General features: G+C 41.8%; 4 protein-coding genes and 1 pseudogene across 5 annotated transcripts; 2 read left to right on the plus strand and 3 right to left on the minus strand.

Annotated features, from left to right (window-relative positions):
- Positions 1 to 5,676: 5,676 nt before the first annotated feature.
- LOC110520620 (uncharacterized) lies at positions 5,677 to 28,896 on the minus strand. Its single transcript, XM_090230603.1, has 7 exons — positions 28,716 to 28,896; positions 28,510 to 28,592; positions 28,212 to 28,328; positions 20,938 to 21,098; positions 6,614 to 6,769; positions 6,239 to 6,467; positions 5,677 to 6,048 (listed from the first exon to the last, which is right to left on the minus strand). The coding sequence occupies exons 1-7, from the start codon at positions 28,894 to 28,896 to the stop codon at positions 5,797 to 5,799; spliced, it is 1,179 nt and encodes a 392-aa protein (XP_090086729.1). The 3' UTR covers positions 5,677 to 5,796.
- Positions 28,897 to 31,314: 2,418 nt separating this feature from the next.
- LOC110504844 (endothelin receptor type B-like) lies at positions 31,315 to 34,938 on the plus strand. The gene is made up of 7 exons (XM_036965224.2): positions 31,315 to 31,746; positions 31,863 to 31,975; positions 32,998 to 33,202; positions 33,402 to 33,542; positions 33,847 to 33,980; positions 34,062 to 34,170; positions 34,695 to 34,938. Exons 1-7 carry the CDS (start codon positions 31,315 to 31,317, stop codon positions 34,827 to 34,829), a joined length of 1,269 nt encoding a protein of 422 aa, XP_036821119.2. The 3' UTR covers positions 34,830 to 34,938.
- Positions 34,939 to 35,356: 418 nt separating this feature from the next.
- On the minus strand, positions 35,357 to 49,054 carry LOC118944720 (leukocyte cell-derived chemotaxin 1-like; annotated as a pseudogene).
- Positions 49,055 to 52,984: 3,930 nt separating this feature from the next.
- LOC110520621 (protocadherin-8-like) lies at positions 52,985 to 56,839 on the minus strand. The gene is made up of 3 exons (XM_021598023.3): positions 54,202 to 56,839; positions 53,913 to 54,111; positions 52,985 to 53,683 (listed from the first exon to the last, which is right to left on the minus strand). Exons 1-3 carry the CDS (start codon positions 56,623 to 56,625, stop codon positions 53,364 to 53,366), a joined length of 2,943 nt encoding a protein of 980 aa, XP_021453698.1. The 5' UTR covers positions 56,626 to 56,839; the 3' UTR covers positions 52,985 to 53,363.
- Positions 56,840 to 117,610: 60,771 nt separating this feature from the next.
- LOC110520622 (protocadherin-8-like) lies at positions 117,611 to 121,898 on the plus strand. 2 transcript variants are annotated; one of them, XM_090230745.1, is made up of 4 exons: positions 117,611 to 120,081; positions 120,212 to 120,282; positions 120,898 to 121,025; positions 121,301 to 121,898. In XM_090230745.1, exons 1-4 carry the CDS (start codon positions 117,718 to 117,720, stop codon positions 121,651 to 121,653), a joined length of 2,916 nt encoding a protein of 971 aa, XP_090086871.1. In that variant the 5' UTR covers positions 117,611 to 117,717; the 3' UTR covers positions 121,654 to 121,898. The 2 variants fall into 2 exon arrangements, with proteins under 2 accessions (XP_090086871.1, XP_090086872.1); XM_090230746.1 differs by having other exon boundaries at positions 120,901 to 121,025; positions 121,301 to 121,895.
- Positions 121,899 to 144,179: the final 22,281 nt, after the last annotated feature.

A 144,179-nucleotide genomic window follows, 5' to 3' on the forward strand; every position in this document is an offset into this window, starting at 1 on the left:
AACATACAGTCAACACAAAATAAAATATTTTTCTATTTATGTAGTATGTGCAAATGTAGAAGAGTAGGGTGGTAGGCAATAAATGGGCCCTAGAGGTGAAAATAATTACAATTTAGCATTAGTATTGGAGTTATAGATGCGCAGATAATGATGTGCAAGTAGATACTTGGGGTGCAAAAGAGGAAGAGGGTAAGTAATAATATGGGGATGAGGTAGTCGTGTGTGTTATGTACAGGTACAGTGATCGGTCAGGCAGCTGACGCTTAAAGTTAGAGAGGGAGATATGAGACTCCAGCTTCAGAGATTTTTGCAATTCATTCCAGTCATTGGCAACAGAGAACTGGAAGGAAAGGCGGCCAAAGTAAGTGTTGGCTTTGGGGACGACCAATGCGATATACCTGCTGGAGCGCGTGCTACGGATGGTTGTTGCTATGGTGACGAGTCACGGTTTTGTCACACCAGGGGTGATGGTCGGATTCGCATTTATCGTCAAAGGAATGGGCTTTATACCGAGGCCTGTACTCTGGAGCGGTATCGATTTGGAGGTGGAGGGTCCGTCATGGTCTGGGGCAGTGTGTCACAGCATCATCGGACTGAGCTTGTTGTCATTGCAGGCAATCTTAACTCTGTGCGTTACAGGGAAGACATCATCCTCCCTTATGTGGTACCTTTCCTGCAGGCTCGTCCTGACATGACCCTCCAGCATGATAATGCCACCAGCCATACTGCTCGTTCTGTGTGATTTCCTGCAAGACAGGAATGTCAGTGTTCTGCCATGGCAAGCAAAGAGCCCAGATCACAACCACATTGAGAGCGTCTGGGACCTGTTGGATTGGAGGGTGATGGCTAGGGCCATTCCCCGCAGAAATGTCCGGGAACTTGCAGGTGCCTTGGTGGAAGAGTGGGGTTAACATCTCACAGCAAGAACTGGGAAATCTGGTGCAGTCCATGGGGAGCAGATGCACTGCAGTATTTAATGCAGCTGGTGGCCACACCAGACACTGACTGTTACTTTTGATTTTGACCCTCCCCTTTGTTCAGGGACACATTATTCCATTTCTGTCAGTCACATGTCTGTGGAACTTGTTCAGTTTTTGTCTCAGTTGTTGAATCTTATGTTCATACACATAGTTAAGTTTGACAGTGAGGACATTTATATGTTTATATAATACATGCCATTTACCAGATGCTTTTATACAAAGTGACTGTCACACGTGCACACATTTTACGTATGGGTGGTCCAGGGAATCAAACCCACTCTCCTAGCAAGTGCCATGCTCTACCAACTGAGCTACAGAAGACTACAGATCAGTCTTGATATGAGTGGGTGTTAGGAGAGAATTGAAAACTGTGAGTCACTTCCGTGCCTATTATAAATCACTGTTTGCTCATTCTGTGCTTCTAACACGGTTAGAGTACTGTATGATTATTACATTTGGTTTTGGTTGGGGTTCATTCAAGTCCAGTCAGGGAGGGGCATGCAGGTGAGGCTTGTGGTCCAGACAATTCCCGGGTGTCACTGCAGCAGAAGCATCCCAGCTGGATCAGGTTCAACCCTGCCAACCAGGCAAAACACACAGACACACCCAACATGCAAAACAGCAAGATCACAGATACATTTGTAAACTTGACATTAAAGTAAGCCTACACAGGCCCCAATGAAGCTGAAAAGGTGAAGGCTAAAATGTTTTATTTCAAGCAGGCGCACACTGTCAGAAAACTCCTACCCAACATGTCACCTGGAGAACAGCAGCTTCCCAAATGCACACAGTACTCATGAAGTCAAAAAGGCACTGCATTTCTTCAGAAATGCCAATATTATGATATGAATGTAAAGACGATCTGGATTTCTGGTAGGAGATCTTTGTCCTCTAGTGTCACAGAAGATATGAGACCGGCGAGCCTTCCTGATGGATGGCTTGCACACCATTAGGGTTAACGATCCCACCATCCTGCTTATTCTCAAATCATCAATACTTTTGAAAAATGTATAATGAAAATACAGAAACTTAATAATTGTATTTTTATTAATGTCATTACTGTATTTTGTATACATTGAGAGTTCAGAGTTCAAGAGAGTCTCTTAAGAGTTCAGTTTGTATACCATCTGTCCTTGTTCTTCTCCATAAAAGGGGCAGAGTGTCTGGAGAATCAATGATTTCCATTTCGGCGAATGGGTCTTCTTCTTGGCAGTCCAGACCTCATTTGAAAGTCGATAGCAAATGGTTACACAGGTTAACACTGAGTGTTGATACTTTTAACAGAACCTATGAGGTTGAATGTCAACGGAGTCCAGCAGCCTAAGATGTCCATTTGTATTAATAAAAGGTTTTCACTTTTATCAGTGGATATTAAATAACTTTTAGCACCTTAAATTATATACTACATTTCATGTAACAAAGAGGCGGTGACCTTGTGAGTAGACTTATCTGGTTTAGTTGAAAATAGGTTATTCTGAGGACAAAAAAACTCTGAATTTAGAGTCGTGGGAACAGTACTGTCGGGATTTCAGTGATGATTTAAAGTGGTGCTGAGGGATATCATATCAAAAGTAGAGTCAATTAGAGTTGCTTGTATTAGTACCCCATCTATCACAGATAGACTGGTCCTGACCTTTGCTCGGCCCGCTTCTTCGCAGCCGTTTTGAAGGGCAGGTGAGGGCCCACATCAACCTTTAAGTTCTCCTGGATCACGCAGAACACAGGCTCCCCCTCCGACAGACAGTCAGCCATCCTCCAGGCCACTTCGTAACAAAAACAACTGACAGAGACAACACATTTCAAACGCAGCAGAGAAATACACACATATTTATATACACACACACGCGTACTTGGACACCCCTTCAAAATGAGTGGATTCGGCTATTTCAGCCACACCCGTTGCTGACAGGTGTTTAAAATCGAGCACACAGCCATGCAATCTCCATAGACAAGCATAGTAGAATGGCCTTACTGAAGAGCTCAGTGACTTTCAAAAAGGCACCGTCATAGGATGCCACCTTTCCAAGTCAAATCGTCAAATTTATGCCCTACTAGAGCTGCCCCGGTTAACTGTAAATGCTGTTATTGTGAAGTGGAAACGTCTAGGAGCAACAACGGCTCAGCCGCAAAGTGGTAGGCCGCACAAGCTCACAGAACGGGACCACCGAGTGCTGAAGCATGTAGCGTGTAAAAATCTGTTCCCGGTTGCAACACTCACTACCGAGTTCCAAACTGCCTCTGGAAGCAACGTCAGCACAACAACTGTTCGTCAGGAGCTTCATGAAATGGGTTTACATTCCATCTAGAGGAAAGCCTTCCCAGCAATTTTGTTTTATTTAACTAGGCAAGTCAGTAAAGAATACATTCTCATTTACAATGACGGCCTACACCGGCCAATTTGTTGAAATGCCATTTAATTCGAATTAAATCTGTACAATATAAATACACAAAGTCATTACAAAATAAATGACTATTCATGTATAATCTTAATTTTGACATCTAATATTGTGTACAAGTGATTGTTTTCCTTCTCTCCAGCAATCTAAGTGGCAGGTGAACCTACCAAAGGGCTGTGCCTCTAATGGGAGATTTCAAACTATCAAACCAGGGATATTACATCCAGAGGGACAAATGTTACTGGAGGTTCTTTGCAGGTTGGAGTGAATTTCAGTTTCACACAAAAAGGATTGTGCTTATTGGCTGAGTTAGATGTGTGTGAGACTTGTGTATGTGGTTTGTGAAGGCCTCACCTCCTCTGGGTCTGTATTGTTGACTAGCTGGTCTCTGGGGGCTTCCTGTGCTGCTGGCAGTACTCACAGGTAATAGAGTCCAGCTCACTTTCCAGGAGCTCCCATGACGAGTCCGAGCTGGATGCCCTTGTGCTCTAAAAGGAAACAAGCATTCAGCTCTTAGCCTGTCCTTTTTAGCCATGTCCATACAGTCAGTCGCCTGTAGTGGCCTACATACCAGCAATACACTGTTTTCACAACCCCCCAAAAATTATACAAGAAAATATTGTATGCGTAATACAATTGGGGTATTACTGTACCGTGACAGTGTTCAGTTGAATCAGCTAAGCCATAATGTACTTAGAAAAAAACAGCATGAAGAAAGTTTTCTGAAACAATCCAACAGTGATAATAACAAACATCACCATGTCAAAATGTGTTGGTGACTGTTTAGTTTCTACTTGGCAAGCTGTGGGAGTTTGGAGATCCTTGCTGAGTGAGCCAACACTTCATTATCTAGGGACGGATCCATCTCCGGGTCCTCGTTTTTAGGAAGATTCTAAAGAGAGACAACAAAGGCAGTTCATCATTTATTCAACAGAAGTGCCCACATTGCTCATCATTAATAAGTGAAAATGGAGAAACTCCAGATTTCAGGATTCTGTATCTACAGTAACGTTAACATTTCACGCTGTCTGATGTCTGTTAGACTGGTAACAATAAAAATACTCTGAGATGAAGATGTAGACTTTTCCCCTCAACACAAATCACGCTCTTGGAGCACTTCAGGGACTTCTCAGAGACAGGAAATAGACATTTATTGGAATTGATTTGAAGTGATTTACTATATTTTTTCATAGTGAGGAAATATTTCTAAAAACATCGGTGTTTTTCGCCTAGCTACCTCGGAGTCAAGACGTGTCTCCACACATTCCAAGGGGATCCCTGATTCCTCTACAGGTTTTATAGTCCCTTCTTCTGACTGAATGTTGACTGCAAAGGAATCATTTGTCAGGAGAAAGGGAAGTAGTTGGGCTAAGTAAGTAAACAACATGCTATGCTTCGAGGATCAGCATAATTCTGAAGTCTGACCTATAACAATCATCACTCATCTCATCTGATAGTACTTTTCTCCTCTTACCTCGGCTACTGTCCTCATGTCTCCTCTGGTCCACCCAGTCGGTCTGTGTCCTGGTGCTCATTCTGGAGATGACCTCCACACATTCCCATAGCTGTGGTCCAGGCATTCAGATAAGTCAACATTATGCCACTGACATGAAAACTCATTGCAATGTATTTTTTTTCCCTTCTACTACTTAAAAAAAAAAAAATATATATATATATATATATATATATATATATATATATATATATATATATATATATATATATATATATATATATATATATATATATATATATATATATGGAAATATATGATATGCCAACTATTAAATTAACTCACAAGATTTATTTTTACTTAAATTATGTAAATGCCGTGGGCATAACATCGCAGACACAGCTCCTCTGAAGAGACTGTTCAGAAATGTCATGGTCAATCAGTTGACCTTCAGGCTGCTGCACAGATGAGTAATTAAGGTTCTGTCTACCGTGGCCTATTTCTATTGAAGATTCGGAGTTAGCTATGATACCTGCACCGAGTCAGTATAAAACTAGTTAGTCAAAACATTATTACCCCGTTTGTAGGTTTCCTGCATCACTACACATCCTTCAAGTCGCGTGGCAGCTGTACAGCCGACCAGCAACATTAAACGGCTGGGTTGGTGGGTTCAAGGGTTGTTGGGACCTCAACTGAATCTTCTAGGCCTACTTGTGATTGAAGAGTGAGGTGCCTCATTCATCATTTTCCTTAGACTGCTGACTAATTTCTTAATTTGCACAATGGGCCAACCATTAAATCTATTCAAAATGTATCTGACAAGAAACATGACCAGTCTTTTCTAATATTTTAGCATAGCTACACATGGCTACTGTATTTATTTCTAATTAGAATAAAATGCTAAATGCCTTGGTTTCATAGCAACAATATGAATTCTAGAACAACACAGGCTTTGAGTTGTCAGTTGTTATAAGTCCTTAGAGGCCATGAGAGCTTTGGTGTTTTTGGGTGAGCTCTGTTTTTCCATCTGTCTCTTGAGTCTCTGCATCTGGGCAATGAGGCTGTACTGGGGCTTAATGTTGTGGGGATTGGCCGAGTGCTGGTAGGCCATGCAGGTCTGCATCCGGTCCAGCAGAGTGTAAATCTCCAGGCTTTTCATTTGGAGATGTTGTTGCAGGATGTCTGGCCCCGGCATCACTAGGCCTTCCGGATGGGTTAGCTAGGAGAGAAAAACAACAGAAAACAGAACACATGGGATGGAGCGTGTCCATGAGATTAGCAGCTTATCAGCTATGTATGTTTTATGTGCATTACTGTAATTATCCTTATCCTTGAAAATCCATCAATCAATGAACGACGGAGAAGTTCATCAATATGTGCTTACTTGAGACAGTCCTGTGACGACTCACCTTGAGTTTGGAGCCCACGTTGAAACGTACTCTGCTTTGGTGAGAGGAGAATGTGAGGTAGATGCGTTCCTGGGACTGGATGCGGAGGCTGACGTGGCTACCTAGGACCAGACAGATGGGCTGGAAGGGAGGGGCTTGGATGTGAGGCTCAAGGTCCAGCCAGGTCCAGCGTCGTCTCAGAGCCCCGGTCTCACTGCAGCAGGAGCCTCCCAGCTGAGTCAGGTTCACCCTTCACACACACACACCCCAAAGCTTAGGTCCAGTTTCCAAACACAAGTAGGCCACAGTTCCAGTATAGACATGCAGTAACAGCAGAACACTGCCACAGTTGATCTGTGTATGTGATTTTCATGGCAAGTATTAAATGGTACACACCATATAAGTCCATTGGGGTGGTAGCACGTAGACTGGCCTCTGGTTGTAAACATGGCCTCAAAGTTTGGCTCTAAATCCTTGTCCTCCATGATTATATAGGTGAAGTCAGCAGCCTCCACAGAGGAGATGATGATAGCAACATTCCCAGATGGATAGCTTTGTTTTCACTAAGGAACTTATTGCTAAGCTGTTGTACAATTGCCTGGTGCCCGAGTCTCTTAAATAAAAAGATACAACACATTACCTGTTCCGTCTGGATATAACGTGATGAAGGGTTTGCCATTTGGATAGAACCTCAGAAGCAAATGTATTCTCTAAAAAACAAACATATAGATCACTCAGTAATGGTAGTCCATGGACCTGAACAGTAAGGGAATAGCAGGGACCTGAACAGTAAGGGAATAGCAGGGACCTGAACAGTAAGGGAATAGCATGGACCTGAACAGTAAGGGAATAGCATGGACCTGAACAGTAAGGGAATAGCATGGACCTGAACAGTAAGGGAATAGCAGGGACCTGAACAGTAAGGGAATAGCAGGGACCTGAACAGTAAGGGAATAGCAGGGACCTGAATAGTAAGGGAATAGCAGGGACCTGAACAGTAAGGGAATAGCATGGACCTGAACAGTAAGGGAATAGCAGGGACCTGAACAGTAAGGGAATAGCAGGGACCTGAACAGTAAGGGAATAGCAGGGACCTGAACAGTAAGGGAATAGCAGAGACCTGAACAGTAAGGGAATAGCAGGGACCTGAACAGTAAGGGAGTAGCAGGGACCTGAACAGTAAGGGAATAGCAGGGACCTGAACAGTAAGGGAATAGCAGGGACCTGAACAGTAAGGGAATAGCAGGGACCTGAATAGCAGGGACCTGAACAGTAAGGGAGTAGCAGGGACCTGAACAGTAAGGGAATAGCAGGGACCTGAATAGCAGGGACCTGAACAGTAAGGGAGTAGCAGGGACCTGAACAGTAAGGGAGTAGCAGGGACCTGAACAGTAAGGGAATAGCATGGACCTGAACAGTAAGGGAATAGCATGGACCTGAGCAGTAAGGGAATAGCATGGACCTGAACAGTAAGGGAATAGCATGGACCTGAACAGTAAGGGAATAGCATGGACCTGAACAGTAAGGGAATAGCAGGGACCTGAACAGTAAGGGAATTGCAGGGACCTGAACAGTAAGTGAATAGCAGAGACCTGAACAGTAAGGGAATAGCAGGGACCTGAACAGTAAGGGAATAGCAGGGACCTGAACAGTAAGGGAATAGCAGGGACCTGAACAGTAAGGGAATAGCAGGGACCTGAACAGTAAGGGAATAGCAGGGACCTGAACAGTAAGGGAATAGCAGGGACCTGAACAGCAAGGGAATAGCAGGGACCTGAACAGTAAGGGAATAGCAGGGACCTGAACAGTAAGGGAATAGCAGGGACCTGAACAGTAAGGGAATAGCATGGACCTGAACAGTAAGGGAATAGCATGGACCTGAACAGTAAGGGAATAGCATGGACCTGAACAGTAAGGGAATAGCAGGGAACTGAACAGTAAGGGAATAGCAGGGACCTGAACAGTAAGGTAATAGCAGGGACCTGAACAGTAAGGGAATAGCAGGGACCTGAACAGTAAGGGAGTAGCAGGGACCTGAACAGTAAGGGAATAGCAGGGACTTGAACAGTAAGGGAATAGCATGGACCTGAACAGTAAGGGAATAGCATGGACCTGAACAGTAAGGGAATAGCAGGGACCTGAACAGTAAGGGAATAGCAGGGACCTGAACAGTAAGGGAATAGCAGGGACCTGAACAGTAAGGGAATAGCAGAGACCTGAACAGTAAGGGAATAGCAGGGACCTGAACAGTAAGGGAGTAGCAGGGACCTGAACAGTAAGGGAATAGCAGGGACCTGAACAGTAAGGGAATAGCAGGGACCTGAACAGTAAGGGAATAGCAGGGACCTGAATAGCAGGGACCTGAACAGTAAGGGAGTAGCAGGGACCTGAACAGTAAGGGAATAGCAGGGACCTGAATAGCAGGGACCTGAACAGTAAGGGAGTAGCAGGGACCTGAACAGTAAGGGAGTAGCAGGGACCTGAACAGTAAGGGAATAGCATGGACCTGAACAGTAAGGGAATAGCATGGACCTGAGCAGTAAGGGAATAGCATGGACCTGAACAGTAAGGGAATAGCATGGACCTGAACAGTAAGGGAATAGCATGGACCTGAACAGTAAGGGAATAGCAGGGACCTGAACAGTAAGGGAATTGCAGGGACCTGAACAGTAAGTGAATAGCAGAGACCTGAACAGTAAGGGAATAGCAGGGACCTGAACAGTAAGGGAATAGCAGGGACCTGAACAGTAAGGGAATAGCAGGGACCTGAACAGTAAGGGAATAGCAGGGACCTGAACAGTAAGGGAATAGCAGGGACCTGAACAGTAAGGGAATAGCAGGGACCTGAACAGTAAGGGAATAGCAGGGACCTGAACAGTAAGGGAATAGCAGGGACCTGAACAGTAAGGGAATAGCATGGACCTGAACAGTAAGGGAATAGCATGGACCTGAACAGTAAGGGAATAGCATGGACCTGAACAGTAAGGGAATAGCAGGGAACTGAACAGTAAGGGAATAGCAGGGACCTGAACAGTAAGGTAATAGCAGGGACCTGAACAGTAAGGGAATAGCAGGGACCTGAACAGTAAGGGAGTAGCAGGGACCTGAACAGTAAGGGAATAGCAGGGACTTGAACAGTAAGGGAATAGCATGGACCTGAACAGTAAGGGAATAGCAGGGACCTGAATAGCAGGGACCTGAACAGTAAGGGAGTAGCAGGGACCTGAACAGTAAGGGAATAGCAGGGACCTGAATAGCAGGGACCTGAACAGTAAGGGAGTAGCAGGGACCTGAACAGTAAGGGAGTAGCAGGGACCTGAACAGTAAGGGAGTAGCAGGGACCTGAACAGTAAGGGAATAGCATGGACCTGAACAGTAAGGGAATAGCATGGACCTGAACAGTAAGGGAATAGCAGGGACCTGAACAGTAAGGGAGTAGCAGGGACCTGAACAGTAAGGGAGTAGCAGGGACCTGAACAGTAAGGGAGTAGCAGGGACCTGAACAGTAAGGGAATAGCATGGACCTGAACAGTAAGGGAATAGCATGGACCTGAACAGTAAGGGAATAGCAGGGACCTGAACAGTAAGGGAATAGCAGGGACCTGAACAGTAAGGGAATAGCAGGGACCTGAACAGTAAGGGAATAGCAGGGACCTGAACAGTAAGGGAGTAGCAGGGACCTGAACAGTAAGGGAATAGCAGGGACTTGAACAGTAAGGGAATAGCATGGACCTGAACAGTAAGGGAGTAGCAGGGACCTGAATAGCAGGGACCTGAACAGTATGGGAGTAGCAGGGACCTGAACAGTAAGGGAGTAGCAGGGACCTGAACAGTAAGGGAGAAGCAGGGACCTGAACAGTAAGGGAGTAGCAGGGACCTGAACAGTAAGGGAGTAGCAGGGACCTGAACAGTAAGGGAATAGCAGGGACCTGAACAGTAAGGGAATCGCATGGACCTGAACAGTAAGGGAGTAGCAGGGACCTGAACAGTAAGGGAGTAGCAGGGACCTGAACAGTAAGGGAGTAGCAGGGACCTGAACAGTAAGGGAGTAGCAGGGACCTGAACAGTAAGGGAGTAGCAGGGACCTGAACAGTAAGGGAGTAGCAGGGACCTGAACAGTAAGGGAATAGCATGGACCTGAACAGTAAGGGAATATCATGGACCTGAACAGTAAGGGAATAGCAGGGACCTGAACAGTAAGGGAATAGCAGGGACCTGAACAGTAAGGGAATAGCAGGGACCTGAACAGTAAGGGAATAGCAGGGACCTGAACAGTAAGGGAGTAGCAGGGACCTGAACAGTAAGGGAATAGCAGGGACCTGAACAGTAAGGGAATAGCATGGACCTGAACAGTAAGGGAGTAGCAGGGACCTGAACAGTAAGGGAGAAGCAGGGACCTGAACAGTAAGGGAATAGCAAGTACCTGAATAGCAGGGACCTGAACAGTAAGGGAGTAGCAGGGACCTGAACAGTAAGGGAATAGCAGGGACCTGAACAGTAAGGGAATAGCAGGGACCTGAACAGTAAGGGAATAGCAGGGACCTGAACGGTAAGGGAATAGCAGGGACCTGAACAGTAAGGGAATAGCATGGACCTGAACAGTAAGGGAATAGCAGGGACCTGAACAGTAAGGGAATAGCATGGAGCTGAACAGTAAGGGAATAGCAGGGACCTGAACAGTAAGGGAATAGCAGGGACCTGAACAGTAAGGGAATAGCAGGGACCTGAACAGTAAGGGAATAGCAGGGACCTGAACAGTAAGGGAATAGCAGGGACCTGAACAGTAAGGGAATAGCAGGGACCTGAATAGCAGGGACCTGAACAGTAAGGGAATAGCATGGACCTGAACAGTAAGGGAGTAGCAGGGACCTGAATAGCAGGGACCTGAACAGTAAGGGAATAGCATGGACCTGAACAGTAAGGGAATAGCAGGGACCTGAACAGTAAGGGAATAGCAGGGACCTGAACAGTAAGGGAATAGCAGGGACCTGAACAGTAAGGGAATAGCAGGGACCTGAACAGTAAGGGAATAGCAGGGACCTGAACAGTAAGGGAATAGCAGGGACCTGAACAGTAAGGGAATAGCAGGGACCTGAATAGCAGGGACCTGAACAGTAAGGGAATAGCATAGACCTGAACAGTAAGGGAGTAGCAGGGACCTGAATAGCAGGGACCTGAACAGTAAGGGAATAGCATGGACCTGAACAGTAAGGGAATTGCAGGGACCTGAACAGTAGGGGAATAGCATGGACCTGAACAGTAAGGGAATAGCAGGGACCTGAACAGTAAGGGAATAGCAGGGACCTGAACAGTAAGGGAATAGCAGGGACCTGAACAGTAAGGAAATAGCAGGGACCTGAACAGTAAGGGAATAGCATGGACCTGAACAGTAAGGGAATAGCAGGGACCTGAACAGTAAGGGAATAGCAGGGACCTGAATAGCAGGGACCTGAACAGTAAGGGAGTAGCAGGGACCTGAACAGTAAGGGAGTAGCAGGGACCTGAACAGTAAGGGAGTAGCAGGGACCTGAACAGTAAGGGAATAGCATGGACCTGAATAGTAAGGGAATAGCATGGACCTGAACAGTAAGGGAATAGCAGGGACCTGAACAGTAAGGGAGTAGCAGGGACCTGAACAGTAAGGGAGTAGCAGGGACCTGAACAGTAAGGGAGTAGCAGGGACCTGAACAGTAAGGGAATAGCATGGACCTGAACAGTAAGGGAATAGCATGGACCTGAACAGTAAGGGAATAGCAGGGACCTGAACAGTAAGGGAATAGCAGGGACCTGAACAGTAAGGGAATAGCAGGGACCTGAACAGTAAGGGAATAGCAGGGACCTGAACAGTAAGGGAGTAGCAGGGACCTGAACAGTAAGGGAATAGCAGGGACTTGAACAGTAAGGGAATAGCATGGACCTGAACAGTAAGGGAGTAGCAGGGACCTGAATAGCAGGGACCTGAACAGTATGGGAGTAGCAGGGACCTGAACAGTAAGGGAGTAGCAGGGACCTGAACAGTAAGGGAGAAGCAGGGACCTGAACAGTAAGGGAGTAGCAGGGACCTGAACAGTAAGGGAGTAGCAGGGACCTGAACAGTAAGGGAATAGCATGGACCTGAACAGTAAGGGAATCGCATGGACCTGAACAGTAAGGGAGTAGCAGGGACCTGAACAGTAAGGGAGTAGCAGGGACCTGAACAGTAAGGGAGTAGCAGGGACCTGAACAGTAAGGGAGTAGCAGGGACCTGAACAGTAAGGGAGTAGCAGGGACCTGAACAGTAAGGGAGTAGCAGGGACCTGAACAGTAAGGGAATAGCATGGACCTGAACAGTAAGGGAATATCATGGACCTGAACAGTAAGGGAATAGCAGGGACCTGAACAGTAAGGGAATAGCAGGGACCTGAACAGTAAGGGAATAGCAGGGACCTGAACAGTAAGGGAATAGCAGGGACCTGAACAGTAAGGGAGTAGCAGGGACCTGAACAGTAAGGGAATAGCAGGGACCTGAACAGTAAGGGAATAGCATGGACCTGAACAGTAAGGGAGTAGCAGGGACCTGAACAGTAAGGGAGAAGCAGGGACCTGAACAGTAAGGGAATAGCAAGTACCTGAATAGCAGGGACCTGAACAGTAAGGGAGTAGCAGGGACCTGAACAGTAAGGGAATAGCAGGGACCTGAACAGTAAGGGAATAGCAGGGACCTGAACAGTAAGGGAATAGCAGGGACCTGAACGGTAAGGGAATAGCAGGGACCTGAACAGTAAGGGAATAGCATGGACCTGAACAGTAAGGGAATAGCAGGGACCTGAACAGTAAGGGAATAGCATGGAGCTGAACAGTAAGGGAATAGCAGGGACCTGAACAGTAAGGGAATAGCAGGGACCTGAACAGTAAAGGAATAGCAGGGACCTGAACAGTAAGGGAATAGCAGGGACCTGAACAGTAAGGGAATAGCAGGGACCTGAACAGTAAGGGAATAGCAGGGACCTGAATAGCAGGGACCTGAACAGTAAGGGAATAGCATGGACCTGAACAGTAAGGGAGTAGCAGGGACCTGAATAGCAGGGACCTGAACAGTAAGGGAATAGCATGGACCTGAACAGTAAGGGAATAGCAGGGACCTGAACAGTAAGGGAATAGCAGGGACCTGAACAGTAAGGGAATAGCAGGGACCTGAACAGTAAGGGAATAGCAGGGACCTGAACAGTAAGGGAATAGCAGGGACCTGAACAGTAAGGGAATAGCAGGGACCTGAACAGTAAGGGAATAGCAGGGACCTGAATAGCAGGGACCTGAACAGTAAGGGAATAGCATAGACCTGAACAGTAAGGGAGTAGCAGGGACCTGAATAGCAGGGACCTGAACAGTAAGGGAATAGCATGGACCTGAACAGTAAGGGAATTGCAGGGACCTGAACAGTAGGGGAATAGCATGGACCTGAACAGTAAGGGAATAGCAGGGACCTGAACAGTAAGGGAATAGCATGGACCTGAACAGTAAGGGAATAGCAGGGACCTGAACAGTAAGGGAATAGCAGGGACCTGAACAGTAAGGGAATAGCAGGGACCTGAACAGTAAGGGAATAGCATGGACCTGAACAGTAAGGGAATATCATGGACCTGAACAGTAAGGGAATAGCAGGGACCTGAACAGTAAGGGAATAGCAGGGACCTGAACAGTAAGGGAATAGCAGGGACCTGAACAGTAAGGGAATAGCAGGGACCTGAACAGTAAGGGAGTAGCAGGGACCTGAACAGTAAGGGAATAGCAGGGACCTGAACAGTAAGGGAATAGCATGGACCTGAACAGTAAGGGAGTAGCAGGGACCTGAACAGTAAGGGAGAAGCAGGGACCTGAACAGTAAGGGAATAGCAAGTACCTGAATAGCAGGGACCTGAACAGTAAGGGAGTAGCAGGGACCTGAACAGTAAGGGAATAGCAGGGACCTGAACAGTAAGGGAATAGCAGGGACCTGAACAGTAAGGGAATAGCAGGGACCTGAACGGTAAGGGAATAGCAGGGACCTGAACAGTAAGGGAATAGCATGGACCTGAACAGTAAGGGAATAGCAGGGACCTGAACAGTAAGGGAATAGCATGGAGCTGAACAGTAAGGGAATAGCAGGGACCTGAACAGTAAGGGAATAGCAGGGACCTGAACAGTAAGGGAATAGCAGGGACCTGAACAGTAAGGGAATAGCAGGGACCTGAACAGTAAGGGAATAGCAGGGACCTGAACAGTAAGGGAATAGCAGGGACCTGAATAGCAGGGACCTGAACAGTAAGGGAATAGCATGGACCTGAACAGTAAGGGAGTAGCAGGGACCTGAATAGCAGGGACCTGAACAGTAAGGGAATAGCATGGACCTGAACAGTAAGGGAATAGCAGGGACCTGAACAGTAAGGGAATAGCAGGGACCTGAACAGTAAGGGAATAGCAGGGACCTGAACAGTAAGGGAATAGCAGGGACCTGAACAGTAAGGGAATAGCAGGGACCTGAACAGTAAGGGAATAGCAGGGACCTGAACAGTAAGGGAATAGCAGGGACCTGAATAGCAGGGACCTGAACAGTAAGGGAATAGCATAGACCTGAACAGTAAGGGAGTAGCAGGGACCTGAATAGCAGGGACCTGAACAGTAAGGGAATAGCATGGACCTGAACAGTAAGGGAATTGCAGGGACCTGAACAGTAGGGGAATAGCATGGACCTGAACAGTAAGGGAATAGCAGGGACCTGAACAGTAAGGGAATAGCAGGGACCTGAACAGTAAGGGAATAGCAGGGACCTGAACAGTAAGGAAATAGCAGGGACCTGAACAGTAAGGGAATAGCATGGACCTGAACAGTAAGGGAATAGCAGGGACCTGAACAGTAAGGGAATAGCAGGGACCTGAATAGCAGGGACCTGAACAGTAAGGGAGTAGCAGGGACCTGAACAGTAAGGGAGTAGCAGGGACCTGAACAGTAAGGGAGTAGCAGGGACCTGAACAGTAAGGGAATAGCATGGACCTGAACAGTAAGGGAATAGCATGGACCTGAACAGTAAGGGAATAGCAGGGACCTGAACAGTAAGGGAGTAGCAGGGACCTGAACAGTAAGGGAGTAGCAGGGACCTGAACAGTAAGGGAGTAGCAGGGACCTGAACAGTAAGGGAATAGCATGGACCTGAACAGTAAGGGAATAGCATGGACCTGAACAGTAAGGGAATAGCAGGGACCTGAACAGTAAGGGAATAGCAGGGACCTGAACAGTAAGGGAATAGCAGGGACCTGAACAGTAAGGGAATAGCAGGGACCTGAACAGTAAGGGAGTAGCAGGGACCTGAACAGTAAGGGAATAGCAGGGACTTGAACAGTAAGGGAATAGCATGGACCTGAACAGTAAGGGAGTAGCAGGGACCTGAATAGCAGGGACCTGAACAGTATGGGAGTAGCAGGGACCTGAACAGTAAGGGAGTAGCAGGGACCTGAACAGTAAGGGAGAAGCAGGGACCTGAACAGTAAGGGAGTAGCAGGGACCTGAACAGTAAGGGAGTAGCAGGGACCTGAACAGTAAGGGAATAGCATGGACCTGAACAGTAAGGGAATCGCATGGACCTGAACAGTAAGGGAGTAGCAGGGACCTGAACAGTAAGGGAGTAGCAGGGACCTGAACAGTAAGGGAGTAGCAGGGACCTGAACAGTAAGGGAGTAGCAGGGACCTGAACAGTAAGGGAGTAGCAGGGACCTGAACAGTAAGGGAGTAGCAGGGACCTGAACAGTAAGGGAATAGCATGGACCTGAACAGTAAGGGAATATCATGGACCTGAACAGTAAGGGAATAGCAGGGACCTGAACAGTAAGGGAATAGCAGGGACCTGAACAGTAAGGGAATAGCAGGGACCTGAACAGTAAGGGAATAGCAGGGACCTGAACAGTAAGGGAGTAGCAGGGACCTGAACAGTAAGGGAATAGCAGGGACCTGAACAGTAAGGGAATAGCATGGACCTGAACAGTAAGGGAGTAGCAGGGACCTGAACAGTAAGGGAGAAGCAGGGACCTGAACAGTAAGGGAATAGCAAGTACCTGAATAGCAGGGACCTGAACAGTAAGGGAGTAGCAGGGACCTGAACAGTAAGGGAATAGCAGGGACCTGAACAGTAAGGGAATAGCAGGGACCTGAACAGTAAGGGAATAGCAGGGACCTGAACGGTAAGGGAATAGCAGGGACCTGAACAGTAAGGGAATAGCATGGACCTGAACAGTAAGGGAATAGCAGGGACCTGAACAGTAAGGGAATAGCATGGAGCTGAACAGTAAGGGAATAGCAGGGACCTGAACAGTAAGGGAATAGCAGGGACCTGAACAGTAAGGGAATAGCAGGGACCTGAACAGTAAGGGAATAGCAGGGACACGAACAGTAAGGGAATAGCAGGGACCTGAACAGTAAGGGAATAGCAGGGACCTGAATAGCAGGGACCTGAACAGTAAGGGAATAGCATGGACCTGAACAGTAAGGGAGTAGCAGGGACCTGAATAGCAGGGACCTGAACAGTAAGGGAATAGCATGGACCTGAACAGTAAGGGAATAGCAGGGACCTGAACAGTAAGGGAATAGCAGGGACCTGAACAGTAAGGGAATAGCAGGGACCTGAACAGTAAGGGAATAGCAGGGACCTGAACAGTAAGGGAATAGCAGGGACCTGAACAGTAAGGGAATAGCAGGGACCTGAACAGTAAGGGAATAGCAGGGACCTGAATAGCAGGGACCTGAACAGTAAGGGAATAGCATAGACCTGAACAGTAAGGGAGTAGCAGGGACCTGAATAGCAGGGACCTGAACAGTAAGGGAATAGCATGGACCTGAACAGTAAGGGAATTGCAGGGACCTGAACAGTAGGGGAATAGCATGGACCTGAACAGTAAGGGAATAGCAGGGACCTGAACAGTAAGGGAATAGCATGGACCTGAACAGTAAGGGAATAGCAGGGACCTGAACAGTAAGGGAATAGCAGGGACCTGAACAGTAAGGGAATAGCAGGGACCTGAACAGTAAGGGAATAGCAGGGACCTGAACAGTAAGGGAATAGCAGGGACCTGAACAGTAAGGGAATAGCATGGACCTGAACAGTAAGGGAATAGCAGGGACCTGAACAGTAAGGGAATAGCAGGGACCTGAACAGTAAGGGAATAGCAGGGACCTGAACAGTAAGGGAATAGCAGGGACCTGAACAGTAAGGGAATAGCAGGGACCTGAACAGTAAGGGAATAGCATGGACCTGAACAGTAAGGGAATAGCAGGAACCTGAACAGTAAGGGAATAGCAGGGACCTGAACAGTAAGGGAATAGCAGGGACCTGAATAGCAGGGACCTGAACAGTAAGGGAATAGCATAGACCTGAACAGTAAGGGAGTAGCAGGGACCTGAATAGCAGGGACCTGAACAGTAAGGGAATAGCATGGACCTGAACAGTAAGGGAATTGCAGGGACCTGAACAGTAGGGGAATAGCATGGACCTGAACAGTAAGGGAATAGCAGGGACCTGAACAGTAAGGGAATAGCAGGGACCTGAACAGTAAGGGAATAGCAGGGACCTGAACAGTAAGGAAATAGCAGGGACCTGAACAGTAAGGGAATAGCATGGACCTGAACAGTAAGGGAATAGCAGGGACCTGAACAGTAAGGGAATAGCAGGGACCTGAACAGTAAGGGAATAGCAGGGACCTGAACAGTAAGGGAATAGCAGGGACCTGAACAGTAAGGGAATAGCATGGACCTGAACAGTAAGGGAATAGCAGGGACCTGAACAGTAAGGGAATAGCAGGGACCTGAACAGTAAGGGAATAGCAGGGACCTGAACAGTAAGGGAATAGCATGGACCTGAACAGTAAGGGAATAGCAGGGACCTGAACAGTAAGGGAATAGCAGGGACCTGAACAGTAAGGGAATAGCAGGGACCTGAACAGTAAGGGAATAGCAGGGACCTGAACAGTAAGGGAATAGCAGGGACCTGAACAGTAAGGGAATAGCAGGGACCTGAACAGTAAGGAATAGCATGGACCTGAACAGTAAGGGAATAGCAGGGACCTGAACAGTAAGGGAATAGCAGGGACCTGAACAGTAAGGGAATAGCATGGACCTGAACAGTAAGGGAATAGCAGGGACCTGAACAGTAAGGGAATAGCAGGGACCTGAACAGTAAGGGAATAGCAGGGACCTGAACAGTAAGGGAATAGCATGGACCTGAACAGTAAGGGAATAGCATGGACCTGAACAGTAAGGGAATAGCAGGGACCTGAACAGTAAGGGAATAGCAGGGACCTGAACAGTAAGGGAATAGCATGGACCTGAACAGTAAGGGAATAGCATGGACCTGAACAGTAAGGGAATAGCAGGGACCTGAACAGTAAGGGAATTGCAGGGACCTGAATAGTAAGGGAATAGCATGGACCTGAACAGTAAGGTAGTAGCAGGGACCTGAATAGCAAGGACCTGAACAGTAAGGGAGTAGCATGGACCTGAACAGTAAGGGAGTAACAGTAAGGGAATAGGTGTAGAGAGCACTCAGATGAGATAAGCTGGTGCCAATGCCAGTACAGGGATGGTGTTAATACAGAAACCTACCCTCTCTCTGTGCTGCCTGTCCGTCTCCCCCTGGAGGGTGAAGATATCTGAGGAGTTCATGATGTCCATCTTAGGGAAGTGAGACTCTTCTCGGAAAGTCCAAACCTCATTGGACAGTCTGTAGGAGATGGTTTTGATCTGACCTTAAAAACACAAGAAAAAAAAAAACAGTATTGCCATTTTTGTCTGAGAGTTCAAAATCACTATACTCACCATCTCATATTAGTTAAGATTATAATAGTTGTAACTATTTAATGTATCAAGGTGTTTTAGTGAGTACATGAACATTTGACTCTTACCTGAAAAAAATCGGTTCTGATTGCCTTTCTTCAGGACCTTCTGAAGTTCCCATTCCAACAACCTTAAGTTAAAATAGAGTTTGGCCTTCCTCAGAGTGCATCATCAGAACAGCTTGGAGTGATGGACACTACTTTGGGAGGTTAAGTGGAAATCTCTCAGAAGATAGAGAACCCAAGACATCCTCCTCTTCTTTCCAAAACGTAAGAATGTGTCTCTTTGACCACGTTTAGATTTTAAGTCTTAAAAAGGGCCCATAGAGCCCCACAGTGGAGGTGTCATAATACCCATGAAACCTAACAGTCAAACAGGGAAATGGTTCCAATCATTTTAGCATTTCATTTTTGGGGGGTAATACAGGCGAATATATTGATAAAAGTCACCTTGTCCTAAAGAGATCAAAACGTCAAGCAATGGTAAGCCTACACGAAACTCAACCCTTATTTTAAGTATTTTTAAAATCCCCTATTGGAGAAATTAAGGGTGCAAAAACGATTGGAACCATTTCCCTGTTTGACCGCTAGGTTTTATGGGTATTTTGACTCATACTGTGGTACTCTATTACACATGTATGTTGAGAGGTGTGAGGTACACCATCATTCGATTAGAGGCTAATTCTTATTTATTTACACACATATGTATGTATACACACATACACACATACATACACAGTGGGGCAAAAAAATATTTAGTCAGCCACCAATTGTGCAAGTTCTCCCACTTAAAAACACACCGCCCGGGCAACAAAGGAGTGGCTTCGTAAGAAGCATTTGAAGGTCCTGGAGTGGCCTAGCCACTCTCCATATCTCAACCCCATAGAAAATCTTTGGAGGGAGTTGAAAGTCCGTGTTGCCCAGCAACAGCCCCAAAACATCACTGCTCTAGAGGAAATCTGCATGGAGGAATGGGCCAAAATACCAGCAACAGTGTGTGAAAACCTTGTCAAGACGTATAGAAAACTTTTGACCTCCGTCATTGCCAACAAAGGGTATATAACAAAGTATTGAGATAAACTTTTGTTATTGACCAAATACTTATTTTCCACCATAACTTGCAAATACATTTTCTGGATTTCTTTTCTCATTTTGTCTGTCATAGTTGAAGTGAACCTATGGTGAAAAGTACAGGCCTCTCTCATCTTTTTAAGTGGGAGAACTTGCACAATTGGTGGCTGACTAAATACTTTTTTGCCCAACTGTATATACACACATATTTTGGGGGGGGGGTACTTTACACCCCTTTTTCTCTCCAATTACATGATGTCCAATTGTTAGTTACATTCTTGTCCCATCGCTGCAACTCCCGTATGGACTCGGGAGAGGCGAAGCTGGGCGCAACTGTGCGCTGCCTCATGGGTCTCCCTGTCCCGGCCGGCTGCGACACAGCCCGGGATCGAACACGTATCTGTAGTGACGACTCTAGCACTGCGATGCAGTACTTTAGACCGCAGAGCCGTTCGGGAGCCCCGATTAGAGACAACTTATGTTTGATCTGAAAATGTGGTCAGGGACTCCGTATTGCAGAGCCTCTGGAAGTACACAGAGTCCAAATTGCGCTCCATACCCCATTGCTATGTGCCTCCTAAATTTTGTAACAATGCAGAGGGCTCTGTATAGCTCCACATTCACATGATTGTTTTATGGTAGGTGGGGGCGGGAGGTCCTGTATAAACACAAACTCACTTCCTTCACAACTTCCTTTACAACAGCGCTACGCTGCTCCGCAAAACTCAATAAGTATTGTATGAATAACGACTGCAGAGGGTTTCAAACAGCTGACACCAAAATGGACAGGGTATTACCTAAATTAGATCCTCTCACCTCTGCTCTGCCCGCTCCTTTGCAGCTCTCTTCTCGTGTTTGTTCATGAAGGGTGGGTGAGGGCCCACATCAATCTTCCTGTTCATCTCCATGGAGGCTAAGGCCCGCTCCTCTTCCAGGAGAAACGCTCGCATTTTCTGAGCCCGTTCACAGCAAAAGAGCTGAGTAGAAACATAACAAAACAACTGTTCAATGGGAGTAGGAGACAACTTCATTCTAACTTAATTCTAACCCATATCTACAATCTTAGCAGCATGTGATCCACACCAGGAACGATAAAGGAACATTAGAATGCAATCATTCCAGTCTCTCTCTCTGAAACAGGTATTTAAATATTGGCCCATTGTTACTTGCATTGTTTGGCTTTGAATTGATGAAGAACAACTTCACTGTCAGCAGGACTCACCAATTCCAGGTCACGATTATTTTCCAATTGTTCCCGGCGTATGAAAGGGTTACAGGGTTGCTGGCAGTAGTCACATAGAACAAACTCTATTTTCAGTTTGGACTGAGCTTCAGAGGATCCAGAGATGGGCAACACTGGGATCTAGAGTAGGGCAAGCTTCACCATCATTCTTCTCATGTAAAATGTTGTACCGTACCATAGTAATGTATTTATGCATGTACAGTTGAAGTTGGAAGTTTAAATACACCTTCGCCAAATACATTTAAACTCAGTTTCACAATTCACAATTCCATTTAATCCTAGTAAACATTCCCTGTCTTAGGTCAGTTAGGATCACCACTTTATTTTAAGAATGTGAAATGTCAGAAAAATAGTAGAATGATTTATTTCAGCTTTTATTTCTTTCATCACATTCCCAGTGGGTCTGAAGTTTACATACACTCAATTAGTATTTGGTAGCGTCGTCTTTAAATTGTTGGGTGAATTTTGGCCCGTTCCTCCTGACAGAGCTGGTGTAACTGAGTCAGGTTTGTAGGCCTCCTTGCTCACACACACTTTTTCAGTTCTGCCCACAACTTTTCTATAGGATTGAGGTCTGGGCTTTGTGATGGCCACTCCAATACGTTGACTTTGTTGTCCTTAAGCCATTTTGCCACAACTTTGGAAGTATGCTTGGGGGTCATTGTCCATTTGGAAGACCCATTTGCGACCAAGCTTTAACGTCCTGACTGATATCTTGAGATGTTGCTTCAATAAAATGTTCCTGCCTCATGCCATCTATTTTGTGAAGTGCACCAGTCCCTCCTGCAGCAATGCACCTCAACAACATGGTTCTGCCACCCCTGTGCTTCACGGTTGGGATGGTGTTCTTCGGCTTGCAAGCATCCCTTTTTCCTCCAAACATAACGATGGTGATTATGGCCAAACAGTTCTATTTTTGTTTCATCAGACCAGAGGACATATCTCCAAAAAGAGGCCTTTCAGGTTATGTCGATATAGGACTCGTTTTACTGTGGCTATAGATACCTTTGTACCTGTTTCCTCCAGCATCTCCACAAGATCCTTTGTTGTTTTTCTGGGATTGATTTGCACTTTTCGCACCAAAGTATATTAATCTCTAGGAGACAGAACGTGTCTCCTTCCTGAGCGGTATGACGACTGCGTGGTCCCATGGTGTTTACACTTGTGTACTATTGTTTGTACAGATGAACGTGGTACCTTCAGCCGTTTAGAAATTGCTCCCAAGGATGAACCAGACTTGTGGAGGTCTACAATTTTTTTCTGAGGTCTTGGCTGATTTCCAAATTCCAAATCTTTCAAGGAAAGAGGCACCAAGTTTGAAGGTAGGCCTTGAAATACATCCACAGGTACATCTCCAATTGACTCAAATTATGTCAATTAGCCTATCAGAAGCTTCTAAAGCCATGACATCATTTTCTGGAATTTTACAAGCTGTTTAAATGCACAGTCAACTTAACGTATGTAAACTTCTGACCCACTGGAATTGTGATACAGTGAATTATAAGTGAAATAGTCTGTCTGTAAACAATTGTTGGAAAAATGACTTGTGTCATGCTCAAAGCAGATGTCCTAACCGACTTGCCAAAACTATAGTTTGTTAAAAAGAGATTTGTGGAGTGGTTGAAAAACGAGTTTTAATGACTCCAACCTAAGTGTATGTAAACTATGCATGCACAGTACTATATTATGCACAGTACTATATTATGCATGTACAGTACTATAGTATGTATGTACAGTACTATATTATGTATGTATGTATGTACAGTACTATATTATGCATGTACAGTACCATAGTATGCATGTACAGTACTATAGTATGTATGTATGCATGTACAGTACTATATTATGCATGCACAGTACCATAGTATGTATGCATGTACAGTAATATAGTATGCATCTACAGTAACATAGTATGCATGTACAGTACCATAGTATGTATGTATTTACAGTACTGTATTATGCATGTACAGTACTATAGTATGCATGTACAGTACTATAGTATGCATGTACAGTACTATATTATGCATGTACAGTACTATAGAATGTAAGTACAGTACTATAGAATGTATGCATGTACAGTACTATATTATGTATGCATGTACAGTACTATAGAATGTATGCATGTACAGTACTATAGAATGTATGTACAGTACTATATAATGTATGTACAGTACTATATTATGTATGCATGTACAGTACTATATTATGTATGCATGTACAGTGCTATAGAATGTATGTACAGTGCTATAGAATATGCATGTTCGGTACCCGTCAGAAGTTTGGACACACCTACTCATTCAAATGTTTTTCTTCTACATTGTAGAATAATAGTGAAGACATCAAAACTTATGAAATATCATATATGGAAACAAGTAGTAACCAAAAAAGTATTAAACAAATCAAAATATATTTTGTATTTGAGACTCTGCTTTGCTTTATCTTGGCCAGGTCGCAGATGTAAACGAGAACTTGTTCAACTGGCCTACCTGGTTAAATAAATGTGAAATAAAAAAATATAAAAAAATTAACCTGGAATGCTTTTCCAACAGTCTTGACGGAGTTCCCACATATGCTGAGCACTTGTTGGCTGATTTTCCTTCACTCTGTGGTCCAACTCATCCCAAAACATCTCAATTGGGTTGAGGTTGGGTTATTGTGGAGGCCAATCATCTGATATAGCACTCCACATTATTTATGTTTTATTTAACCTTAATTTAACCAGGAAGGGCTCATTGAGATTATAATCTCTTTTTCAAGAGCGCCCTGGCCAAGATAGGCAGCACCAAGTCATTACAAAAACAAATACGGACAGACACCATGAAAAACTACAAGTAATCTAGTAAAAAACATTGCATTCACAAGAGTATAAAACAGCAAATTTAAAAACATTGACAGGTCAGGGAATCAGCCTCAAAATCCTTAATCAGTGATTTAAAAACCCCAATCAGGACAAGTTCTTCCAGTTTAAAAGTATTTTGTAAGGTGTTCCAAGGCGACGCAGAGGACATAAAATCCCTTTAACCAAATTCAGTTCGGACATTTGGAACAGTTAGCAGGATAAAGTCCAGTGAACGAAGAGAGTACCCACCACATTTCTGAACAATAAAAATGCACAAATAAAAAGGTAGTAAACCCAAAATGGCTTTGTTAGTAAAAGTATACCAGTGACTGAGCCTACGAGTGACTAGAGAAGGCCAGCCAACCCTGGTATAGAAAGTGCAGTGGTGCGTAAGGGTTTTGCAGTTTAAAATAAATCTCAAAGTGCCATGGAAAAGAGTGTCAATTAATCTCAAACACTGAGCGGAAGCATTCATATATAAAATATCCCCATAGTCTAGTGAAGGCATAAATGTAGCTGTACTAGCCTCCTTCTGGCTTCAAAAGAAAAACAGGCCTTATTCCTAAAATAAAATCCCAATTTCAGCTTCAATGTTTTTGTAAGTTGTTGAATATGCAATTTAAGGGAGTCCATCATCAATTACAATTCCAAGATATTTATATGAGGTTACAACCTCAATCTCCTTGCCCTGATAGGTGAAGGTTCAGAGGTCTATTTCTTGCATAAGAAAACACCATTAGTTTAGTTCTCTCAGTATTGAGGATAAGCTTCAATTGACACAAGGTATGTTGAACAGGATAAAAAGCAGTTGGTATGTTATGGAAAGCTTTTGTAAGAGACGAGGCACAACAGTAAATAACAGTGTCATCAGCATAAAAATGAAGTTGTGCATTTTGGACATTTTTGTCTAAATCATTTATATAAATAGTGAATAAGAGAGGACCAAGTACAGAGCCTTGGGGCACACCATTCAAGACAGACAAATGAACAGACATAAGTCCATCAAATTGAGTGCACTGAGTTCTATCAGACAGATAGTTAGCAAACCATCCAATTGCATGCTCCAAAAGACCTACACTCGACAATATCTGCCTTAGTATAGCATGATCAACTGTATCAAAAGCCTTAGAGAGATCAATAAAAAGTGAGACACAGTGCTGTTTTTTGTCAATGGCTTCAGTGATGTCATTTAAAACCTTCATGGCTGCTGTAACTGTGCTATGCTTCTTCCTGAAGCCCGATTGGTACATTGATAAAATAGAGTTAGTAAATAAAAACTATTTTAGTTGTTCACTTACAAGGGTTTCAAGTATTTTCACCAGGGGTGACAGCTTTGAGATTGGCCTATAAATTATTTATAAGAGTTGGATCTCCCCCTTTTAAAAGTGGTAGGACAAATGCTGATTTCCAGATTTTCAGGACTTCATTACATTCCAGGGTTAGATTGAACAGATATGTAAGTGGTTCAGCTATGAAATCAACTGCCAGATTTAAAAATCAGGGATCCAAAAGATCAGGACCTGCAGGCTTTCTCTGATCAAAGGATTTCAGGGCTTTAAGTACCACCTGCACTGAGAATGGCAAAAAGCTAAAAGTTTGACCAGCTCTCACTGGTTCATCCACACAGGGTTGTACAGAGGACACTGAATCAAACAGACTACCAGATGATAAAAAGTGCTCATTGAAACAATTCAGCATTTCAGTTGTCATATACAGCAAGTCCTTCAAAACACATGACGGTAATTCATTAACATTACTGTTACCAGACATAGACTTAATAGCCTTCCAAAACTGTCTAGGGTCATTCAGGTTATCAGTGGGAACAGACATAAAATATTCAGACTTGGCCTTCCTGAGAAGAAAATAACACTTGTTTCGTAACTGCCTAAAAATAAGCCAATCAGCATCAGAACATGATTTCCTTGCTTTAGCCCAGGCTAGATTACGGTCGTGAATAATACAAGACAGCTCAGAAGAAAACCATGGATTATCCCGCCCTTTAACCCTGAACCTGCGGAATGGGGCATGTTTGTTTACTATTTGGGAAAAACCATCATGAAAGAATTTCCAGGCAGTTTCCACATCAGGGATAAGCTCAATCTTGCTCCAGTCAAAATAAAACAAATCATGAAAGAAAGCCTGCTCATTAAAACACTTCAAATTTCTCTTACGAATAAAACATAACTCTCATTCTTGATCAAATAGCCCTTACATAGCTTGGAGGTGTGTTGGGTCATTGTCCTATTGAAAAACAAATGATAGTGGGACCAAGCCCAAACCAGATGGGATGGTGTATCGCTGCAGAATGCTGTGGTAGCCATGCAGGTTAAATATGCCTTGAACTCTAAATTAATCACAAACATTGTCACCAGCAAAGCACCCCCACACCATCACACCTCCTCCGCCATGCTTTACGGTGGGAAATACACATAGAGATCATCCATTCACCCACACAGCGTCTCACAAAGACTGGGACCAAAAATCTCAAATTTGGACCCCAGACCAAAGGACACATTTTCAATGGTCTAATATCCATTGCTCTTATTTCTTGGCGCAAGCAAGGCTCTTCTTCTTATTGGTGCCCTTTAGTAGTGGTTTCTTTGCAGTAAATCAACCATGAAGGCCTGATTCACACAGTCTCCTCTGAACAGTTGATGTTGAGATGTGTCTGTTACTTGAACTCTAAAGCATTTATTTGGGCTGCAATTTCTGAGGCTGGTAACTCTAATGAACGTATCCTCTACAGCAGAGGTACCTCTGGGTTTCCCATTCCTGTGGCTGTCCTCATGGGAGCCAGTTTCATCATAGCACTTGATGAAACTTTCAAAGTTCGGTGTTGACTGACCTTCATGTCTTAAAGTAATGATAGACTGTTGTTTCTCTTTGCTTATTTGAGCTATTCTTGCCATAATATGGACTTGGTCTTTTACCAAATAGGGCTGTCTTCTGTATACCCCCCTACCTTGTCACAACACAACCGATTGGCTCAAATGCATTAAGAAGGAAAGAAATTCCACAAATGAACTTTTAAGAAGGCACACCTGTTAATTGAAATGCATTCCAGGTGAAAACCTCATGAAGCTGGTTGAGAGAATATTAAGAGTGTGCAAAGCTGTCATCAAGGCAAAGGGTGGCTATTTAACACTTTTTTGGTTACTACATGATTCCATATGTGTTATTTCATAGTTTTGATGTCTTCACTATTATTCTACAATGAAGAAAATACTAAAAATAAAGACAAACCCTTGAATGAGTAGGTCTTCTCAACATTTTGACCAGTAGTGTATGCATGTGCAGTACAATATTATGTATGTAACATGAAATATGTCATGAAAACAAGAAGCACTGTGGGAAAAGAAAAAATACAGTAAGCTCCCAAAGTGTTGGGACAGTGACACTCATTTGTTGTCGTTTTGGCTCTGTACACCAGCACTTGATACAAAAACAAAATGATACAATGACTATGAGGTTAAAGTGCAGGCTGTCAGCTTTAATTTTAGGGTATTTTCATTCATATCGGGGGGGGGGGACCGTTTAGAAATTACTGCACTTTATACAGGGGATAAAAAGTATAGAATTTTTTTTTACTTGTATGTGTATTAAAGTAGTAAAAAGTTAGGTATTTGGTCCCATATTCATAGCACTTAATGACTAAATCAAGCTCGTTGTGACTCCACAAAATTGTTGGATGCACTTGCTGTTAGTTTTGGTTGTGTTTCAGATTATTTTCGTGCGCAATATAATTGAACGGTAAATGATGTAGTGTGTCATTTTTGAGTACACGGCTATCAAAACGACACGCCAGGGTAAGCCGAGTCAAAACACAGCCCTTATCGTAAGCCAATGCGTGCTAGAAATATGGCACCAAAAAATGTACTTTTTACTACTTTAATACAAAACGGTTCATCTGATATGGATGACAATACTCTCAAATTAAAGCTGACAGTCCTCACTTTAACTTTGTAGTCATTGTATCATTTCTCATCCAAAGTGCTTGAGGTTGCTTACCTTTTCAAAATGAACAGGCGGTTGTTTCGACTCTGGTTTGTAGGCCAACATGGAAGGTGGCCCCACATTAGGTATACCATACAACTCATTCTCCTTCTCCAAATCTGTCTCTTCAATCTTCCAAAGAGGACACAAAAGATAAACCCTGTTATACCATTTCAAATCTTTCAGTTTGTTGTGATCTATTTTCAGTTTGTTGGGTTTGGTAGTAAATTGGTTGATTGAATAGCCTACTGTGATTGAACTGTTTTCTATTAACTAATCATATACCATAGGCTGTGGTACCACATTACCTTACCTCTGAATCTGGCCCAATAACTATACTCTGGGGAACTGTCTGTGATGAGGCTTTTGGCTCAAACCTCTCCACTTCACTTTGAACTACGAGAGAGGAAATAATTGTAGGAAGGTGCTGACAGATGTTTGAGTCGTCAGAGGGGGAGAGCAGCAAAAAAAAAAAGTGTGACGCATTCGAACCCAAAACCCATCGGACATTCTGACTACCTTGACAGCTGTCTGCGAGTGCCTGCTCCACCCACTCCCAGTCTGTCTGGGTGCTGGCGCTGACTATGGTGATGGATCTGCCGTCCAGCACGTGGACCTCTATGAACTCTGCTGTGGTGGAATCGCTCCTTGGCAGCGTGCTGGATGGTGTAGGGAAAAAGGGGGCCTGTTCTTCAAGCATGTTCAGACTATGGTCAAAATAGTTTCAAGCGCATGCCAATTTTGTTATGAAATGCAATAGTGGTTAATCATTGTATGACAATGATGTGACTACTTAGGCTACTGGGGTGAAGGTAACAACGCTGCTACCTCACTCTCCAAAGGAGGCGCATGAATTGAGGAGCAAACTGAAGTGAAGAAGAAACTGAGGAACTGTCAGAGGGCAGTGGAAGTGTATAACAATTCATTCACTGCTCAGAGTAAAATGAACGCATTTCCACCCTACATCAGGGCCAGGATTTGGCCTACTTCACTGATTTAGAAAATAAAATAGAGGATTTTATACATTACATTTTATACTATCACAACGAGAATACAAAAAAAAACATGATGAAGTACAAATTCTGACCAATATATTGCGTGTGCACCTCATTTGCCAATCACATGGGAGGGGTTTGCATGCCGATTGTAATTACTACCTGGGCCACGAAAATATTATCTAAAATCCTCCTTCATTTTAGCATCAGCATATGAACTTAATGAAGGCGAATGGCTGAAGCGTGGTTGGTTTCAATCACTTGTATCCAGTTCCACTGTCCCCCAACAGGCTACCTGGGCCAAACCCTACCAGCACGCACATTGGCTACATATCTCTCTAAAAATCTTTAATTGAACCTGAAATAATACTAAAAAGTCTTACATTATAACTTTTTCATCTGTGCTCAATGTAGTCCTGGCATGGCTCTTTGTTTTCTCACCTAGCATTGCACAGCGAAGGAAACATTAAGTAGGCTATCTGCTTCTAAATGTAACGTTATTCAATGACAATACAACGAGAAGGGAGTGAACATGCTATCTCATCAGTGAGCTAGTCTACTCACCCCTTACTCACCCAATTCACAGACTTTCCAAATGTCATCCGACGCCATCCGTGGGCAAATGTAAATGTTGTCAGATAAAACTTGGATACCTGTCCGTCACAAGAGTTGCAACGGGGTCTTTCTGATTGTCACAGGTTAACTGGCCCACTGTGTTTTGCACGTTTTCCGCTAAGAACCGAGGGGCGGAAAGGTCAGTCGTGTTGTCCAGAATCTTGAATTATTGCGCAACACCAGCATCTGTGGGCGGCACCCCACTCATACTGACAGGGTTTTATGGGGTAAGTGGCACCCACACGAAAAGAAATAGCCCCTGATCAATGACAAATACTAATGAAATCATGTATAAATATTCGAGGCATCAATTGAATGACGTGGCATGGCAACAGCTTCGTGTGCATTTTATTATTACATCATATAAAATGTAGAACTCGGTGATGCCCTTTAGATCTAAGCATAGACATCCTGTTAAATTATTAGAGGGGCTATGTCATAAACCCTAAAAATTCCAGAATGGGGTGAAAATGTTAGTAGAGGCTTAATCCCGATTTTACTTTTGCAGGAAAATAAAAGTTGTCATATTGTCATATAATTATAAATGCCATTTTTCTGAATAAATAGACTCTAAAATATATGTACAAAGACCATAAATGTAAAACATTTTGTAGTGTATGGCTGTGGATTGACTGCATTATTTGAATGGAATGTTGGCAGTTAATTTGAACAATTAATGGAATCATCCTTCTAAAACAGGCTGGCTAGCTAGATAAAAGACAGTGCAGATAAATTCTCCTAATAAATTATTTTTCCTCAATATCTTATCACAGCACTGGTAAACCATGGTTGGCAACTCCCTGACCATAGCGGCTGCCTTTTATCCTATCATAAGAAGGTTCAGGTCCATATTATGTCTAGTATTAAAATTCATAATTATATAAGTCCCTATCCTCTCAAGATAGACACTTGTTTCAATGTCAAAGATCATAATAGGATTCACATTTGTCACAGATACAATTACTGGGTCGGAAGTGTCCCTGAAAGTCTTTTAATCATTGCTGTTTTTTGTATTTATATGTACAATGGTAAGACAACCATTGGATTGAGAACAGAGCTCAGAGTCAGAACAGGTATAGAGTCATCTGCTGAGGACAAGACTTCAGTGAAGCCCTGTCATCCCAGAATGATGCACCAAGAGCAGTAATGTGGTGACAGATTGATGACTAACCATGCCAATAAAATCTCAGTCTATAAAAACCTTAATCTGCCTTAGCTAAGACACAGACTGTGTGTAGTAGACTACAATTGCAACTGCATTGTGGAGGAAAAAGTTGATGCTGGATCGATTGGCGTGTACAGTAGGTAAACTGACATTTTTCAACGTTATCTACAATTTCACAGACAATCATCAATGCTTCTTGTAATCAATAGACTTTATACCACCTTGATTCATTTTTTTTTTGGTATCACTCCAGGCTGTAATGTGTCCAGTAATGATTTCCATTCTCATTTGCAGACTACTTCCCGGGGGTAAATTGCAGGGCCTTTTGAGGAAATCATCTTCAATGGAAATTGTAGCTCTTGTTCTCTCTCTGCTGCTTACCAATGGAATGGTTTTAATCAGTGCAGCGACCAGTGATCAGACTCCACAACCAGCTCCTACTATTCAACTCTTTGCCACTGCCTCTTCAGATGCTGCAGAGCTTACAGAGGACCACAAATCCAATGGTTCTGTTCCCTTATTCAAAACAGCAGGACGAAGCCCCCGACCCCATCCCATGTGCTTAGTGTCGACTGGAATCAGAGACACTTTCAAATACATCAGTACTGTGGTGTCTACTCTTGTATTCATCGTTGGAATAGTTGGAAATTCAGTACTCTTGAGAATCATATATGAAAACAAATGTATGAGAAGTGGACCTAACATTCTCATTGCCAACCTTGCTTTGGGAGACCTGCTGCATATTGTGATAGATATTCCAGTCAATGCTTACAGGGTGAGTTATTAGCAATGTGGGGTGCAGTGATCTGTCTATCCTGATCTATCAAATCGGATTTGTATTTTTGAGTACAAATTTATTTGTAATATAATATTGACTTGTTATTTTTGCAGCTCATGGCTGAGGACTGGCCGTTTGGTTTGGCGCTCTGTAAACTAATCCCTTTCATCCAGAAAACCTCTGTTGGAATTACAGTGTTGAGTTTATGTGCCTTGAGCATTGACAGGTGAGAGGTATGACAGGTATGACAGGTGAGAGGTATGACAGGTGAGAGGTATGACAGGAATGACAGGTATGACAGATGAGAGGTATGACAGGTATGACAGGTGACAGGTATGACAGGTGAGAGGTATGACAGGTGAGAGGTATGACAGGAATGACAGGTATGACAGATGAGAGGTATGACAGGTATGACAGGTGACAGGTATGACAGGTGAGAGGTATGACAGGTATGACAGGTATGACAGGTGAGAGGTATGACAGGTGAGAGGTATGACAGGTATGACAGGTGAGAGGTATGACAGGTATGGCAGGTGAGAGGTATGACAGGTGTGACAGGTGGGAGGTATGACAGGTGTGACAGGTGAGAGGTATGACAGGTGTGACAGGTGAGAGGTATGACAGGTATGACAGGTGAGAGGTATGACAGGTATGACAGGTGAGAGGTATGACAGGTATGACAGGTGAGAGGTATGACAGGTATGGCAGGTGAGAGGTATGACAGGTGTGACAGGTGGGAGGTATGACAGGTGTGACAGGTGAGAGGTATGACAGGTGTGACAGGTGAGAGGTATGACAGGTATGACAGGTGAGAGGTATGACAGGTATGACAGGTGAGAGGTATGACAGGTATGACAGGTGAGAGGTATGACAGGTGTGACAGGTGAGAGGTATGACAGGTGACAGGTATGACAGGTGAGAGGTATGACAGGTGAGAGGTATGACAGGTGAGAGGTATGACAGGTGAGAGGTATGACAGGTGAGAGGATTACACCTTCAGTTCACATTTCTGTTTCAAGATAGTTGGACATGACTGTATTACTTAGATTTTACAAGGCAAAACCAGAGAATAGAATACAAAAGGTTATAAGAAGGGTAACATGGTTAGAGTTGGCTGATGTCTCCATTTCAACAAATATATTTATTTGACGTAGGCCCTGAAATTCCCTTTCATTGCAATATGATTTTTGTTTTATTGTTATGAACAAAACGCTCCCCAGCCACATAATTTCCCTGTTGATTTTCTAGGTATCGAGCTGTTGCATCCTGGAATCGAATCAAAGGCATTGGGGTTTCAACGTGGACAGTAGTGGAAATAACTGTGATATGGGTGATATCAACACTCCTGGCTGTGCCTGAAGTTGTCGGCTTTGATATGATAACGATGGAGTATAAAGGGCAGCATCTGACAATATGTCTGCTTCACCCCATACAGACCAATCAGTTCATGCAGGTAATGTCAGTCCTGACAACATGCAGTAATATGGAAAAAATAAAAGGTCAATAATGTGTTTCATTTGGTTTTCTTTAGATAATAAATGAAAACGACAGATTGATGATATAATGCAGCCAGTGGGGTGTGCTTATCATCACATTCCAGTATGTATATAAAACCGGAAATCACAATACTAAACACTAGATTTTTCCATAAGTTTTATAAATCAGCAAAAGACTGGTGGCTCTTCGGTTTCTACTTCTGCGTGCCGCTGGCTTGCACGGCTGTCTTCTACACCCTGATGGCCCGGAAAATGTTGAGGAAGAATGAGAATACCCTGGGGAACTACACCGTTCAGGTGATTTCAGCTCTGGTACTAGAGAGGTATTACATGTACAGCCTTCTACTCCAGACCAGCAGTAAAACAGGCTGATTCAACTAATCATGCTCCAGCCCGAAGACAACGATATGTTGATTAATTTAAACAAATGGGTTAGTGCTGGGGTGGAATAAAAGCCTCCACATCCCAGTAGCTTTCCTGGACCGGACACGGAGACCCATGGTGCAGTATAGACATTGTAGTTCTAGCGCTGTAATGCCGTTATTTTTTTATGCTGTCATCAAAATGTCTAAGATAAATCTCCTTATCTGTTTTCACCCAGAGACGAGAAGTGGCCAAGACGGTGTTTTGCTTAGTGCTTGTGTTTGCTCTCTGTTGGTTACCACTGTACCTGAGCAGAATCTTAAAACTCACCATTTATGATGAGAAGGATTCTAAAAGGTGTCAGCTACTGAGGTAAGAAAGGATAAATTAAACTGCCACTGCTGTTCTCAATTGTGCTATGTGTTACTGACCTGATCCTCTCATCCTTTTCAGTGTGTTTCTTGTCCTGGACTATATTGGCATTAATATGGCATCGCTGAACTCCTGCATCAACCCCATCGCTCTGTACATGGTCAGCAAACGATTCAAAACATGTTTCAAGGTAAGATTTAATATAATCTTCCTCATTGTTTATTATATCAGTTCTTACACACGCGAGAATCGAGCTGGGTAAAGGATGAAGTCTGACGATATGACACGTGCTGTATGGACTATATGTCATTTCTGACTCGTTGACTTTTAACAGTTAAACTTGTAAGGGCAATGACTTGAGGTGGGTAAAAAAAAATGCAGTCCTTTGAAAACAGTAACCAGAGCTGAACTAGACACCAGACAGGTCATAGCTGAATCAGCAACACTCATAGCTAAGGTTTAATCTAAGGGCATTCACAGTGCTGCTAGTTTGCATTTTAATCTAAGAGCATTTACGGTGCTAGAATGCAACGTAAAACTTGGATATCTGAGCATATTGATAGTAATCTGACAGCCCAGAACCAAAATCTCTGGCCAACTATGTTACGCCTGTCCTCAACATATTCATTGATAGTTTTGTGTTTGACTGTATTTGAAAATGATGTATTGTCCTTTGGACTTCTCTAACTCATTGTCTTTTTGTCTGTCCCTTAGAAACGCCTATGTTGTTGGTGCATACATCCTGAACTATTGATGCTTGAAGAGGTACAGTCTATCTTGAAGTCAAATAAGCAGGACCAGGCCTCTATGCACAGTGACATTAGAGCTAATAAGCCCACCTCCACTTGAGTAAGAGGACACTTGACTGTTTAAACAATATATTACTATGACATATACATAGATGTATTTCTTTTTTTGCTCAGTTTTAGTGAGTCTATGGATGTTTCTCTGTAATGATTTCAAAGATGGCTTATTTAATGTTATGAATATTTAATTAATGTAATTTCAGTGTGAGGGTCTATACATAACCTCAAGTTTTGGGCTTTTCCTCAATGTCTTTATTGGTTCTGTAGACTCAGACAATGTAATGTACCGTCATTAGTGGTATAGAGTTGCTTAGCAACAAATCCTGTGGCATTGTCTGTTGTGAGCTTGTTATCAGTAGAACATCTGCTTATGATGTGACACACTCAGACAAAGAGAGTCAGACAGTTCTGACTCCGTTCCCTCGGGCCTTGACTCACTCATCTACGTGCGTCATGTTTCACCTATATCATACACACTGTAAGTTTATGTGCCCTGGCCGGTAACATGTTTACCTGGAAAACTCTGCCTCAAGGCACTTAGTCTTGACACATATCCAGCATTACACGCTCTTACCACCTGTAAAGAGATTACCCAATTACATAGAAATACTGCTTAGTTGTTGTTTTTTTAAGAAGAAATTTAATGAGAATTTTGAAAAAGCTTATAACCAAATTAGTTCTCCTATTCATTATCAAAACTGTGTCAGAGAGGGCATGACAAATTATTAGGACACAAATGTATATTTCCGTCTCTCTGAGAGAAAGCCGTCCTCTCACATCTTGCACCTTTAGTTCCTAAACCTATCGCTTCGGAGACACCAGTGGATTCTGCCTTCACCGCTGAACGACTGATTGATGGTGGCCTATTTGTAATGCATTGTTAGATGTGTAATGAACGGAGACACTTTTATAAAAGACCTGCGAGTGGAAAATAAGGAAACGGAGATGACAGAATGGGGTCAGAAGGAGGGGTGAGGGAAGAGCTGAGCACCTGATGGGTCCTGTCACAGGACAAGGCAAGCACAGATAGGAAGTATTTCTTCCATCCAATACCTTATCAATCTAGTGAACTATTTTAGGGAGGAATTATAATCCACCCTGTAACGTATAGAAGGAAGCCTTCTAGAGAGAGAAGCTGACTTTCAACCTGTTATGAAAATATCGTAATTCTTTGTCAGGGCCAGATCATTTTAATGGAATATAATAATGCTTTGTACGATAGTTTCTGTACTGTAACTCTACCTGACTGGATGTACAGTATGGGAATTATTTATAAGGATGTCAATTAATTGCATTTTCCTTTATTTTTTGGGCGATATGATGATTTATACCCAGACATATAAAACAGCATCCATGAATCAAATAATGGATAATACATTTGATTTATGTCAGAAACTGCTAGAAGTCACTCTTATGGTCCCATTCAGTTTCTTGTTTTTCGTTCTTTAGATCTTTAATGAATGTAAACGTCAAATACATTCCTATTTATACGTTACGTGCGGGTTTGTAATCACCGTTTTTTTCTTCTTCGTGAGTGTCAGAACACAACATAGTTTCCTCCTTTGCCTCTCGTCTCGTTTTCCACACATCAACCACTGACGGACTGAACTGAATCAATCTCAACGCAGGGACTTACAAAATCCCCGTTGAAATGGAAAACAGATCAATTCTCACCAAACATCAGTATGAGGCAAAGGAGGAAGGGTAGCCTAGTGGTTAGAGTGTTGGACTATTAACCGGAAGGTCGCAAGTTCAAACCCCCGAGCTGACAAGGTACAAATCTGTCGTTCTTTTCATAACAGGTTGAAAGTCAGCTTCTCTCTCTAGAAGGCTTCCTTCTATACGTTACAGGGTGGATTATAATTCCTCCCTAAAATAGTTCACTAGATTGATAAGGTATTGGATGGAAGAACTGTTCCTAGGCTGTCATTGAAAATAAGAATTTGTTCTTATCTGACTTAAATAAAGGTAAAATAAAAATGTTCAAAATCTCCTAAATGATATCATCATTATGCAATTACAGGCTCATTTGAACATCCTATTCAATCTATGCATTACATTCATGATTAGCATACTGTATGTTCCTAGTAGTGAATAAAGGGAAGAGGGGGGGGAAGCGTACCTTCCAAACCACACTGCTTTGATATCTGCTGTGTTAGACTCCTGCACTGCATCTTCTGTTGTCACGTTGGAGCTGCTGTAGTGCTTTGGCAGCCTGGAACACATGGTGATGCGGGTGCCCAGACACCGGGGTCATGGAAAACTCCTTTAGAACAGAACCAATGAGTTGTTTTGATCTCGGAGACGATCTGCAACTGATCTGATTTGAATATCACACAAAACATATAAAATAACCAGTTATACTTGGACATCTAAAATAATTGGCTATACTTGGACATCTGAAATAACTGGCTATACTTAGACATCTAAAATAATTGGCTATACTTGGACATCTAAAATAACTGGCTATACTTAGACATCTAAAATAACTGCCTATACTTAGACATCTAAAATAACTGCCTATACTTAGACATCTAAAATAATTGGCTATACTTGGACATCTAAAATAACTGGCTATACTTAGACATCTAAAATAACTGCCTATACTTGGACATCTGAAATAACTGGCTATACTTAGACATCTAAAATAACTGCCTATAATTAGACATCTAAAATAATTGGCTATACTTGGACATCTAAAATAACCAGTTATACTTGGACATCTAAAATAACCAGTTATACTTAGACATCTAAAATAACCAGTTATACTTAGACATCTAAAATAACCAGTTATACTTAGACATCTAAAATAACTGGCTATACTTAGACATTTAAAATAACCGGCTATACTTAGACATCTAAAATAACTGGCTATACTTAGACATTTAAAATAACCGGCTATACTTAGACATCTAAAATAACTGGCTATAGTTATACATTTAAAATACCCGGCTATACTTAGACATCTAAAATAACCGGCTATACTTAGACATCTAAAATAATTGGCTATACTTGGACATCTGAAATAACTGGCTATACTTAGACATCTAAAATAACCGGCTATACTTAGACATCTAAAATAACCGGCTATACTTAGACATCTAAAATAACCGGCTATACTTGGACATCTAAAATAACCGGCTATACTTAGACATCTAAAATAAGTGGCTATACTTAGACATATAAAATAACCGGCTATACTTAGACATCTAAAATAATCGGCTATACTTAGACATCTAAAATAACCGGCTATACTTAGACATCTAAAATAACCGGCTATACTTGGACATCTAAAATAACCGGCTATACTTAGACATCTAAAATAACCGGCTATACTTAGACATCTAAAATAACTGGCTATACTTAGACATCTAAAATAACCGGCTATACTTAGACATCTAAAATACCCCGCTATACTTGGACATCTAAAATAACTGGCTATACTTAGACATCTAAAATAACTGGCTATACTTAGACATCTAAAATAACCAGTTATACTTAGGCATTTAAAATAACCAGTTATACTTAGACATTTAAAATAACTGGCTATACTTGGACATCTAAAATAACCGGCTATACTTAGACATCTAAAATAACCGGCTATACTTAGACATCTAAAATAACTGGCTATACTTAGACATCTAAAATAACCGGCTATACTTAGACATCTAAAATACCCCGCTATACTTGGACATCTAAAATAACCGGCTATACTTAGACATCTAAAATACCCCGCTATACTTGGACATCTAAAATAACTGGCTATACTTAGACATCTAAAATAACTGGCTATACTTAGACATCTAAAATAACTGGCTATACTTAGACATCTAAAATAACCGGCTATACTTAGACATCTAAAATAACTGGCTATACTTAGACATCTAAAATAACCAGTTATACTTAGGCATTTAAAATAACCAGTTATACTTAGACATTTAAAATAACCGGCTATACTTGGACAATGCACGGTGTGAAAGGGTTTTTCTTTCTATATACAGTATGTTTTATAATCATCTAGGGGTTATTTTGAAAATAAATTGGTTAATGTTGTATTTTGCATCAGATTCCCACTTTTCTCTCATATTCTCTTGTTGTCAATTATTGTTGGACCTTGTCCTGTCACAGTAAAATGGTGTGGTCCTGTCCTGTTCCCTGCAGTGTGTTGCCATGACTGGCAGATGACATTGAGACACATCATGGTCTTTCGTCCTCAGAGACGGTGACGTCAGTGTCAACTTCTGAGAGAGACAGAGAGAGCAGTTGTCTCAGACCTTCCCTAAGTAATATCTGTGCACACAAGACCCAGATATGGTTTCCCAGGGTGGCGCCGAGACTCCCCAGACTGTGGATTTAATTAACAGTGTGAAATTAATTAATCAGTTGGGTGGCAGGTAAAGGGGACATCTCCATGGAACTGCTTTCACAACCCAGACAAGCATTCTATGTGTGCTGACAGCTATTCATTTGCAGCATGTTTTATAATAGTGCTTGATTATATATAGAGATGCTGTGAAACGCAGAGGAGATTAAAAGCATCAAAATAACAGCTCCCCCCCCAAAAAATCAAAGTATGAACCTGTGTTTGATCTGTTCTATAAATTAATTACAAATTTCACTTCTGTATAATAATTTGGTGCAAATTAGATGGAAATTAGATAAAATATTCATTTTGTTATCTAGGGAATCTGACTGGAGGGCTTTTTAGTCTTCAGTCTGGCTCAAAATGCTGTCCATATGGTAATTATGTACAGTAGTGTTGCAGGAGTATTGGTCTGATGCCTACTGGCAGGCAGAGAGGAGTCTGTCTGTGACAAACTGCTGCTAGGACCTGATGTGAGTGGAAGGCGATAATGAGGCTGTTGTAAGACTTAAGTATAGCACCTGCCCCAGGGGTGGCATATCTAAGCACTCAGCCTCTCATTGTTGCACGTGCTGCACAGGATTAAAAACACATTCACTTTCTTCTTCATAAACTTTGTCAGTACTCCCAGCAACACTTTGGACAACTTGAGCTTTCATGTTGTAAGCCTCTTGATATTTGTGTGAATAAACTTCCTTCTAGCTTCACAGTTTGACATGTGAAGTCTTGATTTGTACCTTGAGATATCTATTGCTCTGCTAAAGTGCGTTTAGAACATGAGTACAAAACCAGTGGAAAGGTTTCTGCAAACACATTGGGAAAGCTTGAGAAACAACCCCATTGTATAATATCCACTGAGTGTACAAAACGTTAGACTGGCATAGACTGACCAGGTGAATCCAGGAGAAAGCTATGATCTGTTATTGATGTCACTTGTTAAAGTCACTTCAATTAGTGTAAATGAAGGGGATGAGACAGGTTAAAGAAGGATGTTTAAGCCCTGAGACAATTGAGACATGGATTGTGTATGTGTGCCATTCAGAGGGTGAATGGACAAGACAAAATATTTATTAAGTGTCTTTGAACAGGGTATGGTAGTAGATGCCAGGCGCACCGGTTTGTGTCAAGAACTGCAACGCTGCAGGATTTTTCACATTCAACAGTTTCCCGTGTGTATCAAGAATGGTCCACCACCCAAGGGACATCCAGCCAACTTGACACAACTGCGGAAAGAATTGGAGTCAACATGGGCCGGGGTTGGGGGGTGGTGTTTTTGTACTAACAAGGTACAAGTCCAGTAGGGGGACAGGAAGCAGGAAGTCCATTAGGGGAACAGGAAGCAGGAAGTGTCCGTCCTTAGGGGTGGTAAACCTTTCTCATATCAAGTCTATACAATCCCTCTGTCACACCCTGATCTGCTTCACCTGTATTGTGATTGTCTCCACCCCCCTCCAGGTGTCACCCATCTTCTCCATTATCCTCTGTGTATTTATACCTGTGTTCTCTGTTTTGTCTGTTGCCAGTTTGTTTTGTTTCATCAAGCCTACCAGTGGTTTTCCCTCTGTTCATGTCTCGTTATTGTTCCTGTTCTCTAGTTTTCCCGGTTTTGACCTTTTCAGCCTGCCCTGATTCTGAGCCTGCCGTCCTATACCTTTGCCCCACGTATCTGTATTATTGACCCCTGCCTACACTGACCCTGAGCCTGCCTGTCGTCCGGTACCTTTGCCCCACCTGTCTGGATTATTTACCCCTGCCTGTCCTTGACCTGTCTTTTGCCTGTCCCTGTTGGATGACTAAACTGTGGTTAATTCAACGTTGTCTGCATCTGGGTCTTACCTCAAACGTGATACCCTCACTCTCTGTAAAATAAAGAAAACACACCTCTGTAATCAGAAACTCTCACCAGACTTAACATCTCTCTTGTTGTCCCCAACAAAAAACAATCATACAGTCCTCTATAATAATCGGATTACACCTACACTCCACCTACACACAGGTGTAGACATTAAAGTAAAACAAGTACACTATAGATGCAACCTCATTCAATAAACATAGAGGTTGTTTATTATCTCCCTTTACCCCTACCTACATGTACATATTACCTCAATTACCTCAACTAACCTGTTTATTATCTATGCATAGTCACTTCACCCCTACCTACATGTACATATTACCTCAATTACCTCAACTAACCTGTTTATTATCTATGCATAGTCACTTTACCCCTACCTACATGTACATATTACCTCAATTACCTCAACTAACCTGTTTATTATCTATGCATAGTCACTTTACCCCTACCTACATGTACAAATTACCTCAATTACCTTGACTAACCTGTATCTCCGCACATACACTCGGTACTGTTACCCCCTGTATATAGCCTCAATTATTAACTTTTTTACTTCAGATTATTTAGTTTTAAATATTTTCTTAACTCTATTTCTTGAACTGCATTGTTGGTTAAAGGCTTGTAAGTAAGCATTTTACGGCAAGGGCTACACCTGTTGTATTTGGCACATGTGACAAATACAATTTGATTTGACAGAGAGAGGCTGGCACCTAGGAGCATGGCAACATTTTCATTAAATTGTGTTTGTTTTTTGTTGGATGCGAGCAGATCTTGATAAGAAATATACAGTTTGAATGGACTGGAATTAACAAGGCAAGACTTCTTGTACAGAACCAGCAGGCATTTAATTAATAGGCATTTGGGCCTTGCATGCTAAAACAGTGAGAGGGAAGGCTGCCACTACAGCCTAATGCAGGAAAACTTCAGAGAGACCTGTAAACAGCAGGGAGAGCCAGATCACTAGGCAGAGCTGCTAGTGGTCACTCAACCGTGGGATTAAAAAGCTTTTAATCCATGTACCAAAACCAGGCTCATTCTCACCATACCAGACAAAATAAAAGTAACGTCTAGATGCTGATGTTGCCATGGCAAAAAAATTAAGTTGTGTTAGGGCTCTTTTCTGAAAATGCCACTAACAATGAAAGCATTTCAGTGCTCTCTCGTGGGTAAACATAATGAGCAGATGTAAAAGGTTTTCTGTGTACTGGGTTAGGTGCAAAACGGACTGTCACTACCGTTTATTCTGTTCACGTCTGGATGTAATGGCAAGCATGCAATCAAATGCAGTGAATGCCTGCCAGAGTGGCTTGCGCTACTAATGTGTTAGACGCGACAACAACCCACTGGGCACAGACGTCAGTTCAACGTCTATTTCACGTTGGTTCAACGTAATTTCATCGAAAGGTAGGAAGCCATGTCCAACAGATAAACCAAAATATATTCACTGATAATTCCCCGAAAGTGGAGAAGCTTGATAATTAAGACCACATGTATCAAATAAAATTGTTACTAGGCTAAAGTGTCTACATTATACTACATTGAGGTACAGTATATAGGTGTATGTGAATACCTGTGAACGAATGAAAAACAAAGAGACATTTTGGGTTTGCTGTCAGCCTGTCCTTGTTTTGATGGGCGATAACCAAAGTGCAGGTGGATGCAAGAAAAGCCTGGCACCCTTCGTCCCTGGGCAGCGGTGGACTCTGTGTCTATGGTTTCCATTAACATGGGAGGGGAGGTTTGCTGTCTGGCTGCTGGGCACAGTGGGTCAGTGTTCACAGAGGCCTGTTTGTTCCCTGGCCTGAAGGGCTCCCTGGGTAAGCATGGCTCCAGAGGGGAGACAACAACCAAAAAGGCCCCACTGTCTCAAACTGGGGCTGCTGCTCCTCCAACACATTCATCTCTTTCTCCTCTAGAGCAGTACATTTCTCTTCTAAGGGGGTGAAAGAAAACTCATTTCTTAGAATGCGGCCCGAGGATACCATAACTTCTGTTGTTCTGGGCAATGGATTTCTCTCAGGATAAATGCTTTTTAAAATTTTTTTCTTGTGGTAGTATTTCCTGTCTTCTTCTCTGGCTGTCTATGGAGTCAGAATGTTTTCCCTCGTGTCGTTTCATTAACAATGATATATCCACACTGTGCAAGGTTGCCAGTAGCAGCCTTCAGTGTACAGGATCTTCTTAATTGACCTTCAATGACGTAAGTTCCATATAGAGTCGGTCTGACAGAGTCTTTTACTAAAGTTCATATCATTCTGACATCCAACAGTGTCAAAATGATCAATTTATTATTTTATGGTAACCTCATATTCACACGCACTTTTCTGGCTGTGATTTCCAAGAGATGAAATAGCCGAGGCTAGTCTTGCTCCTTGGTGCTGTCAGGTCAGAGATTCAATAGTGTTCTGCAATCTGCAGTACAAGTATAGCTCCATTATTGAGGGACTTTAAAATGGGAGCTATGTGACACACGGCGGGTTGATTTAGTTTAATGACCTTGGCAGTGACAGCACAGTGATGGAAATTGGACTCCCTCTGCAAATTTACATCACTTCAGGGTACTTGGGGCCTCTCTTAGAGGTTGCACTCCAGAACACGAGCCATCAGGAGGTCCTGGATATGTCATGCATGTCACCTTCCTTTAAGTGCATCTGCAGACGTGGGAGGGGGATTAATATTGTATAGCCTACGGAGGCGCAGGGGCACTGCAGATGTGATAAGCACCTCGGCCCCCCCCTGAAAAAAAGAAGGAAAAAAAAACAGGAAAGACCTCTGCACCAAGACAAGCATCTCTTTGTTTTCGTATTTACACTGCTACATGCTTTCAATGGGCGCTTTACAGACATATCTGATGGAATTTCACATCTGTTGCAATTTGACAGGCAGGGATCGTCCCGTGTGACATCGACTCGATCTCAGTGTGTTCCTTTTCAATTATCTAGGAAGGATAGGCTGATCTGATTTCCTTTAATTTCCAGATGGGGAAACATTTAAGATGTATTCCAATCTTGGTTGCGGTGGGGAAATGTTCTGGCCGGACGTTGTGATCACGTTATGTGGTTGCTTAACCTCCCTCCATGCCTTTCTCCTGTTGTTTCTACTGAAATGTCATTTTTACTCAAATGTCCTCGTGGTTGCCCTGACACCCATTTCACATTAGTTCACATCAACGAAGATGTCAACGTGCACAAATTACATTGCCTTCAACCTGGTGCTGAATTGTGATGGGAATTGTGGTAACCATTGCTGTCACATCAGTTTTAACTGCAGGGCCCCGTACTGCTGAGGAAACAGAACAGACATTGAATGGATAGATCGACATGAAAATCACTATGTACTGTACTAAGTACCAGGGGTAACATTACAGCATAACCGTATCAGTCATAGAAACTGTACATTATCTTCATTAAGAATTTATACAGATCACTGTATTCATTTCCATACATTCCATAAAATACAGCGTTGTGCAAATAAAAAGTATTGGTAGGCTTTGTTTACTGAAAAGATATGTTGAAAGGGGAAGAAAGAAACAAGGTATGTTTATTTCTAAATCAAAAGCTGCAAACTGCTGTGCTACATTTGTTTTTATGGGGGGGGGGGGGTTTCAATTATTGCCTGCAGAGAAGTAGTGCCGGCTGAGAAGTATTGCCTGCAGAGAAGTATTGCCTGCAGAGAAGTATTGCCGGCAGAGAAGTATTGCCTGCAGAGAAGTATTGCCGGCAGAGAAGTATTGCCTGCAGAGAAGTATTTCCTGCAGAGAAGTATTGCCAGCAGAGAAGTACAGTATTGCCTGCAGAGAAGTATTGCCGGCAGAGAAGTACAGTATTGCCTGCAGAGAAGTATTGCCGGCTGAGAAGTATTGCCTGCTGAGAAGGTATACGTGCTGTATATGTTAAACATCGCCTCAAGGGTCCAGGTGGAAATTTGTCTTAACTGGTGTTTTTCTTATTAAATCATGAGCTGTAGTTCCTGTTTCATCCTAACAAACATAACTCACCTGCCTCTATCCGGTATTCACAACCAAATACAAAGTTATACAATAAATATCTGCATATAAATGACATTGTTGCTTACAGAACATGACCTTTAAGACCGTTGGTGAATTAGGCTTGAGAAAGTGGGCGTGTACTACTGACACAACCCCTAATATGCACGCCACCCACCAGCGGCAAGGCAGAATATCTCGGTAAGATACCTGGCAGCCTCTGTAGTTGTAGCCCAAGGGTTCTCATATCCTCTGGCAGTGGATGTAGCTGTGTCGACACTCTGAGCAGAAAATCCCCTGGTGGTCTAGCATGGGGTCAAAGGTCATGGCACCCTCATCTCACCCCTGTTCGCGCTGTGGAGTGATAGGTAAATTATTTATGTTTCTGCTCAATGTTTTCACGTGAACTTGATATACAGCACCTCGTTTCCTTTCAGTTTTCCAACAATCCTCTTTTAGGCATAGCCCACGGTTTCTAACGAGCTGAATCATAGCCCACGGTTTCTAACGAGCTGAATCATAGCCCACGGTTCTAACGAGCTGAATCATAGCCCACGGTTCTAACGAGCTGAATCATAGCCCACGGTTCTAATGAGTTGAATCATAGCCCACGGTTCTAACGAGCTGAATCATAGCCCACGGTTCTAATGAGTTGAATCATAGCCCACGGTTCTAATGAGTTGAATCATATCCCACGGTTTCTAACGAGCTGAATCATAGCCCACAGTTCTAACGAGCTGAATCATAGCCCACAGTTCTAACGAGCTGAATCATAGCCCACGGTTTCTAACGAGCTGAATCATAGCCCACGGTTTCTAACGAGCTGAATCATAGCCCACGGTTCTAACGAGCTGAATCATAGCCCACGGTTTCTAACGAGCTGAATCATAGCCCACGGTTTCTAACGAGCTGAATCATAGCCCACGGTTCTAACGAGCTGAATCATAGCCCACGGTTCTAACGAGCTGAATCATAGCCCACGGTTTCTAACGAGCTGAATCATAGCCCAAGGTTTCTAATGAGTTGAATCATAGCCCACGGTTCTAACGAGCTGAATCATAGCCCACGGTTCTAATGAGTTGAATCATAGCCCACGGTTCTAACGAGCTGAATCATAGCCCAAGGTTTCTAATGAGTTGAATCATAGTCCACGGTTCTAATGAGTTGAATCATAGCCCACGGTTCTAATGAGTTGAATCATATCCCACGGTTTCTAACGAGCTGAATCATAGCCCACAGTTCTAACGAGCTGAATCATAGCCCACGGTTTCTAACGAGCTGAATCATAGCCCACAGTTCTAACGAGCTGAATCATAGCCCACGGTTTCAAACGAGCTGAATCATAGCCCACGGTTTCTAACGAGCTGAATCATAGCCCACAGTTTCTAACGAGTTGAATTATAGTCCACAGCTCTAACGAGTTGAATCATAGCCCACAGTTCTAACAAGCTGAATCATAGTCCACAGCTCTAACGAGTTGAATCATAGCCCACGGTTCTAATGTGCCTTATTCAACGTGCAGTGGCTAAGGGGGTAATGATTTTCACTTCAGTTTGTGAAACACATGGCTAAGAACATGGGGTGTCTGTTATCACCTACTGCTTGTGACTTTAGATTACTGCTGTCAATCTAACACCTACACACCCAATTACAACAAATTGTGTGATCATTGAATGTGGGTTTGCACAGATCACTTACTGTAGCACACAGACATCCAAACTCACCATTCAGTGAAGTACTATGTCTTACAAAGAAAACCAGGGGGGGTAATCAAATCAAAGCTTGAAGAAAACAACTCCTCTTTAAAGTATACAATATTCTCACTATTACATGGTAGGGTTTTCTGGGTTGTAGGTGGAGCCAGTGGCTTATGAGCCCACAGACTCCTCCTCCTCCCCCTCCTCCTCCTCCCTCCTCCTCATCCCCCCCTCCTCCTCCTCCTCCTCCCTCTCCTCCTCCCCCTCCCCCTCCTCCTCTTCCCCCTCCTCCTCCTCCTCCTCCTCCTCCCCCTCCTCCCCCTCCCCCTCCTCCTCCTCCTGCTCCCCCTCCTCCTCCTCCCCCTCCTCCTCACTCCCTCCTCCTCCCCCTCCTCCTCCGCCTGCTCCCCCTCCTCCTCCTCCCCCTCCTCCTCACTCCCTCCTCCTCCTCCCCCTCCTCCTCCTCCTCCTCCTCCTCCCCCTCCTCCTCACTCCCTCCTCCTCCTCCCCCTCCCCCTCCTCCCCCTACCCCTCCTCCCCCTCCTCCTCCGTGGAGGTGCTATTCTCTGCATGACTTACTGTGTTCTTCTCCTCAGCAGCTGCCTCAAACTCCTTCATATCAAACTGACGCTTGGCTCTCTGTGTGTCTCTCGTTCTCCTCTCTCCATCTGTTCCAGGCAGCCACAGGAGGCATGGGTATTGGGTCAACAACCACTAGAACCCACACATGTCCTCCGAGCACAATTCTACATACACTCAGTCTCGCTCAGTCGTGCTGAATAATTGAATTAGTTACAATGATATCAAGAATTCCTTGCATATTTCAAGATCATTATTATTTTTAAAATGTAAGACAGTAGGGGGCTTTTGTTTAAGTCTCCAAATACCTCGAGTGTGTTCAGGGTGTCTCACTAACTTTTGAAACACACATTGGAATGGTAAAAGCATGTAAATAATGTTTACAGCTCACTGACTGGTCTGTGTTTACTATTAGGTGGATAATCAGGACAGTTCTACTGTAAATGAGGATTCCCTGTTCTACAACACTCCCGTCACATCTCTATCACATCTCATTCTATAACAACTACAGGAAACTAGTTTACATTCTATCACATCTCATTCTATAAAAACGGAAACACCAACATAACGTTTCTTAATAGGGCATTGGGCCACCAGAACAGCTTCAATGCACCCTGCCATAGATTCTACAAGTGTCTAGAACTCTATTGGAGGGATGCGACATCATTTGTTGATAAGAAATTACATAATTTGGTATTTTGTTGATGGTGGTGTAAAACGCAGTTTCAGTCGCCGCTCCAGAATCTCTATAATCTCAGTTACATGGATATCTCCATCACAATCTATAATCTCAGTTACCTGAATGTCTATATCAAAATCTATAATCTCAGTTACCTGAACATCTATATCATAATCTATAATCTCAGTTACATGAATATCTATATCACAATCTATAATCTCAGATAAATGAATATCTCTATCACAATCTATAATCTCGTTATATAACAACTATATCTTTATCACATTCTAGAACAACAAACTCCTGTTCTACAGTACATCTCCTAACTTTGTGCTGGTTCTTATTCTATCACTGAGCCATGTGAATAGCAGGAGCCATGAGAGAGGGACCTTTATGATATGTGGGTTGGAGCCAGAAGATGGGCAGGTCTCCACAGAGGTCCAGGATCTTGGTGCTGAGGAAGCTGCTGTTCTTCAGGGGTCGGTCAGTAGCTACCCAGGTCAGAGACTTCTTGTCAAACTTCACTGGCATTATTTAGTCTTCCTGACTGGGCGAAATACACCTCATCAGGCCATTACTCCTACATTATGTCCACAGGCTTATCAATTGGCATTAAAATGTAATTCAATTTCAAAATGAATTAGTTTCTGTTAAGCCCAATCGACTACTGGATTATTGACATGTCCTTGAGTATCTAGAACATAAGGGGGTCTATACTTTTGCATAAAGTTAGTAATACGTTCAGTTATAACATTATGTGCTGTTTAGTAAAGCTCAAGGTACCAGGTCAAACATCAGTGACTCCTTGTTGAGTGTTTTGACCTCTGGAATGCTTTGATTTGAGATTTAATATAATGCTTCTTTCCTCCAGACAACTGAATTCCTGTAATTCCCTGAATCAGGAGTCACAGAGATGGGGGGTATTTACACTCACAACTTTGCTACACATGCCAACTCTCAGTTGGACTACTTCAAAGAGAATTAAGGACAACTTCACCGTATGAATGTCATGAATCTCCAACGCCTCGTCATTTCTACTCACTCCCAGTTTGGGAACCTTTCCAGATTATTATTGTAATTGATTTCCATGGACCCCTCCTCCACCTTTCCATTGACACACAATTATTATTATTTTTTTTTTTTACAGTTACAAGGATATTCAAGGTTATGCATAATACATAGAGTAAACACATCTAACTTGCCAGCTATCAACTACACATAGTCAAAACCCCTAGTTGTAGAACCCAAACCTTTACAATTACAATAGCTGGAGATATGGCAGGAGGCTTTCTAGCTCTAATATTCACTTCAAGGTCCTGCCATGACACGATACTTCAAACTGCCTCCCTCCTTGTGTTCTCCTGTGCAGCACTTAAAAGGCCGTATGATGTGTAGTCCAATCACATAGCTGATTTGAATAGAATGTCTCAGAGGGAGGGCAGCAGGGCCTTGACATGGATCTATCCTGAGATGTTTTGCCCTACAGGTAAGCCCATTATTACATAAATAAATATTCAAGCATCTCTAATGAGACAGTCACCAGCACCAGGCCTGAGTTACATGCCCAAAATATTCACATCAAAGCTATGCGATTCTAATGTGAAATTCAATAGGTTGGTATAGAAATAATGTCATTATTTAACAGATGTTTAATAAGATTCCGACCAGCAAATCCAAAATGTAATTTCCAATGTCCAACACACCATCCACTGCCAGGCTAAATTAGAAAGTTATTTTGCGATGAATGATAGACATTATGCAGAGATTTGTTAACTAAGATGTCATATTTTTTTTTTGATTTTCTACTGTGCTTGACACTGAAAAAGGTGCAGAGACTGCAGCATACCACTTGGTCCCAGTGTACAGGTAGACCGTTGAAAATCTCCCACCTGACGTAAAGGTAGATTTACCCGTCTAGTCTGCATTTTAAATGGTGAATGGTAAATGACATAATAAAATGACCCATATTGAGTTGAAGAACAAATTCAGTTTTACATTTTTTTGTCACTGACTTTCCAAAGGTTAAAAGCTCCAATGGATACGCAAAGCATCAACACTTCCCCGGCGACAAGAGTCTCAACCCCAAATCTCAAGAGACGACCAACAGCAACAGGAGGCTTCGCAGCCGACGAACGAACTGTCTGTGTCACGCCCTGATCTTTTTCACCTGTTCCTGTGATTGTCTCCACCCCCTCCAGGTGTCGCTTGTTTTCCCCAGTGTATTTATCCCTGTGTTTCCTGTCTCTCTGTACCAGTGTATTTATCCCTGTGTTTCCTGTCTCTCTGTACCAGTGTATTTATCCCTGTGTTTCTACACCTGCATTGCTTGCTGTTTGGGGTTTTAGGCTGGATTTCTGTACAGCACTTTGAGATATCAGCTGATGTACGAAGGGCTATATAAAATAAATTTGATTTGATTTGATTTGATTTCCTGTCTCTCTGTACCAGTGTATTTATCCCTGTGTTTCCTGTCTCTCTGTACCAGTGTATTTATCCCTGTGTTTCCTGTCTCTCTGTACCAGTGTATTTATCCCTGTGTTTCCTGTCTCTCTGTGCCAGTGTATTTATCCCTGTGTTTCCTGTCTCTCTGTACCAGTGTATTTATCCCTGTGTTTCCTGTCTCTCTGTACCAGTGTATTTATCCCTGTGTTTCCTGTCTCTCTGTACCAGTGTATTTATCCCTGTGTTTCCTGTCTCTCTGTACCAGTGTATTTATCCCTGTGTTTCCTGTCTCTCTGTACCAGTGTATTTATCCCTGTGTTTCCTGTCTCTCTGTACCAGTTCGTCTTGTATGTTTAGTCAAGTCAACCAGGGTGTTTTTCCTGTTCTCCTTTTCTATTCTCTTTTTATAGTCTTCCCGGTTCTGACCCCTGCCTGACTCTGGACTACTTTCCTGCCTGCCTGATCATCCTGCCTGCCCTGACCTTGACTCTGCCTGCCCTGACCTTGATTCTGCCTGCCCTTCGGTACCTATAGGAGAAAATCTGTTTTTGACCTTTTTGCCTGTCCACGACCATTCTCTTGCCTACCCCTTTGGATTGATAAACATGGTAAAACTCCAACCATCTGCCTCCTGTGTCTGCATCTGGGTCCTGCCTTGTGCCTTGATACTGTATGCCTTTAGAAAGGTCAGAATGCTAAGTGAGCAGCAATGCACACAGTCAATATCAAAGCAAAGCCCCACGAGAAAATCAAACTCAAAATAATATAATAGACTACAGCGCTCGGGAAAATGTATTGGAATTATTGCATTTAGGCTACTTACAGGTGTCACAAACTGTCTCAAAGCCCGTAACAAAAAGTGAGACAACATGGCGATAAGGAATAACAAAAATATATTTAATTACTGAAGTAACCTATATACAATAAACAATGGTGTATGTAGTCAGTAGTGTAAGTGAGTGGTTGCATGCATAGATGTGATAATGATGATGTTGAAAGGTGCCAAAGCAAACAAACAAAACGGACACAAAAATGCCACAACCCACATCCAACCTCGTGTCTGCATGGAGAGATGGCCGCCTCGCTTCGCCCTTCCTAGGAAACTCCAGGTAATCTTAGGTTATTACATACAGTCGGGAGGAACTACTGAATATAAGAGCAACTCAAGAGTCAACTCACCATCATTACGACCAGGAATACGACTTTCCCGAAGCGGATCCTGTGTTTGATCCACCACCCAGGACAATGGATCGGATCCCAGCCGGTGACCCTAAACAACGGCGCCGTAAAAGAGGCAGACGAAGCGCTCTTCTGGTCAGGCTCCAGAGACGGGCACATCGCGCACCACTCCCGAGCATACTACTCGCCAATGTCCAGTCTCTTGACCTCAAGGTTGATGAAATCCGAGCAAGGGTAGCATTCCAGAGAGACATCAGAGACTGTAACGTTCGATGTTGACCGCATTATCTACCAAGATAATTCTCTTCGATTATAATCACAGCCACATATATTCCCCCCCAAGCAGACACATCGATGGCCCTGAAAAAACTTTCTTTGACTCTATGTAAACTGGAAACCACATATCCTGAGGCTGCATTCATTGTAGCTAGGGATTTTGACAAGGCTAATCTGAAAACAAGACTCCCTAAATTCTATCAGCATATCGATTGTGCTAATAGGGCTGGTAAAACCCTGGATCATTGCTATTCTAACTTCCGTGACGCATATAAGGCCCTCGCCCACCCTCCTTTCGGAAAATCTGACCACGACTCCATTTTGTTGCTTCCAGCCTATAGACAGAAAATAAAACAGGAAGCTCCTGTGCTCAGGTCTGTTCAATGCTGGTCCGACCAATCGGATTCCACGCTTCAAGATTGCTTCGATCACGTGGATTGGGATATGTTTCCGCATTGCGTTAAACAATAACATTGACGAATACGCTGATTCGTGAGCGAGTTAATTAGCAAGTGCATCAGCGATGTCGTACCCACAGCAACAATTAAAACCATTTTTAACAATGCCACTTTTATATGTTTACATACCCTACATTACTCATCTCATATGTTTATACTGTACTCGATACCATCTACTGCATCTTGCCTATGCCGTTCTGTACCATCACTCATTCATATATCTTTATGTACATATTTGTTATCCCTTTACACTTGTGTGTATAAGGTAGTAGTTTTGGAATTGTTAGGTTAGATTACTTGTTGGTTATTACTGCATTGTCGGAACTAGAAGCACAAGCATTTCGCTACACTCGCATTAACATCTGCTAACCATGTGTATGTGACAAATAAAATTTGATTTGATTTGATTTGCCTTTGAGACAAGGATCAACACCATACAGCCAACATGTAGTGTTGGTCATTTAGCTTTTCTAAGTTACATCCTCTGTTGAAATCATTCCTTATCTAATTTGGATGAAGTTAAGCAACGTAACGTAACAGTAATGTAACTTAACGTTGCTATCAGGCATTATATTGCCTGTCGTAGCCTACTGCATGAGCTGATTTCTCACTCAATGAAACTAAATGAATGTATGGAAGCACACTGTAGATTTAAGCTGTCTTTTTTTTACATACAGAACAATCATTCGGTTTCAAATGTTTATTTGTGCGACTTAGTGACAAAATTTACTACAAACATGTTCATATTTTGATATTGATTGTTTCCCACTTGACAAAGGGTCCTTTCAGCCTAAAGGTCCAATGGCCATGCTTTTAAATAGTAAAAGTTCAAACATGCTCTTCCAAATGTATAATACAATTGTAGTTTACATTGAATCATTATGAAAAAATATATTCTTAATTTATAAAATCTTGCATATGACACATTATACAATAAACAGTCATACAGTATATGGGAACAATCACACAAAACACTTACCGTAACACTAACATTGAAACAATAGGCTATACAGTATATAAAGATGCATATTACTCATTACATTAGCTTTGATTATTGTCCATTTAATTTAAGAGTGTCCATACTCCGGGAGGGATATCTCACCAGTCTCTAGTATCCTGGCTGGTGTTGGTGGACAAACCAGAATATAATCAAATTCTTGGTGCTGGACTTTTTCATAGACGCTTTGCAGACCGTTGGTCTTGGGTAGGTGAGCCTGTTGGTAGTAGGTGTCTCTTTGCAGGGTGTTCCGTGGCAACGAGGCTGTCTTGGAGAAGGTTGAGAGGTGTGGTCCGTGGGAGAGGCTGGTGTTGGGTCTAGAGGATGAGGGGCTCCAGCATCGGTCTGAGTGGCCTAGGATTTTACACTCACTGGTGCAGGCCCAGAGACCTGTGGAAACAACACAACAACCAAAACTGTTAGCCCTTGGTGAACCGTGCTGCATATGTTGGGGTATAATAGCCTGGATTTTATGATACACCATTATCATTTACTATCTGACCATTAAGAGCTTGAGAACATCACAGAGGGTGATGCCTTTTATGGATTTTTTTTAATAATGTGTCATTAATGTGTCTAAAATCACACGAACATCCTGTGATTGATTAGTAGTACTTACTGTTTATCGGTGGGGAGTCTTTTTTGTGTCCATCCCCACTGATGTCAGAGTCACTGTCATTAAAGTCACTGTCTCCTTTCCCACTGTCCTTCCCACTGAACTGAGGATCTCTGGCTGAGATGGTTGTGAATGAGTTGCCCTTCCATATGGTTATGGGTCGGAGGGTTTCTTTCCTATAGCCGGGCAGTGTTGAATAACCCTGTGAAGAGGCAAACACACATAAAAGTTTTGATGGGGAAAAATACTACAACAAAACAGCCAATCCATACAGTGAGTCACAACGTCTTACCTCTAATTTACTCTCCATTATCCTGTTGTCAAAGTCACACTCTTGTTCTTGTCTGCCATCACCTGGGGCTGTTTTTATTGTGTTGCTGGAGGCCAACAGTGCTTTCTCAGGAAAAGGGTGTACATCAAACGCATTGCTTTTGTGGTTGGTGATCAATGAATCAATATGGCTGCTCTCCCCCTTCTCCACATCTTGTATGTCTACTTTGTCATTGCATCCCGCCTCTCTCTTCTCCCGTTTGTGTCGACTGCAGGTGGTAGTGATCAGGATGATGCCTAGCAAGAGGAGGGAGCAGCTCCCTGCTAAGGCAATGATAATGGCAATGGACATGTCCCATTCAAAGACTTCCTCGCTGTCATTTTGGACCATAGCAGGAACACTGGGAGGGGTGCCTTCGATGAGAGTGAGGTGTATAGTGGCCGTGGAGGTCAGAGAAGGTGTTCCATTGTCGTTGACAGCCACGAGGATTCTCAGTGTTTCAGACAGGTCGTAGTTCAGCTCACAACTCACATGTAACTTCCCAGTAACCTTGTTAATGGAGAAACCCAAGTGTCCCCCCTCTGTGATATTGTAAGACAGCTGGGCATTTATGCCTTCATCAGCATCCATGGCCTTTATCTGGGTGACAACATAACCTGCAGGTGCATGTTTGGGCAGGAAAACCTCAGCAGATCCCTTATTAAGGATGGGCTCCATGATGGAAGGAGAGTTGTCATTCTGATCAACTATTTTTAGATTGATGATGGCACTGCTCTGAAGCTGGGGTGAGCCCCCATCACTTGCCTGGATGTGTACCTCCAGATGTTTCATGACTTCATAGTTGAAGCTTCTCAGTGCATATATTGAACCAGAGATTGCATTTAGAGATACAAACGTGTTGACAGGTGATCCCATTATAACACTGTCTAATAGTCTGTATGTAATTTTGCCATTAGTTCCCAAGTCTGCATCTCTGGCCTCAACGGTTGTAATATATGCCCCTGGTGCATTATTTTCTACAACAGAAACTTCATATACATGTTTAGTAAAGTGTGGGGCGTTGTCATTCTCGTCGCTTAGCCTTATGGTGTATTGTGTGATCTTTCTCAATGGTGGTGACCCGAAATCTTCAGCCATCACAGTTAAATTATACTCGCTTATCTTCTCCCTGTCCAGGGCTGCTGCGGTGACAATCATGTAGCTGTCCTCATATGCCTGTTTAAGTTTGAAATGGTCGTGCCCATATAAGGTGCAATGGACCTGGCTGTTAACGCCCGAGTCCCTGTCCGCGGTGCTGATCAGCGCCACCAGGCTGTCCTTGTCTGCGGTCTCGCTGATATAAGCAATGCCTGTTGAGATGGAGGTCATTGGCGTAATACTTATTTCTGGGGCATTGTCATTAACGTCTTTGACATTAATTATTATTTTACAGATAGCGGGGATCGGGTTGGCTCCAAGATCAGTCGCCTGCACGTCTAACTCATATGTTTTCTTGGTCTCAAAATCCACTGGGTTCTTGAGCGTTAGGCGCCCGGATTTACTGTACACTTCGAAAAGTGCTCGGATCTCCGCAGAAACCTGTTTTCCGAATCCATAGACCACCTCTCCGTTTAAACCCTCATCTGGATCAACTGCATTTAAGTCCAATAAAACGAATCCAACCGGTGCGTCCTCGGGCAAAGTGACCGAGAAATTATTCTGGTCAAAAACAGGACGGTTGTCATTGAAGTCTGTCACTGTTATGGTTATTTTTGTTGAACCCGAGTTAAATGGGTTTCCTCCGTCGGTGGCAATAAGCTGCATCACATAAGATGACTGAGTCTCCCTGTCTAACTCTTTCATTAGCACCAACTCCGCATATTTAACCCCATCCGCTCTCAAAAGCACATCAATGGAAAAATGACTGTTGACAGAAATTTGATAGCTTTGGATGTAGTTTGATCCGACGTCTGCGTCCTCGGCTGGGTCCAAAGGAATACGGAACCCCACATCAGAATTTTCAGAGATCTCCACTGTAGATTCCTTTTTTGGAAACTCCGGAGAGTTATCATTAATGTCTTTTACCTCCACCTCGACATGAATCAAATTGTACCTCTCTTTTGAAAAACTGACAACATCAAAAGTGATGAGACACTGTAAAGTGTGCCTGCAGATTCTCTCTCTGTCAATCCTTTCCCCGACAGTAAGCTCCCCATCGGTTTCTCTCACCCTGATAAAAGAATTGTTGAATTGTTTCATCATTCTAAAATTAGTCTTGGAGCTAAAAGAGCGACTCAAGGACATGTCCTTGGCCAGGTTTCCGATCACTGTTCCTGGACTTCCCTCCTCGTTGGTCTGGTATTTCAGAGTATTTCCCTCAGACTCAGCCAGGGAGACAAATAACATTTCTAGTGTTATGAATCCAAAAATCCAACGATGCCAACCTGTTAAAATGCCACGCATCATTTTCAAAGCCCGCAGGTTAGTTGGTTAGTTTAACAGAGCCAAGCCGCTTCACTTTTACAGATTAGATCACCTCAAAATGGTGAAAATGCCTCCTCTCAACAGCAACAACATCAGCTTCTCTGAACTGTGCTGAAAGTCAAGCAGGCGCGCTTGTTGCCTCCCGCTTTCCTTCCACACAGCTCCACATCCTGCCGTGGCGGAAGAGTTATAACCCACAGCTTCCATGCTAATGAGACGAAGTGTGACCAATCCCACCGCTTTAGAATTAAAAATAGGCCGGCAGTATGAAAGACCTCTAAGCCTGTTTTCAATGTGCATAGAGCTCAAGCTGCAAAATAAAAAGATTTGGATTGCTTGGAGTCAAGTTTTGAACTGGCTTTGTATGCACAGGCACAGCCGGGAGAAGTAAGGTGCTGGTAAAAACGGGTAAAAAAAAAAACGTTATACAGTACCAGTCAAACGTTTGGACACACATACTCATTCAAGGGTTTTTCTTTCTTTTTACTATTTTCTATATTGTACTATATGGAATCATGTAGTAACAAAAAAAAAGTGTTAAACAAATCAAAATAGATTTTATATTTGAGATTCTTCAAAGTAGCCACCCTATGCCTGGATGACAGCTTTACACACTCTTGACATTCTATCAACCTGCTTCATGAGGAACGTTTTTCCAACAGTCTTGAAGGCGTTCCCACATATACTGAACACTTGTTGGCGGCTTTTCCTTCACTCTGCAGTCCAACTCATCCCAAAACATCTCAATTGGGTTGAGGTCGGGTGATTGTGGAGACCAGGTCATTTGATGTAGCACTCCATCACTCTCCTTCTTGGTCAAATAGTCCTTACACAGCCTGGAGGTGTGTTGGGTTATTGTCCTGTTGAAAAACAAATGATAGTCCCACTAAGCGCAAACCAGATGGGATGGCATATCATTGCAGAATGCTGTGGTAGCCATGCTGGTTATGTGTGCTTTGAATTCTAAATCAATCACTGACAGTGTCACCAGCAAATCACCCCCACACCATCACACCTCCTCCTCCATGCATCACGGTGGAAATTACACATGCAGAGATCATTCGTTCACCTACTCTGCGTCTCACAGAGACAAGACGGTTGAAACCAAAAATGTCAAATTTGGACTCCAGACCAAAGGACAGATTTCCACCAGTCTAATGTCCGAGTCTCTTCTTATTGGTGTCCTTTTGTAGTGGTATCTTTGCAGCAATTTGACCATGAAGGCCTTATTCATACAGTTTCTGAGGCTAGAAAACTCTAATGAACTTATCCTCTGCAGCAGAGGTAACTCTTTGTCTTCCTTTCCTGTGGCGGTCCTCATGAGAGCCAGTTTCATCACAGCAGAGGTAACTCTGGGTCTTCCTTTCCTGTGGCGGTCCTCATGAGAGCCAGTTTCATCACAGCAGAGGTAACTCTGGGTCTTCCTTTCCTGTGGCAGTCCTCATGAGAGACAGTTTCATCACAGCAGAGGTAACTCTTTGTCTTCCTTTCCTGTGGCGGTCCTCATGAGAGCCAGTTTCATCACAGCAGAGGTAACTCTGGGTCTTCCTTTCCTGTGGCAGTCCTCATGAGAGACAGTTTCATCACAGCAGAGGTAACTCTTTGTCTTCCTTTCCTGTGGCGGTCCTCATGAGAGCCAGTTTCATCATAGCGCCAAATGGTTTTTGCAACTGCACTTGAAGAAACATTTCCAGATTGACTGACCTTCATGTCTTAAAGTAATGATGGACTGTCGTTTCTTTTTGCTTATTTGAGCTGTTCTTGCCATAATATGTACTTGGTCTTTTACCAAATAGGGCTATCTTCTGTACCCCTACCTTGTCTACCTTGTCACAACATAACCGATTAGCTCAAGAAGGAAGGAAAGGAATTCCACAAATTAACTTTAAAGAAGGCACACGTGTTAATTGAAATGCATTCCAGGTGACAACCTCATGAAGCTGGTTGACAGAATGCCAAGAGTGTGCAAAGCTGTCATCAAGGCAAAAGGTGTCTCCTTTGAAAGAATCTAAAATGTGAAATATATTTATATACACGTTTTTGGTTACTACATGATTCCTTATGTGTTATTTCATAGTTTTGATGTCTCCACTATTATTCTGCAATGTAGAAAATAGTAAAAAGAAAGAAAAACCCTTGAATGAGTAGGTGTGTCCAAACGTTTGACTGGTACTGTATAACATTTATTTTTACCAGTTTTTACCAGCACCCTACTTCTCCCGACTATGCCTGTGCATACAAAGCCAGTGCAAAACTTGACTCCAAGCAATCCAAATCTTTTTATTTTGCTGCTTGAGCTCTATGTACAGTTGAAGTCGGAAGTTTACATACACCTTAGCCAAATACATTTAAACTCAGTTTTTCACAATTCCTGACATTTAATCTTAGTAAAAATTCCCTTTCTTAGATCAGTTAGGATCATCACTTTATTTTAAGAATGTGAAATCTCAGAATAATAGTAGAGAGAATTATTTATTTCAGCTTCTATTTCTTTCATCACATTCCCAGTGGGTCAGAAGTTTACATACACCCAATTAGTATTTGGTAGCATTGCCTTTAAATTGTTTAATTTATGTCTAACATTTGGGGTAGCCTTCCACAAGCTTCCCACAACAAGTTGGGAGAATTTAGGCCCCTTCCTCCTGACAGAGCTGGTGTAACTGAGTCAGGTTGGTAGTCCTCCTTGTTTGTACGCACTTTTTCAGTTCTGCCCACAAATTTTCTATAGGATTGAGGTCATGGCTTTGTGATGGCCACTCCAATACCTTGACTTTGTTGTCCTTATTATTTTAAGCCATTTTGCAACAACTTTGGAAGTATGCTTGGAGTCATTGTCCATTTGGAAGACCCGTTTGCGACCAAGCTATAACTTACTGACTGATGTCTTGAGATGTTGCTTAAATATATCCATATAATTTTCCATCCAAAAATGTTCTCTCCTCATGATGCCATCTATTTTGTGAAGTGCACCAGTCCCTCCTGCAGCAAAGCACCCCCACAACATGATACTACCACCCCCGGGCTTCACGGTTGGGATGGTGTTCTTCGGCTTGCAAGCATCCCCCTTTTTCCTCCAAATATAACGATGGTCATCATGGCCAAAAAGTACGATCTTTGTCCCCATGTGCAGTTGCAAACCGTAGTCTGGCTTTTTTATGCGGTACCTTCAAGCGTTTGGAAATTTCTCCCAAGGATGAACCAGACTTGTGGAGGTTTACAATTTATTGGATTTATTCAGATTTTTCTATGATGTCAAGCAAAGAGACACTGAGTTTGGAGGTAGGCCATTAAATACATCCACAGGTAGACCTCAAATTGACTCAAATTATGTCAATTAGCCTATCAGAAGCTTCTAAAGCCATGACATCATTTTCTGGCATTTTCCAAGCTGTTTAAAGGCACAGTCAACTTAGTGTATGTAAACTTCTGACCCACTGGAATTCTGATACAGTGAATTATAAGTGAAATAATCTGTCTGTAAACAATTGTTGGAAAAATTACTTGTGTCATTAACAAAGTAAATGTCCTAACCGACTTGCCAAAACTATAGATTGTTAACAAGAAATTTGTGGAGTGGTTGAAAAACTAGTTTCAATGACTCCAACTTAAGTGTATGTAAACTTCTGACTTCAACTGTACATATACAAGTAAAACCACATTTTCCACAAAATTTGTGAACTAGGCCTTTCTTACTCCTTTATGAACAGAGAAAACTACTCCTCAGCACCCGAGAGGGTAGGCTACCGGGGAGTGGTGTAGGCCTAGTGGAGGGTCGGTTACCGGCAGTGGTGTAGGCCTAGTGGAGGGTCGGTTACCGGGGAGTGGTGTAGGCCTAGTGGAGGGTCGGTTACCGGCAGGCAGTGGTGTAGGCCTAGTGGAGGGTCGGTTACCGGCAGCGGTTGAAGCCTGGTGGAGGGTTGGTTACCGGCAGCGGTGTAGGCCTAGCTGTGGGACGGTTACCGGGGAGTGGTGTAGACCTAGTGGAGGGTCGGTTACCGGGGAGTGGTGTAGGCCTAGTGGTCGGTAAACCCAAGTAAACACAGTTCAACCACCTTTTTCAGAAAAATTAATTTAAAGTATAGGGATCAGAGTTTAACCACCTATTTTACATCTCTGGCTACAGGTAGGCCTGTTTGAAGAGCATAGTAACACACATTGTATCCAAGTCTGGTAAATTAACCATGTGGGTTAGAGTGACCATGTCGTTTTTCCCGGGACAGTTCCAGACTCATTTTAAGTGTCCCAACTTTTCAGGCAAAACAAAAGCTCAATTTATCAGCAAGACGCATCAATTAATGTAGGCCTAATCAATATAGACCTAATTAATATAGACCTAATCAATATAGGCCTAATCAATATAGGCCTAATCAATATAGACCTAAACAATATAGGCCTAATCAATATAGACCTAAACAATATAGGCCTAATCAATATAGACCTAATTAATATAGACCTAATCAATATAGGCCTAATCAATATGGGCCTAATCAATATAGGTATAATCAATATGGGCCTAATCAATATAGGTATAATCAATATGGGCCTAATCAATATAGGCCTAATCAATATATACCTAATCAATATAGACCTACTACTTAATATAGACCTAATCAATATAGGCCTAATCAATATAGACCTAATCAATATAGACCTAATTAATATAGACCTAATCAATGGCAATCGGCAAATGTCATTTGGCATAATTCTTGGTCATTTTGGTCATTTGTGTGGTATTAAAACATATTCTGCAAACATGATGATAGATTCAAGCAATGTTTTTACTATGAAGGAGATCTTTGCACCCCGACTGTTGTTTCCAGTGTCCAACTTGCTGACTGCTCATAATTTGGAGATGATTGTTGACACATCAACCAGGATTAAGGGGCAGGGCAATCTGTGACTGTTGTTTTTTTCATAATCAGTAGCTGTATTGGGGGGGGAGTGGTTTCTTCTCTCCTAGGCAATCAGCAAGGTGTGGTGGAGGCAGTGGTGTGAAGTGCTTACAGTGGCTTGCAAAAGTTTTCATCCCCTTGGCATTTTTCCTATTTTGTTGCCTTACAACCTGGAATTAAAATAGATTTTTTGGGGGGGGTTGTATCATTTGATTTACACAACATGCCTACCACTTTGAAGATGCAAAATATGTTTTATTGTGAAACAAACTAGAAATAAGACAGAAAAACAGAACACTTGAGCATGCACAACCATTCACACCCCCCACCCCCAAAGGCAATACTTTGTAGAGACACCTTTTGCAGCAATTAAAGCTGAAAGTTGGGGTATGTCTCTATAAGCTTGGCACATCTAGCCACTGGGATTTTTGCACATTCTTCAAGGCAGTACTGCTCCAGCTCCTTCAAGTTGTATGGGTTCTGCTGGTGTACAGCAATCTTTAAGTCAAACCACAGAATCTCAATTGGATTGAGGTCTGGGCTTTGACTAGGCCATTCCAATACATTTAAATGTTTCCCCTTAAACCACTTGAGTGTTGCTTTAGCAGTATGCTTAGGGTCATTGTCCTGCTGGAAGGTGAACCTCCGTCCCAGTCTCAAATCTCTGGAGGACTGAAACAGGTTTCCCTCAAGAAATTCCCTGTATTTAGCGCCATCCATCATTCCTTAAATTCTGACCAGTTTCCCAGTCCCTGCCAATGAAAAACATCCCCACAGCATGATGCTGCTACCACCATGCTTCACTGTGGGGATGGTATTCTCAGGGTGATGAGAGGTGTTGGGTTTGCGCCAGACATAGCGTTTTCCTTGATGGCCAAAAAGCTCAATTTTAGTCTCATCTGACCAGAGTACCTACTTCCATAGGTTTGGGGAGTCTCCCACATGACTTTTGGTGAACACCAAACATGTTTGCTTATTTTTTTCTGGCCACTCTTCCGTAAAGCCCAGCTCTGTAGAGTGTATGGCTTAAAGTGGTCCTATGGACAGATACTCCAATCTCCGCTGTAGAGCTTTGCAGCTCCTTCAAGGTTATCTTTGGTCTCTTTGTTGCCTCACTGATTAATGCCCTCCTTGCCTGATCCGTGAGTTTTGGTGGGAGGCCCTCTCTTGGCAGGTTTGTTGTGTGCCATATTCTTTCCATTTTTTAATAATGGATGTAATGGTGCTCCGTGGGATGTTCAAAGTTTCGGATATTTAAAAAAACAACAACCCTGATCTGTACTTCTCCACAACTTGGTCCCTGACCTGTTTGGAGAGCTCCTTGGTCTTCATGGTACCACTTGCTTGGTGGTGCCCCTTGCTTAGTGGTGTTGCAGACTCTGGGGCCATTCAGAACAGTTGTATATATACTGAGATCATGTGACAGATCATATGACAATTAGATTGCACACAGGTGGACTTTATTTAACTAATTATGTCACTTCTGAAGGTAACTGGTTGCTCCAGATCATATTTAGGGGCTTCAGAACCTTTTGAGTTTTTGTCTGGAGGAAGTGCTCGCACCTCATAAAGATGGATTACTGGGCTGAACACACTAACAACAAGTGGCTAAATGATGGGCTTTATGGAACTTTATGGAACAAATCAGTCATTTATTGTCGAACTGGGATTCCTGGGAGTGCCTTCTGATGAAGATCATCAAAGGTAAGTGAATATTTATAGTGATTTTTCTAGTTTCTGTTGACCCCAAAATGGCTGATATTCCTCTGGCTGTTTAGGGTTCTGAGCGCCGTTCTCAGATGATGCTTTTTCCATAAAGTTTTTTTTAAATCTGACACAGCGGTTTCAAAGAGGATAAGTCTATCTTTAATTCTGTGAATAACACTTGCATCTTTTATCAATGTTTATGAGTATTTCTGCAAAATCACCGGATGTTTGGAATCAAAACATTACTGCACGTAACGCGCCAATGTAAACTGAGATTTTTGGATGTAAATATGCACATTATTGAACAAAACATACATGTATTGTGAAACATGATGTCCTATGAGTGTCATCTGATGAAGATCATCAAAGGTTAGTGATTAATTTTATCTATATTTCTGCTTTTTGTGACTGCTATCTTTGGCTGGAAAATGGCTGTGTGTGTTTTTGTGACTTGACTCTGACCTAACATAATCATAAGTTTTGCTTTCGCTGTAAAGCATTTTTGAAATCGGAAATTATGTGTAGATTAACAAGATGTTTATCTTTCATTTGCTGTATTGGACTTGTTAATGTGTGAAAGTTACATATTTCTCAAAAATATTTTAGAATTCCGCGCGCTGCCTTTTCAGCGGAATGTTGTCGAGGTGTTCCGCTAGCGGAATCCCTGCCCTAGAAAGGTTAAAGTACTACTTCAGTTATTTTTTGTCGTATCTGTACTTTACTATCTATATTTTTGACAACTTTTACTTTTACTCCACTACATTCCTACAGAAGATAATGTACTTTTTACTCCATACATTTTACCTGATACCTAAATGTACTTAAAAATGCTCAGCCAGGACAGAATTAGGGCACCTATCAATATAACACTTTGTCATCCCTACTGCCTCATATCTGGCAGACTCATGAAACACAAAAACTGTGTTTGTAAATGATGTCTGAGTGTTGGAGTGTGCCCCTGTCTGTCCGTAATTAAAAATAATAAGAAAACCGTGCCGTCTGGTTTGCTTAATATCAGGACTTTGATGTATAGCATTTACTTTTACTCAGGTATGACGGTTGAGTACTTTTTCTACCACTGTACGTAAGTACATTTAAAACCAGATACTTTTAGACTTTTACTCAAGTAGTATTTTACTGGGTAACGTTCAATTTTACTTGAGTCATTTTTAATAAAGAATGACATTTGAGTACTTTTTCCACCACTGCCGGGAGATGTGCTCTTCACCTTTGCAAGGCATTGTCATCAGCAGCTGTAATATGCGGTCGTGTCAGTTGGGGTCTTGTCGCAAAACTAAGACTGTCGCCGATAACAAAGACGGTTCTTTTGAGGTTTTCTGCCGAGTTGTTCAAGGGAGGAAGGAGAGGAAGATTAGACTCTGTCACTTGATTATCTTACCTAGTTCTTTTCATATGATCTCATTTTGCTCTTTTGTAGCTTTGGCAACTATGTGTGTGTTTTCTATACCTGTTTGCTTCTCTCCCTGTAGGCTTTACAAACACTCCCCACCCTTGCCTGCAATCCTTCTAATTTAGTGTACCTGCACACACAACCCATGTGGTCCTCCTGGTCTCTGGCAACGTTTGGAACTACAGATCTGCGGTCAAGAACTCGGTGATCATCTCAGCCTATGCTGCCCTTCAGTCCCTTGACTTTAAGGCTCTGTCGGAGACATGGATCACCCCAGAGAATACTGCTTCTTCAGCTGCTCTCTCTTCATCTGACTGCATTTTAGCTCATAATCTCAGAGCATTTGGCCATCTCGGGGGGTGGCACAGGCCTACTAATTTCTCCTATGTGGAGATTTTCTCCTTTCTCCTGGTCTCACCTGTCCATCTCCTCATTTGAATTCCATACTGTCACTGTCACTTGTCCACTCAAACTTAACATCGTTGTCATCTATCGCCCACCAGAGCGAAAATGGAGGAAAACTAAACTTCCAGAGGACCTATCATCCTTTCACTCCCTTCTCTCTACCTTCTCTTCCTCTGTATCCACAGCTAAAGCCACTTTCTATCTTGAGCTAACAAAGGTCAGGCGTGGGATTTTTGCGATTTTCTTTAATAAAAAGTAGGTCTCATACCCCCTCAATTCGAGGTCTTGGTTTTAACTTAACATCCCCTTACTGACACGGAGGGAGGCTATTTAAAGAGTGCATGGGGGGTGGAAGAATTGATCAACAGATCTATGGATATAGCAGCCTATAGCCTCATTTATTCTGTCAAACATGTAGGCCCACCTCTTTTTTTCTTAAATAGGAAGAAATAGGCTCCAACACAAACCCCTCTTGTGGCAGTAAAGTCTAATTAAAATGAAGACGGATAAAATGAGTTATGACGAATCCAATTTACCTTCTTTCACCACAATGAGCTGTCCATTTCTGATTGATTTTGCCGCAGCTGCCGCTTCAAGTTTCAGGATCACAATGTAAGTTAATAAAATCTGACTTATTGTGAGGTCAATAACTCTCAAAAATACATTATGGGCAAGAAAAATATTGTTTTTAATAAAATCAATTCATTAGTAGCAAACAATCAAAGTTGTCCTCCAGTCCTCTAAGGCACTGCATCTCAGTGCTAGGGGTGTCACTACAGACACTCTGGTTTGAATCCAGGCTGTATCACAACCATCCATGATTGGGAGTTCCATAGGGCAGTGCACAATTGACCCAGCGTCAGTGTAGGCCGTCATTGTAAATAATAATTTATTTTTCACTGGCTTGCCTAGTTAAGGAAAATAAAATGATCCTCTTCTCAATCTGAGTTGAACAGAACATAGGCTATAGGCTAGACTGCGCACAAGATTGTACATATTTTGTATGAGACCTAATCAAACATGATTTTCGGAAGAAGCCTTTGACTCTCCTCCTGAACTGCCAACATACAGTAGGCCCTACACAGCACAGCCACTGGTCAGGCAGCACACGTTTTTGATCGGCAAGAGCAGAGCAGGGCCGGCGCTCAGCGTTGGAATATCCATTGCAGTGTGTAATGCAGCCTAGTTTTATTTACACCATCCCAGCAGCCATCTTGGAAATATAACTTTGCTCTGTGCTTCTCCAAGCATGCGCGTCGTAGCTTGTAGGCTATTGATCATTTGTTGAGACCACACTAAATAGCCAATAGTCATTCTTGATATTATGCGGCCAGCGGAGAATCAGAGATGAGGGACACATCAATATATACCCTAATAAGCAACTAAAACACAGAAATACTGATTTTCATCAATTACTAATTACATGACTAGATTAAAAAATAATAATACTAATTCCTCCCCTTGAAAGAAATTAAAAAGCATGACCCTCCCCCATTTTCCTCCAGGTACCAATTCAGTATCCATCCCTCATAGGTCAATCAGATTATATGGGTCAGGTTGGATTGATTGATTTTATCTGACAGTAAAAAAAACACATAGAAACAAACATATATATATATATATATATATATATATATATATATATATATATATATATATATATATATATATATACACACACACAGTAGATATATATATACACAGTAGATATATATATATATACGCAGTAGATATATATATACACAGTAGATATATATATATATACACACAGTAGATATATATATACACAGTAGATATATATATATATATACACAGTAGAGATATATATATACAGTAGACAAAAATGTCAGATTTACTTTTGTTGTGGTCCCTAATATCCACGGTGCAAAAACTTTACAACATCAGGCTACGCTACACTAAAATACAAAATCCTGTTGTTTTTACAGTAATTTACTGGCAGCCAGTTACCTGTAGGTTACCGTAAAAAAAAAGTACAGTATGTTACCGTAAATTCCAAAGGCTCTTTGGTTTAACTGTTAAACCAAAGTTTCTTTGGAATTTACGGTTACATACTGGAAAGTGTCCTTGGAGTTGCTGTGGTAGTTTGTTCCACTCAACACTCAAAGGTGTTCTTACCACATAGACTCTTAAATGTAAAACAAGCAATATCAGAGACTATGGCTCTCTCTGGTGTTGTATTGGTGGACATCACTAATATAAGTCTAATATTTGAATAGGTACCTGGGGGCCTAGTCAGTATTAAGTAATAGGCTCTGTGGTGTGTGTGTGTGTGTGTGTGTGTGTGTGTGTGTGTGTGTGTGTGTGTGTGTGTGTGTGTGTGTGTGTGTGTGTGTGTGTGTGTGTGTGTGTGTGTGTGTGTGTGTGTGTTTTCTAAGCGAAACAGTAACAGATTCTTGTTTTTGTGGTGAATGGAAACTTGGTGAATTCCATCCCTCTTATGACACCGGAATTGTCCTGTTCACTTGCAACTTTTATCTCTAGCGAATGATAAACAGAGAGAACAGGGGGTGAAAACAAAGAATGTATAAAGACTATGAGAGAAATTCAACTTTTATCTCTAGCAAATGATAAACAGAGAGAACAGGGGGTGAAAACAAAGAATGTATAAAGACTATGAGAGAAATTCAACTTTTATCTCTAGCGAATGATAAACAGAGAGAACAGGGGGTGAAAACAAAGAATGTATAAAGACTATGAGAGAAATTCAACTTTTATCTCTAGCGAATGATAAACAGAGAGAACAGGGGGTGAAAACAAAGAATGTATAAAGACTATGAGAGAAATTCAACTTTTACTCAAAACATTTTTGTCATCATAATATTTTGTATCATCTTGGAAGCTGTGTTCCTTATCCAACTTCACTTCTCAGTCAGCTTAAGATTTTAACGTTGGAACTCTCTGCCGTCCACTGCAGGACGTTTACCATAAAAGTACGGACCAGATTTTCTGAATTCTGATATAACGGCATGGCTCCATCAGCCCATAATAACATTTTATGCTGTGATTTATATGTACGAAAGTGTTATTTCTGTGAAAGTTTGCGGGCAAATCGTTCAGGGCTTTGAATGGATGGAAGAAGACAGAGAAAAGAGACCAGGCAGAAGAGGAAAATGCATGAGAACTGTTTCAGGGAAGATAGGGATTTCACATTTACCGTTGGCCCACAGACACAATTCCATTTTTAATGGGATTGTAAATGCATTGAGTTTCAGGGGATGCCTTTCCATTTTAAAATCTCTAATCACTTCGGTCCATAACATGCCTGAAGAAATTCCATGATAGTCTGCATTTTGTGGAGCGCACTTAGCTTCTCATTCTTTTAAAAAGATTAGAAATCACACGGTTTTGGAGCTCAACTGGACTGATTCAGTCTTCAATGGGAGATCACTTCTTGCTTTTAAGAATTCAGAATAAATCATTTCTTTAGACTTTTTAAAGCAAGAATTTCGACACAATGACTCCTTAACCATGTTGTATTTTGTTCACTGGCTCTGCACCCACCATGTCAGAGCCTCATCCCATGCCCTGCCATGTGACTGCCCTGCCTCTGCACCCACCATGTCAGAGCCTCACCCCATGCCCTGCCATGTGACTGCCCTGCCTCTGCACCCACCATGTCAGAGCCTCATCCCATGCCCTGCCATGTGACTGCCCTGCCTCTGCACCCACCATGTCAGAGCCTCATCCCATGCCCTGCCATGTGACTGCCCTGCCTCTGCACCCACCATGTCAGAGCCTCATCCCATGCCCTGCCATGTGACTGCCCTTCCTCTGCACCCACCATGTCAGAGCCTCATCCCATGCCCTGCCATGTGACTGCCCTGCCTCTGCACCCACCATGTCAGAGCCTCATCCCATGCCCTGCCATGTGACTGCCCTGCCTCTGCACCCACCATGTCAGAGCCTCATCCCATGCCCTGCCATGTGACTGCCCTTCCTCTGCACCCACCATGTCAGAGCCTCATCCCATGCCCTGCCATGTGACTGCCCTGCCTCTGCACCCACCATGTCAGAGCCTCATCCCATGCCCTGCCATGTGACTGCCCTGCCTCTGCACCCACCATGTCAGAGCCTCATCCCATGCCCTGCCATGTGACTGCCCTGCCTCTGCACCCACCATGTCAGAGCCTCATCCCATGCCCTGCCATGTGACTGTCCTGCCTCTGCACCCACCATGTCAGAGCCTCATCCCATGCCCTGCCATGTGACTGCCCTGACTCTGCACCCACCATGTCAGAGCCTCATCCCATGCCCTGCCATGTGATTGCCCTGCCTCTGCACCCACCATGTCAGAGCCTCATCCCATGCCCTGCCATGTGACTGCCCTGCCTCTGCACCCACCATGTCAGAGCCTCATCCCATGTCCTGCCATGTGACTGCCCTGCCTCTGCACCCACCATGTCAGAGCCTCATCCCATGCCCTGCCATGTGACTGCCATGGCTCTGCACCCACCATGTCAGAGCCTCATCCCATGCCCTGCCATGTGACTGCCCTGCCTCTGCACCCACCATGTCAGAGCCTCACCCCATGCCCTTCCATGTGACTGCCCTGCCTCTGCACCCACCATGTCAGAGCCTCACCCCATGCCCTGCCATGTGACTGCCCTGGCTCTGCACCCACCATGTCAGAGCCTCACCCCATGCCCTTCCATGTGACTGCCCTGCCTCTGCACCCACCATGTCAGAGCCTCACCCCATGCCCTGCCATGTGACTGCCCTGACTCTGCCTCTACTAGCGTAGCCATCTGGGTGCTCTTTTAGCCTTTCACTGACACCAACGATTAATCTTTCATTTTCCAGATGTTCTGTATTTGCATTGATGTAAATATATGTCACAGCTGTCCGTGTAGCCATACTTGTTCTTCAGAATATTGCAGCAATTATTCTTATGTTGCTCTTTTGGCAACACACCTTACATAGATGATAGCCGTCTACTTTATATTAACAACGTTATAGTAGGGAAGGTAGGGATGGATGGAATCCCCGAGCTGACAAGGTAAAATCTGTCGTTCTGCGCCTGAGCAAGGCAGTTAACCCACTGTTCCCAGGGGCGCCAAACACATGGATGTCGATTAAGGCAGCCCCCCTGCACCTCTCTGATTCAGAGACATTTCAGTTGATTACATTCAGGTGGACAACTGACTAGGTATCCCCCTTTTCCTTGGCTTAATAGTATTCCGCTGTTTAATCTCAGATGAAGTAGGGCCCATTGGGGATCTTTATGCTCTTTTTGAAACATTGTGACGATGGGGTCACTCTAGTCTTCCTCTCGGCTGTGTCCTTAGTTTTCCCCAAGTCACCATCAACATCTGTCGATCCGTCTGCATAATTGCCTTGTCGTCATCATTCTGGTAGCGTCATCATTCTGGTAGTTCAGATACATTTCTAAGAGGGGTTTTAACCATTGGGTTATTGTTATGGTTTTAAACGTGTGTACTTAAAAAACAATTTTTTTTTTACCTTTATTTAACTAGGCAAGTCAGTTAAGAACAAATTCTTATTTTCAATGACGGCCTAGGAACAGTGGGTTAACTGCCTGTTCAGGGGCAGAATGTCAAATTTGTACCTTGTCAGCTCGGGGATTTGAACTTGCAACCTTTCAGTTACTAGTAATGTTAATGTTGTAGTGTTTTAGTTTTTGGTGGGACATTTAATTCCGCGGCACACCTATAATGTCCCTTATGTCTCGATAATGACCTCTGTCTCATCTGATCCATACTGCAGACCATCTATTTTCCCTCAACAAACATTTTTTTATAGATTAAATAAGATTTGTTTTAAATACAGTGCCTTGCGAAAGTATTCGGCCCCCTTGAACTTTGCGACCTTTTGCCACATTTCAGGCTTCAAACATAAAGATATAAAACTGTATTTTTTTGTGAAGAATCAACAACAAGTGGGACACAATCATGAAGTGGAACGACATTTATTGGATATTTCAAACTTTTTTAACAAATCAAAAACTGAAAAATTGGGCGTGCAAAATTATTCTTTATGTTTATGTGCCCATCCCTGCTCTATGCGGTGAGATTTATCTAATGAGAATATGTGGTAGAACAATACAGTGCGAATCAGCTGGGTTTTGTACTCCATATATATAAGAAGGTCCCTAGATTGTTTGTTTCGAGTCTCTATGAGCTTATTATGGCTGTTGAAACGCATTCATCAAAAACAGGCTTTTTAAACACTCGTATGACCGCCGATCCCAAAGGCCACATCGGTACTTTTTTTGTTCAGAAGAAGCTCTCAACTGATTAATTCAAAGATCAAAATGGAACTCTGGTGGTGTTTTTTTTTCTTGTTGTGTTCTGTGCGATAATAGAGGGTTGTGACGCCACGAGGGGCTCAAACCTCCTCAGAAACCATCAATTCAGATCGGAGCACATATGATGTTTTATTGATTCTTCTCTTAGAGCCCGGAGACAATGAAGTGCTTGAATATCGAATGTATTTTTTTTACGCTTGTACTGAGAGCTACGAATCTTCCAATGTTCAAGGTGTCTGTTAGAGGCGTCCCTCAGCCGAGATAAACAAAGTGATTATTATAGATGAGTAAGACGACGATACAGAGGGAAATCCAAAGTGTTAGAGCTGTGAGGGAACTCTCTGATCATGACGTATTTCCACTGAGGATTTATCCCAGTATTTTCCCCTAAAGGCTCAGACATTTCTGTTTCTATCTACGCGGGCCCCCACCCGTGTCTCACTGGGCCCATGGCTCCGGCAGACCTGCTCTCACTTGGAGTCATGGCATGGCCCTGGGCACTTTTCAACTGGCATTATTAACATAACAATGGCTGACTGTGAACTTTAACACCTTCTCACAAAGCAACTATCTTGCATGATGCAGAGGTTATTGATTCTGCTCGCCACAAGTCTTTAGTGTCAAATTCCTAGTGGAAAACAAAATAACACTAGATGCTATATGAACGTAAAACACAATAATACTAGATGTTATATAAACATGAAATACAATAACACTAGATGGTATATGAACATAAAACACAATAACACTAGATGGTATATGAACATAAAACACAACAACACTAGATGGTATATGAACATAAAACACAATAACACTAGATGGTATATGAACATAAAACACAATAACACTAGATGGTATATGAACATAAAACACAACAACACTAGATGGTATGTTAACATAAAACAAAATAACACTAGATGGTATATGGTATATGAACATAAAACACAATAACACTAGATGGTATGTTAACATAAAACAAAATAACACTAGATGGTATGTTAACATAAAACACAATAACACTAGATGGTATGTTAACATAAAACAAAATAACACTAGATGGTATATGGTATATGAACATAAAACACAATAACACTAGATGGTATGTTAACATAAAACAAAATAACACTAGATGCTATATGAACGTAAAACACAATAATACTAGATGTTATATAAACATGAAATACAATAACACTAGATGGTATATGAACATAAAACACAATAACACTAGATGGTATATGAACATATAACACAACAACACTAGATGGTATATGAACATAAAACACAATAACACTAGATGGTATATGAACATAAAACACAACAACACTAGATGGTATATGAACATAAAACACAACAACACTAGATGGTATATGAACATAAAACACAACAACACTAGATGGTAAATGGTATATGAACATAAAACACAATAACACTAGATGGTATATGAACATAAAACACAATAACACTAGATGGTATATGAACATAAAACACAACAACACTAGATGGTATATGAACATAAAACACAACAACACTAGATGGTATATGAACATAAAACACAATAACACTAGATGGTATATGAACATATAACACAACAACACTAGATGGTATATGAACATAAAACACAATAACACTAGATGGTATATGAACATAAAACACAACAACACTAGATGGTATATGAACATAAAACACAACAACACTAGATGGTATATGAACATAAAACACAACAACACTAGATGGTAAATGGTATATGAACATAAAACACAATAACACTAGATGGTATATGAACATAAAACACAATAACACTAGATGGTATATGAACATAAAACACAACAACACTAGATGGTATATGAACATAAAACACAACAACACTAGATGGTATATGAACATAAAACACAATAACACTAGATGGTATATGAACATATAACACAATAACACTAGATGGTATATGAACATATAACACAACAACACTAGATGGTATATGAACATAAAACACAACAACACTAGATGGTATATGGTATATGAACATAAAACACAACAACACTAGATGGTATATGAACATAAAACACAATAACACTAGATGGTATATGAACATAAAACACAACAACACTAGATGGTATATGAACATAAAACACAACAACACTAGATGGTATATGAACATAAAACACAACAACACTAGATGGTATATGGTATATGAACATAAAACACAACAACACTAGATGGTATATGAACATAAAACACAATAACACTAGATGGTATATGAACATAAAACACAACAACACTAGATGGTATATGAACATAAAACACAACAACACTAGATGGTATATGGTATATGAACATAAAACACAACAACACTAGATGGTAAATGGTATATGAACATAAAACAAAATAACACTAGATGGTATATGAACATAAAACACAATAACACTAGATGGTATATGAACATATAACACAACAACACTAGATGGTATATGAACATAAAACACAACAACACTAGATGGTATATGAACATAAAACACAATAACACTAGATGGTATATGAACATAAAACACAATAACACTAGATGGTATGTTAACATAAAACACAACAACACTAGATGGTATATGAACATAAAACACAACAACACTAGATGGTATATGAACATAAAACACAATAACACTAGATGGTATATGAACATAAAACACAACAACACTAGATGGTAAATGGTATATGAACATAAAACACAACAACACTAGATGGTAAATGGTATATGAACATAAAACACAATAACACTAGATGGTAAATGGTATATGAACATAAAACACAACAACACTAGATGGTAAATGGTATATGAACATAAAACACAATAACACTAGATGGTAAATGGTATATGAACATAAAACACAATAACACTAGATGGTATATGAACATAAAACACAACAACACTAGATGGTATATGAACATAAAACACAATAACACTAGATGGTATATGAACATAAAACACAACAACACTAGATGGTATATGAACATAAAACACAACAACACTAGATGGTATATGAACATAAAACACAACAACACTAGATGGTATATGGTATATGAACATAAAACACAACAACACTAGATGGTATATGAACATAAAACACAATAACACTAGATGGTATATGAACATAAAACACAACAACACTAGATGGTATATGAACATAAAACACAACAACACTAGATGGTATATGGTATATGAACATAAAACACAACAACACTAGATGGTAAATGGTATATGAACATAAAACACAACAACACTAGATGGTATATGAACATAAAACACAACAACACTAGATGGTATATGGTATATGAACATATAACTCAACAACACTAGATGGTATATGAACATAAAACACAATAACACTAGATGGTATATGAACATAAAACACAATAACACTAGATGGTATATGAACATAAAACACAATAACACTAGATGGTATGTTAACATAAAACACAACAACACTAGATGGTATATGAACATAAAACACAACAACACTAGATGGTATATGAACATAAAACACAATAACACTAGATGGTATATGAACATAAAACACAATAACACTAGATGGTAAATGGTATATGAACATAAAACACAACAACACTAGATGGTAAATGGTATATGAACATAAAACACAATAACACTAGATGCTAAATGGTATATGAACATAAAACACAACAACACTAGATGGTAAATGGTATATGAACATAAAACACAATAACACTAGATGGTAAATGGTATATGAACATAAAACACAATAACACTAGATGGTATATGAACATAAAACACAACAACACTAGATGGTATATGAACATAAAACACAATAACACTAGATGGTATATGAACATAAAACACAACAACACTAGATGGTATATGAACATAAAACACAACAACACTAGATGGTATATGAACATAAAACACAACAACACTAGATGGTATATGGTATATGAACATAAAACACAACAACACTAGATGGTATATGAACATAAAACACAATAACACTAGATGGTATATGAACATAAAACACAACAACACTAGATGGTATATGAACATAAAACACAACAACACTAGATGGTATATGGTATATGAACATAAAACACAACAACACTAGATGGTAAATGGTATATGAACATAAAACACAATAACACTAGATGGTATATGAACATAAAACACAATAACACTAGATGGTATATGAACATATAACACAACAACACTAGATGGTATATGAACATGAAACACAACAACACTAGATGGTATATGAACATAAAACACAATAACACTAGATGGTATATGAACATAAAACACAACAACACTAGATGGTATATGAACATAAAACACAATAACACTAGATGGTATATGAACATAAAACACAACAACACTAGATGGTAAATGGTATATGAACATAAAACACAACAACACTAGATGGTAAATGGTATATGAACATAAAACACAATAACACTAGATGGTAAATGGTATATGAACATAAAACACAACAACACTAGATGGTAAATGGTATATGAACATAAAACACAATAACACTAGATGGTAAATGGTATATGAACATAAAACACAATAACACTAGATGGTATATGAACATAAAACACAACAACACTAGATGGTATATGAACATAAAACACAATAACACTAGATGGTATATGAACATAAAACACAACAACACTAGATGGTATATGAACATAAAACACAACAACACTAGATGGTATATGAACATAAAACACAACAACACTAGATGGTATATGGTATATGAACATAAAACACAACAACACTAGATGGTATATGAACATAAAACACAATAACACTAGATGGTATATGAACATAAAACACAACAACACTAGATGGTATATGAACATAAAACACAACAACACTAGATGGTATATGGTATATGAACATAAAACACAACAACACTAGATGGTAAATGGTATATGAACATAAAACACAACAACACTAGATGGTATATGAACATAAAACACAACAACACTAGATGGTATATGGTATATGAACATATAACACAACAACACTAGATGGTATATGAACATAAAACACAATAACACTAGATGGTATATGAACATAAAACACAATAACACTAGATGGTATATGAACATAAAACACAATAACACTAGATGGTATGTTAACATAAAACACAACAACACTAGATGGTATATGAACATAAAACACAACAACACTAGATGGTATATGAACATAAAACACAATAACACTAGATGGTATATGAACATAAAACACAATAACACTAGATGGTAAATGGTATATGAACATAAAACACAACAACACTAGATGGTAAATGGTATATGAACATAAAACACAATAACACTAGATGCTAAATGGTATATGAACATAAAACACAACAACACTAGATGGTAAATGGTATATGAACATAAAACACAATAACACTAGATGGTAAATGGTATATGAACATAAAACACAATAACACTAGATGGTATATGAACATAAAACACAACAACACTAGATGGTATATGAACATAAAACACAATAACACTAGATGGTATATGAACATAAAACACAACAACACTAGATGGTATATGAACATAAAACACAACAACACTAGATGGTATATGAACATAAAACACAACAACACTAGATGGTATATGGTATATGAACATAAAACACAACAACACTAGATGGTATATGAACATAAAACACAATAACACTAGATGGTATATGAACATAAAACACAACAACACTAGATGGTATATGAACATAAAACACAACAACACTAGATGGTATATGGTATATGAACATAAAACACAACAACACTAGATGGTAAATGGTATATGAACATAAAACACAATAACACTAGATGGTATATGAACATAAAACACAATAACACTAGATGGTATATGAACATATAACACAACAACACTAGATGGTATATGAACATGAAACACAACAACACTAGATGGTATATGAACATAAAACACAATAACACTAGATGGTATATGAACATAAAACACAATAACACTAGATGGTATGTTAACATAAAACACAACAACACTAGATGGTATATGAACATAAAACACAACAACACTAGATGGTATATGAACATAAAACACAATAACACTAGATGGTATATGAACATAAAACACAACAACACTAGATGGTAAATGGTATATGAACATAAAACACAACAACACTAGATGGTAAATGGTATATGAACATATAACACAATAACACTAGATGGTAAATGGTATATGAACATAAAACACAACAACACTAGATGGTAAATGGTATATGAACATAAAACACAATAACACTAGATGGTAAATGGTATATGAACATAAAACACAATAACACTAGATGGTATATGTACATAAAACACAACAACACTAGATGGTATATGAACATAAAACACAATAACACTAGATGGTATATGAACATAAAACACAATAACACTAGATGGTATGTTAACATAAAACACAACAACACTAGATGGTATATGAACATAAAACACAACAACACTAGATGGTATATGAACATAAAACACAATAACACTAGATGGTATATGAACATAAAACACAATAACACTAGATGGTAAATGGTATATGAACATAAAACACAACAACACTAGATAGTAAATGGTATATGAACATAAAACACAATAACACTAGATGGTAAATGGTATATGAACATAAAACACAACAACACTAGATGGTAAATGGTATATGAACATAAAACACAATAACACTAGATGGTAAATGGTATATGAACATAAAACACAATAACACTAGATGGTATATGAACATAAAACACAACAACACTAGATGGTATATGAACATAAAACACAATAACACTAGATGGTATATGAACATAAAACACAACAACACTAGATGGTATATGAACATAAAACACAACAACACTAGATGGTATATGAACATAAAACACAACAACACTAGATGGTATATGGTATATGAACATAAAACACAACAACACTAGATGGTATATGAACATAAAACACAATAACACTAGATGGTATATGAACATAAAACACAACAACACTAGATGGTATATGAACATAAAACACAACAACACTAGATGGTATATGGTATATGAACATAAAACACAACAACACTAGATGGTAAATGGTATATGAACATAAAACAAAATAACACTAGATGGTATATGAACATAAAACACAATAACACTAGATGGTATATGAACATATAACACAACAACACTAGATGGTATATGAACATAAAACACAACAACACTAGATGGTATATGAACATAAAACACAATAACACTAGATGGTATATGAACATAAAACACAATAACACTAGATGGTATGTTAACATAAAACACAACAACACTAGATGGTATATGAACATAAAACACAACAACACTAGATGGTATATGAACATAAAACACAATAACACTAGATGGTATATGAACATAAAACACAACAACACTAGATGGTAAATGGTATATGAACATAAAACACAACAACACTAGATGGTAAATGGTATATGAACATAAAACACAATAACACTAGATGGTAAATGGTATATGAACATAAAACACAACAACACTAGATGGTAAATGGTATATGAACATAAAACACAATAACACTAGATGGTAAATGGTATATGAACATAAAACACAATAACACTAGATGGTATATGAACATAAAACACAACAACACTAGATGGTATATGAACATAAAACACAATAACACTAGATGGTATATGAACATAAAACACAATAACACTAGATGGTATGTTAACATAAAACACAACAACACTAGATGGTATATGAACATAAAACACAACAACACTAGATGGTATATGAACATAAAACACAATAACACTAGATGGTATATGAACATAAAACACAATAACACTAGATGGTAAATGGTATATGAACATAAAACACAACAACACTAGATGGTAAATGGTATATGAACATAAAACACAATAACACTAGATGGTAAATGGTATATGAACATAAAACACAACAACACTAGATGGTAAATGGTATATGAACATAAAACACAATAACACTAGATGGTAAATGGTATATGAACATAAAACACAATAACACTAGATGGTATATGAACATAAAACACAACAACACTAGATGGTATATGAACATAAAACACAATAACACTAGATGGTATATGAACATAAAACACAACAACACTAGATGGTATATGAACATAAAACACAACAACACTAGATGGTATATGAACATAAAACACAACAACACTAGATGGTATATGGTATATGAACATAAAACACAACAACACTAGATGGTATATGAACATAAAACACAATAACACTAGATGGTATATGAACATAAAACACAACAACACTAGATGGTATATGAACATAAAACACAACAACACTAGATGGTATATGGTATATGAACATAAAACACAACAACACTAGATGGTAGATGGTATATGAACATAAAACACAATAACACTAGATGGTATATGAACATATAACACAACAACACTAGATGGTATATGAACATAAAACACAACAACACTAGATGGTATATGAACATAAAACACAATAACACTAGATGGTATATGAACATAAAACACAATAACACTAGATGGTATGTTAACATAAAACACAACAACACTAGATGGTATATGAACATAAAACACAACAACACTAGATGGTATATGAACATAAAACACAATAACACTAGATGGTATATGAACATAAAACACAACAACACTAGATGGTAAATGGTATATGAACATAAAACACAACAACACTAGATGGTAAATGGTATATGAACATAAAACACAATAACACTAGATGGTAAATGGTATATGAACATAAAACACAACAACACAATAACACTAGATGGTATATGAACATAAAACACAATAACACTAGATGGTATATGAACATAAAACACAACAACACTAGATGGTATATGAACATAAAACACAACAACACTAGATGGTATATGGTATATGAACATAAAACACAATAACACTAGATGGTAAATGGTATATGAACATAAAACACAACAACACTAGATGGTATATGAACATAAAACACAACAACACTAGATGGTATATGGTATATGAACATAAAACACAACAACACTAGATGGTATATGAACATAAAACACAACAACACTAGATGGTAAATGGTATATGAACATAAAACACAACAACACTAGATGGTATATGGTATATGAACATAAAACACAATAACACTAGATGGTAAATGGTATATGAACATAAAACACAACAACACTAGATGGTATATGAACATAAAACACAACAACACTAGATGGTATATGGTATATGAACATAAAACACAACAACACTAGATGGTAAATGGTATATGAACATAAAACACAATAACACTAGATGGTATATGAACATAAAACACAATAACACTAGATGGTATATGAACATAAAACACAATAACACTAGATGGTATATGAACATAAAACACAATAACACTAGATGGTATATGAACATAAAACACAATAACACTAGATGGTATATGAACATAAAACACAACAACACTAGATGGTATATGAACATAAAACACAACAACACTAGATGGTATATGAACATAAAACACAATAACACTAGATGGTATATGAACATAAAACACAACAACACTAGATGGTAAATGGTATATGAACATAAAACACAACAACACTAGATGGTAAATGGTATATGAACATAAAACACAACAACACTAGATGGTAAATGGTATATGAACATAAAACACAATAACACTAGATGGTAAATGGTATATGAACATAAAACACAACAACACTAGATGGTAAATGGTAAATGAACATAAAACACAATAACACTAGATGGTATATGAACATAAAACACAACAACACTAGATGGTAAATGGCTTATGAACATAAAACACAATAACACTAGATGGTATATGAACATAAAACACAACAACACTAGATGGTATATGAACATAAAACACAATAACACTAGATGGTATATGAACATAAAACACAACAGCACTAGATGGTATATGAACATAAAACACAATAACACTAGATGGTAAATGGTATATGAACATAAAACACAACAACACTAGATGGTATATGAACATAAAAGACAACAACACTAGATGGTATATGAACATAAAACACAACAACACTAGATGGTATATGAACATAAAACACAACAACACTAGATGGTAAATGGTATATGAACATAAAACACAATAACACTAGATGGTATATGAACATAAAACACAACAACACTAGATGGTATATGAACATAAAACACAACAACACTAGATGGTATATGAACATAAAACACTGGCGACACACTGGTGTAAGTCTCAATAGAAAAGTATCTCCTGGACCTGACAGCACATTCTGACAGGACAGTTATAACTGTCTGTTATCACTCATTAGGCTGTCTGGTTCCTTGGAGAATATTGTTGTTTTTGTACTTCCAATGTTACTTTGGAGAATACAGTCGACAGGCCTACTACTGTCGTGTCGTCAGCAAACTTGAGAATGGAGTTGGAAATGTGCGTCACCTCACAGTCATGGGTATGCAGGGAATACATGAGGGGACTGAGGATGCTCCCTTGTGGGGCCCCTGTGTTGAGGATCAGTGTGGAGGAGGTAATGTTGCCTAACTTCACCACCTGGGGGGCGGCCCGCCAGGACGTCCAGGACCCAGTTGCATAGGGAAGAGTTCAGACCCAAAGACAAAGACCTATGAGCTTTGTAATGAGCTTATAGGACACTATGGTAATGAAGGAATGAACAGCATTCTCACATATGCATTCCTTTTGTCCAGGTGGGTACGGGCAGTGTGCAGTGTAATGGCGATTGCGTCGTCCGTGGATCTGTCAAGGCGGTGGGCGAATTGGAGAGGGTCGAGTGTGTCGATGAGGAAGGAGGTGATATGGTTTTTGACTGGCCTCTCAAAGCACTTCATGATGACGGAAGTGAGTGCTACTGGTCTTTAGTCTTTCAGAATCAGTTAGTTTCCCTTTCTTGGGCGCGGTGATGATAGTGGACATCTTGAAGCAGGTGGGTTAGGAGGCCTGAGCTAGGGAGAGATTGGAAATATCAGAGAACACAACAGCCAGCTGCTCTGCACATACTCTGAACCAGAATTAGCTGATATTTTGATAAGAACTAAAGCAACATACCCATGATTTGAATAATATGTGATCCACAATAATTTTTTAGGCATACTTCCCTCTTAGTGAAGCTTGGAGAAAAAAAATGGTACAGATGGGAGAAATGCTCACATCACGAATACTTCTTTATTTTGCCACAGGGGTTAAAGATGTGGCTATTTCCCTCCTTTTTTCTCACTAGAAGCAACACTGTATGAGAGGCAGTAGCATCAGAAGGCAGGAAGAGGTATAATTATTCAAACGTGTCCCAAAAAATATTCAGTAATAGCTCATGTGGAATGAAGATGTCAACAAGGTGTTCACAATCACTGGCAGAATTGGTTAATTACACATGACACCATTTCTTCCCCAACACATGGCAGTATACAGTCTCACACTGAGCTGAACATACAGGAGAGGGTATTTACATTAACAGACTCCAGAATTGGAAGATTATCTGCTCTGAAAATAAAAGCTTCCCACTGGGCACAGATGTAAGTTAAAGGTCTAGTTTTGATTTACATTTCACTCTGTCATTGGACTTAGCTGAAAAGTCGGGAGAAATAAAAAATGATGAAATTCCCTTAACCTTAAGTTGATTACTTTTTGTAAATCCAATCAGTTTTCAGAATCAGTTTTCATTTAATTGACGTGGAAACTGATTGAATCAGCCCGGAATCAAAATGAATGACTGCCCAGAATCAAAATGAATGACTGCCCAGTTTCCGTCTACCTAAATTCAGCAGACTCTGCTGGCATCTTACCAGAAGCGGACCGATGCAAATTTAAAAAATATATACAAAATTACCCAATTTAGTCATTTTAAATATTACTATTATACATTATTATTATTATTATACCCATCCACCACAAAGAAATGGTTGGAGGAAACATCGTACACCTGTTGACTGTGTCAGCGTGCATGCGCCTGGCCCGCCACAGGAGTCGCTACAGTGCGATGGGACAAGTACATCCCGTCCGGCCAAACCCTCCCCTCACTCGGACGATGCTGGGCCAATTGTGCGTCGTCTCCCGTTCACGGCCGGCACGGGTATCGAACTAGCATCGGAGTTTGACTTGCAAAGTGTCAAAATACTAAAATACTACTTATTAAACAAGACTCTCAAACAATTTAATTTAAATGTTAATTGTATTTTTTGATCACAGAGACAACGACAAAATATGGAAAAATAAATAAATAATGAAATGTTAATTATATAAAGCCTGTGTAATCATCTGCCAGAGAGCAGCCCCAATCGGCCCGAGACCCAAGTAATACATTTGGGCCAGATAACTCTCATCGGAATCGGCCCGAGCTCAATCCCTGCATCCTAGCCATAAGTAATACTGCCTAAGGCGGCCCAGACTCGGGCCATATGCCGTCTGCCGAGTCTGACTCTCAGCCGAGTGTCCCGACTCTCAGCCGGAATCGGCCCAGATCCACTGTGCTAGCTGAGTAATGGCCATGGAGAACATACAGGAGAACAAGTGTTTTGGTTTGGGGTCTCTAGTAATAGCCAGTGCATGTGAAACAGGGCTGAGTACTAAGACGATTAATGGGCATGAGACAAAGTGCTTGGAGAGCTTGTGAGCGACACATGAACTTTAGCGAAATGGGGGGGGGGGGGGGAGGGGGGGTCCATACGTATTTTTTCCTCTTCCTGCGTTTGCCTCAGATGAATGGGCTTTTCAGATTTAAGAAAGTACATGGCTGAAATACAAAGAGAGGCTCATCTATCAGAGCTGAATAGTGAGAGAAAATCCTATGGCTGTGTGGAAGTGAGGGGGGAGGGGAGGGGGGAGGGGGGGGGGGAGCTGTTGGTCTCTGATTAGACCCAGGGCCAGTTACGCTCAGGGTTTGCAGCGCAAACATCAATCCTCTATTCTCCCCCTCCAAAGCCTTTGAACCACAGGAGACACTTTCTTCATGGCAAGCTCTGTTTTAATAAAGATTCTCTCAGAAACTAGCTAACACATGTTATTGAACATTTAATGCAACTCGGTTGTTTTTTTCCTTCGTGGCAGATGTGATCAGATGAAAAACAAACGTTCAACATCACCAATGTCAGTTTGACAACATTAAGGCAGGCTGCAGATCCATCGCTCAAACGTGAGCTGTCAACAGAAGTGTCAGACAGTGAGTGACGATGTGGATTGGGCTGAGAGGGGGGAAAAACACATTGAAAACAGTCCTCTTTAGAGAGAAAATCACTCTCAACATATCGTGTAGAAAATAGTGATGAATTTTCAGATTAAGTTTGGGTCTGCTAAACACATAGTTGAAAAGAATGTAATCAATTAAACACTGAGAGAGAGAGAGAGACATGGAAAGCTTTTATAATGGTTTTGAAGGCACCAGGATCTTCTTAATTTTTTATGCGGTTTTATGTGCATCCAAAGTATAAATTGGCCTCCAGTTTTCTGTGGTGACAAGAGGTAAACACCAAATTCCAATAACTGTCAGTCGAACATTAAATCAAACTGACATCTCACTAAAAAGCCCGGGCCATGAAAAATTAACAGGCAGATTTTGAGGAGCCTTGGAAGTGAGTTGTTTTCTTCTCACCTCTATGTAGTGCACCGCCTGGGTAGGCACCACTATGTAGTGCACCGTCTGGGTAGGCACCACTATGTAGTGCACCGCCTGGGTAGGCACCTCTATGTAGTGCACCGCCTGGGTAGGCACCACTATGTAGTGCACCGCCTGGCTAGGCACCACTATGTAGTGCACCGCCTGGGTAGGCACCACTATGTAGTGCACCGCCTGGGTAGGCACCTCTATGTAGTGCACCGCCTGGGTAGGCACCTCTATGTGTAGCTGGTGGGATTCACATGCAGTGCATTATTTTGGCTTGTATTAGACTACTGGGTTTTGGGTTGTATTAGACTACTGGGTTTTGGTTGTATTAGACTACTGGGTTTTGGTTGTTTTAGACTACTGGGTTTTGGTTGTATTAGACTACTGGGTTTTGGTTTATATTATACTACTGGGTTTTGGTTGTATTAGACTACTGGGTTTTGGTTTATATTAGACTACTGGGTTTTGGGTTGTATTAGACTACTGGGTTTTGGGTGGTACTAGACTACTGGGTTTTGGGTTGTACTAGACTACTGGATTTTGGGTTGTACTAGACTACTGGATTTTTGGTTGTATTAGACTACTGGGTTTTGGGTTGTACTAGACTACTGGATTTTTGGTTGTACTAGACTACTGGATTTTTGGTTGTTTTAGACTACTGGGTTTTGGTTGTATTAGACTACTGGGTTTTGGTTGTATTAGACTACTGGGTTTTGGTTGTATTAGACTACTGGGTTTTGGTTGTATTAGACTACTGGGTTTTGGTTGTATTAGACTACTGGGTTGTGGTTGTATTAGACTACTGGGTTTTGGTTGTATTAGACTATTGGGTTTTGGGTTGTATTAGACTACTGGGTTTTGGGTGGTACTAGACTACTGGGTTTTGGGTTGTATTAGACTACTGGGTTTAGGTTTATATTAGACTACTGGGTTTTGGGTTGTATTAGACTACTGGGTTTTGGGTTGTTTTAGACTACTGGGTTTTGGGTGGTACTAGACTACTGGGTTTTGGGTTGTATTAGACTACTGGGTTTTGGGTTGTATTAGACTACTGGGTTTTGGTTGTATTAGACTACTGGGTTTAGGTTTATATTAGACTACTGGGTTTTGGTTTGTATTAGACTACTGGGTTTTGGTTGTATTAGACTACTGGGTTTTGGGTTGTATTAGACTACTGGGTTTTGGTTGTATTAGACTACTGGGTTTTGGTTGTATTAGACTACTGGGTTTTGGTTGTATTAGACTACTGGGTTTTGGTTTGTATTAGACTACTGGGTTTTGGTTTGTATTAGACTACTGGGTTTTGGGTTGTATTAGACTACTGGGTTTTGGGTTGTATTAGACTACTGGGTTTTGGTTGTATTAGACTACTGGGTTTTGGGTGGTACTAGACTACTGGGTTTTGGGTTGTATTAGACTACTGGGTTTTGGTTGTATTAGACTACTGGGTTTTGGTTGTATTAGACTACTGGGTTTTGGGTTGTATTAGACTACTGGGGTTTGGTTGTATTAGACTACTGGGTTTTGGTTGTATTAGACTACTGGGTTTTGGTTGTATTAGACTACTGGGTTCTGGTTTATATTAGACTACTGGGTTTTGGGTTGTATTAGACTACTGGGTTTTGGTTTACATTAGACTACTGGGTTTTGGGTTGTATTAGACTACTGGGTTTTGGGTGGTACTAGACTACAGGGTTTTGGGTTGTATTAGACTACTGGGTTTTGGTTGTATTAGACTACTGGGTTTTGGGTTGTATTAGACTACTGGGTTTTGGTTTATATTAGACTACTGGGTTTTGGTTTGTATTAGACTACTGGGTTTTGGTTTACATTAGACTACTGGGTTTTGGGTTGTATTAGACTACTGGGTTTTGGGTGGTACTAGACTACTGGGTTTTGGGTTGTATTAGACTACTGGGGTTTGGTTGTATTGGACTACTGGGTTTTGGGTTGTATTAGACTACTGGGTTTTGGTTTATATTAGACTACTGGGTTTTGGTTGTATTAGACTACTGGGTTTTGGTTGTATTAGACTACTGGGTTTTGGTTTGTTTTAGACTACTGGGTTTTGGGTTGTATTAGACTACTGGTTTTTGGTTGTATTAGACTACTGGGTTTTGGTTTGTTTTAGACTACTGGGTTTTGGTTGTATTAGACTACTGGGTTTTGGTTGTATTAGACTACTGGGTTTTGGTTGTATTAGACTACTGGGTTTTGGTTTGTTTTAGACTACTGGGTTTTGGTTGTATTAGACTACTGGGTTTTGGTTGTATTAGACTACTGGGTTTTGGTTGTATTAGACTACTGGGTTTTGGGTGGTACTAGACTACTGGGTTTTGGGTTGAATTAGACTACTGGGTTTTGGTTTATATTAGACTACTGGGTTTTGGGTTGTATTAGACTACTGGGTTTTGGTTGTATTAGACTACTGGGTTTTGGTTGTATTAGACTACTGGGTTTTGGTTGTATTAGACTACTGGGTTTTGGGTTGTATTAGACTACTGGGTTTTGGTTTGTATTAGACTACTGGGTTTTGGTTGTATTAGACTACTGGGTTTTGGTTGTATTATACTTTTGGGTTTTGGTTGTATTAGACTACTGGGTTTTGGTTGTATTAGACTACTGGGTTTTGGTTTGTATTATACTACTGGGTTTTGGTTGTATTAGACTACTGGGTTTTGGTTGTATTAGACTACTGGGTTTTGGTTGTACTAGACTACTGGGTTTTGGGTTGTATTAGACTACTGGGTTTTGGTTTGTTTTAGACTACTGGGTTTTGGTTGTATTAGACTACTGGGTTTTGGTTGTATTAGACTACTGGGTTTTGGTTGTATTAGACTACTGGGTTTTGGGTTGTATTAGACTACTGGGTTTTGGTTTATATTAGACTACTGGTTTTTGCTTTGTTCCAAGAATGATTTACTTGTATTTATTTTCTGTCGTGGACTTAATCAATCCACCCTGAGATGCTGTCCTTGACTTTCACCCTTGTCTCTGGAGGAGACTACACGTTGTCTATTCTGTTATCCACAAAAGAGGGTTATAGTGTTTCTGTGGGCTCAGTGGGTCACAAAAAAAGTATTGGGCTCATATAAAGAGCAGGGTTCAGAGGGAGCAGAGTAGAAATCTAGAGAAGAGGAGAAAACGAGAAGAGAAGCAGAGATAATATCTTACAATTAAAGTCTTAAGTATCCTTGTGGTTCTGTTCTGGGTCTGTCTATACATCTACACTCTTAGAAGTAAAGGAGCCTGGGAGAACCTTTTGGGGTTCTAAAAATTGCCACACGGGGTAACCTTTTCAGTTCAAAAAAGGTTTTCCCTCTCAAAAGGGTATTCGGGGAACCCCGGTGTAAACATTCAAATTGTAAAATGGTTGTGATAGAGGGGTTCGATTTTGACTATTTTTATAATATATTGTGGAGGTTTCAGCCTATCAGATGGCTTATTAGAGGCATAGCTTATTAGAGTGAATGTCATTCCTTTTAATCATGTTAAGTTTGTGCACTACAAATAAAACTATTCTTGAATATTTATGCATATTACATATTCTAATATAATACTAAAGAATGGCTGCCCCTAAAAAGCAACTTCTTGTTTTAAAAATGGCCTGTGGCTTCGATATGAATCCGAACATTTATTATAGTGTCAAAATTTACTACAAAGTGTAAATAGGAGATTTGCAAGACATTAGGAAAAAATGGTATGTCACGGAATGAAGGGAACCATAACAGTTTTCTGTTGGTTGGGTTTATTTTAATCCTACCCACGCACCCACAGCTGGCAGCACCCAATTAATCATTAATTTGGTGGTAATACTTATGGTAAATTTGGTTTGACATGTGATATCCTTATTGGGCTAGTACATGGGACAATATTTTGAAAGGTCAATAGCTACAAATTTCAATTACTTAAAAACCTCAAACCAACATACAAATGATTTAATGAGAGAACTAAAAGATGTGCAACATGAAAATATTGTCCCATTTACATCGTGTAATTAATTGACGGTCCCTAACTATCCCCAGAGATGGGCTATCCAAAGTCAAACCAATTTTGTCAAGGTTGCACACCAGCCAGGTAAAGCTAATTGGCTAAATAATTTGGCTAACTCTTCCCACCTTGCGAAAACACACAAGAGACACCTACATCTAACTACACCCTGAAAGCAACTCACGTTTGAATTAATTCAAGGACGCTTGCATTTTATAATAAACCAAATCTAAAAAGAGTCTAAATCAGGAAGTGCAGTTACACTTTAACATTGCTGATTACATACAGTGCCTGTAGAAAGTATTCATACCCCTTGACTTTTCTACATGTTGTTGTGTCACAGACTGAATTTAAAAAATGATCTACACACCATACACTCGAAGTGAAAACATGTTTTTAGAAATGTTAGCAAATCAATTGAAAATTAAATACAGAAATATCTAATTTACATAAGTATTCACAACCATGAGTCAATACTTTGTAGAGGCATCTTTGGCAGTGATTGCAGAGTCTTTCTGGGTAAGTCTCTAAGAGCTTTCCACAACTGGATTATGCATACTTGACCGTTATGATTTTTTTAATTCTTCAAGCTCTGTAAAATTAGTTATTGATTATTGCTGGACACCAATTTTCAGGTCTTGCAATAGATTTTCAAGTAGACCAAAACAGTATCTCGGCCATTGAGGAACATTCACTGTCTTCTTGGTAAGCAAATCCAGTGTAAATTTGGCCTTGTGTTTTAGGTTATTGTGTTTTAGGTTATTGTTTTAGGTTATTGGTATTAATCTTCCAGTGTCTGGTGGAAAGCAGACTGATGCAGGTTTTCCTCTAGGATTTTGCCTGTGCTAAGCTCCATTTCATTTATTTTTTATCCTGAAAAACTCCCCAGTCCTTAATGATTACATTTATACCCATAACATGATGCAGCCACCACTATGCTTGAAAATATTGGAGAGTAGTACTCAGTAATGTGATGTCTTGGATTTGCCCCAAACAAAACACTTTGTATTCAGGACATGAAGTTATTTTCTTCGACACATTTTTAGCAGTATTAATTTAGTGCCTTGTTGCAAACAGGATGCATGTTTTGGAATATTTTTATTCTGCATAGTCTTCCTTCTTTTCACTCTGTCAATTAGGTTATGCAACTGATCGGCATCAGACCGTAAGGTGCTACAAAGAGTAGTGCATACAGCCCAGTACATCACCGGGGCCAAGCTTCCTGCCATCCAGGACCTATATACTAGGCGGTGTCAGAGGAAGGCCCAAAAAATTGTCAAAGTATCCAGTCACCCAAGTCATAGACTATTCTCTCTTCTACCGCTTGGCAAGCGGTACCGGAGCACCAAGTCTAGGTCCAAAAGGCTCCTTAACAAGGCATTGGCATTGGAAAACCACTCTGGTCTTTGTGGTTGAATCTGTGTTTGAAATTCACTGCTTGACTCTGGGACCTTACAGATAATTGTATGTGTGGGGTACAGACATGAGGAGTCATAGAAAAATCTTTTTAAAGACAAGTATTCAAAAATTAAAGGAGAGTCACACACTCTAGGAGCTCAGATGCAATAATTGAATAAGCTAATATCCAACGTTTCGACAGACAAGCTGTCTTCAGATGAACACTGATCTGAGATGAAGACAGTTGGATATTAGCTTATTCAATTATTGCATCTGAGCTCCTAGAGTGTGTGGCTCTCCTTTAATTTTTCAAGTGTTCTACTCCGCTGGCCAGCACCTCGACTAAATAGGTGTGCATTTCTTTCGCCTCTAAACACGTGTATTGCGAACAGAGTGAGTCCATGCAACTTATTATGTGACTTTTTTTTACTCCTGAACTTATTTAGGCTTGCCATAACAAATGGGTTGAATAGTTTTAAATTTGAATTAATTTGTAAAAAAATAAACCTAATTCCACTTTGACATTATGGGGTATTGTGTGTAGGTCAGTGACCAAAAATGGAAATGTAATCCATTTTAAATTCAGGCTGTAACACAACAACATGTGGAAAAAGACAAGGGGTGTGAACTGTATAGAAATAATGTGGTAAAGCTTTCAACTTGGAGATTTGCAGAGGATCTTGATGAACTCATACACCTCTGTAAGCATCAATGAGACTACAAAACTGTCAGTGTTCAACCTTAACATTTGATGACAATACAACAGAACACAAATTACATTTACTCGAACTGGTGGCCTAAAAATATATCTATCTGAAAGCCACGTCCCTCCCAAGACATGCCTCCAGTCCAGGGTTCGTCCAGGAATCCTTTACTACAGTACATTGAAACATTAAAGGTTCCTCCAAGAATCTCTCATCTAAAAAAAGGTGCAATAATGAACCATCCATTGACTCATAGTGGTTCTTTGAGGAACTCCAGGGGTTCCTTGGGAATCTCCAGGGGTTCCTTGAGAATCTCCAGGGGTTCCTTGAGAATCTCCAGGGGTTCGTTTAGAATCTCCAGGGGTTCCTTGAGAATCTCCAGGGGTTCCAAGAGAATCTCCAGGGGTTCCAAGAGAATCTCCAGGGGTTCCAAGAGAATATCCAGGGGTTCCAAGATAATCTCCAGGGGTTCCTTGAGGGTATCCAGGGTTCTTTGAGGAACTGCAGGGGTTCCTCAAGAAATCTACATGGTTCCTTGAGGGTCTCCAGGGTTCCTCAAGGATCTCCAAGGTTCCTTGAGTCACTACTAATTCTTAGACTGTACATGCTGGTAGAGAGGAGTGCAAGCAATAGAAGAGCAGCATCAGACATCTCAAGAGAATGTTTTAGAATTGTCTGATCAACTCATCACAATATTAACACTTCAAAGTTAGAACATCGGTGCTTCAATCATTGGTCTTGCTTAAACCAATGTCCATAACATAATCGTTGCCAGGGAAAAATAATTCCAGGGTATGGTGAACCTTAACATGTCATGTAGTTTTAGACATGTGAAGCAGCATAGTGCATCAACAGTGCTGGCGGCCCATGGCTCCGGGCCTTTGGCTGTCTGAAGGAGGAATTCACAGTTCAGAGAACTCTCCCGGAGATGGGAGCTGGAGAAATCCTTGATGCCCCGCACAATGAGGCCATTTCAGAGTGGATCACGGCAGTGTCTTACCGGGATATGGGAGAGGGAAGGCATTATGACAGGCCGATGAAGAATTTATTTGAAATGTCTCTGGGTGTTGAGAAGATTTATGAGCTCCCTGAGAAGCTACGAGGAGAACGTTAGAGTGCAGCGCACAAAGAACAGAAGACTTTCATACAAAACCCTCCCCCAAATAGAACAAAGTGACTATGAAATTAAATGTATAGATAAGTTACTGTAGTAATCTATTATACGCTAGTGGTGGGTGTCTATTACAAGGACTGTTCTACATAAATTTACTTTAAAAAGTAATCGTACTAAATCAAGTGTTTCTGATGTTTATTTTATATAACGGTGCCTAATCACAGTGTTTGATCAGATTAGCAAGATTAGCAATGTCCTCAGCAGTTTGGAGTGAATGTCTGGAGATATTGAAAAAAAAAGGAGGAAGAGTGAGAAAAATGAGGGGAGTGTAGGACAAAGGAGTAATGTGGCCTGACAGCAAAGCCCGTACTAAGTTTGCTGTTGACAGCCTGAACTATGGTGACACCAGCTCCCAGCGACGACAGACTGAGAGAGGAACCACAGTCTCTTTCTACAAAAAAAATCCCTATTTGTGGGCTCTCTAGAAACAGCTCTCAGCTAGTCTCTAAAGCTCATGAGAATAAATGAAGTAACATTGCTCTAAATTAGTAAGTGTTTGGCTTCACTGCTTTAAAAATGGGCTGGAGATATGCATAATACCTCAGAAAAAAAAGCACTGCCTGCTTTGGGTAGACTAAATTACTCTGGATTGTAACCGTTAGAAACAGAGAAAGAGTTGTAGACGTCCCAGACTTTTATTTAGTGCGATACGCGCCGTTGTCTTTGTACATCAGAGACTTAATCCTTCTTGTGTACTGAAAGGATAACCCTTTAATAATTGAAAGAGAACGCTTGAATGTAATATGTGAACCAATCAATATCCTTCTCCCGCCTCCTCTATGTCCACCCAATTAATTATCTGATTTAGACCGGGAACAGATCCACCCTACAGGGGACCCTGTTGGTTGAGATAAGAAGAGAAGTATCTCAAACTGACACACTCATACTGGGCAGTGGATTTGTAGAGTGTGGGTTTATATAATAAACTACATTTCGTTCAGTGCTCCAAACATAAAACAGATGTCCCACTGTTGCCCGTCTCAGTGTGTTGTTAAATATATTCATACAGCCAGGCTGACTGATAGGGAGTGCATACGCTTATAGCAGGTGCATAAACAATCCAGAGTTTATAAATGATAGATTGAGGTAGGGGGAATTGTTCGGGTTCCCCATAGCCCGAGATGAATAGAGTCAGGTCTTACACTGATAACGCTTCTCGTCTTCATATAGATATTGTTAGGACTGCGTCTACGGTCAAGGACGACGCATTCAGGGACAGTCTATTCTTCAACTTGAATTAAATATTCATTGTCTTTGCGAGAAGGGTCATTTCAATTCTATTCCTCCAGGCTTTCACAGTCATCACATAACTCACAATGGAAAGGCCAGCAACAGTTCATTCATTGTTCCGCTCCTCAAGCACCAAAATGTACTCTGTCGTTGGTTGGGTTTGAAAATTAAGGTTTTCATTGACCCCTACCTTCTGCATCAGGGTATGATGTTACCTTCGACAAATAGTCAGTTCATCACAAGTGCATTTCACATCGGTATTCAATAGACGAGGAATGAATGGTTCTGGGCAGCAATACCATTCTGTAGGATGTGATAAAAAGCACTTTAGCTGAATTGTATTGCACCCCTGCACTGCAGAATGTATGGCATCACGCTCTTTCTCTTCACTGCAGAATGTATGGCATCGCGCTCTTGCTCTTCACTGCAGAATGTATGGCATCACGCTCTTTCTCTTCACTGCAGAATGTATGGCATCACGCTCTTTCTCTTCACTGCAGAATGTATGGCATCACGCTCTTTCTCTTCACTGCAGAATGTATGGCATCACGCTCTTTCTCTTCACTGCAGAATGTATGGCATCACGCTCTTTCTCTTCACTGCAGAATGTATGGCATCACGCTCTTTCTCTTCACTGCAGAATGTGTGTTATCACGCTCTTTCTCTTCACTGCAGAATGTGTGTTATCACGCTCTTTCTCTTCACTGCAGAATGTATGGCATCACGCTCTTTCTCTTCACTGCAGAATGTATGGCATCACGCTCTTTCTCTTCACTGCAGAATGTATGGCATCACGCTCTTTCTCTTCACTGCAGAATGTATGGCATCACGCTCTTTCTCTTCACTGCAGAATGTATGGCATCACGCTCTTGCTCTTCACTGCAGAATGTATGGCATCACGCTCTTTCTCTTCACTGCAGAATGTATGGCATCACGCTCTTTCTCTTCACTGCAGAATGTATGGCATCACGCTCTTGCTCTTCACTGCAGAATGTATGGCATCACGCTCTTGCTCTTCACTGCAGAATGTATGGCATCACGCTCTTGCTCTTCACTGCAGAATGTATGGCATCGCGCTCTTTCTCTTCACTGCAGAATGTATGGCATCACGATCTTTCTCTTCACTGCAGAATGTATGGCATCATCATTTCTCTTCACTGCAGAATGTATGGCATCATCATTTCTCTTCACTGCAGAATGTATGGCATCACGCTCTTTCTCTTCACTGCAGAATGTGTGTTATCACGCTATTTCTCTTCACTGCAGAATGTATGGCATCACGCTCTTTCTCTTCACTGCAGAATGTGTGTTATCACGCTCTTTCTCTTCACTGCAGAATGTGTGGCATCACGCTCTTTCTCTTCACTGCAGAATGTATGGCATCACGCTCTTTCTCTTCACTGCAGAATGTGTGTTATCACGCTCTTTCTCTTCACTGCAGAATGTATGGCATCACGCTCTTTCTCTTCACTGCAGAATGTATGGCATCACGCTCTTTCTCTTCACTGCAGAATGTATGGCATCACGCTCTTTCTCTTCACTGCAGAATGTATGGCATCACGCTCTTTCTCTTCACTGCAGAATGTATGGCATTACCCTCTTTCTCTTCACTGCAGAATGTATGGCATCGCGCTCTTGATCTTCACTGCAGAATGTATGGCATCACGCTCTTTCTCTGTTACTGTAGTTTGAAGTGTTGTTAGACAGTGTAGTTTGAAGTGTTGTTAGACAGTGTAGTTTGAAGTTTTGTTAGACAGTGTTGTTAGACAGTGTAGTTTGAAGTGTTGTTAGACAGTGTTGTTAGACAGTGTAGTTTGAAGTGTTGTTAGACAGTGTTGTTAGACAGTGTAGTTTGAAGTGTTGTTAGACAGTGTTGTTAGACAGTGTAGTTTGAAGTGTTGTTAGACAGTGTAGTTTGAAGTGTTGTTAGACAGTGTAGTTTGAAGTTGTTAGACAGTGTAGTTTGAAGTGTTGTTAGACAGTGTAGTTTGAAGTGTTGTTAGACAGTGTAGTTTGAAGTGTTGTTAGACAGTGTTGTTAGACAGTGTAGTTTGAAGTGTTGTTAGACAGTGTAGTTTGAAGTTTTGTTAGACAGTGTTGTTAGACAGTGTAGTTTGAAGTGTTGTTAGACAGTGTTGTTAGACAGTGTAGTTTGAAGTTGTTAGACAGTGTAGTTTGAAGTGTTGTTAGACAGTGTATTTTTGCTCCACAGTGAAGATGTAAATTAGTCCCTAGGAGAGAAGTCTGCAATTTTGTTGCAGCTTTCTAATTTCTCTTTCTAACACAGAGGCACGTTCACACAGCCATACACAGAAAAACACTCAAAACCTCTGTTTGCATAATTTGTTGACTGTCTGTTCCTATGAGACTAAGAAACGTGTGTGTGTGTGTGTGTGTGTGTGTGTATGTGTGTGTGTGTGTGTGTGTGTGTGTGTGTGTTTCAGATGAAGCAAATCTAATATTTTCCATGTCTGCTTTGTTTACTGTCAAAGGGCAGCCAAACTTAATAGAGTTTTTAAGTAAGGAATTAATTTCACATAGAGGTTTAATGAAATGGTTCACAACACTAACCCTGTTTCCTCAGTCACACTTGTGCCTGTGTGTGTGTCTATGTGTGTGTGTGTGTGTGTTTGTGTGTTTGTGTGTGTGTGTGTGTGTGTGTGTGTGTGTGTGTGTGTGTGTCTACTCCTGGGTAGGGGTTGGTAGTTGTTGCCGTCAGTGTGGTATGACCATGATCGCTCTGACAATTGAACAGGAGAAGAAAAAAAAAAACACCTTCTGCCCGACTGTTTTCCCCATCCTGTTATGGAAATGAGATTTTCCATCTCACTTCATCTTCAGTGGTTAAATACCTCTCATCAGTGAGGAGGAATGTCTGTTAACAAATATCCTCCCTTGTAAGCATCCTGTTGTTTTCCGAGCTTAAGCAAATTTCAGCTTCTGCTACCTTGGAAAAACAGATTATCGGGAAGACAGTGCAAATTGCAATGTGCTGTGCAAGGAATGTCACTTTACCGTCTGAATCAGATTTACTTAAATGTGGCTGAAAATTACTGCTTAAACCAAATGAAGCCAGACTCTTGAATTTAGCTCAACAGCAGCATGAATTATCTCCCACACTTTAATTTCTTATTACTGTGCACAGACTTGGATTGGGACTCATTATGGCAATCTCAACTGTCAGAGAGAAAATATACAGTCTGTACAAATTCCAACCTTTTGGAGGAGTGTGACGGAGAAAATAATGTTAGTACTGTGACCAGTTTGAAAAATCCCATTTCATTAAACCTCTATGTGAAATTAATTCCATATTTTAAATATCAATTAAGATTGGCTGTCCTTGACAGCAAACAAAGCAGACATGGAAAATAGTAACAGCAGAGGTTTTTTGAAGCAAATTTCTTAATCTGAGAGAATTAATAAGCGAGGTTCCATGAATCACTGGCTGGGTTGTGTTCTGGAGGACTGGCTGGGTTGTGTTCTGGAGGACTGGCTGAGTTATGTTCTGGAGGACTGGCTGAGTTGTGTTCTGGAGGACTGGTTGGGTTGTGTTCTGGAGGACTGGTTGGGTTGTGTTCTGGAGGACTGGCTGTGTTGTGTTCTGGAGGACTGGTTGGGTTGTGTTCTGGAGGACTGGTTGGGTTGTGTTCTGGAGGACTGGCTGTGTTGTGTTCTGGAAGACTGGTTGGGTTGTGTTCTGGAGGACTGGCTGAGTTGTGTTCTGGAGGACTGGCTGTGTTGTGTTCTGGAAGACTGGCTGGGTTGTGTTCTGGAGGACTGACTGGGTTGTGTTCTGGAGGACTGGCTGGGTTGTGTTCTGGAGGACTGGCTGGGTTGTGTTCTGGAGGACTGGCTGGGTTGTGTTCTCTGCTTAGCCTTTCTGATTAGCCTCTCTGCTTAGCCTCTCTGATTAGCCTCTCTGCTTAGCCTCTCTGATTAGCATCTCTGATTAGCCTCTCTGATTAGCCTCTCTGCTTAGCCTTTCCGATTAGCCTCTCTGCTTAGCCTTTCTGATTAGCCTCTCTGCTTAGCCTCTCTGCTTAGCCTCTCTGATTAGCCTCTCTGCTTAGCCTTTCTGATTAGCCTCTCTGATTAGCCTCTCTGCATAGCCTCTCTGCTTAGCCTCTCTGCTTACCGGCACAATGGCAGGCTAGCCAGAGACTCAGCCCCTTAATGGAGTCCGCTATCACCAAGCACACTCCAAACATTCCCCGCACCGCAGGCCTCGTTCAGATTGGAATCCCTTAACTCCTCTCTGCACAGTGTGCACCGTAGGGAGACTGCTGATGGGAGCTGCTGATGCCCCTCAAAATATAATCTATTATTTCTGCTCTACGTAGACCAGCTCTCTCTTTTTTAATTTTCACTTCCTGTCGTCACTTCCTGTTGAACATGGAATGAGGGAGAGCTCAGTGTTTTGTTTTGAAAAGATTTGAGTCTTTTGAAAAAGTTTGGTTACCTTTTGAGTTTGAATCCTGCGACGCTGTTTGCATCAGATGCTGGGTCTTCTACTCTCTGTCCAGTGATCCTGTCCACCAAGGCTGGGTCTGAGGAGCTGTTTGGCGTAGGAGCTAGCCTAGCTGCTAGCTAGCTGCCCATCAAGCTAGCAGGGTTTTTGATAGGGCTTGAACGCAACCCGCGACGCGGTTAGCCATTGTGGCTGGGACCACGGATTGTCCCGGGCTTGTGGCTGTCTAGATAACTGCTGTTTGTTGTGGTTATTTTCAATCTTCCCTGTGACCTGCCATGTCTGGAACTGCGAGGAGTAACAGCGTAACCTAGTGTTGTTACCATGACAAAGGTAACGGGAGTGTGATTGAGGACAGTGTTGTCTCTCTATCACAGGTGAAGGATCTTTTAAACAAACAAAAATAGTTCTACAAGCAGTTGTTACAACAATAAAATAGCTTCAAGTGTTTTGTCAAATTACTGGTGGAGTCAACTAGTTAAAGAATGGACGACCTGACCAGAGAGGTCCAGGACCTGAAGAACAGTTTGCAGTTCTCCCAGGGTCAGCTCGATTAGTCCAACAGGAGAACGGCAAGATGACAGCAATCTGTCATTGAGAAAGGACATCAGTTCTGTATGTGAATCCATTAAAACGATGATGGAGAAATCAGATTATCTCGTTGGACAATCAAGGTGGAACAACCTGGTTGTGGACGGAATTTCAGAATCTCCACGAGACCAGGACGAAGTCTGAAGACAAAGTAAGGGAAATGTTCTCATAGAAGCTGAAGATGTACCACAGGAAGATTGAGGTGGAGAGTGCCCAAAGGACTGGAAAACCCACCACCGCCCAGGTGACAGGTCCAGCCCGTTAGTGGTCAATTTCCTGAGGTTCAAGGACAAGGTAGCTGTTCTGGAAAGAGCCAAGAACTTGAGAGGAACATATATCTTCATCAACAAGGTCTATCCTAAAGCTGTGCACCACAAGAGGAAATAACTTATATCAGCCATGGCAGCTGCCATAGAGCGTGGGGACATTGCTTACATCTGCTATGACAGGCTCATTGTCCATCCTCCCTCCCAAAAGCCTGGAAGGGATGAGAGAGCCAAGCCTATGGGTTCATAACTTCAACCCCGAGGTACACACACACACTTACACACACCAATTCATTAATGGATTGCTGAATGTAAAAAAATATCTCTTGCTTTGTTTGCTCTTTTCCATATTTTGTCTATCTCTGATGGTGTGACATGGGGGATTTATGTGTTTCGTCTGGTCTAGGGGTTTTTGTATGTTTATGGGGCTGTTTCCTTTCTAGGTAGTTTGTATGTCTATGGTTGCCTAGATTGGTTCTCAATTAGAGGCAGCTGTCTATCGATGTCTCTGATTGGGAACCATATTTAGGCAGCCATATTCTGTGGGTACTTTGTGGGTGGTTGTCTTCTGGCATTGCACCAGATAGGACTGTTTCGGTTTTCACATTTGTTGTTTTCTATTTTGTAGTGTTCTCGTTTATCGTCTATATTAAACATGTTGAACAATAACCACGCTGCAATTTGGTCCTCCTCTCCTTCAACGGAAGAAAACAGTTACAGAACCACCCACCAACCAAGGACCAAGCGGCGTGGTAACAGGCAGCAGCAGGAGAGGCAGCAGCAGCAGCAGCAGCAGGAGAGGAAGCACTATTTAGAGACATGGACTTGGGAGGAGATCCTAGACGGGAAAGGACCCTGGGCACAGCCAGGAGAATATCGCTGCCCCAAAGAAGAGCTGGAGGCAGCAAAGGCGGAGAGGCACTGGTATGAGGAGGCAGCACGGTGACGTGGATGGAAGCCCGAGAGTCAGCCCCAAAAATGTATTGGGGGGGGGCACACAGGGAGTGTGGCGAAGCCAGGTAGGAGACCTGCGCAAACTTCCTGTGCTTACCGCGGGGCGAGAGAGACCGGGCAGGCACCGTGTTATGCTGTGGAGCGCACGGTGTCCCCAGTGCGGGTGCATAGCCCGGTGCAGTACATACCAGCTCCTCGTATCGGCCGGGCTAGAGTGGGCATCGAGCCAGGTGCCATGAAGCCTAGTCTCCAGTGCGTCTCCTTGGGCCGGCGTACATGGCACCAGCCTTACGCATGGTGTCACCGGTTCGCCTGCACAGCCCAGTGCGGGCTATTCCACCTCGCCGCACTGGCAGGGCAACCAGGAGCATTAAACCAGGTAAGGTTGGGCAGGCTCGGTGCTCAAGAGCTCCAGTGCGCCTGCACGGTCCGGTCTATCCAGTGCTACCTCCACGCACCAACTCTCCGGTGGCAGCCCCCCGCACCAGGCTGTCTCTCCGTCTCAGCCCTGTCCAGAGCTGCTAGAGTCTCCCGCCTGTCCAGAGCTGCTAGAGTCTCCCGCCTGTCCAGAGCTGCTAGAGTCTCCCGCCTGTCCAGAGCTGCTAGTCTCCCGCCTGTCCAGAGCTGCTAGAGTCTCCCGCCTGTCCAGAGCTGCTAGAGTCTCCCGCCTGTCCAGAGCTGCTAGAGTCTCCCGCCTGTCCAGAGCTGCTAGAGTCTCCCGCCTGTCCAGAGCTGCTAGAGTCTCCCGCCTGGTCAGAGCTGCTAGAGTCTCCCGCCTGTCCAGAGCTGCTAGAGTCTCCCGCCTGTCCAGAGCTGCTAGAGTCTCCCGCCTGTCCAGAGCTGCTAGAGTCTCCCGCCTGTCCAGAGCTGCTAGAGTCTCCCGCCTGTCCAGAGCTGCTAGAGTCTCCCGCCTGTCCAGAGCTGCTAGAGTCTCCCGCCTGTCCAGAGCTGCTAGAGTCTCCCGCCTGTCCAGAGCTGCTAGAGTCTCCCGCCTGTCTGCAAGGAGCCGCCAGAGCCGCCAGTCTGCCAGGAGCCGCCAGAGCCGCCAGTCAGCCAGGAGCCGCCAGTCAGCCAGGAGCCGCCAGAGCCGCCAGTCAGCCAGGAGCCGCCAGAGCCGCCATTCAGGCAGGATCCGCCAGAGCCGTCAGTCAGCCAGAAGCTGCCAGAGCCGTCAACCAGCCTGAGTTATCTCTCGGTCCTGAGCTACCGCGGACAAAGCGGGCAAAGACTATGGTGGAGTGAGGTCCACGTCCCGCACCAGAGCCGCCACTGTGGACAGACGCCCACCCAGACCCTCCCATATGGATGTAGGTAATAATATTCATGTATTAGCCATTTCTGAGACTCACTTAGATAATTTGATGATACAAGGATAAAACATATATAGAAGAGACAGGAATGCTTATGGGGGAGTGGTTGCTGTATATATTCAGAGCCATATCCCTGTAATGCTTAGAGAAGATTTTATGTGTTGTGGTTGCAGGTTCACCTGGCACATCTGAAGCCTTTTCTTTTGGGTTGTTGCTATAGGCTAACAAGTGCTAACAGTCAGTAACTAAATCATGTGTGTGAAATGCTTGATAGGGTATGTGATGACAACAAAGAGGTCTACTTTCTTGGGGACCTTCTTATTGACTGGTTTTTGTAAGCTGTCCGCTCAAGAGGAAGCTTCTTACTGTAACCAGTGCCTGTAATCTGGTTCATGTTATTAATCAACCTACCAGGGTGTTTACAAACACTACATGAACAAGATCTACATGTATTGATCACATTTTTGTTAATACTGTATAGCTTGGTTCTAAAGCTGTATCTGTGCCCATTGGCTGCAGTGACCACGATACAGTGGCTATATCCAGGAAAGCCAAAGTTCAAAATGCTGGGCCTAAAATATTGTATTAGAGGTCATATACAAGATTTTGTCGTAACTCTTATGTGGATGATGATAAACATATTTGTTGGTCTGATCTGATTAATAAGGAGCATCCAGACTCTGCACTTGAGGTATTTATGAAATTGCTTCAATTTTTAATAAACATGCACCTGTTAAGAAACTGACTGTTAGAACTGTTAAGGCTCCATGGATTGATGAGGAATAAGAGAGTGGCTAATAGGTCTGGCTGCATATCTGACTGGCTGACTTATTACAAATTGAGAAAGTATGTGACTAACCTCAACAAAAAGATGAAGAAATGGTATTATGAAGCTAATATCAATCATACAAAGAATGATGGAGCTTTAAAGTACTTAAATGAAATGATGGGCAGAAAGACAAATTCAACTCCGTCTTTCATCGAATCAGATGGCTTATTCATCACAAAACCATTTGATGTTGACAATTATTTTAATAATTACTTAATTGGAAAAGTGGGCAAACTTAGGCAGGAAATGCCAACAACGAACAGTGAGCCATCATACTCATGTATAAAAAAAAAAAGAATAATGAAAGAAAAACATAGCAAGTTAGAATTTTGTAAAGTTAGTGTGGGAGAGGTGGAAAAAGGATTGTTATCGTTCAATAATGACAAACCTCCTGGCATTGACAACTTAGATTAAATCAAATAAAATACAATTTTATTGGTCACATACAAATTTTGCAGATGTTATTGTGGGTGTAACAAAATGCTTGTGTTCCTAGCTCCAACAGTGCAATAGTATCTAACAATTCACTACAGTACACACATCTAAAAGTAAAACAATGGAATTACGAAATATATAAATATTAGGACAAGCAATGTTGGAGTGGCATTGACTAAAATGCAGTAGAATATAATACAGTATATACATATGAAATGAGTAAAACAGTATGTAAACACTATTGAAGTGACTAGTGTTCCATTACTAAAGTGACCAGTGATTCCATGTCTATGTACATAGGGCAGCAGCCTCTCAGGTGCAGGGTTGAGTAACTGGGTGGTAGCCGGCTAGTTATGGCTATTTAACAGTCTGATGGCCTTGAGATAGATGCTGTTTTTCAGTCTCTGTCCATAATAAAGATATGCTCAGTTTTTTTTTTTTGACACCACACTCCACAAAGCAAGTCCTACAGGCTCTAGTTTTATCTTATCTTGATTGTTGGTCAGTTATATGGTCAAATGCTGCGAGGAAAGACCGTGTTAAGCTGCAGCTGGTCTAGAACAGAGTGACACATCTTGCTCTTCATTGTAATCAGAGGGCTAATGTTACTATGCATGCCTGTCTCTCTTGGCTAAGAGTTGAGGAGAGACTGAATGCGTCACTTCTTGTTTTTATATTCCAAATTGATTGCATAGTCAACTTACACACAGCACTGACACACACACTTACCCCACCAGACATGCCACCAGGGGTCTTTTCACAGTCTCCAGGACCAGAACACACTTACCCCACCAGACATGCCACCAGGGGTCTTTTCACAGTCTCCAGGACCAGAACACACTTACCCCACCAGACATGCCACCAGGGGTCTTTTCACAGTCTCCAGGACCAGAACACACTTACCCCACCAGACATGCCACCAGGGGTCTTTTCACAGTCTCCAGGACCAGAACACACTTACCCCACCAGACATGCCACCAGGGGTCTTTTCACAGTCTCCAGGTCCAGAACACACTTACCCCACCAGACATGCCACCAGGGGTCTTTTCACAGTCTCCAGGACCAGAACACACTTACCCCACCAGACATGCCACCAGGGGTCTTTTCACAGTCTCCAGGACCAGAACACACTTACCCCACCAGACATGCCACCAGGGGTCTTTTCACAGTCTCCAGGACCAGAACACACTTACCCCACCAGACATGCCACCAGGGGTCTTTTCACAGTCTCCAGGACCAGAACACACTTACCCCACCAGACATGCCACCAGGGGTCTTTTCACAGTCTCCAGGACCAGAACAAATTCAAGAAACGTACAGTATTATACAGAGCCGTGAGTGCATGGAACTCTCATCTTATATGGTCCAAGTGAACAGCAAACCTGATTTAACAAATAAAGCAACACCTCACGGCACAACGCCTCTCCCCCATGTGACCTACTTGTGTGTATTTATTGACATGTATGTTTAACTAATAGATGCACACACACACACTACATGTTAATGTTTTTAAATGGATATAAATTGTAAAGTATGTTGTCTGTAATGTCGTTTTCGTTATGTGTCGGACCCCAGTAAGACGAGATGTCACCGTTGGTGTCGGCTAATGGGGATCCTAATAAATCAACAACAACAAAAATGTATCTGTCACTCTCTTCATAGCCTTCATTGAAAATGTCCTATCTAATATAAGTGTATGCATGTGTGTATGTATGAATGTGTGTGTGTGTGTATGTATGTATGCAGTAAATCTATTAGATACGATTTGTTAGGGAGGATTTAAGTGTATGCATGTGTGTGTGTGTGTGTGTGTGTGTGTGTGTGTGTGTGTGTATATGTATGTATGCAGTAAATCTGTTAGAGAGGATTTGTTAGGGAGGATTTAAGTGTATGCATGTGTGTGTGTGTGTGTGTGTGTGTGTGTGTATGTATGTATGCAGTAAATCTGTTAGAGGATTTGTTAGGGAGGATTTAAGTGTATGCATGTGTGTGTGTGTATGTATGTATGTATGCAGTAAATCTGTTAGAGAGGATTTGTTAGGGAGGATTTAAGTGTATGCATGTGTGTGTGTGTGTGTGTGTGTGTGTGTATGTATGTATGCAGTAAATCTGTTAGAGAGGATTTGTTAGGGAGGATTTAAGTGTATGCATGTGTGTGTGTGTGTGTGTGTGTGTGTGTGTGTGTGTGTGTGTGTGTGTGTATGTATGTATGCAGTAAATCTGTTAGAGGATTTGTTAGGGAGGATTTAAGTGTATGCATGTGTGTGTGTGTATGTATGTATGTATGCAGTAAATCTATTAGAGAGGATTTGTTAGGGAGGATTTAAGTGTATGCGCAGTACTTAAACAAATGGCCAAGGACACATCTTTAGGGGTCTTATTTTGTCAGTAAAATAAATACTTTCCAGACAATAAACATTGTCATTATCAAGAATGATTCTACAATATACCCTGCAATATGTTTTCTGAGAAGGATCTATTTCTTGTGTTATATCTCCATTGTTATTAAACCTGAGCTCAACCTCTCCTTTCTCACACCAAACCAGCAACAAAATTAACATTTTCCAACAATCCAGCATACATTTTTCCAATGTGGAACCCCCATCTCAATGTTGCCATCTCCTGGTGTAACGAGAGGTTGTTTCTACAAAGGGATCAGCCTTCTGTATCGTCAAGCCTTGTGCCATGTATGTTGAAGGGACTGATTACAGCACTCAATGGACGGTTGGCCCAGGAGTCCACCCCCAGTGGCCAGTCCAATGGTGGCTGTCAGGCCCAGGTAGGCTATGGATTGGTAAGGAGCCAGGGAAGGTGTTCACAGCCATGTCTTACCCAGTCAGAGCCCAGTCAGAGTGTCATGTGACCCTGCCAATGAGAGGCTATTCACCAGCATCAGATAACATTGAGCAGGAAATTGCTTCAAGGAGAGGCAATATTTTTAGGATATAAATATCTAGCTACATAATATATTCAGTGGGAAGGAGAAAAAATCCTGGTCCTTGAAAATATACAAATTAGCATACATGCACAGACGCACGCATGTACACACGCATACACAAACACATACATATCTCTCCTGCTTTTTAATAAAACAAGCATCCCACAGAGAATAAAATATATTCACCACCTGGCCAGCCAAACAAACAGTGATTTACCCTGCCTGATAGTCACTGACAGAAAGCTTCAAGGAATATACAGTGAATAGTGAGCACATTGCAGCTTCAGATAAAGAACATTGCGATATGGAAATATGTAATTAAACTAGGATTTATACAAGCTGAACATGCCAGTTTGTAAATGTGGAAAATCCCAATTAAAATGGAATAAGAATAGTAATGTGTCGTGTAGAATATGTAATATGTATCAGTAATCAAAACATATTCCATGGAATATCTTTGAAAGTAAAAAGGTACAAATATGTGCTGTGTACCTCGGAGGTTCTCAGCCGTGTACCTTGAGGTGGTGAAATTCAATACAAACCGTGAAATGTAAAGTCAACCTAATTGGATTGCAACATCCATCACAGAGGTCTACCAACACAGAGTGAAGGGCCCCACGCTTCACACCCGTAACGTTAGAACTGATTTCAAATAGACTCTGACGGCATATAAAACATTATTATTATTATTATTATTTTTTTTTTTCAGTTCAGGAGCTCAAGTCCTATCTCTCTCATTTTAATTAGCTTGTGTTCTGTTGCTATGATCTGCCAGGAGAAGATGTACTTTGAGACAGGTGCTTTACACACTTGTTAATGATTCATTAGTCGGGGTTGGTATTGATCAGAGACGGCATGAAATGTATACGTTGGAAAAGGGCAGGTTAGTAGGAGGGTTGGCTCTCGCTCTAACGACGCCATTGGATGTCATCAGCCGTGATGGCTCGGCAGCAGCAGGGAGGCCTGTGGCCTGGAGATGGCGTTCTCTCCCCTGGTTTTAAATACATTGATTCTGACGGCACTGGCACCATTGATCGTCTTGTAAATTCTCACAATTGTAAAAAACAAAAAAAAAATTGTGTGGATTATTTGTGCTACAAACGTGTCTGGAAATATTCTTTAGTGATGCATAGTGTAATGTTATTATACTCTTTGACACTGAATACCTGCTTGTTGCTTGCCCCCAAGTGACACAGTGCTCTAAGGCGCTGCATCTCAGTGCCAGAGGTGTCACTACAGCCCCCGGTTCAAATCCAGGCTGCATCACATCCGGCTGTGATTGGCAGTCCCATATGGCGGTGCACAATTGGCCCAGCGTTGTCCGGGATTGGCTGTGGTAGGCTGTCATTGTAAATAATAATTTGTTCTTAACTGACATGCCTAGTTAAATAAAGGTTCAATTAAAAAAATCACAATTGAACAGCTATTTTTTGAGGATGCGTCTGAGTTGATGGTAGTGTCTGTGTCATAGAAACGATGCTCTTTCAACAGATGAACAAAGAAGATTCACATTTCACTCCTCTGAAAAGAACATGACTTCACAAAGCTACAAAATACTAATTGTGACTAGAATCATTCTTTGAAGAAGAGGGAACTAGTTTTACAATGGGATTGGAGTAGAGGAGGGTTTGGGATGTTTACAGTTACGATTTGTTCAAGAATAGAAACGTCTCTTCTCACCTGGATTTTTAGAGGATTTACAACAACACAGTGTTTCTCTCTAAAGGTCTTTATAGATGGAGCCTTCTGTGGCCAACATAAAGAAATCCTAGAAACATGTTTGCATCCTCATTAATGCATTTGTTTCTATCCATTCAATTGAGCCATAATAGACAAATACATTTTTCACAAAATAATTAATTAACACCATACTTGTGTTAAACATTTCATTACAATAATTGATCTTTGTTTTGACGTTTTCCTTAATGTATAAACATTGCATGCAACACACATTTTAGGAAGAGCAAATTATATTCTTCCATTGTAGCTAACTTGCATGTTTACAACAAGACACAAGCTAGCCACAGACAAAGATAATTAGCTAAACCATATGAGGACTAAGGGAAGAACTATAAAATGTGACAGAATGCGTGGTGTTACTCTGAATAGTATGCACAGCATTTGGCCAGTTGTATTGCGTTGGAGGCTGGCAGGGATGATCTGTGTTTTGGAGCTATGTGGACCCTGTGCCACACTACAGGACTCCACAGAGACCACAGAGACCACTAGCCAGGCTACAGAGACCACACCAGGTTACAGAGACCACTAGTCAGGCTACAGAGACCACTAGCCAGGCTACAGAGACCACTAGCCAGGCTACAGAGACCACACCAGGTTACAGAGACCACTAGTCAGGCTACAGAGACCACTAGCCAGGCTATAGATACCACACCAGGTTACAGAGACCACTAGTCAGGCTACAGAGACCACTAGCCAGGCTACAGAGACCACACCAGGTTACAGAGACCACTAGTCAGGCTAGAGAGACCACTAGCCAGGCCACAGAGACCACTAGCCAGGCTACAGAGACCACTAGCCAGGCTACAGAGACCACTAGCCAGGCCAAAGAGACCACTAGCCAGGCCAAAGAGACCACTAGCCAGGCCAAAGAGACCACTAGCCAGGCCAAAGCGACCACTAGCCAGGCCAAAGAGACCACTAGCCAGGCTACAGAGACCACTAGCCAGGCTACAGAGTCCACTAGTCAGGCCAAAGAGTCCACTAGTCAGGCCAAAGCGTCCACTAGTCAGGCTGATCTTCTGACACCTCCACATCTGTTGCTCTCTCACTCCCACCCATTTGTCCCACTGACCGGGGGGCTACAACACACGGTTGAGGGATAAGCTTTAGCTTTATCTGGCTTTCAGACAGCCCAAATGGCTTACATTAAACATGGCCATCGCATATAACACATGGCCTCCCGTGGCCCGAGGAGTGACATGTATACCCCCCACTTAATAGACCATTTGAGGTGACAAGTAAAATGAGGAAACTGATGAGGAGATGTCTTAAGCCTGTTTTCAGCCATTGGAATAATTTGAGATGAATTAACTGACTGATTCAGTATATTCAGAATAATCAATCATGTTTTGCATATTCCTTTTTCAAATCGTTCAAATATATATTTATTTTTTTGTGGAATTTGTATTTATTTAAATAAACAGTCCCCACAGAATCATATTTTATACATGTCAGCATACTGTCAACAACCTGTCATTTGTCGGGCTGTCATGTCAGTAAACTATACAGGGTATCAAATACAGACGAACTTAACAGACAAACACTGCTTTATTCATTTTAAACCAAACCAGCACAGCATGAGCAGGAATACCTGAAAATGTTAAGCGTCTCATTGTATATGATGAAGTGGTAGCCTTACATCACCTGGCCTTGGCAAGGACACCGGTATAGAGCAGTATGAAACGTAGCTAACAGGAATGCTATCCAAAAGGTTGTTATTTATATTCTGTTCAGGGACATTTTCTCCCAGTGACATATGCTAAAGGATTAATGCCTAGGGTGTCACCAAAAGCCTGGTCCTGTGCCACGCCATCTTGGCTGTTCGGGGCATTGTAAAAAAAAAAACATTACAAGGCGGAGGAAGAGAGCAGGTTTGCTGTTTGGAGCCAAAACTGTCGTCAAATGGCGTATATTGGTATCAGTGTTAAGGGCCTGTTATTAGAGAGACAGAGTTCCTAAAAATTGCTACTATGATTATTGTGTTATGGCCTGCCAAGAAGAAGATTAACATTATTCTTAACTTTAATTAAAATCCCTTCAGTCTACAGCAGATGGTCTAACCCATTAATCTACTCTAATGCTCTTACTGCCACCACACAGGTCCTAATCAAGCTGTGATCTGCCTTAATCACCAATCTTAAGTGGCAAACAAGTATCACTCCTAGGCTACTTTAAGAAAGAAAAAAAGGTGCTATGTAGAACCTAAAAGGGTTCTTCAGCTGTCCCCATAGGAGAACACTTTGAATAACCCTTTTAGGTTCCAGGTAGAACCCTTTTGGGTTCCATGTAAAACCATTTCCACAGAAGGTTCTACCTGGAACCCAAAAGGGGTCTACCTGGAACTAGAAAGGGTTCTTCTATGGGGACACTTTTGGAACCCTATTTTCTAACAGTGCAGTAATAGAGATCAGTGTCATGTGTCATGTGTTTTTTAATCTGCATTATCTGGGTTACTGTGACCCAATGTAGCACGCCACCAGAACCTGCTACTGTTACCCAATGTAGCACGCCACCAGAATCTGTTACTGTTACCCAATGTAGCACGCCCCCAGAACCTGCTACTGTGACCCAATGTAGCACGCCACCAGAACCTGCTACTGTGACCCAATGTAGCACACCACCAGAACCTGCTACTGTGACCCAATGTAGCACGCCACCAGAACCTGTTACTGTGACCCAATGTAGCACGCCACCAGAACCTGTTACTGTTACCCAATGTAGCACGCCACCAGAACCTGCTACTGTTACCCAATGTAGCACGCCACCAGAACCTGCTACTGTTACCCAATGTAGCACGCCACCAGAACCTGTTACTGTTACCCAATGTAGCACGCCACCAGAACCTGCTACTGTTACCCAATGTAGCATGCCACCAGAACCTGCTACTGAGACCCAATGTAGCACGCCACCAGAACCTGTTACTGTGACCCAATGTAGCACTCCACCAGAACCTGTTACTGTGACCCAATGTAGCACACCACCAGAACCTGCTACTGTGACCCAATGTAGCACGCCACCAGAGTAGACCGTGAAGGAAATAGTCTCATCACTAATGATGCATGGCTATACTTTTAGAAAATAGGGTTCCTAAAGTGTTCTAAAGGGGTTCTATGTGGAAGGATAGGGTTCTACCAAGAACCGTTTTGATCAGAAGAACCTTTGAAGGAAGACAAAGGTTCTTTGGAAGGCAAAGGCTTCATTCAAAGAACTGTTTTTAAAAGAAAGTCTGCTTTGATGATTCTTTGGAAGGCAAGAAGAGTTCTGCATTGAACCATATATAATATTTCCCAGCATGCTCTATTGCAGTGAGATTTTCAGAATTGTTTGTTTTACTGTATTATCTGTGTTTTTGCATTTACATTGATTAGTTCATGTATTTTATGCTACACAAAAATAAATAACATACAGTGGGGCAAAAAAGTATTTAGTCAGCCACCAATTGTGCAAGTTCTCCCACTTAAAAAGATGAGAGAGGCCTGTCATTTTCATCATAGGTACACTTCAACTATGACAGACAAAATGAGAAAGAAAATCCAGAAAATCACATTGTAGGATTTTTAATGAATTTTTTGGCAAATTATGGTGGAAAATAAGTATTTGGTCAATAACAAAAGTTTATCTCAATACTTTGTTATATACCCTTTGTTGGCAATGACAAAGGTCAAACGTTTTCTGTAAGTCTTCACAAGGTTTTCACACACTGTTCTTGGTATTTTGGCCCATTCCTCCATGCAGATCTCCTCTAGAGCAGTGATGTTTTGGGGCTGTTGCTGGGCAACACGGACTTTCAACTCCCTGCAAAGATTTTCTATGGGGTTGAGATCTGGAGACTGGCTAGGCCACTCCAAGACCTTGAAATGCTTCTTACGAAGCCACTCCTTTGTTGCCCGGGCAGTGTGTTTGGGATCATTGTCATGCTGAAAGACGTTTCACCTTCAATGCCCTTGCTGATGGAAGGAGGTTTTCACTCAAAATCTCATGATACATGGCCCCATTCATTCTTTCCTTTACACGGATCAGTCGTCCTGGTCCCTTTGCAGAAAAACAGCCCCAAAGCATGATGTTTCCACCCCCATGCTTCACAGTAGGTATGGTGTTATTTGAATGCAACTCAGCATTCTTTGTCCTCCAAACACGACGAGTTGAGTTTTTACTAAAAAGTTATATTTTGGTTTCATCTGACCATATGACATTCTCCCAATCTTCTTCTGGATCATCCAAATGCTCTCTAGCAAACTTCAGACGGGCCTGGACATGTACTGGCTTAAGCAGGGGGACACGTCTGGCACTGCAGGATTTGAGTCCCTGGCGGCGTAGTGTGTTACTGATGGTAGGCTTTGTTACTTTGGTCCCAGCTCTCTGCAGGTTATTCACTAGGTCCCCCCGTGTGGTTCTGGGATTTTTGCTCACCGTTCTTGTGATAATTTTGACCCCACGGGGTGAGATCTTGCGTGGAGCCCAGGTCTGTGAGAGCCAGAAATCTTGCTTGTTTGTAGGTGACCAAATACTTATTTTCCACTATAATTTGCAAATAAATTCATTAAAAATCGTACAATGTGATTTTCTGGATTTTTTTTTCTCATTTTGTCTGTCATTGTTAAAGTTATGATGAAAATTCCAGGCCTCTCATCTTTTTAAGTGGGAGAACTTGCACAATTGGTGGCTGACTAAATATGTTTTTGCCCCACTGTACATGTATCTAAACTAATCCAATTTGTTGGATTTATTGCACCAGTTACTGAGATGGTTGTTCCAGTTTAGAGTGATTAAGGTAGTCTCATTATTTAATCTACCCTACCTTGGCAGTCATTCTGAAAGCATGTTTAGGTTGATTACAATTCCACCTGTTGGATATCCTAACTCTGTTTGGATTCCAATAGGAATTATACTTCACTTTGCCAGCCAGTATAATGTGACTTTCAGGCCTGATGTGGCCTGAAAACCAGGAGATTCCTAACACCACTGTGTTATGGTATAACTATGACAAAGAAAGGCTTTATGATATATGTTAGGTATTGTAATAAAATATAACATTTTTAAAGCTGGTTGGACTGTTCATAGAGGGTTCTAGGAAGAACCTTTCATGGGCGGTTCCAGGAAGAACCTTTAGATGATAAAATGGTTCATGGAAGAACCCTTCATAGAGGGTTCTAGGTAGAACCATATACAGGGGGTTATTTGAAGAAAGGGTTCTACCCAGCACCAAAAATGGTTCCAAAGAACCGAAGAACACTGTATGGTTGTATTTAGCATATTTTTTTCTAGGAGTGTATGATGTTTTTTTTTTTTTAAGAATTGTGAGGTAAAATAAGGTTTTTGATTGATGACTAGTGTTATGCAGACAACAGTTCCCCTGTTTCGCGTTTTGTCAGAATAAATTAATTGTTCCCTCACTGGTTTTGATCAAACATTAGGTTGATTCAAGAATTGCTGGTCGTTAACCTTCAAAAAATATGGCCATGCGAAATTCCACAAGTACGCGTGAGTGGTAGATAAGATTAACTCCTAAGCCTCTTAGTGACAAACAACTAATTGGGCACAAGTATCAATCAAACTCATTCACATTAGCCATGAAATCCTGGATTTCCACACCCGGTCAGTCTGGAGGCAAAAGAGAGTACTGGGTAGAGGGCTTCTGGTCTTCCCAGTCTGCCTGTTCCCAGTCTGCCTGTTCCCAGTCTGCCTGTCCTGGGCAGAGGGCTTATGGTCTTCCCAGTCTGCCTGTTCCCAGTCTGCCTGTTCCCAGTCTGCCTGTCCTGGGTAGAGGGCTTCTGGTCTTCCCAGTCTGCCTGTTCCCAGTCTGCCTGTTCCCAGTCTGCCTGTTCCCAGTCTGCCTGTTCCCAGTCTGCCTGTCCTGGGTAGAGGGCTTCTGGTCTTCCCAGTCTGCCTGTTCCCAGTCTGCCTGTTCCCAGTCTGCCTGTTCCCAGTCTGCCTGTTCCCAGTCTGCCTGTCCTGGGTAGAGGGCTTCTGGTCTTCCCAGTCTGCCTGTTCCCAGTCTGCCTGTTCCCAGTCTGCCTGTCCTGGGTAGAGGGCTTCTGGTCTTCCCAGTCTGCCTGTTCCCAGTCTGCCTGTTCCCAGTCTGCCTGTCCTGGGTAGAGGGCTTCTGGTCTTCCCAGTCTGCCTGTTCCCAGTCTGCCTGTTCCCAGTCTGCCTGTTCCCAGTCTGCCTGGTCCCAGTCTGCCTGTCCTGGGTAGAGGGCTTCTGGTCTTCCCAGTCTGCCTGTTCCCAGTCTGCCTGTTCCCAGTCTGCCTGTCCTGGGTAGAGGGCTTCTGGTCTTCCCAGTCTGCCTGTTCCCAGTCTGCCTGTCCTGGGTAGAGGGCCTCTGGTCTGCCCAGTCTGCCTGTCCTGGGTAGAGGGCCTCTGGTCTGCCCAGTCTGCCGGTCCTGGGTAGAGGGCCTCTGGTCTGGCCAGTCTGCCTGTCCTGGGTAGAGGGCCTCTGTCTGCCCAGTCTGCCTGTTCCCAGTCTGCCTGTCCTGGGTAGAGGGCCTCTGTCTGCCTGTCCTGGGTAGAGGGCCTCTGTCTGCCTGTCCTGGGTAGAGGGCCTCTGTCTGCCTGTCCTGGGTAGAGGGCCTCTGGTCTGACCAGTCTGCCTGTCCTGGGTAGAGGGCCTCTGTCTGACCAGTCTGCCTGTCCTGGGTAGAGGGCCTCTGTCTGCCTGTCCTGGGTAGAGGGCCTCTGTCTGCCTGTCCTGGATAGAGGGCCTTTGTCTGCCTGTCCTGGGTAGAGGGCCTCTGGTCTGCCCAGTCTGCCTGTCCTGGGTAGAGGGCCTCTGGTCTGCCCAGTCTGCATGGAGAGGAGAGTTATCTGCAATCTCTTCCAATGCTCTCAAAACTCAAACATGTTTATTCACACAAATGTAAACATGTTTTCTTTGACTATCATTAATTATTTAGTACTTTAATTATTCATGAAAAGACACACTAATGTACACTGTACAGTAGACTCAATTAATACTGTATAACAATATTATGCCTTGCAATTGTACAAGTAAACGGAAGTTGGGAGCACCTTTACACATTTCTTCATATGTTAATCAAAATTACTCCTTCAGTTCTGTTCGTGAATTAGCTTCAGCGGTGGTGGGAGTATAGCCCGAGAACAATTCCCGTGAATCTGTCAAATTCGTTCAGTTAGCAAGTTATGACAGCCTTTGGTTATTGCATTCCTCTCCTCTCTGTTACTATGGATGAACCATGAGCACAGTGCAATATTATAACATCACTAATCACAGATCAGACTGTGCACGAGCTTATTTCAGAAGCTTACTGACAGTCTTTCAGGGTATTGTTTGTTAATGGAGAATCAAACAATGGGCTTAGAAGCTCCAGTCGAGTCCCATACGAGGGCCCATGTGATGGACAGTATAAACACAGCATGGACTAAGACTGTGAGTTCAATGGAACTAGTAGATCAATTATTGTCATGGAAATATTTGCACAAGACAGGTTATAATATTGATGGATCATTTATATGAACTTGTTGAAAAAATATGTGCAAAGATGAGATGGCAAGTCACTTGTAGCTGTGAGCTCAATTCAACAGAACCAGCATCTCTACGGGCTCAATTTGACTGAACCAGCATCTCTGAGAGCTCAATTCAACTGAACCAGCATCTCTACGAGCTCAATTCAACTGAACCAGCATCTCTGTGAGCTCAATTCAACTGAACCAGCATCTCTGTGAGCTCAATTCAACTGAACCAGCATCTCTGTGAGCTCAATTCAACTGAACCAGCAACTACATGAGCTCAATTCAGCTGAACCAGCATCTCTGTGAGCTCAATTCAACTGAACCAGCAACTACATGAGCTCAATTCAACTGAACCAGCATATCTATGAGCTCAATTCAACTGAACCAGCATCTCTGTGAGCTCAATTCAACTGAACCAGCATCTCTGTGAGCTCAATTCAACTGAACCAGCATCTCGATGAGCTCAATTCAACTGAATCAGCATCTCTATGCGTGCACAGTATTTATATTTTTCCCATCTTCAAATAAAATAAAATGACATACTAATGGTTTTAGGTTCTGTAAAAACTTCTCAGATTTTTCATAATAAGTTTTTCAGTTTTCAGAATAAGAAGTTTTTATGTGAGTGAGCAGACACTGCTGTAGTCATTGGTATGGGAGGTTCCGTTTTGATTTAATTCCAGCCAGTTTAATTGATGGTGCAGTTGACAGCTAAAACCAGCCTCAAGCTATCACATTCTCTAATGTAGACTACCTCATGCTAAATTCTCTTCACCTCTTTTAACCAGAGTCAGTAGACCAACAAATGCTTAATGCCCCGGTGACTCTTTTTAAGTGTGTCGTTTTTAACGCCTTCCTATGCTTGCTCCATTGGGTGGCTCAGACAGATTTAGCTGCAACTTAAGAGGAAGGTGTCAGTCAGGCCTGAGCCCTTTGAAGCCAAAAACAGTCTATTTTTTTTTTAAATCAACACACACTAATCACCCATATGTTTGTCAACAGACAGTTTAAAACTTCACATGAATGCAGTTCTGGTAGACTACTTGTAGACTATGCCCCAATCATTGTTGTGGGCTAGTGTAACTATGTGACTATTCTCATGTTGAATTAAAGTGGGCTCGCGAGTGGCGCAGCGGTCTAAGGCACTGCATCTCAGTGCTAGAGGCGTCACTACAGACTCTGGTTTGATTCCAGGCTGTATCACAACCGGGCCATGATTGGGAGTCCCATAGGGTGGTGCACAATTGGCCCAGTGTCGTCCGGGTTATGTTTTGGCCGGGGTAGCCCATCAAAATTAAATAAGAATTAGTTCTTAAACTGACTTGCCTAATTAAAACATTTTTTAATAAAGGTAGACTTGTTTAAGAAATTATTTCAACCTCGTATTATGTCCAGCACCATACCAGTGTGTAAATACGCAAAAATGATGCATTTATAAGTTCTTCTAGTTAAGAGGATTAGAAGAAAGGCTCTAAATCAAGTTAATTTCTAATTGATTTTCCTGCTCACTGCTATCTCATACGGTTTGAAAATCACTGTTTTATTATGTTAATACTTTTGATGACATCATCCTTTTTAATGTTACATTTCATTTTCGCATATATAGAATCTGGTATGGTGCTGGAGATAATGAATGTAAGGTTGAAAATGGCTTTTTGAGTATTACAATCAGTGGCTTACAATTTGTTAATTGTTTGTTCATTTTACAACATAAAAGTACTAAAATGCCATAATATTATTGGGTAGTTAATACATGGTGAACAAAGTATTCAGCGTATTTACAGTGAATACATGGTACATATATTTTAGGTAAACGGTGTTGATGATGATATTTTTCTGTATTCATAAACAGACCAACACATCAGTCTAAAATAACCTCTGAATGAAAGTTATTTATTCAGATGGGAAAAGCCCAACTGGGTTAAAGATCTATTGAAGAAATGCTAATATACATGCTGATATACATGCTAATATGCATGCTAATATACATGCTAATATACATGCTAATATACATGCTAATATACATGCTAATATGCATGCTTCACTGTAAGGAAGTTTTTTTCTTACCATTATCAAATTACATTACCACAATCTAAAAAAATGCTGGGTTGTTTGTTTGACCCGACAGCTGGGTTGAAGGAGTTGGGCTGATTTCTTAAAAATAAAATAAAAAAAGAGCAAGGATAGGTTGGTGAAGAAGGGTTATTGAGAGATGACCCAGTGGGTCTGATCAGAAGACTGGAGGTGTAGTTTAGTAGGGATGTGGCTTTCAGATAGTTCATTTTAGCCACCTGTGAGAGTTGTTCTGTGAGAGTTGTTCTGTGAGAGTTGAGTCTGTTCTGTTGTATAGTTATCACATGTTAAGTTTAAACACAAACTTTGTTGTCGCTTCAATGAGGCTTACAGAATTGTATGAGTTCCCTAAAAACCTGAAAATCCCATTGTTATATTAGATACCACTTTATTAAAATATTTAGAAATAATCTTAACATTCTAGAAGAATGTGTAAAATGCAACAACAAAAATGTTTTACATGATGAACAGGAATTACATTTACTCTCACGGGTGGTCAATAAGATCTATCTGAAAGCCACACCCCTTAATAAACCATGTCTCCTGATAATAACCCAAGGATTACATTTAAAAAGACAGAGCTGCTAGGTCAACCCAGCATTAAAGTATAAAATACCCAACTAATGGTTAAATTAACCCAGGTTTGGGTAATCCCAACAACCCAACATGTTGGGTTATTCACCCAACCCAACTGGCTGGTTAAAAAATAACTCAGCATGTGTTCTGTCCAATACCCACTGCTGGGTTACCAAAGAACCCAAATCAGGTTGTTTTTAGCCCAGCATTTTTTAGAGTGCACTGTATTTAAAAAGACCATTTGCACGCTGTCGAGGAGAAGGGTGGTAGCAATTGGCGCCAGCTGGAAAGCAAACGTGCCCCATTTGGCTGGCCAGTTCAATGCCATTGGTCGGTGAGTCAACTAATTTGCATAAATCAAGGTTTATAGATCAACGCTCTCTTTGGACCATATCCAATCCAGTTGCTCGTGGCAAGGGAGCTCAACATCACAACAAGTTTACTTGCAGCTCGTTTTCTTTATGAAGTTTTCTGTCATCATCATTGCACTTTAAAATGGGATTCTGCGGGTTTCGAGGAGTTGGAGAGTGCGTGGTGTTTGCTATTCTGTTCAACTCGGTTCAGTCTACGACTACAAGGTACTACACATATGAAGAGGATGCGCCCGGGACAGAGATTGGAAATCTGTCTCAGGATTTAAAGATAGACCCAGCGGAGGACCCTCAAACATCTTTCCGCTTCATGCAGGAGAACAATTCGTGTGTGATTCAAATGAGGGAGATTGATGGACTTTTAACTGTTGGGGAAACAATTGACCGGGAGCAGCTGTGCCCGAGGTCCCCGCGGTGTTTTGTCACCTTCGACATAGTTGCCTTCTCCAAAGAAAAGTTTCAGCTGATTCACGTAGAGATCGAGGTAAGGGACATAAACGACAATTCACCCCAGTTTCTCCACAACGAGACGACCCTTGAAATATCCGAGAATGTTCAGCTGGACTCCCGATTCCCGTTGGACATCGCTGTTGACCATGATGTCGGCAATAACTACATCCAAAGTTACCATATCGCTCCCTCCAGCCATTTCATAGTTGATGTGCGCAGCAGGGAGGATGGAGTGAAGTATGCTGAACTTGTGCTTGTGAAAGCAATGGATAGAGAGGCTGAAGATTCCTATACAGTTGAAGTGACTGCAACAGATGGCGGAGAGCCACCCAGGTCCGGATCAATGACTGTTCATATCAAAGTGCTAGATTTTAATGACAACAGCCCAACGTTTGAGCACAACTCACTAAAAGTTGAACTTTACGAGGATTCTCCTGTAGGTTACCAAGTGCTTAAGGTGCATGCGTTTGATCCAGATGCTGGTATCAATGGCGAGGTAGTGTATGGATTTGTAGAAGACACATCATCTGAAGCAATGCGTATTTTTAATATAGACCGGATTTCCGGTGCTGTAACTTTAAAAACATTGGTTGATTACGAGAAGAAGATATCCTATGAACTGAAAATTAAAGCATCCGATTTAGGCACTAATTCTATTCCATCGACTTGCAAAGTGGTTGTTGATGTCGTAGATGTAAATGATAACGCACCAGAAATCACCATCAAGCCAAAGACCTCGACGAGTGACGATGTGGCTTACATCACGGAGGCCGCAGCGGAGGAAAGTTTTGTGGCGCTAATCAGCACCTCGGACAGCGACTCTGGATCGAACGGTTACGTGCGCAGTAGCCTACACGGGCACGAACATTTCAAGTTACAACAGGCCTACGGGGACAGTTTTATGATTGTAACAACCACCACTTTAGATAGAGAAACGATCCCAGAGTATAACCTCACTGTAGTGGCTGAAGACCTTGGAACTCCTCCTTTCAAAACCATCAAGCAGTATACCATCAGAGTGACGGACGAGAACGACAACGCCCCCCTCTTCAGTAAATCCATTTATGAAGTTTCAGTCCTGGAAAATAATATTCCCGGGTCATATATAACTACTGTTGTAGCACGGGACCTTGATCGGGGTAAAAACGCCAAAGTGTCATATAAACTCATAGACTCAGAGGTTGTCGGGGAGGCTTCCATTTCGACGTATGTGTCTATAGACCCAGTGTCAGGGTCATTGTATAGCCTGAGATCTTTCGATTTTGAAACGCTCCAGCAGATTGAATTAACCATCCAGGCTGACGACAAGGGCTCACCTCAACTGTCAAGCACATCCGTGATCAGAATCAAAGTGGTTGATCAGAACGACAACTATCCCTATTTTACCTTTCCCGTTATGATTAATGACTCTGCTGAAATTCCTCTTCCTGTCAATGCACCATTGGGGTATCTGGCACTACGGGTCCAAGGTCAGGATGAGGATGAGGGTATGAATGGTGAGCTCAGCTACAGAATCGTACAAGGTGACTCTAAGATATTTTCAATCAATAAAGACACTGGAGAAATAGCTTTAAAACAGGGTCTGGCCTCTGCTATTGGAGACGTGTTGGAAATCAAGATTGCACTGAGTGACAGTGGGAGATCCCCTCTCTCCAGCAGTGCCACCATTCGCTTTGTTGTCTCAGACTTGCAGCTCTCAGACGACCAACTTGTCATTGTATTACGGTCAAGTGATGAGGAAAGCGCAGGCTTGGATATTTCAGTAGTAGTAATCATTATACTCGGCGGGGGTTGTACTCTGCTGCTGATTGCCATAGCAATTGTTGTTATCACATGCAAACTGAACCGAGGAGGGAAGGACCATGACTCCAAGAGAGACGTGACTCACAGCCTGTTTGACTCCAGGCATCATCCCAGGCTCAACTCTGCAGAACCCAACATGTTCGGTGACCCAAGAGGTTTCCTCAATGAAAGGACTTCTTCATCTCTTGATGAGTCCAGCCTATATGAAGAGAAAAGTGGAGAGTTGGAGTCCCAGGTGGGTGAATTATTTGATTCTGTTTCAATAGTGTTTGTCTACAACTGCACACATTAAAGTGTTGTACTACTCCAGATCCATGTAGCTGAAATGAATTCCCTTCCTGTTGTCTCTTGTGTTTGCTCTTTAGATGTTCCTGCCTCCCAAGCCTTTCCAACCATCATCTGTGTGGCAAGGGGACAAATACTACCCGCAAATTAGGTAAGAATACCATCACATTGATCATATTTGGTATGACGTCCATTTTAATCACTATTATTATTTGTCTCCCAATTTTTTTAATTTACATAACCAGTCACTGGAAGGTACTTAACATTCCATATGCATACTTCATGTGATCACAGTGGTTGTCCAGTGAGAGGGGGTGGGAGGTTGCAGTGGGGGGTGGGTGGTTGGAGGGGTGGGGGGGTTAAGGGGCTGGCATGCTCATAAGAGAGAGGAGGGAAACAAAGCAAACATCAGTAGTCAGACACAGTAGTGCGGTGGCTAATATATTTGATTCTATTGGCAGTGGCTAATATGTTCGCTTCTATTAGCAGTGGCTAATATGTTCGCTTCTATTAGCAGTGGCTAATATGTTCGCTTCTATTAGCAGTGGCTAATATGTTCGCTTCTTTTAGCAGTGGCTAATATGTTCGCTTCTTTTAGCAGTGGCTAATATGTTTGATTCTATTAGCAGTGGCTAATATGTTTGATTCTATTAGCAGTGGCTAATATGTTTGATTCTATTAGCAGTGGCTAATATGTTTGATTCTATTAGCAGTGGCTAATATGTTTGATTCCATTAGCAGTGGCTAATATGTCTGTTTCTATTAGCAGTGGCATTGACCAGCAAAGCGTGAAGGACAGTGGAAAAGGAGACAGTGACTTCAATGACAGTGACTCTGACATCAGTGGGGATGGAGGCAAGAAGAACCTTCGCACCTTCCAGCCCTGGGCCAAAGGTGAGTTTACGACCTTCACAATTTAGTACTGCAATTTTACAGTTCCTCGTAGCAGAATGATGAAGAGAACAGTTGACATTTTTATAGCTCTATATAGCACTGAAACTGCAGCGGATTCCACTGTGTCGGGATAACTCGCCCCTTCCACCACCACAAGTGTAGAACCCACCTGGCTATGTAACCCAGCAACAGCGAATGACTCTCAGTCACTTTGATTCTTTACTCCTTGGGCTTGGAAAGTAATTCTGTATGGGTGTGTGTGTGTTCTATTTCAGGTTCATTCCACGCCGCTAACACCCTCGCTGTGGATTGCCAAGGCACTTACTGTGTAATTCCAACCCAAAGCTTCCAGGCTCCCAGAGACAATGCATACACAATAGGTTTTATCCAAGCACCGGTCTACAACAATGCGCATGCCTATCCCCACTCCTGGAAAGACTCCGGCTACAACACAAGCATTCCCAAAGCAAGAAACACCGTGCAGACATTCTCTAATCACACCGGCACCCTCCCATCTTACTTCACACATCAAAAGAGACAATCTCCTGCCGGACTTGATGAAATTCAGGAGCACAACCAAGATATTACTACAATGGCAACCATATCTGAAGTTGCCACCATTTTGTAAACAACCTGCTAAGTAAATATACAATTTGATTTTTATAGATACTGTAGTATTTAGCAGATACTGGTCAAAGTAGACAATGCAATATGGATGAAAAGGAACGTGATGTATAATGAAAAAACTGAATGTATATATTATTTATTTGATTCAATTATGAAGATGTATATATTGATTTATGTCTTATTGTATGAACATGTTTGTGAAAAATGTGTTTTGTTTTATGAATAAACACAATGTTGAAACAATGTGAGATGTGTATTATGGTTTCCATGAGATAAGATCATGACACCATGCCTGTGGCCTCTTATGGTCACACACCATGAACTTCACTCACTTGTCTGGACTTTCTCATTAACTCATATATAATGTTTAATATGTGAATGATAAGCTATATAAACAAGCACATTTTTTTATATTTTGTTCATTATAATGGCTTACAGAAGAAACTGAATCAATATGCATCTAAGCAAAGTCCATTATGATGGCAAACAGTGTCCTACAAATATATTGTGCTAGTTTAGACAAAATCATCTAGTCATGTTTATAGTAATCACGTTAGCTAATTCTTACATAGTGCTACTATGAAAGCCACCATGATGCTTGGCACTCAATTCCCAGTGATATTCAAGCGATCATCCTTTCATGCCATTGAAAAGCAGCAATGAACTTTAATTAAAGAGACGTCTGAGGTATACAACTTTACGTCAGGAAGAGAGCATCCTAAAACACATCTCTCGACTTGTATCATCAGCACATTTCTGTCAAAGTAATTTTCAGCAGCTTTGTGTTTTCAGCAAAGAAGTGCCATTCGAAATGACTAGTCTATCAACATTACTTTGACACAAGAAAAGTGAGTTCATGCTGTCAATAGAAATTCAAAATATTTATTAAAAGAAAAAGAAAAAAAACATAATTCCATCATAGAAACATCCTTGGGGAAGTGAAATGCCTTTCTTGACTAACTTAAAACGTGCTTAGGAAGTGTACTTCACAGCAGATATTTCAGCTGAGGTGTTTACACCACGGAATATGTCCCAGGATAGAAACCTGTTCACCGAAACATCTGCAGCAAACCTCTAGTTTTTGGTATATCAGTGTATTAAAGATACATTTTCTTCTGTCAAGACAGTTTCCCTTCGTATTGTTCTATTGCGTCAGCTTTTGCTCGTGATGTTGTTGTTGTTAAAGATGATGATGATCATAAATTGTGTCTTCTGCATTTCTGGTTGCCAGTCTTGTTTAGGTTCTGCATCCTGTGTGCTGTTTTCACAGAATCTATCTGTTTAGGGCCGGCATCAAAAGGAGCCTGCAATTTTCAAGAGCAAATAAGACACCCAAGCTTTTAAAAAGCTTAGATAATCTTAATCTAGCCATCTGAAGTTGATGCCCCGAAGGAAGAGAGGAAAAGGAGTGTTGCTTGAAGTTTTGGCAGGGAACCTACAGTGCAATGCTAGGACCATCCGCTGGACGGGTCAATATAAATCAGCAGCAAATCATCACTGTAGTTTTTTTCCATTGAACAAAGCTACGACTATTATTAATCACAGTGAATTATATAATATATATGAACACATTGCTTGGAATGTAATATTGATTTAGTTGCATATTTTCTAGGAAGCTCTCACAATTTACCACAATGCGTTGCCTTCAGAACAGACTCATTCCATATCCACCGATTGTATGGTCAGGGAAGCCACCAAGAATTGTGTCCTTGTCTTTGGAGATTGAATATCTAGTGACAAAATTGAAACTCATGAATACCTTACTGCAAATAGCCTATATGTCATGACATTAGATACACATTGAACAAAATAAAGTCATGCCTTGTATCTGGCTACCAACTTGTGCCAGAACTCTATTTCCACAAGGGGGAAATGCATGTATCAATCAATGGACTATGAAATGGCTTACTTCACCATTGCTTTAAAAAAAACTCAGTTAAGAAAGGACGTCCCTTTTACAAGACCCAGTCTTTCAAATGTAATTCGTGAACATCCAAATAACTTCCCAGATCTTCATTGTAAAGGGTTTAAACACTGTTTCCCATGCTTCCCAACCATAAACAATTAATGAACATGCACCTGTGGAACGGTCGTTAAGACACTAATAGCTTACAGACGGTATGCAATTAAGGTCACAGTTACGAAGACTTAGGACACTAAAGAGGCCTTCCTACTGACTGAAAAACACCAAAAGAAAGATGCCCAGGGTCCCTGCTCATCTGTGTGAACGTGCCTTAGGCATGCTGCAAGGAGGCATGAGGACTGCAGATGTGGCCAGGGCAATAAATTGCAATGTCTGTACTGTGAGACGCCTAAGACAGTGCTACAGGGAGACAGGACGGACAGCTGATTCTCCTCGTAGTGGCAGACCACATGTAACAACATCTGCACAGGATCGGTACATCCGAACATCACACCTGCAGGACAGATACAGGATGGCAACAACAACTGCCCGAGTTACACCAGGAACGCACAATCCCTCCATCAGTGCTCCGACTGTCCTCAATAGGCTGAGAGAGGCTGGACTGAGGGCTTGTAGGCCTGTTGTAAGGCAGGTCCTCACGAGACATCATCGGCAACAACGTCGCCTACGGGCACAAACCCACCGTCGCTGGACCAGATAGAACTGTCAAAAAGTGCTCTTCACTGACGAGTCGCGGTTTTGTCTCACTAGGGGTGATGGTCAGATTCGCGATTATCGTTGAAGGAATGAGCGTTACACTGAGGCCTGTACTCTGGAGCGGGATACATTTGGAGTTGGAGGGTCCGCCATGGTCTGGGGCGGTGTGTCACAGCATCATCGGACTGAGCTTGTTGTTATTGCAGGTAATCTCAACGCTGTGCGTTACAGGGAAGACATCCCCCTCCCTCACGTGGTACCCTTCCTGCAGGCTCATCCTGACATGACCCTCCAGCATGATAATGCCACCAGCCATACTGCTCGTTCTGTGTGTGATTTCCTGCAAGACAGGAATGTCAGTGTTCTGCCATGACTAGCGAAGAGCCTGGATCTCAATCCCATTGAGCATGTCTGGGACCTGTTGGATGGGAGGGTAAGGGCTAGGGCCATTCCCCCCAGAAATGTCCGGGAACTTGCAGGTGCCTTGGTGGAAGAGTAGGGTAACATCTCACTGCAAGAACCGGCCAATCTGGTACAGTCCATGAGCAGTACTTAATGCAGCTGGTGGCCACACCAGATACTGACTGTTACTTTTGATTTTGATCTCCCTTTGTTCAGGTACAAAGTATTCCATTTCTGTTAGTCACATGTCTGTGCATCTTGTTCAGCTTATGTCTCAGTTGTTGAATCGTGTTATGTTCATACAAATATTTACACATCTTAAGTTTGCTGAAAATATATGCATTTGACAGTGAGAGGACGTTTCATTTTTTTGCTGAGTTTATTTTAGGTTAAAAAAGCTGCCCATCGACTCGATAACTTGTGCCATAAGGTTTGATCGACAGTGTTGAATGAGAAGGTCCATTATCAGAACACATTTGTGGATACATTTTTTTTTGTGTGAATGTTAATATTATCTGTACAATCAGAAGCAGTAGTCTACTTTCAAGTTCTCACATACCTCACTGAGTAACAATAACTTACTGCAATATTCTGTTGGTCTCCCCACCAACATGAGGTGTTACATAAAGCCTGCGCTGTGTTCACAACTTCATCATCGACAGATGAGCAGGAGTCACACAGGGCATAATGGCATTCAACTTCCGATGATGGCAGTTTATGTGCTGGCAGATTGCTAGTCTTTTTCATTCCTTTAGTAGTGTTTGCAGTGGCCTCTTCTTTTCATCGCTTTGTAGGCCAAGGCCATCACTAAACTGAATCCTATCAGGAAGACAAAACTCCCCAATGGCAAATGTGCATAAAGATGGCATAACTCTGATATACAGTGCATTTGGAAAGTATTCAGACCCCTTTCCTTTTTCCACATTATGTTACAGACTAATTCTCATCAGTCTACACACAATACCCCATAATGACAAAGCAAAAACACATTTTTAGAAATGTATACATTTTAGCAAATGTATAAAAAAAATTATAGAGATTAAATATCACATTTACGTTAACATATTCAGACCCATTACTCAGTACTTTGTTGAAGCACCTTTGGCAGCGATTACAGCCTCAAGTATTCTTGGTATGACGCTACAAGCTTGGCACACCTGTATTTGGGGAATTTCTCCCATTAATCTCTGCAGATCCTCTCAAGCTCTGTCAGGTTGGATGGCGAGTGTCGCTGCACAGCTATTTTCAGGTCTCTCCAAAGATGTTTGATCGGGTTCAATTCCGGGAACTTGTCCTGAAGCCACTACCTACGTTGTCTTGGCTGTGTGCTTAGGGTCATTGTCCTGTTGTAAGGTTAACCTTCAGCCCATCTGAGGTCCTGAGCGATCTAGAGCAGGTTTTCATCAAGGGTATCTTGGTACTTTGATCTGTTCATATTTCCCTCGATCTAGACTACTCTCCCAGTCCCTGCCGCTAAAAAACATGTCCACAGCATGATGCTGCCACCACCAGGCTTCACTGTAGGGACGGTGCCAGGTTTCCTCCAGACGTGACGCTTGGCATTCAGGCCAAAGAGTTCAATCTTGGTTTCGTCAGACCAGAGAATCTTGGTTCTCATGTTCTGAGAGTCTTTAGGTGCATTTTGGCAAACTCCAAGCGGCCTGTCATGTGCCTTTTACTGAGGAGTGGCTTCCGTCTGGCCACTCTGCCATAAAGGCCTGATTGGTGGAGAGCTGCAGAGATGGTTGTCCTTCTGGAAGGTTCTCCCATCTCCACAGAGGAACTCTGGAGGTCGTTCAGAGTGACCATCGGGTTCTTGATCACTTCCCTGACTAAGACCCTTCTCTCCCGATTGCTCAATTGCTATACGGAGGAGGTCAGAGAACTGGCAGTGTGGTGCCAGGAAAACAACCTCTCCCTCAATGTGAGCAAGACAAAGGAGCTGGTCGTGGACTACAGGAAAAGGAGTGCCGAACAGGCCGACATTAGCATCAATGGGGCTGTAGTGGAGCGGGTTGAGAGTTTCAAGTTCCTTGGTGTCCACATCACCAACAAACTAACATGGTCCAAACACACCAAGACAGTCATGAAGAGGGCACGACAAAACCTATTCCCCCTCAGGAGACTGAAAAGACTTTGCATGGGTCCCCAGATCCTCAAAAAGTTATACAGCTGCACCATCGAGAGCATCCTGACCGGTTGCATCAACACCTGGTATGGCAACTGCTTGGCATCTGACCATAAGGCGCTACAGAGGGTAGTGCGTATGGCCCAGTACATCACTGGGATCAAGCTTCCTGCAATCCAGGACCTATATGATATGCGGTGTCAGAGGAAAGCCCATAAAATTGTCAGAGACTCCAGTCACCCAAGTCATAGACTGTTTTCTCTGCTACTGCACGGCAAGCGGTACCGGAGCGCCAAGTCTAAGACCAAAAGGCTCCTTAACAGCTTCTACCCCCCAAGCTATAAGACTGCTGAACAATTAATCAAATGGCTACCGGACTATTACATTGACCCCCCCCCCCCCCCCATTTGTTTTGTACATCACTGCTGCTACTCGCTGTTTATTATCTATGCATAGTCACTTCACCCCTACATACATGTACACATTACCTCTAACCTGTACCCTCGCACACTGAAGAGGTAACGGTACCCCCTGTAAATAGACTTGTTATTGTTATGTTATTGTGTTACTTTTTATTATTTTTTTACTTTAGTTTATTTGGTAAATATTTTCTTAACTCTTCTTGAACTGCACTGTTGGTTAAGGGCTTGTAGGTCAGCATTTCACTGTAAGGTCTACACTGTTGGCTTGTAAGTCAGCATGTTACAGTAAGGTCTACACAGTAAGGTCTAAACTGTTGGTTAAGGGCTTGTAGGTCAGCATGTTACGGTAAGGTCTACACTGTTGGTTAAGGGCTTGTAGGTCAGCATTTCACTGTAAGGTCTACACTGTTGGCTTGTAAGTCAGCATGTTACAGTAAGGTCTACACAGTAAGGTCTACACTGTTGGTTAAGGGCTTGTAGGTCAGCATGTTACGGTAAGGTCTACACTGTTGGTTAAGGGCTTGTAGGTCAGCATTTCACTGTAAGGTCTACACTGTTGGTTAAGGGCTTGTAGGTCAGCATGTCACTGTAAGGTCTACACTGTTGGTTAAGGGCTTGTAGGTCAGCATTTCACTGTAAGGTCTACACTGTTGGCTTGTAAGTCAGCATGTTACAGTAAGGTCTACACAGTAAGGTCTACACTGTTGGTTAAGGGCTTGTAGGTCAGCATGTCACTGTAAGGTCTACACTTGTTTTATTCAACGCATGTGACAAATACATTTTGATTTGATTTGGTGTGTCCTTGTTCCCCAGACCGTTAATTTACTGAGTGGTTAGATGTTGTGTCCCCAGTCCCCAGTCTGTTAATTTACTGAGTGGCTAGATGGCGTATCCTCAGTCTCCAGCCTGTGGATGGATGGTTAGATGGTGTGTTTCTGAGATACAGGTTCCTGGTTTGTGGTTAGATGGTGTGTTTCTGAGATACAGGTTCCTGGTTTGTGGTTAGATCGTGTGCTTCTGAGATACAGGTTCCTGGTTTGTGGTCAAATTGTGTGTTTCTGAGATACAGGTTCCTGGTTTGTGTTTAGATGGTGTGTTTCTGAGATACAGGTTTCTGGTTTGTGGTCAAATGGTGTGTTTCTGAGATACAGGTTCCTGGTTTGTGGTTAGATGGTGTGCTTCTGAGATACAGGTTCCTGATTTGTGGTCAAATGGTGTGTTTCTGAGATACAGGTTCCTGGTTTGTGGTTAGATCATGTGCTTCTGAGATACAGGTTTCTGGTTTGTGGTCAAATGGTGTGTTTCTGAGATACAGGTTCCTGGTTTGTGGTTAGATCGTGTGCTTCTGAGATACAGGTTCCTGATTTGTGGTCAAATGGTGTGTTTCTGAGATACAGGTTCCCAGTCTGTTCATTTACGGAGTGGTTAGATGGTGTGTTTTGGAGATTCAAGTCCCCAGCCTGTTAATTTACTGTGAATAATTTGTTTGCATCCTCCAAGTTAAGGAATGTTAATTCTGCATTCAGTCCGTCATCAGCGTCTTGAGCTTTGAGCCTCAGCATAGGCATATCAGTTGACACATCAGGTGCCAAGAATGTGAATGCAGCTGCATTTACTAAACAAGGGGATGTTATCACTGGTTTGCTGTCATTTTGGTCCATATTTCTTATCCAAACTAAGGTTGTTTTGAATTGCACTAGGTATCCACAATCAATGGCCTGTACATGTGTAGGATCTTCATTTGATCCCTCTGTTGCAATAGAACTTTCCTGCAATGCACAACATTTTAAAATGATTATTGTCTGAAATATGATAACTTGATCAGATAAAAGTGACCGAGTTGGGTGACATCTACACAAGATACCCCCCTCTGAGTGGTACAGTACAAAGACAACGGCTATATAAAAATAAAAAATAAATGGTCACCTTTATTTAATCAGGTAGGCCAGTTGAGAACCAGTTCTCATTTACAACTGTGACCTGGCTATCACTCACCACATGTCCCTGCAATAATTACCCTAATTACCTTAGTATCAGTCGACATAATTCTTGCTCTGTTTGCCAAATAAAAAATTCAAGGCTTTTAAAATATCCATATATTTGTGAATCATGGCATTAATCAAGTGTGATGAGTTTAAATGAGAAGCTCCTGTATAGTTTAAATTTCTATCCTTGTTTTGTTTGTCAGCAACTATGGTCTTTACGGTATGCTAATAGCTGCAGCACACATGAAGCAGGAATCTGGCTTTAACCACACTACATCCAGGCCAAATCTTAGGTTGAAGAAAGATAGGTCTCACTAGACATATTTGACTGACGTAAATCCACCCGTAGTTGTATTAAAACCTTGTTTCTCTGAACATCGTCTTAATGCTCTAACACAATCTAAGACCCAGCGTCTTTTAGACCAATAGCATTCCTTTGGTCAGTAGGATTTGTTTTATGTTTAATCTCGAAAGAGGCACAGTGTGTAATCCCACTATCTTCTCTCTGCGAAGTGGAGACATCCATATCGTCCATTAAGTGATTGCATCATCAAATGGAACAAAATCTAAACTTGTGATGGAATTCATGTCACGAAAAATGATAACCATGTATTACCGTATGGATATTGCGTCCACTCAGCTGGGCTCCATAATGTGGTTTGTAAATACTTTTGATGTTATAAACATTGCTTAATCCCCGATGAGAGATAATTACAGTATCATGTTTAGACATTTATCGTACTTTATGTCTTTGTTAAAAAATACTTCACATAAATAAAATGTGACTACTCAGATTTGACGAATAGGCTGATGATTGCACTCAGTAGGGTCACCTCACATTGAAATATAGCTTTATTACGCGTTTATACTGAAAGGCGCTCGCACACCATTTCAGTCACATTGATAATTTCCTTTAGGAACAAGTTTGAGAGCAGAGTATGATGGATATTAATCAGCAATGAAAGTGATTCTCATAGGATCTCATTGGAACATATTTTGAGGAAAATATGAAATCTAAAATCAGTATTGTCCTTTAATAGTCCTAATTCCACCACTGCTCCTACACTCCACACTGCTCTTATACTCCCCATTGCTCCTATACTCCACACTGCTCCTATACTCCTATACACCCCACTGCTCCTATACTACACACTGCTCCTATACTCCTATACTCCACACTGCTCCTCTACTCCTATACTCCACACTGCTCCTATACTCCTATACACCACACGGCTCCTCTACTCCTATACTCCACACTGCTCCTATACTCCACACTGCTCCTCTACTCCTATACTCCACACGGCTCCTATACTCCTATACACCCCACTGCTCCTATACTACACACTGCTCCTATACTCCCCACTGCTCCTATACTCCTATACTCCACACTGCTCCTCTACTCCTATACTCCACACTGCTCCTATACTCCTATACTCCCCACTGCTCCTATACTCCTATACTCCACACTGCTCCTCTACTCCTATACTCCACACTGCTCCTATACTCCTATACACCCCACTGCTCCTATACTACACACTGCTCCTATACTCCCCACTGCTCCTATACTCCTATACTCCACACTGCTCCTCTACTCCTATACTCCACGTGGCTCCTATACTCCTATACTCCACATTGCTCCTATACTCCTATACTCCACACTGCTCCTCTACTCCTATACTCCACACGGCTCCTATACTCCTATACACCCCACTGCTCCTATACTACACACTGCTCCTATACTCCCCACTGCTCCTATACTCCTATACTCCACACTGCTCCTCTACTCCTATACTCCACACTGCTCCTCTACTCCTATACTCCACACTGCTCCTATACTCCCCACTGCTCCTATACTCCTATACTCCACACTGCTCCTCTACTCCTATACTCCACACTGCTCCTATACTCCTATACACCCCACTGCTCCTATACTACACACTGCTCCTATACTCCCCACTGCTCCTATACTCCTATACTCCACACTGCTCCTCTACTCCTATACTCCACGTGGCTCCTATACTCCTATACTCCACGTGGCTCCTATACTCCTATACTCCACATTGCTCCTATACTCCACACTGCTCCTATACTCCACACTGCTCCTATACTCCTATACTCCACACTGCTCCTATACTACACACTGCTCCTATACACCCCACTGCTCCTATACTCCTATACTCCACACTGCTCCTATACTACACACTGCTCCTATACTCCACACTGCTCCTATACTCCTATACTCCACACTGCTCCTATACTACACACTGCTCCTATACACCCCACTGCTCCTATACTCCTATACTCCACACTGCTCCTCTACTCCTATACTCCCCACTGCTCCTATACTCCTATACTCCACACTGCTCCTATACTCCTATACTCCCCACTGCTCCTATACTCCTATACTCCACACTGCTCCTCTACTCCTATACTCCACACTGCTCCTCTACTCCTATACTCCACACTGCTCCTATACTCCTATACACCCCACTGCTCCTATACTACACACTGCTCCTATACTCCCCACTGCTCCTATACTCCTATACACCCCACTGCTCCTATACTCCTATACTCCACACTGCTCCTCTACTCCTATACTCCACACTGCTCCTATACTCCTATACACCCCACTGCTCCTATACTACACACTGCTCCTATACTCCCCACTGCTCCTATACTCCTATACTCCACACGGCTCCTCTACTCCTATATTCCCCACTGCTCCTATACTAGTAAACTCCCCACCGCTCCTATACTCCCTATTTCTCCTATACTCCTATAGTCCCCAATGCTCCTATACTCCCCAATGCTCCTATACTAGTAAACTCCCCACTGCTCCTATACTCCCCACCGCTCCTACACTCCTCACTGCCCCACTACTCCTATACTCCCCACTGCCCTTATTCTCAGATGAATGGTAATTCACATTTGCCCGAGTGCCAATCTGTTGCTGCTCTCTTGTTAACTCCTGATGGAATTGTCAAAATGCAAAAACATGTTTGTCTTGATAATGACATTGGTGTAGGAAAAAGCACAAACAGATCCTGTGACCAGGCTAAGTTCGCACCACTAAGAAGAAACATCACGCTAAAGGTACCCTAAAGCGTCTAGTGGGGGACATCCATTAGCGTATGACTGGGGCAGAACTGGCCAATGATAAGTTGCGTAATATAAAGTGCAGTTGACGGACCGAACACATGCACTGTAACAATACATGTCATAGATGCTTATGGCATGGCTAAGGTGGATGGCGCTAGCTTAGGAGCTGCGGAATCATTGAAATTCAGATGATCGTCTATATTCATGAGTCATGCCATGCAAATGAGGAGCAATGTCATCTCATTTATGAGCAGTGAAGAATCAGTCTGTATCATCAGGCCCGAATGGGTTTCAACATATTGCCTGGCCCGGCAGATTGTTTTTAAATATTAACATCTATTTGATTACGGTTAATTGTGCTCCTCTGCTAACGTAATTGACATTGTTTTTTTTTTCCCCCATTCTGGATTTGCAATTACAATACCTTTCTGAAAATAAGTAATTGAAGCAATTCTAACATGCTTCAGATGCACCAGAATAAGACCTGTTTCAAAAGGTCCGTGGTATTTTATTCAGCATGGCCTTGTCTGCGTGAGGATTTATGGTGAAAAGTACACAGACAACAGATACAAAAAGAGAAGAAAAGGATAGGACTGTAGAGGGGAAGAACTGAACAATTAGCATTTTTGATTAACACTTTTTGACCTTCATTGGTTTATTTTATTTTGTCATACATTTGAATGCCAGCAAAACTCCCAACAGTAACTCTGGACTATAAATACACAATACTAATGTATTATTCAAGTTAAGGTTGATAAAGATGTTAGTTTTCTCTCAAGGGCACTATAATATTCAATTCATTCAGACCATACAGCAGTTTATCCCAGGGTATTCCATTCCACCTTGTAATATACATATCGAAAGCTACCCCTCTTTATTCTCAAGTCAGATCTAATGCATGAAATACAAAAGCCCTCTCTCTCTTCTTCACTGGAAACATTGTGTGATAATCTACAGTTGACATGGCAGTACTGTAATTACCTAGACAATGTACTTTCCACCGAGCAGATCCAGAGGCAATGACTCCTTAATCTATTACGTCTTACCTCTCTTACAGACAGACTTCATTACATCTAGTTTTTACTGTAATGTGTTGCATTTGTTATGTTTTACTTCTCTTACAGACAGACTTCATTACATCTAGTTTACTGTAATTTGTTACGTTATACCTTTCTTATAGACAGACTTCATTATGTCCAGTTTTTACTGTAATTTGTTATGTTTTACCTCTCTTACAGACTTCATTACATCTAGCTTTTACTGTAATCAGTTTTTACTGTAATCTCTCTTATAGACAGACTTCATTATACATCCAGTTTTTACTGTAATTTGTTATGTTTTACCTCTCTTATAGACAGACTTCATTACATCTCTTTTACTGTAATTTGTTACTTTATACCTTTCTTACAGACAGATTTCACCGTCATGGTGTTGTGTTCGACCAACGGTTATTTTATTGTCTGTTGTCACTCCAGATGTCTGCCTAGTTTAGGGTCTCTCTTCAGCCCTGGATGTCTGCCTAGTTGAGGGTCTCTCTTCAGCCCTGGATGTCTGCCTAGTTGAGGGTCTCTCTTCAGCCCTGGATGTCTGCCTAGTTGAGGGTCTCTCTTCAGCCCTGGATGTCTGCCTAGTTGAGGCCTCCTCTTGTTACCCGCTGCACTGCTCCTGCCTGCCCTGGTCTGTCTCGCCCATTCTGGTACAGATGCCTGCCTCTCTCTCTCTCTCATACACTGCATACTTTTTGACTGTTTCTCCCTCGTACCTTGGGAGAAACCATGTGCTTGCTCTGTAAATGCACCGAGAACTCTGTACATTTCTCCCAAACAGCATGGGAGAAATCGGACTCTTACGCTTACATGTCAGCACTGTTCTCTTGGTACTTAACCATATCTCTGAACTTTACACATCTCCTGAAATATGTGGCGATAAAGACTATGGTGACTGTGGATTGTCGTTCAAGTGCTCTCTGTAAATCCAAAATGTTGTATCCCCCAATCTAGACTTGCCATTATCTTGCTGCTTCTACTGTCGGAAATGTCCAGTCTAATCCAGGTCCTGACATTTTTACCCCTGGCGAATTAAGTAGTCAGAGTGGCCTGAAGTTTCTGCATATGAATGTTAGAAGTTTTCTCCCGAAAGCTTGATTTTGTGAATATACCTGATAAAAACCGCCGAGTGGTTACAACGTTCTCCTCGTTCTGACTTCTGTTACTAAACCTAAGCATTTTGAACATCTGTCTTTCAACAGACATCTCGGCTCATCTATAAATATTGTTGTATCTTGCTGTCCATCTACTACTGCTGGCTCTCTGGATTGTATTTTTTAATTGTTATCACAGCATGTCAACTCTGAGTTTATTTTGATTGTTGATCTGGATCAGGATTGGTTCAAATCTAGCTCCGATCAACTCAAAATTCTATGCAATACCGATAATCTCACTCAGAATGTAAACAGTGTAAATGATCCTCTGAAATACTCTTTCATTGATTTGATCTTAACCAATACTCCTCATCGTTTTAATGCTTCTGGTATTTTTGCCAATGACATTAGTGATCACTGTGCTGTTGCCTGTGTGAGAGATTGTAAATTCCTAAGTGATCTTCCACGTGTCATTACAAAAATAAACTGGAAGCGGTTTGATATTGAATTTTTTTTTAAATTATGTACCTAGCATTGAATGGAATATAATTAAATGATCCCCTGATTTTGAATTAGCCTATTCTTACTTCCACAACGCATTCCAGGATGTATGCAATAGGCATGCCCCTTTAAAACAATTCAGGATTAAGGGCAGAGAGAACCCTTGGTTTACTGATGAATTTACTCAAATCTTAAGGGAACTAAATGCTATGTGGGTTAAAGCAAGAGAGTCTGGTTCAGCGGATGATTGGATGGCTTTTAAACGTCTTTGAAATCTGGGTGTGGCTATCACCGGAAAACTGAAAGCAGACCACTATCTTAAATCTACTTCGGCTAATTGTCACACCCTGATTCTGTTCCACCTGTCCTCGTTATTGTCTCCACTCCCTCCAGGTGTCGCTTGTTTTCCCCAGTGTATTTATCCCTGTGTTTCCTGTCTCTCTGTACCAGTGTATTTATCCCTGTGTTTCCTGTCTCTCTGTACCAGTGTATTTATCCCTGTGTTTCCTGTCTCTCTGTGCCAGTTTGTCTTGTATGTCCAAGTCAACCAGTGTGTTTTTCCCATGCGCCTGCCTTTTCTCTTTTTGCTAGTCCTCCTGGTTTTGACCCTTGCTTGTTTCTGGACTCTGTACCCACCTGCCTGACCATTCTGACCATTCAGATTGTAACTGAGAGAACCTCTACTCTTAAAGGTCTATTAAAACAGCATTTACTGTAATCTGTTACTTCTTACCTCTTTTATATACAGACTTAATTTACATGCAACCTTTACTGTAATCTGTTACTTCTTACCTCTCTTATAGACAGACTTCATTTACATGCAGCCTTTACTGTAATCTGTTACTTCTTACCTCTCTTATAGACAGACTTCATTACATGCAGCCTTTGCTGTAATCCCACACACGGCATGGGATGTGCAGAGAGAATTGATTTAAACCCGTGTCTTACTCAGCACATGTCATTGTCTGCAGTCCCATTTCTGCAGACTGTGTCAACACTCTGCTAGAGAAATCCCTAGTCCCGGGATGATGAGGCTGTTGATAGGGATGAATCTGTACCAGTTGCTCAACGGTTGTTTTCTGCACACTGCTGAGAGCGGATTGTCTCATATTGTCAATACCGATCACCCTGTTGACAGCAGTCAAATTAAACATTTGTCTAGTTGCCGATTGTCTTCCATTCCATGTGGATGAAGAAATGAGAGACCTATGTATCAACAATCAGTCTAACTGACTTGGTTGTGTAATTAGCCGCTGTGCTATGTTCTCAGGTTCCCAGAAGTTATTAGTGGTTTGCCAGTTTGCCTTAAAGTAATTGGAACACCTCAGAGACAACACTTGGTGTTGTTGTATCTGTGCAGGACTGACAGATACAACAACATTTTCTCGGTGGGCAACTTCCCTCCTCTTTCATGTTGCAACCAAAATGTTTGTGTTATTACATACAGCCGGGAATATCTTTTGGATATCAGAGCGGCGGTAACTCACCGGCATTAGGACCAGGAATACGACTTTCCCGAATTGGATCCTTTGTTCGTACCCTCCAGTGGCAATTGAACTTATTCCAGAGGCTGCTCCAAAACACCTTCGGCAGAGTAGAGGTATTCGGAGTGGACTTCTGGTTCGACTCAGGTGGCATGCACACCATCCACCGCTTCCGAGTATATTACTCGCTAATTTTCAGTCTCTGGATAATACAGTAGACGAGCTCAGGGCAATGATCTCCTTCCAGAGAGACATCAGGGATTGTAACATACTCTGTTTCACAGAAACATGGCTCTCTCAGGAAATACTGTCCAAGTCCATACAGCCAGCTGGGTTCTCAGTTCATCGCTCATACAGGAATAAAGAACTCTCCGGGAAGAAGAAAGGCAGGGGTGTATGTTTCATGATTAACTACCCATGGTGTGATTGTGATAACATAGTCCTTTTGTTCACCCGACCTAGAATACCTCACAATCAAATACCGACCGTATTACCTCCCATGAGAATTCTCTTCGGTTATAGTCACAGCCGTGTATATTCCCCCTCAAACTGATACCACGACAGCCCTCAAAAGAACTACACTGGACTTTATGGAAACTGGAAACCACACATCTTGAGGCAACATTTATTGTAGCTGGGGATTTTAACGAAGCAAATGTGAGGAAAACACTACCTAAGTCATACCAACACATTGACTAGTACTCGTAGTACTCGCTCTGGGAAAACTTTGGACCACTGCTTCTCAACTTTTAGAAATGCATACAAAACTCTTTACAAGCATTTCACTACACCCGCAATAACATCTGTTAAATATGTGTATGTGACCATTAAAATTAGATTTGAACAGCTTCTACCCCCAAGCCATAAGAATGCTAAACAAGACTGCCAACTAGCTCTTCAAATAGCTAATTCTCTTGCACTGCACACACACTGGACTTTACACACACACACACACACACAAAACATGTGCATACATGCATACTGACCTAGCTAGTTAGTTGACTGTTGTGGCTAGCCAAAAAGGACTTGTTTTGAAAGTTGGATCATCTTATCCTTTGAGGCTTTAACAGTGATCTTACCACTATGCTTTCTTACATTCAAAGCCACTGGGAGATTTCCATGGCAGGCATTGTTGTCACCTTAGCTTGACACACAACAACTTGTGAGTGATAGGAACCCCGAGCACCATCACCAATCAGCCTACATTACACCACTGCACAACTAGCATAGCCATGTCAGCAAATGACTGCAGTCTGAATACACACAATTCCGATTTGATCGTTTGTTGCATGCTGTTTGGGACAGTCAGTATTCCAAAATGGAGTTGAAAACAAAACTGTTTTGAACATGAAGGCCTGCAGTGTGAATAAGATGTCAGTATGAAATATATTTATGACGTCTTATTCTGGTCGCAAACTGGTTGAAAACTGAAGTTTTTAAACTTATTTTTACTGACTTAGAATTACATATTTTTCTGACCACCATACAACCAGCTATATTATGCAGCCTACTGGTTATAGTTAAGACCTGGTAATGACCACCTGACTAAAGCTTATTACACACTGTAAAGTAAGTATTGCTGAGGAAAATGTTAGACATTAAATGAACAATGTCTAACATTAAAGTTTATATCTGCAATGTTGACATGATGACAATCTTTTCTATAAATTATTGTGATCACCATAATCTCTCTCTCACACAGAACAAGCAAACGCGCGCACACACACACACACAGCTAACATGACAACTTTTACATGTTTTATAAAGTTGTGTTCATCCTCTCTCTGTCTCTCTCTCTCTCACACACTCACACAAAGAGAGACAGAGAAAGAAGACACGCATACACTCTCATCTAAACAGATATCAAAATGTCAAAAAGTTAGCTAGCTAGCTATAACAGGTAAAAATTCAAACTTGCCATGTCCATGGAGGATTAGCCAGAGCTAACGTTAGCTAGCTGAAATTAGCCAGCTAGCTAGTTAGCTAGCAAAACTTTCCCTGACGTTCTTCTCGCCAACAAACTTTACAAGAATTTAGGAGAACAGGGACTACCACATATCCGTTTTTTATGTCAGCTGTTTTCCATCTGTGTTGCTGTGTAGCTTACCGGGCACTTTGTCCCAACAGCGCCTTATGGAATGTTGACACTCGAGCAATGCGCTGTGTAGCTTACCCGGCATTTTGTCCCAACAGCGCCTTATGGAATGTTGACACTCGAACAAGCAGTGCCTGCATGCATAGATCTATTGCTGCATGAGGCACTATTCCAATCCAGGTTTTAGCTGGAACATATATGCCTTCTTATTTAGCTACTGAAATGTAAATAAAATTATTGCACACATTATGTTAATTACTTTGAGAAAAAAAATCATATTCTCAGGGTCAAATTCAGGTGCAATAATTGTTTACTAATTATTGATGGAAATATATTGGGAGAAAAATAACGTTTTGTAAATCCTGGTGGATTGTAGGATATTGAAATAAAAATATATAGACGTACGTGTTATTTGTTAAAATCCTGAAAACAAATGGAGTTGGTTATGATAGAACATCAAAACAGCATTTAGTAGGAATGTGCAGCACAATGAACTGTTCAATTAACATTATCAAAGACAACCATTAGAAGCCAACACACACACACACACACACACACACACACACACACACACACACACACACACACACACACACACACACACACACACACACACACACAGCAAGCTACCAGATATAATTAATTAAACAACCATTATTTAATTGCACTTGATGCATTTTAACAGCAGTGCATTGTTGTAAAGGTGTCCTTGTATTATTGTGTATGTTCATCTTACATGCTGGTTGTCTAGAACAAATGTTATGGAAGTGAATGTGCACTTTTCAATTGGATGGTCTGCAACTACGGAAAACACTGCAATAGCCTGTAGTAAAAGCAAAAGCAATGATAGTGTTGGAGATCCCCTAAATTAGGGACCATCTCTAATAGGACCGCAGAGACTGTCACAAATTTGAGCTATTAATGACCTATCAGTTCCGATGACTTGGAGGTGAAATATCACAATTCTTAGTGTTTTAAATGTGTATTTCATCACCTGCTGAATAAAAACCTCAAATGGCCCTACTCCAGAAAAAGTTAATCGGCCGGATAAGCTGAAGTGGACTCGGCTCGAGTACCATTAGCCGGAGCCCAGAGTAATATGATTCTGCCAGACTCGGAAAAAGCTCTGCCCGCATGAAGTCCCCCGAGTCTGAGTCCATGCCGAGTTCCCAGAGTCTCAAACGGAATAGGCCCGAGCCCAGCATGTTAACTGGGTACAGTATGCCACGAGACCCTAACCCGCTTGGTACGCTCTGCCAGCTGTTGTTTGCCAAGTGTGCTAGTTGAACCATGCCCTGCAGAAAAATATAATTTCTCCAATTGTTATAATTGTAATGGTTCTTGTGTCTTATATGCAATTGGTGCTTATATCATATTATATTATATACATATTGGCCCACAAACACTATGCACATTTTTATATAGATTGGAGTCTATTAATTGAGTAGCATTTAGATAACTGGTAAGTAGTTAAATCAGATTTCAACAAAAAAACAGATATCTACCAAAATAAGACATATTTTTCATGACGTCAAAAAGATGTCATGACAAAGACGTCTTAATCTGGCTGTGATCTGGTTACAAGATGTCCAGACCAGTAACTCTTTATCATATTGTATCCCCAGTGGGTTAGTTACTCTGTCACTTCATACTAGCACACAATACTAATTTAACATTAGAAATTAATACCTTGCTCTTTCAATCATTAGAAATGAATATATTGCTCTTCAACCATGAGAAATGAATATATTGCTCTTCAACCATGAGAAATGAATATATTGCTCTTCAACCATGAGAAATGAATACTTTGATATTCTTGTGGTAAAAATTGGATACAAAAGACCCTGTGACACCACTTTTGAAAATGAAATTTCCTTGCCAACAGATCAATCAAATTCAAACAAATGTATTTATAAAGCCCTTTTACATCAGCTGATGTCAAAAAGTGCTATACAGAAACCCAGCCTAAAACCCCAAACAGCAAGCAATGCAGATGTAGAAGCATGGTGGCTAGGAAAAACTCCCTAGAAAGGCAGGAACCTAGAGAGGAACCAGTCTCTGAGGGGTGGCCAGTCCTCTTCTGGCTGTGCCGGGTTGAGATTATAACAGTACATGGCCAAGATGTTCAAACGTTCATAGATGACCAGCAGGGTCACATAATAATAATCACAGTGGTTGTATAGGGTGCAACAAGTCGGCACCTCAGGAGTAAAAGTCAGTTGGCTTTTCATAGCCGATCATTCAGAGTTAGAGACAGCAGGTGCGGTAGGGAGAGAGAGAGAGTCAAAGGTAGCACGTCCGGTGAACAGGTCAGGGTTCCATAGCCGCAGGAAGAACAGTAGAAACTGGAGCAGCAGCACGACCAGGTGGGGACAGCAAAGAGTCATCAGGCCAGGTAGTCCTGAGGCAAGGTCACAGGGCTCAGGTCCTCCGGGAGGGGAGAGAGAGAGAATTAGAGGCAGCATACATAAATTCACACAGGACATCGGATAAGAAGGAAAAATACTCTAGATATAACAAACTGACCCTAGCCCCCCGAAACATAAACTATTGCAACATAAATACTGGAGGCTGAGACAGGAGGGGTCGGGAGACACTGTGTCCCCGTCCGACGATACCCCTGGATAGGGCCAACCAGGCAGGATACAGTGCCTTGCGAAAGTATTCGGCCCCCTTGAACTTTGCGACCTTTTGCCACATTTCAGGCTTCAAACATAAAGATATAAAACTGTATTTTTTTGTGAAGAATCAACAACAAGTGGGACACAATCATGAAGTGGAACGACATTTATTGGATATTTCAACAAATCAAAAACTGAAAAATTGGGCGTGCAAAATTATTCAGCCCCTTTACTTTCAGTGCAGCAAACTCTCTCCAGAAGTTCAGTGAGGATCTCTGAATGATCCTATGTTGACCTAAATGACTAATGATGATAAATACAATCCACCTGTGTGTAATCAAGTCTCCGTATAAATGCACCTGCACTGTGATAGTCTCAGAGGTCCGTTAAAAGCGCAGAGCATCATGAAGAACAAGGAACACACCAGGCAGGTCCGAGATACTGTTGTGAAGAAGTTTAAAGCCGGATTTGGATACAAAAAGATTTCCCAAGCTTAAACATCCCAAGGAGCACTGTGCAAGCGATAATATTGAAATGGAAGGAGTATCAGACCACTGCAAATCTACCAAGACCTGGCCGTCCCTCTAAACTTTCAGCTCATACAAGGAGAAGACTGATCAGAGATGCAGCCAAGAGGCCCATGATCACTCTGGATGAACTGCAGAGATCTACAGCTGCGGTGGGAGACTCTGTCCATAGGACAACAATCAGTCGTATATTGCACAAATCTGGCCTTTATGGAAGAGTGGCAAGAAGAAAGCCTTTTCTTAAAGATATCTATAAAAAGTGTCGTTTAAAGTTTGCCACAAGCCACCTGGGAGACACACCAAACATGTGGAAGAAGGTGCTCTGGTCAGATGAAACCAAAATTGAACTTTTTGGCAACAATGCAAAACGTTATGTTTGGCGTAAAAGCAACACAGCTCATCACCCTGAGCATACCATACCCACTGTCAAACATGGTGGTGGCAGCATCATGGTTTGGGCCTGCTTTTCTTCAGCAGGGACAGGGAAGATGGTTAAAATTGATGGGAAGATGGATGGAGCCAAATACAGGACCATTCTGGAAGAAAACCTGATGGAGTCTGCAAAAGACCTGAGACTGGGACGGAGATTTGTCTTCCAACAAGACAATGATCCAAAACATAAAGCAAAATCTACAATGGAATGGTTCAAAAATAAACATATCCAGGTGTTAGAATGGCCAAGTCAAAGTCCAGACCTGAATCCAAATCGAGAATCTGTGGAAAGAACTGAAAACTGCTGTTCACAAATGCTCTCCATCCAACCTCACTGAGCTCGAGCTGTTTTGCAAGGAGGAATGGGAAAAAATGTCAGTCTCTCGATGTGCAAAACTGATAGAGACATACCCCAAGCGACTTACAGCTGTAATCGCAGCAAAAGGTGGCGCTACAAAGTATTAACTTAAGGGGGCTGAATAATTTTGCACGCCCAATTTTTCAGTTTTTGATTTGTTAAAAAAGTTTGAAATATCCAATAAATGTCGTTCCACTTCATGATTGTGTCCCACTTGTTGTTGATTCTTCACAAAAAAATACAGTTTTATATCTTTATGTTTGAAGCCTGAAATGTGGCAAAAGGTCGCAAAGTTCAAGGGGGCCGAATACTTTCGCAAGGCACTGTATAACCCCACCCACTTTGCCAAAGCACAGCCACCACACCACTAGATGGATATCTTCAACCACCAACTTACAATCCTGAGACAAGGCTGAGTATAGCCCACGAAGATCTCCCCCGCGGCACGAACCTGAGGGGGGGGCGTCAACCCAGACAGGAAGATCACGTCAGTGACTCAACACATTTAAGTGACGCACCCCTCCTAGGGACGGCATGGAAGAGCACCAGTAAGCCAGTGACTCGGCCCTGTAATAGGGTTAGAGGCAGAGAATCCCGGTGGAGAGAGGGGAACCGGCCAGGCAGAGACAGCAAGGGCGGTTCGTCGCTCCAGTGCCTTTCCGTTCACCTTCACACCCCTGGGCCAGACTGTACTCAATCATAAGACCTACTGAAGAGACGAGTCTTCAATAAAGACTTAAAGGTCGAGACCAAGTCTGCATCTCTCACATGGTTCGGCAGACCATTCCATAAAAATGGAGCTCTATAGGAGAAAGCCCTGTCTCCAGCTGTTTGCATAGAAATCTAGGGACAATAAGGAGGCCTGCGTCTTGTAACCGTAGCGTACATGTAGGTATGTACGGCAGGACCAAATCGGAGAGATAGGTAAGAGCAAGCCCATGTAATGGTTTGTGGGTTAGCAGTAAAACCTTGAAATCAGCCCGACCCTTAACAGGAAGCCAGTGTATAGAGGCTAGCACTGGAGTAATATGATCAAATGTTTTGGTTCTAGTCAAGATTCTAGCAGCTGTGTTTAGCACTGACTGAAGTTTATTCATCAAATCAAATTATATTGGTCACATACACATGGTTAGCAGATGTTATTGCGAGTGTAGCAAAATGTTTGTGCTTCTAATTCCGAAAGTGCAGCAATATCTAACAAGAAATATATAATATTTAGTGCTTTATCGGGGTAGCCAGAAAGTAGAGCATTGCAGTAGTCTAATCTAGAAGTGACAAAAGCATGGATGAACTTTTCTGCATCATTTTTGGACAGAAAGTTTCTGATTTTTGCAATGTTACATAGATGGAAAAAAGCTGTCTTTGAAATAGTCTGGATTTTTTCGTCAAAAGAGAGATCAGGGTTCAGAGTAAAGGGTATATTCTGTTCACCAGCGAGCCAGTTTTTTATGACAAATGTTTTTTGTTTTTAGGGGTGCGGCCTCGTCTAGGGTATTACGCAGGTTAAATTTAGTTCATCAGTTAGGTGGTTAACCGATTTTTGTACTCTGACGTCCTTGGGTAGGTGGAGGGAGTCTGGAAGGGCATCTAGGAATTGTTTCGGGTCTGTGCAGATTATTTGTTGCGATTCCAAACATAATAAGATGGTGGTCCGATAGTCCAGGATTATGAGGAAAAATATTAAGATCCACAATATTTATTCCACGGGACAAA

This window comes from Oncorhynchus mykiss, chromosome 3 (assembly GCF_057628025.1).
Source record: "Oncorhynchus mykiss isolate SJ-2025 chromosome 3, ASM5762802v1, whole genome shotgun sequence".
Lineage (NCBI taxonomy): Eukaryota > Metazoa > Chordata > Actinopteri > Salmoniformes > Salmonidae > Oncorhynchus > Oncorhynchus mykiss.

Bases quoted from the DNA above. Each gene is read 5' to 3' on its own strand.
- LOC110520620 (XM_090230603.1), bottom strand. From the start codon at position 28,896: ATGCTTGAAGAACAGGCCCCCTTTTTCCCTACACCATCCAGCACGCTG. The intron at 21,099-28,211 runs GTAAGCAACCTC...GTTTCTACTCAG, and splicing joins CGCCTGTTCATTTTGAAAAG to CTCTTTTGCTGTGAACGGGC. The intron at 6,049-6,238 runs GTGAGTCGTCAC...TTTCTCTCCTAG, and splicing joins ACGTGGGCTCCAAACTCAAG to CTAACCCATCCGGAAGGCCT.
- LOC110504844 (XM_036965224.2), top strand. From the start codon at position 31,315: ATGGAAATTGTAGCTCTTGTTCTCTCTCTGCTGCTTACCAATGGAATG. The intron at 31,747-31,862 runs GTGAGTTATTAG...TTATTTTTGCAG, and splicing joins TTCCAGTCAATGCTTACAGG to CTCATGGCTGAGGACTGGCC. The intron at 33,203-33,401 runs GTAATGTCAGTC...TTTTTCCATAAG, and splicing joins AGACCAATCAGTTCATGCAG to TTTTATAAATCAGCAAAAGA.
- LOC110520621 (XM_021598023.3), bottom strand. From the start codon at position 56,625: ATGATGCGTGGCATTTTAACAGGTTGGCATCGTTGGATTTTTGGATTC. The intron at 54,112-54,201 runs GTAAGACGTTGT...GCCTCTTCACAG, and splicing joins TAATGGAGAGTAAATTAGAG to GGTTATTCAACACTGCCCGG. The intron at 53,684-53,912 runs GTAAGTACTACT...TTGTTTCCACAG, and splicing joins AGACTCCCCACCGATAAACA to GTCTCTGGGCCTGCACCAGT.
- LOC110520622 (XM_090230745.1), top strand. From the start codon at position 117,718: ATGGGATTCTGCGGGTTTCGAGGAGTTGGAGAGTGCGTGGTGTTTGCT. The intron at 120,283-120,897 runs GTAAGAATACCA...TGTTTCTATTAG, and splicing joins AAATACTACCCGCAAATTAG to CAGTGGCATTGACCAGCAAA. The intron at 121,026-121,300 runs GTGAGTTTACGA...GTTCTATTTCAG, and splicing joins CTTCCAGCCCTGGGCCAAAG to GTTCATTCCACGCCGCTAAC.